Source organism: Equus quagga, chromosome 20, assembly GCF_021613505.1.
Source record: "Equus quagga isolate Etosha38 chromosome 20, UCLA_HA_Equagga_1.0, whole genome shotgun sequence".
NCBI classification, from domain to species: Eukaryota; Metazoa; Chordata; class Mammalia; order Perissodactyla; family Equidae; genus Equus; species Equus quagga.
In genome coordinates this window covers 17538756-17661165 of record NC_060286.1, presented here as the reverse complement: position 1 = coordinate 17661165, position 122410 = coordinate 17538756, and the positions used below count along the sequence as shown (strand labels likewise).

The 122410-nt window shown below is 39.1% G+C and overlaps 2 protein-coding genes across 3 annotated transcripts in view; one reads left to right on the top strand and one right to left on the bottom strand.

Annotated features, from left to right (window-relative positions):
- Positions 1-1891: 1891 nt before the first annotated feature.
- On the bottom strand, positions 1892-61812 carry RBM25 (RNA binding motif protein 25). 2 transcript variants are annotated; one of them, XM_046647240.1, is made up of 20 exons: positions 61600-61812; positions 53978-54094; positions 53745-53865; positions 50340-50389; positions 48605-48772; positions 42133-42190; positions 38795-38955; positions 26937-27122; positions 25300-25353; positions 24972-25055; positions 21259-21545; positions 18830-19052; positions 18353-18442; positions 16070-16143; positions 14634-14784; positions 12105-12429; positions 11456-11730; positions 11022-11120; positions 9629-9676; positions 1892-5729 (listed from the first exon to the last, which is right to left on the bottom strand). In XM_046647240.1, the coding sequence occupies exons 2-20, from the start codon at positions 54017-54019 to the stop codon at positions 5637-5639; spliced, it is 2589 nt and encodes an 862-aa protein (XP_046503196.1). In that variant the 5' UTR covers positions 54020-54094; positions 61600-61812; the 3' UTR covers positions 1892-5636. The 2 variants fall into 2 exon arrangements, with proteins under 2 accessions (XP_046503196.1, XP_046503197.1); XM_046647241.1 differs by lacking the exon at positions 53978-54094 and having other exon boundaries at positions 61600-61805.
- An 18393-nt stretch (positions 61813-80205) lies between these two features.
- The window catches only part of ZFYVE1 (zinc finger FYVE-type containing 1), a 46496-nt gene continuing 4291 nt past the window's right edge, over positions 80206-122410 (top strand). Inside the window, exons 1-9 of the mRNA XM_046647648.1 lie at positions 80206-80432; positions 81763-82687; positions 101131-101635; positions 105581-105795; positions 116695-116801; positions 118802-118910; positions 119463-119560; positions 119652-119769; positions 121510-121680. Coding sequence (XP_046503604.1) covers positions 82175-82687; positions 101131-101635; positions 105581-105795; positions 116695-116801; positions 118802-118910; positions 119463-119560; positions 119652-119769; positions 121510-121680 — 1836 coding nt within the window. The 5' untranslated portion in view covers positions 80206-80432; positions 81763-82174. The remainder of the gene's footprint in view (positions 80433-81762; positions 82688-101130; positions 101636-105580; positions 105796-116694; positions 116802-118801; positions 118911-119462; positions 119561-119651; positions 119770-121509; positions 121681-122410) is intronic.

Sequence of the window (122410 nt, the reverse complement as noted above, 5' to 3'; positions counted from 1 at the left end):
ACAAGGCAACCCAATTCATTAACACTTCCCACAGAAAAGCAGTCTGCCTTTATTTATACACAATGTCACTGCCGTGTTTCCTATGGAAGTAAGGTGGAACTGAAATACAAGTGATTATTGTCAGCAGGGCTGGGTCCTTGGCCGCATTCTCACTCATTAGCTCTCACATATGGATCTGATTCTTTGCAAGGATTGGCCTCCTTAGATTGGGACCTGCTTAAGATAAAAGGCTGGCTTTATCTTATTCATCTTCTACTTTTTAGCATTCAGCTCTGTATGTTTGTCAATATTTTATTAAATCTAATTTTCTTCTTAACCAAAAACTTGGGACCTCTTTTTAAAAAACTTGCCTATCAATAATATACTCAACAAAATGACAATTTAATATCCAGCTTTTCCACCTACAGTAACAAGTAGTCAAGCCTCTTCACCTGGGTATATTTGCCAATTTACAGCAACAGGAAAAAATGAACATTCATAGGTACCGTATTCTACAATGTAAAGTGTTCACTAGGTTTCTTTTGGTTATAAGAAACAGGTAAAACAGTTGTTTAGAACTATTTTTAAATTCACACAATATTTTTTGCTTCAACCAAAATTTGCTAAAAATGCCTCCTGTGGGGGCTGGCCCTGTGGTGTAATGGTTGAGTTCAGTGCGCTCTGCCATCAGCCGCCCTGGTTCACAGGTTCAGATCCCTGACACAGACCTACACCACTGGTCAGCCATGTTGTAGCAATGGCCCACACGCAAAAGAGAGGAAGAATGGCAGGCGTTAGCTCAGTGCTCATTGTCCTCAAGCCACAAAAAAAAAAGAGGAAGACTGGAAACAGGTGTTAGCTCGGGGCAATCTTCTTCAGCAAAAAAACAAGAACAAAACCTGCTTCCTGTGGGGGAATTTTAACACTTTCCTCTGCTCTTAGGTCTTTATCAGCATCTAGACAAGACCTATTCAAAGTAACTTCCTGCAATCATAATGCTCTATAATCTGCAATGTCCATCCAATATCAGTAGTCACTAGCTATATATGGCCAAAAGCTTGAAATATGAATATTGAAACAAAAAAACCTGTATTTTTGGGGCCAGCCCTGTGGCCAAGTGGTTAAGTTCACAAGCTCCGCTTTGGTGGCCCAGGATTTCGCTGGTTCAGATCCTGGGCACGGACATGGCACTGCTCATCAGGCCGTGCTGAGGCAGCATCCCACATGCCACAACCAGACGGACCTACAACCAGAATATACAAGTATGTACCGGGGGGGGGCTTTGGGGAGAAGACGAAAAAATTAAAAACCTCTTTTTAATTTAGTCACACGTGACATTGGAACACTTGAAATATGGCTAACATGATTGAAGAACTGAGTTTTAAATTTTAACTTCAACGAATTTAAAACTTTGATAGTGCAGATCTAGAGCATGAATTAGAATCCCATATACAGGCCTATAGATACTCCTCTGTTGAGAACATTGTGGCAGTGTTGCACTGGGTAGACAATGTGATCTCTAAGGTCCCCTCTACGTAGTACCACCTCTGCTGAGAATCTTCCTATTGTCCCTTTCCTGTTGACCTTGAAGTTAGTTCATCCAGTCGGACAGTTCGTATACAACTTTGTATATATGTCTGTTAATGTTCCTCTCAATATTATTTCTTCTCCACCACTAGACTGTCAGCTACGGGAAGCATCTTATTTATGTCTGACTCCACCTAGCTTATAATATGAATGGCACATACTAAATGTACTTCAATGGCTAAATCTAAGTTATATGTAAAAAACAGAAGGGTTGCCTGCTTAACAATTCAACTACTACTCTGTGCACAAGAATCTAAGTCATCGATCCAACTAACGTGATGTGGCTGAGCAGGCAGACTCGGAGTGTCATTTAATTCAAACAACATGGCTTGAAAAGAATTTTTATTTATTTTTGTTTATAGAAGTTATCTTTTCTTCTTGGGCATTTCAGATTGCCATTCTTAATTTGGCCTTCATGAGTCAACTAATAAAATGAAAGGCAAATAATCTGTCAAATAGAGATGAAAATGTAAGCATTCAAATGCAAACAAATATTTCAATAATATAACATAATAATCACATTTCAAACAATCTACCAGTTTATCAAAACTTATAAGCTCACTTTGGTGTATAGTATGAATGTAATAGTAATAGTTCCTGTGTTGGAAATCTGTATGTGAATTTCCCAGTTTTCTTCCTGACATGTGGAATGACTGTTTCTTGGCCTAACTGGGATTCCTTCTCATACCCTATATACCCAGTAGCATGCACAAATCAATTTCACCATCTTTTGCTGGGAAAAACTATTTCTCGATTTCATATTGTTAGAAGGCTGAAACACGATCTGGAAAAATCTGAAACTATTTTGACATAAAACCTTTCAGCAGTTTTTGGGTAGAAAATGGAAACACAGAACTTACTAGAAAGAGCTGGGTAAATAAGCCTCATATACACATTGCATCCCTGCTTGCATTTATTTGCATTAAAAATTTTTTTATTCATTATGAAAGGAGAAAAAAATGATAGTGTTTAGTCCAATTTGACTCTCAAGCTCACTATTTTCTCAATTTGTCCACCATATCTAGTATTCATTAGATGTGGTTAGTACCTGAAATGGGACTCTCCACAAAATAATCATTAGCCTCTCCTAATACAGAAAGTTTATCAGGAAGCACTATGATAAGATTCAGAGTAAATAACAATAGAAAGCTCTCTAAGGAGAAAATGTTCTGGGACTGGCATAGAGTTGTTCTCAGGCGTCATTTTTGGAAGATTACGTTCATGAACATACATAATACATATCTGTTTATTTGCCTCAAAATATTTTTCTCTTTAAAATCTACTTCAAAAGAAAATTACACTACTTTTATGTAGTTTGTTAGGGTAAAATACTAGTACTGAGCAGACACCTCAAACCGCTAATCAAAGTATAGTCCTTGGATCAGTTAGCATTGGCATCATCTGGGAGCTAGTCAGAAATGCAAAATCTCAGGTCCTACCCTAGCCCTACTAAATCACTTTGCACATTAACAAGATCCCCCAGGTCATTCAGGTATACATTAAAGTTTGAGAAAAACTACTTCAAATAATTTATCTTTCCTCTGTAAAGATGTACATATTTTAAATTATTTTATTTGCAGGATCAAATGAGGAAAAAACATACTAGTTTTCTAACTACTAGATCAAGAATGGTTCTCAAGACTTTCCTATAATTTTATAATTACTTGAATGGGCAACATGGATTAACTAAGGTTTCCAAACAGAAAATAATCTATGGCAAATGGTAAACCCAGGAAGCTCAAGCAATTCAGTAGAAATTTTCTTATGTATATTCTCCCAGACACTAAAATATGCCAGTTTATACATGTCCAATTCTTTATAGACAAATCTGAAAAACAAGAAACTCCAAAAAACCTTAAAGTTAAGCTTGGTGGCAAAATCTGACTTGAATTGATATTAACCTATTAACGTAGCAGTCTTTAACCCAGTGACTGTTCTCATTCCTGTTCTGCTACAGAAACGTTAATGTATGAATTTGAGGTCCTGACACAAATCTCACTGGAGGTGTTGTGAAGTGTATGGTATGTGCGCCCCAACGGTTTCAGATAAGAGTCCTTTAAGATAAATATGGTGAAAGAACAGAAGAGACCAAAGCAAGAGAAATTAAATCTACCTGAATAAACTTTCATGTTAATGCTGCCTAAATAAAACAACCTAATATGATGCCTTAGAAGTAGTAATATGATAAGAGAAGCTAGTGAGGCGTAATAAACTGCTTCAAAAGAGTGTTAGGCTGGGCATGAATCTGAGAAAAGGCTAGTAAATGAATTTGTAAATGGCAAGGAGCATGTTTCTGAAATTTTCCCTTGAGAAACCAGAATTTAAAATGTTCTAACACTAAAAGGGGGCACTGTCCATAGATGTACAGATTAAACCAAAATAAGGTAAATGGCCTCTGACTTTCAATTACTAATACTCATAAAAATCAAGTCCATCAAAAATTCAGCCGATATTTTCAAGATAAGTTTCTAGTGAGCACCAAACAATTACCATGTGATGCCATTTATTTAACAAGACTCTGAAAGAATGAGTCCCCAAAATCAAATATATACATTTTTAATAGTTGAAATATTTACATAATGGAACCATGTCATGGTCCAATGGTAAGAACAGTGTTTTCAAATGTCCTCTTAGGATGTAAAAAAAAATCTAGTAACTCAAGTTCAATTATGCATTTTTAACACCACCCCCCCATCTTTATCTTTCTTTTAAATAAATACTCAGACATGGGAATAGCTGCACCTAATTTATGTTAAGAACTGTTTAAAAAGTGTTACATTTTCAGGCAATTTTGCTCCTTGGTGAAGTTCTGATCTATAATAAAGCAAGCCCCATGTATGTCTCTAAGAACACCATCAGTATATTTTTAAACTATGATGAGCAGAGGTAAACAAGGTGTGTGCGTGCATATACACACACAAGATATAAACCTTTTACAAAACAAACAACTAGTGGTAACTGCCTTAAATGAATTACTTTATCCTTAAAAATAAGATGTAAACTTTGTAAATTACCATGCTGAATTCTGTTTTGTCCAACTTTCCTAGTCTGTAAAACTGCCTAATTTTATCTTTTTTTTTTTTAAAAAAGGGTTTTTTCAATTACACCTTTCGAATTAAGTTGCTTTTTTTTTTTAAACAAAGGCGTACATCAAAATTCAACTAAGGACCAATTAGTGCAAAAATGCATCAATAAAGCTCTCCGGAATCTAAGAATCTGCCTCATTTCTGACCAATGAGATGGGGGGAAGGAGGGGAGGGGAACAGGACGGGGACAGGACACAACACTATGATTCACACTCCCTTAAAAGAGAGGCTGACAACAGGAAAACCCCATTCCATTCAACAGACTGTAGCCTGCCACAAGAGAATACCATGCTCTGAGAGACTAATAACCTAATTATCCCAGATATTTGGGTTGGTACAATACCATGCTTCCTTTACAACTCTATTCTCCAATTAGGAAAAGTTTAAGGGAGAGCCCTCCAAAGCAAATTAGGAAAGAATAAGACTTTTATACATACATTCACACAAACACATTCACACAGGGATACAGTAGGAATGGACTGTCTGCTAATTTTCGCACTCTAATTTTAAATTCCATGCCTTCACAAGGGCTTGCCATTTCTGATCGAGGGGGAAAGGGTAATAGGTGTGACTGGAATTCTTTCAATTAAAATCGTTCATGTTGGTTCCTATACAGTACAGTTCAATATTAAGTGCAATTCTGCAAAAGAATTGGGGAGTCATTTTAATATTTACAAGGAACAAATCAGGAGAACAAGATTATATCAGATAGGCTGTGTACAGTAGCTGCGGCTTATAAAACATACCAGTAATTTGTACCTGGTGAGTATAAACAGAACCAAGGCAGGATTCAGATGTCTTTACAACCAAGGGAGTACACAGAGCATCAACAAATTAGAGGACAAAAAAATTCACATTTTCTACATTAAAAAAAAAAATTACAGATCTCACAAATGTCTTCAAAGACAAAGAAAAATTCAAAGTCCTTTGAAGGATGGGAAAGAAGAAGAAAGCTCAAATGGAACTCTAAACGCAAAAAGAGTTTTACTTCACAAGACCAATTTTCTTGGCTTCTGTTTCATATATCAATAATCTCCACATTTTGACTATAAAAACTTCTGCTTCTTCATCAAGTACCTAGAAAAGAAAAAGAGAAAACATAAAAAACAGTAACACATGTAAGATAAGCTATCATCAGCATCTCCCAACAATATTGACTGGTATAAAAAAGGCTTTTATCTACCAACAAGCATTTACTTTCAATAAAATGACTTGAAGGAAATCTGTATTTCCGTCTATGAAACGTATTGCATAGTAAATGTAAATTACCTTTAAAAAAAAAAGCATTCAGCCAAATTCCATGGCTTACTAAATACATCACAGTACTTTTCTGATCCAATATTTATTCTAACTTTTACTTTTAACTTTACAAATACTACATTTATACATGTCTTAAAAAACTATTCCTTAAGGAAAGCAAATGTTTATTATAAAGAACATAGTAATTTAAGCAGAACTAGTTGTACAATTACATAATAATATACAGAGTATCTCATTAATCTCCGAAACAACTTTACAATCTTAATACTTATCGAGTCCTTACCATCTATGTGACACTGAATGAAATATTAAATGAGAATAAATACAAAGCACTTACTACAGTGTCTGGGATACAGTAAACAGAATAAGTGAACACTACCATCATCACAAGGGACACAAGACTACTGAATAAATAGTCTTTTCCCCTTGGCAAATGAATAAATCAAACTATCTTCCTATCTACTTATGAGTTAGGTGTATCACGTCCTCACCACTACTCCTACCCTCCTCCCACACACACATTTGGCCCTCTACACCAGGGCTGCAATGAGGCAAAATGGACTATCATGCTTCCTTCTACAGGACGCAGCTATCACTGAGCTCCAGAGTACTACGCTATGATGGAATTGTGGCCTAATGTTGCCAGGACTCAGGAGAGGCAGTTTAGGTTAGAAGCTAAGCAAACCAGATCTCAAACCAGACTATTTGGGTTCGAATCTTCTAGCTCTTACTAGTTAAGTGTCCTTGGTTGGGTTACTTAACCACAAGGAGCCTCAGTTCTCTCATCTGTAAAAGGGAGGAAATAGTAGCCACATCATACTGGTTCTACTGTGGGAATTAAAAGAGTTCATATGTACAAAGTGCTTTGAAGAATGCCTAGTACCTAACTGACCAGTAAGAACCTGACAAGCCAGAAATTTTGATTTTTTTAAGAAATTTCTCAATGACGACAATTTAATCAGCCTTCTATGAGCCAGACTTGACGAGCAGTTCAAAAGAACTATGCTGCAACACTAACGTGGAAATTGTTCATTGGAAATAATATTAATATAGGCACAAAACACAACCGAAGTTCATCAATTCATGTAAAATGAGGAAAGATACAGTAGAAAAAGTCAGGTTTTTAATAAGAGCAAAATACTACCTGAGCTAAAATTTCAATTTCATTTATTCAGGAAATATTTAGAGGGTCCATGAGCTTTTATCAGAACTGGGTGACAATACTAGCTCAGTTGGTTTCCTCCCACTCTGATCAACAATGAGCCAGAAAATGATCAAAAACAATATAAGTGATTAAGCAGTAAAGAGTCTAACTAATTATACTCCAAATATCAAAATATTTCAACAGATCAAAGTGGATTAACACTGACAAATGACATCTTCACTGACAGTGATTACAACTCTGTCAAGGCCAAAAAGTAGAATAATGATTTTTTTAAAAAACTTCTTGGGCTGGCATGGTGACACAGAGGTTAAGTGTGCACGTTCCACTTCGGCAGCCTGGGGTTCGCTGGTTCGGATCCCGGGTGCGGACCCATGCACCGCTTGGCAAGCCGTGCTGTGGCAGGTGTCCCACACATAAAGTAGAGGAAGATGGGCACAGATGTTAGCTCAGGGCCAGTCTTCCTCAGCAAAAAGAGGAGGATTGGCAGCTGACGTTAGCTCAGGGCTAATCTTCCTCAAAAAAAAAAATTTCCCCACCTCAGCTTAACTATGAAACCTTCTCTCTACCCCACGGAAAACCTTTTAAAGAAGCTGGAAGGTCAGGAAGTTCAGACTCTAACCCCAAGGACTGGGATCTATTTACATTTCTCCTTTCATCTGAGGCTCAGCATTATGGGGGTCAACAAACTTTTTTTTTTCCCCAAGATTTTTTTTTATTTTTTCCTTTTTCTCCCCAAAGCCCCCCAGTACATAGTTGTATATTCTTCGTTGTGGGTCCTTCTAGTTGTGGCATGTGGGACACTGCCTCAGAGCTGGTTTGATGAACAGTGCCATGTCCGCGCCCAGGATTCGAACCAACGAAACACTGGGCCGCCTGCAGTGGAGCGCGAGAACTTAACCACTCAGCCACGGGGCCAGCCCCCATGGGGTCAACAAACTTTTCACAAATGATTTATCAGGAATTCTACACAATAGCTGCATCAGACTGGCTGAGCAGCAGAAAATGAATTAGCTGGCACATCGTCTAGAGCCTGGACAAGAAATAGCTCAGTCGAGCTCTTTTGGTTAAGCACCCCCATGTCCCTCCCTGACAACTTTGACTGCAGCTCAAAACCCAAGTTCCCCCAATCACCTGTCGTTTTATATCATGCTCAATGTTTCCTCTTCCTGACTCATCTTCCCAGTGCTGCCTTCCCACTCTGCTCACTAGACCCTTATTCCACTTCATACTAAGAACCCTCGGCTTCTTTAATGAATCTTTCCACATCTTTACCTTAACTGAAAACTAGGTATGTCCCCTGAAGACCCTGACACTCCTGAAGCCTTCTCAGGAAGTTCCTCGCTTTCCCAGCCTTAGTCTCCATGGGGGGGGAAGCTGCTGGAACTGCACTGTTAAAATCCTTGTAAACAACATCTCCATCGAGGCTCATGAGACCTCACTACACAGCCCTTTCACTCCAGTAGCATCTGTTTAACAAATACCTAGTCTTTCACCCACATTAAATGAGTGCTCTGACACCTGGTCTCCTTATTTCTCTCCAATCCCTGTCTCAACACGCAGGAATTTCAATTTCTATGTGTATGAGCCGGGCTTAAATTTTGTTGCTATTCTAAACAATGACATCAGCTCTACCCCAGAAACTCTTTCCCCTGGCCATATCTTGCACCTTGCCATAATACGGACTGATCCACCACTTGTATTCTTAAACATTCTACTCTGACTAAAACCTCTTTTCAGTTGTTTCATTCTGATACACCTCCCACAACTTCACTGGACCGTGAGTCCTTGATTCATTCAAATCACCAGCTCTATTCTGATTACTTCCTTCTCTTCCTAGCTTGGAGTTCGTAGTCTATTCAATCACACTCACTTTTACCATCAATTCTCTTCCTCCTTCCTTTTCTCACAAACTCACAATGTTAGATAAATGGAACCAGTGACTTGACTCTAATATCCAAATTAAATGCAACTGGGGATTTGATGTTTAACTACTGCAAACCCAACAGACACCTGTCCAAGTGACAAACGGTTATATATTTTCAAGTCTCAGTTTAGATGGTAATTCCTGTGATGCTTTTCCGTAACTGCCCTCCACACCACCAGATGCTCTATCTCCTCTGCTCCCATTATCTTTTTTATTTATCCCCATTATAGCAAGTATATTACAGTATCAATATTGGTACACCTGTCTCCCTACTAGTTCTTTAAGGGCAGATGTTCCAGCTTTTTATGCTTATAGCACACTGCTCTACCCAGTAAGCACTTAATCAATGTCTTCTAAATATATGAATAGATCCAGGATTTATATTTATACATACAAGCACCAAAGGTAGGGGAGGGGGAGAGACAGGTGAAAAAGAAAACTCTTAGTGTTGTTTAACGATACCCTGCTGGGGGGGCTTTTAACCTCTTTTAATGCACATTCAAATTTTAATTCAAGCCTATAAAAAGAAAGATTCTGGAACCAAGAGAGGTAGAAAAACCATCAAAATCAGAAGATAGTTTGTTCACATAGATATTAAAATAATAATAGAATGAATTTCTAACTTACCATGGCAACATCATCTAAAATGCTCTGAGGTGAACTATGAGCCATAACCTGAAAGAAAAAAATAATTATCATTTTGAAAATAAACAAAAAATTAGCAATACAGTCAGGAAATTTTAAGGTACCCTCAAACTAGTATGGGAACTTCTTGTGGCTGAAGAACCTTTCTTTAAATTTCTTAATTCCCAGAATCTCACTCTCTTCAATGTAAGTGTGACACCATAACTTGGGATCTTAATCACTATAGCATCTCTTACAATTCAAATCTAGACTGACTGACAATTTTTAATGCTACAATAATTACAAGTGGAAAGGCAACCTAAATTTCCTACTTCTAACGTTAAAAAGAGTAGTACTGGTAGAAAAAAGGCATTTCCTTAAAATGCAATTAGTTATTCCTTTACAGAAATATGGTGCTTCCACTATACAAACTGTCTCATTAAAGATAAGACTTCTTTCAGGAGTCAATGGAAGGATGTGGTATCCGTTGATGGTTAAGAGCATGAGTTTTACTGGCTTGGCTCTGCTACTCATTATGTAACCATGGTCAAGACAAAATCTCTCCCTAAGCCTCAATTTCCTCATGATAAGATGGGGACAATATTAGTTACCTCACACTTCCTAAGGTTGTTGGAGGTTTAAAGAAGATAAAGTCCTATAAAACGCTTAACACAGTAACCGCCAAGAACAAATTCCAGCAGTTAATCAACAAACACTGACTATTATTATGCTACGAAGGGAACCATTTTGCTCCTCTTCTAAAGGATGCATGACTGACAAAAGAATCAATGAGACAAGCTTTGGCTGTCTCCACAAAGCTTCCTTAACTGTCCTTCAGCAGTATTCTAACCATTAAGACAAGAAGAGGGTAGCAAGGCATTCTCAGGGGCAGGGAGAAGGCAAAATTTGGCAGGAGCCAGCAATTCTGTTTTCCATGACGCCCTGAAATGAAAGCATTGTGGCACGGGGGTTTGAAAAAGAGAGGAGGGGTACTCAAGTAGCCATGAATTTGTTACTTGAAACTAAACTATCTGGCCCCTTGGCCGAGTGGTTAAGTTCCCATGCTCCACTTCGGTGGCCCAGGGTTTCGCCTGTTAGGTTCCTGGACACAGACATGGCGCGGCTCATCAGGCCACGTTGAGGCGACGTCCCACATGCTGCAATGGGAAGGCCCTACAACTAGAATACACAACTATGTACTGGGGGGATTTGGGGAGAAAAAGCAAAAAAAAAGAAAGATTGGCACTAGTTGTTAGCTCAGGTGCCAATCTTCAAAAAAAAAAGAAAGAAACTAAACTATTATGGACTTGACTGTGAAAGATTTTTAATTTTGGAAAATGTCTAATAATTTAAAGTATAAAACCAATGTTGGAGGTGGAGGGAGTAAAAGACTAACCTTAGAACAAACAAAATCAACTAATGTAGCTTCTTCTTCACCTATGTATTCTATGATTTTCTTATTAATCCATGGTCTAATTCGTCGCTCCATCAATATCTGCAAAATAAAGCATGATTACTAAATTAAAGAGCCTTTTACTACATTTAGTAAAAAGTCTATAACCTCGTGATTTTTCTCAAGACTAAAATGTAGTATGATCATTCACAAGTTAAACTAAGACAGATACGTATGAAGATACAATCATTTGCTTTTAACTTATGAAGATTTTGAGTACCACCAAGAATTCCCCCAATAATCTACTAAATTCCTTGGCCATGCAAGATTGAAGCCACATTATCATCCCTACTTGTCATTAACAGAGTCAACTGAGTTTTGTATGCTATATTCAAAACAACTTCCAATAAAATGATGAAATACAATTTGCTACTCACAGAATCCACAATAGACCAATCCAGAGGATAGGCAAAGAGCTCAGGTTTGGCTGTAGGGATTTTCTCGATGAGACTCTTAATGTGTTTGCGCTTTTCTTCAGTGTTTACAGTGCCTTTGGGAGCATTTTTATCATCTTCACCATAATCCAGGGGAACCAGTTTCCTTTTTCGGGGTACGTCATCACTGTCTTCATCCTCAAATTTGTTAAAGACACTATCTACAGGGAGCTTCTTTCTCTTCACAGAATTAGGTTGACCAGGACTATTGGAAGCACCTATAGTAAAAACGCTGTATTAGCATGATAACTTAATTTTCAAATGTTACATTTTGCAACCCTCCATCCCTCAAAAGCAGTGCAAAATATACTTCCAGAAATCTCAGACAAAGATCCCAACTGTAAAAAAATAACTCACTACTCACAAGTGCTAGAAAACTTAACTTTTCACTTCTTCTCAGAACTCGAGGAAGCTGCAAATATAGGAGCACTAGTAGAACTATCAAAACAATCGTGAGCTAGAAAGCATTTTTAAATATTTTTCTATCTACCTACCAAGGAGCACATATTTATCTTTTCCTTAAGGCAAAATTTAAGTATTTGCAACGGGTTGGGAATAAAGGTAAAAAGGACGGAAGGAAATGCTAACATACCCAGTTTAAGACTTAGTCCTATTTTTGGCCTATGCTCTTCAGGTTGTTGTTGATCTGGTGAATTTTCATGAGGAATAATAATACCACAGGGAGACTCATCCCCAGGAGTGTTGGGGGTTGCATTGCCACTGGCAGAGGAAACAGATGGGGCAGAACTGATGGGCCTCAGAGTTGGTTTGAGGCAGGGCTTTTGCTCTGGCTCTTCCTCCTCTTCCATGGGTTCCTCTCGTTTTTCTTCCTTTTCTTGCTTTTCTTCTTCCTCTTCCTCTGATTCTGGTTCTTGCTTTATTTGTGGTTGTCTGCGCCTCTCAGCCTCTTGTTCCATCTAAAAACCAAAAGATGATCTCATTAACTCAAACAGATCAAAACCATACTCAACTCACCCAGCTTTATGTTTTACTTTATCTTTCATAAAATCTCTATTTTTCTTTTTCATTAAGAATAACAAAACACTGGGGCCAGCCCTGTGGCTGAGTGGTTAAGTTAGCGTGCTCTGCTTCAGCAGCCCAGGGTTTCACCGGTTCGGCTCCTGGGCACAGACCTAGCACCACTCATCAGGCCATCCTGAGCTGGTGTCCCACAGAGCACAACCAGAAGGACTTACAAGTAGAATATATATGCACTGGGGGGCTTTGGGGAGAAGAAGAAGAAAAAACAGAAGACTGGCAAGAGATGTTAGCTCAGGTGCCAATCTTTAAAAAAAAAAACAGTAACAAAACACTGCCTGCTTCTATAATCAGACAGCTAAGTAAATCTGTAGAGTATATTAGGTACTCTGCAAAATGTTTTAATATTTTACATATACTACCATTCTTTAGTGGCTTGTATAAACTCTATAAGTGATAACAAAGATAAATACATAATAGTTAATTCAAATTGAAAAAGCATGTTTTTATATTTTTATTAAAAAATTTAGCACCAGAAGCTTTATTTTAGAACAGTACAGACAATATATTAAGAGTCAACGCAAATCCTCAGCTTGTTCATACATCATTTCTTCTTCCTAGGTTAATGGCTGAGGGTGGAAGTCACTTTCGTATTCATTAGGGAAAGGAAGAAACGGGCGAGCGGAAAGGGGAAATTCTGGAGCCAAAGGCCTATACTAAAATGAATACTCCTCCTGAAATCATGACAGAAAATGAAAAAATAAAATAATCATCACAAGAGCATTATAAAAACTTCGAAGAATAGATCAATAATTTTTCCGAGCATGAAACAAAAACAGAAATATGTCTCCTGAACTACATAAAAACTCAAGATCTATGCATGACATAACACTTTCTAATTATCAATTCAAAGGAAGTACAATGACCATTAAACAATCCATAAGACATTCAAACCCACTGCTGGTCAGAGAATTAAAAAACAAAAATATCCCCAACCTATATGGTACAATGGTAAGGATTTAAAAGACTGACAATTTGCCACAATGGTGAAGGTATGAAAAAAGATGTGAGGGCCATAAACTAGTAAAATTCTGGGTGGAAGACTATACTCGGTTTAAAAGCACATGAGTAACAGCATGTAAATTGTAATTCCATTTATAAAACTTCTGTTCAAGGGGGGTATATGTATACCTGTGTGATGACATTAAAAAAATAGCCACACATTTATTAATGATTATAACTGGCTGATAAGAAATCAGATGGTTTTTAATTTCTTCATTATTGTGTTCTATGTTGCCTGAACTTTCTATTTACTCATGTAAATACCCACCTTTATCAAGAGAAAAAAAAATCCCACTATTTCATTTTGAAAAATAAAAGGGACATGTAAGGAGACATGGTTTCGATTAAACAGCATATAAGAGAGTTTAAAAAGTTGACGTTTATAAATTATTAGATTTACGATATATTAAGAACTAAAAATTTTCCTAAAATGACACTATTTTTAAAAGGAAGAATGGAGTATGCCATGTGCTATGACACAGTCTTTTCCTATTTTAAATGACAAGCTGTTCATGAAAACAGCTTTAATTTATTTTGGAAACAAAATATTTAGGGTGGCAGTGAGAGAAGGAACTCTAACCACAAAAGTTATTAAGTGTCAGAGTATGACAGGTTTCTAGCAAAGTTTCATTAAAAGACATTCATTTAGGGCCAGCCCCAGTGGCCTAGTGGTTAAGTTCAGTGCACTCTGCTTCAGTGGCCCAGGTTCACTTCCCAGGTGCAGACCTACACTACTCGTCAGTGGCCACGTGGCAGTGGCCCACACACAAAATAGAGGAAGACTGGTGACACATGTTAGCTCAGGGCAAATCTTCCTCAGCAAAAAAAAAAGACATTCATTTAACTTAATATTTCACAAAAACAAAGGAATAAGACACCTGGAAGATGTTTAAAATAATTAAAGTTGTAAATCAACTAATACTCATGATTTGTGTAACAAAGTCCTAATATTCTCAAAAAAACTTGCAAGATGCATGGAGCATAAAGTGCATTTCCCTTATAAACTAAATTCTACCACAGCTGGCTTAAGATGACAGGATAATCTTAAAAGAATGTTGTTCAGGATGTTGGAATATCTCACCCTCTGGAGTTCTGCATCTGGATCCGGGTGCCCTTCTGCCAGAAGGCGCTGCCTGATCTCCTCTAGCTCTTCCTTCTCTCTTTTCCTATCCCGTTCATCTGCTTCCATTTCCTTTTCTCTATCACGCAACCTCTTCTGAAGAGCACTTCCTCTGCAAAAGTAAATCATAACAGGCCTTATTTAACAGTCAGAGCATCATCATTATTACATGTCTCCAAAAGCCCTTTCTTTCAATACTAAAAGCTGCATGCTAAGAGACTGAAGACTGTCTTAATCTTGTTATCTGTGCAACACCCAAGACAGCGTGCTCTCTACATGTTAATGTCTAGTAAGCATTGTCTTGTCATTTATCACCATGCCTCATTCTTAAGTCATTCTAAATAAGTGTCTAAAACAAGTAGAAAAGTAGCTTTTGGGGGGGGGGGTGGAGCTCTCATTTTGTGCCTATTCCACAGAGAAATCTCAACACATAATTTGTGTTTCCTCGGATGCCAAAGTTGTGGAAAATTAATAAAAAGAGTAGTAATACCACTAAGAATAGTTCTGTATTTTAAATTTAAATCAATTCTTCCCCTTGTGGAAAAAAATCCGAGAAAGAAGTTGTACAGAATCAACAGAAAGCAGAGGTTCCATCTAGTAGTTTATTATATCTCAGAATGTTGAAATTATGTACAGCTATTTTATGAATCAATAATTTTATTGATTTTTAAAATTTCCTACAAAGTCAAATTCTTGGCATTCTTCCAATTTAAGTTGCTAATTCCAATGTTTTAATTACTTTGGCTACAGTGTATCAAATTTAATTATATATTAAATGCCTTAACTACATGCCTGGATCATGTCAAGCACATCAGAGATTAAAAAAATCAAAATACTGTCCATATCCTCAGGGAAATTACAGTATGGAGTGGAGGGAGAATAAAACAAACAATTTTACCATAGTGCCATAAGAGCTAGAAGGAAATGCCACACAGGAACGAAGAAAAGAGAGAAGATAGGCTTTAATTCTCACTTCACAATAATATATCAGTTGGGTGAGGGAGGGGGCTGGGGGTGGAAGGTATTCAGATTGCTATGTAACAATTGAAAACCCTTGAAGAGAAAAATTTCTAGATCACCATTATAAAGATTAGTTAAAACTTGCTCTAAAAACTGGACCTCTTTAAAACATACGAAGAAAAATTAATTTGTTATACTATTGTGGACTTTCCCCCCAAAAAGATGCACAGAATTATTGATCCTTTTCCAACAACTCTTCTCTCATCTCCCTCCCACCCTGAAAACAACACAGCAATTATGGGGGTGATTATAAGATGGAAGGTGAAGATTTCTTTCTCTCTTACTCCACTGAGTGAATTTGCACTCTCTGGTAGATAAGGGGAAATACAGCGAAGAAAGAGCTGAAAGCATGAGTTCATAAAGCAAGGCTTCTTTACCTGTAATATTTGGGATCATCTCTATCATCATCATAATCTTCTAAGAATTCTTTCAGTCGTTTAGCTTCTTTTGCCTTTTAAGAAATGAATGAGAAAGTGTGCAAAAATAACATAAAAGTCCTTTAGATTACCTCCTTCTCTTTTCTTGGGAACAGAGTTTTCTTATCATACTGCTTGAACTTTATAATATATTTTCATATACTTCATATATTAAATAATATTAGATTTTTTTATCTTTTATTGATGAAATGAAAACTACACATAGTGTATTACAATAAATTTCCTCTCTGAATATAATCTTCAAAGTACAGTAACTATTTTCTAATGAGACCTGAACCCACCAAGAAACAAAACTGAATGTGATCTCATTGAATCTGTTAACTGGACAAAAATATTTTATATTTCATTTGTAGGTAGATGAAGCCATAAGAAGTGGTTTTTATGAACTACAGAATTACAAATTTAAATCACATTCATGCATTAATCTACAGGTAATGCCTACCTAACTTTGAGTACACAAAGAATGAAAATACATGAAATCTCTTACTCCTATTTTTAGAATTTCAAATAGAACAACTATTATATTTAACAGCAGTTATATCTAATGATTGTATGCATACTATATAACTAAATACATATTTATAATGTAAATCTATATCCATTATATCAACAACTATTATATCTATATACAAAGCAGATAATGGTAGGTTTCTGACTACAGTAAAATTTTAACACATTTCATCTAGTTCAAATGCTACCTCTCTGTAAAGACTTCCCCGATCTAACCATCTACCCATGGCCAACTCCTCACCCTAGGTAGAATTAGTGGTTCTTTTCTGTACTCCCAAAATACTGTGAACACATCTTTATCATACGTTAAATACTCACACATGCGCTACAGTAACGACCTTATCTCTCTGACAATACTACGCATTTGTTTCAAAGTTAGAAGCATTAGTAGTTACTCTTCTATGCCCAGTACCTAGCAAAAGGCTGGTACACAATATATACTCAAAATCTGCCAAATGAATGAAAGCTGACTGTCAGGTAGCAATGACAACACTTACAAAATCTAAACAAAACAGAGGAAGGCCCAAAAGGTATACACTAAAATATAAATGTAAGTTACTACTCTTGAGGAGTAGAAACTTTCACTTTTTACATCACATACTTCTGTTACTTGAACATTTTCATAATGAGCAAGTAACTGCTTTTGTAATCAGATTTTTTAAAAGTTCCCAAATAAAAATATAACTAATAGGAAATTCTTCTCTAGAAAGACAGGTTTCAGATTTGCTTGTAAGAAGCAAAATCACTTCAAATTGATTCCACAATGTTGTTGATAGCAAACATTTCTTCAAATAACTATGTCTCTTACTATTTTCTAACCTACAAATGAAAGAAATTCTAGAATGGGAGCTACAATCCACGGAAATTAAAATTACTGTAAATAATTCTATGACGTTAGAGGAGCTACTATCTGGAAAACCCATACTGTCTATCTAGTTGCTGCATGCACCCTTTTGGTTACTTACAAAAATTCCCTCTATGTCTCATGTTCAAAAGCTATTTGAAGAAGATTCCTAACTTCAGTGAAGTTTTTGGAAGAATAATCTCCAAACTGGAGATAAAGAAACTTTCATGAAATTCTGGCAAAGACAGAACACATGGAACATACTACTGAAGCAAATACTATGATAAAATAATCTTCTTGTCATTTTACTTAGTAACAACCTACGCCAATTGCTTTACTTACGTTTATCAGTCAGTGTAAATGCAAACAACAAGATTCATTTTTTATGATTATCATGTAGTTCAAAGAAAGGATAATATAGTAACATAAGGGAAAACTATAACTCATAAATGTTATATACAGAAGACAATCATTTGGATTTATAAAAACAGGTCTTCTCATGACACTATTTCCTTCATCCACATGTACTACACCAATATAGAACAATATCAAAGCCTACTCAAATTCAAAAATGTTGCAGAATCTTAAAGAATGTTCTATAAATTTTCATTTTATATATTACTCTAAGACGGATGTACTTTGACAGTACGCTAAAAGATAATTTTGTTTATAGGTAGCAAAAATGTGACAAATAGGAGGAAGAAAGATTCTGGTGTACTAAAATTGTATCAAGGTTACTTGACATATATAAAAATTATATTATATAGGGAGCTTGTACATTTTAATTATAAAATTACTTCTAGTTAAAAGCTAAGATTTGATCTGATTTTCATCTGAAAAAATCACTTATTTTTGACCTAGAATATTACCATTTCTCTTCTTCTTTCTTCTTCTCTTTCAGCCTCTTTCTCATACTCCCGAGTTTTCTTCCGTTCTCTGATTTCCCAATTCTTAAGGCGCTAAAAAGAAAATTGTCAAAGCTTTCAAAATGTATACAAAGGATTCTAAAATTTTTGATTAACCTACTAAGCACCAAGCTTTAAGAATAAAAGCATTTCCGGGATTGGCCCTAGTGGCTGAGTAGTTAAGTTCTTGGGCTCTGTTTCCACGGCCCAGGGTTTCACCGGTTCAGATCCTGGGCGCAGACCTAGCACCACTCATCAGGCCATGCTGAGGCAGCGTGCCCCACGGCACAACTACAAGGACCTACAACTAGAATATACAACTATGTACTGGGGGGCTTTGGGGAGAAGAAGAAAAAGAAAAGAAAAAAAAAATTGGCAACCGATGTTAGCTCAGGCACCAATCTTTAAAAAGAAAAGAATAAAAGCATTTCCTTAATTTACCTCTTGATAAGCAGCTTCTTTCTCCCGGAGTTTTCTTTCAAGTTTTCTTCGTTCATATGCATCTTCTTCATCCTCTTCTCTGTCTCGCTTCTTGTCTTTCTCTCTCTCACGCTCCCGTTCCCTTTCTCGCTCTCTCTCTCGCTCCCGTTCTCTTTCTCGTTCCCGTTCTCTCTCTCTCTCTCTTTCTCGCTCCCGTTCCCTTTCACGATCTCTGCTCTTTTCTCTACGTAAACAAAAGATTAAAAACACCAGTCAGTCTCCTTCCTGTTTTCTTTTAAAAACCAAGGGAAAGGAAGACAACATATATTATGAAACCATATACAAACTCACAAGCCAGAATTTAGCGTTTGATTTCTGCACAATTTTAAACTCCTCTAAGTTCATATAAGAAACAGACCATAAACCTAGCCTCAAAATCTGAATTCTATTCTAAATTAAAAGTTAATCCTTATAGGTATCTCAGAAAACAAAAAAGCTTGGATATAAGAAATACAGGGGTCAGCCCAGTGGCATAGTGGTTAAGTTCTCACATTCTGCTTTGGTGGCCTGGGGTTCGCAGGTTTGGATGCTGGACATGGACCTACACACCGTTGTCAAGCCATGCTGTGACGGACTCCCACATATAAAACAGAGAAAGACTCGCACAGATGTTAGCTTAGGGACAATCTTCCTCAAGCAAAAAGAAGGTTGGTAACAGATGTCAGCTCAGGGCCAATCTCCCTCACAAAAATAAACAAAAATTTTAAAAAATTTTAAGAAGAAATATAAAGGGCTAATGAACACGTTAAAAGATAATCTACTTCATTAGTGATCAAGGAATAAACGTGTTGTTGGCACAGGTGTGGAAAAAGAGCATTTTGGCATGATGCACGAATAAATTAGAACTATATATCAGGGGCCAGCCCCACAGCCTAGTGGTTAAGTTCGGCATACTCTGTTTCAGTGGCCCAGCTTCACAGGTCCAGATGCCAGGCACGGAACTATACCACTTGTCAGCCATGCTGTGGCGGCAACCCACATATGAAATAGAGGAAGACTGGCACAGTTGTTAGCTCAGGGCTAATCTTTCTCAAGCCAAAAAAAAAGGAGGAAGATTGGCAACAGATGTTGGCTCAGGGCAAAACTTCCTCAGAAAAGAAAAAAAACCCAAAATACTAGGGGCCAGGCCCATGGCTGAGTGGTTAAGTTCACACGCTCCACTTCAGCAGCCCGGGTTCGGTTTGGATCCTGGGCACAGACATGACACCACTCATCAAGCCACGCTGAGGCGGTGTCCCACATAGCACAACCAGAGGCACTCACAACTACAATATATACAACTATGTACTGGGGGGCTTTGGGAGGAAGGAGGGAAAAAAAAAAAGAAGATTGGCAACAGTTGTTAGCTCAGGTGCCAATCTTTAAGGGAAAAAAAAACCCCTACATATCAACAATGAGACGTTCTCAAATATTTAATTCAGAGTGATAAAATGAGACTGCAGAATATATAGAGTATGATGCCATGAATCTAATTAAACACATATATGTATACACATTTGAAAGAATATATTGTTTATGGATTCGTATCTGTAATAAAAGCATAAAAACACTGGTTTTATACATGTCAAATTCTCAATAATGATTATTCAAGAGGATAATCATTATTCCAGGGGAGGAAGGAAGGGAAGAATTTTAATGCCCACTAAAGATTAAGAGCACTGAACTTCCAGTTCCAACAAATGGTGGACTGACCTAAAGCAGACCTCCCCTTCAGCTACAATCAGGTAGAAAATCTGCAATACAGAAAATGTACATTGAAAACTAGCTTGAAAAAGAAAAGGAGAGGTTTCCTCTTTTCCCTCCTTCTACTCTGTCCCTTCTCCATTTCCTTCTTTTTGTTCATTTCTGCTCCACCTCATTCCTAAGGAATTTGAGACAATTCATCAAATGAATTCAATATAATTAAGAAAAATTTTAAAATAAACAAAAACAAGGTGAATTTACTAGGAGCCATAAATAAAGAGAGTAAATTTAAAGCCTAGGAGGAGAGTTGTGGACATCCAGTGGGCCACAGGACCAAATGAAGAGACCAGGGGCTCAAAGCAGTGGTGCTAAAAGCTGCTTTCCCAGTACATGGGACCTCAATGAAACATGACTACAAAAAGTGCCCACTGAACCAGGGAGACAAAGGAATCATGTCAGCCTGGAATACTGGGTGGACAGTTGGTGTGTTCTGGGTCTGTGTAAAAACCGGCTTCACACAGAAACTAACACTAACGTTGAAAATTGTTACTTTAACCAATGTTTTTACATGTGTGTGAGAGAGCAAGCCAGGCATGCTCTGTTCTAAGGAAGTCCTCTCATCACATAGATGTAAAAGGTCCTAGAGAGTACCAACCTGCAGTTCTACTAAAGCTATCGGGAAACCAGTAAGTTCTACAAAGCCTTACCTTGATCGACTTCGGTCCTTATTCCGATCTGAGCTCCGTTCTCGATCGCGGTCCCGATCTCTCTCTCGATCGCGGTCTCGATCTCTCTCTTTCGTCCGGTCACGATCCCTATCCCGTTCTCGTTCCCGCTCCCGTTCCTTCTCCTTTTCTCGTTCACGTTCTCTTTCCCTTTCTCGTTCCCGTTCTCGCCTTTCTCGTTCCCTTTCACGCTCCCTCTCTCTTTCTCTCCGTTCTTTCTCAATTTCCTGTCTTTCTTTTTCCTTTTTGCCTTTCTCTTCTTCCAGTTTCTAGAAACCAATAAAAGTACTTTTAGAGTTAATTCTGTAGCTCTAGTATTCAAATTTTTCCCGGCGCAATGCCCAACATTGGGAACAAAAAACCAAACCACTGGTACTTTAATATTAAATACTTGTGGTTTTACTTGACAAATTAAACTGAAGAAATTACAAGACTAGACAGATTTCGTGCAAAATCATATACTCTACACAGACCAGGAATCTCCAATCTTGGATGCTGGGAGACTATGTCAAGTGTGGCTGGCCAGTAACTAAAATAATTATGAGGAATGTGGTGGTTCATAATAATTTCTAGAAATACAATCACTTTGCTAAAATGTAATTCTTCCCATTATGAATTTCTGTAAATCAGTAGGACTACTGGATACTAATTATAACCCCAGACTTCCCATTATCTAAAGGTTACTAGTTGAAGGTTTTAAAGGGGATATGGGGGAGGAGAGTCAAGTCACTGTAATGCAACTAAATAATCTTCTGCACTCTGGTTTGCCCACCCTCCAAGAGACAAGCTGAATTCAGCCAAGATCTGACCTATTATCTATGGAAACATTTACTCCCACCATTACAAGATGGACAGCCCACCAAATACAAAAAGTTTGAAAATCACTCACTTCAAGCAAAAATGTACATAACTGTAATATTTTCATTTAACTTAATTTTAAAAGCAACATATTTATGCCCATTATTCCTATAAGACAATAAAAATATATCAACAGTGATAAATCCATCCTTGGAAGGAACGATTGTGTATTAACTTACAGATGTTGTGCTAGGACATGGATCGCCAACACTGGATTAACCTTGCCTACAAGCTATGTTTCTGGGAGGAAGAGCAAGTACATGGTTCACAAATAAACCAAATAACAAAGTCAGACCAAGTTTGTACCCTGACAAGATTACCAGTGTACCACACGGTTTCTACACAAACTCAGAAAAAAAATACCCCAAACAGGAAAAACAAAACAAAAACAAAACACATTTATCCTTTTGGTTTCATGTTTAGTGTCACCGAAATGAAATTTAAACTGCAACAATAAAATGTGCATTTTTTTTCTTTTCTCAGTCATGTAAAGCATTTAAAACAACTTTAAAAAGCAATCTTACCTGTTATACTTTTTCTCTTGCTCATGGATCAGAGAACTGATAGAGGATTATGAAAGAAAAGCTAATGCATGAGAAATCAATATATTCAGCTGCTGTGCCAGTCTATATCAAAGTAGAACATAGGCAAAGCTAATACTGAATACATTGAAATTACAAAGGTAAGAGAAAAGAAATGGAAACAGGACAGAAACTGAAAGCTATTTAAAGGGGAAAATTCTAATTTCTGAAACAGATCTAATGGAATATAAAATTTATATTGTAAAATGAGGTTAGACTATATAAAACTTACCTCAGTGTCATACACTTATAAAGAAATTTGTTTATTTCTGAGATAATCAATACTTACAGATTATTTTAGCTGTTCCAATAATAATTTCTTTTGTAGAATTCCTCAATTTTTTTACTCACTTATTCACTGCACTACTTATTTCTTAGGTGTACAGTTCCACTTACATAAATAATAATTTGTTTCAGAACTCATTTCAAAAATTTTGTTTTAATTAAATGAAAAGTGAGTGAATCTGGTCCACATTAAATGCATTTCTAAAAGATTATATATGCAGTAAATAGATACACACACATATATATATTTTAAGACAAAGACTAGAGAAAGAAGAAATGAAGTGAATCTAAAAAGACATAAGAAAGTAATGAAATAACGAAGAGGAAAGGACAGAAAAAAAATCATAAATCTTACCTTATTCTCTCTTCAGACTCGTCCGTGCTGTAAATGGACGCCCCCTGCCACGCTGATACCCTGACAGTCTGTGGTTATTTAATAAACTCATACCAAAACATGCAAAGGTTCACTGAGCTCATTTTTTATTACTGGAGTTTCAAACATCCCCTTTAACCATACCACCCAATAAAAATAACTTTTTTTCTTTTTCATTTTGATTTCTTCTTAAAGCACATTTTGGAAATCCAAAACATTCACCCCGCAGTGAGGTTAAGTCTAAGGCTGTCAAATGCCTGACAGCTTCTCAAACTCTGAAGCAAATATTTTTGAAATAATTTTTTTTGAACACAATTTCCTCACACTTTACCAATGATATGACAGGAGTTAACAAATAACAACAAAAAGGGGGTAAACCACACACACAACTATATACCATTTTCAAGCTTACTCAGACCCTGAATTTGAGTATTGACCTAACCAAAAGTATTCCTCTAAAATGACTTCCCACAGACTACCTTTTTAACTCTCAAAATTAATTTGGGAGAACTACATTTGTGCTTTTAGACATTTAATTCCTGAAAAAGCACTGTGTATGTGAGCTAGGGCTGGGTGTCTGGATAAGTGTTCAGCAGCATTGATTCAATGGCATTAATTGTCAACTTGGGATTTTGAAAGATTTAAGAAAAAATAAGACTGAATAAAAGACAAAACGAACACTTAACATTTCACTGAGTTAAAGGTCACTCAGTCTTATAAGAACCAATAATATCTTATTATCTCTATCAAAATACATTTCATGCAGTGTTTGCACTTCACCGTCCGTAAGCATCACCTTCAACACCAGCAAACATTCACAGATGCACTGTCATTGAGAGAAGCTTTCAATAGGCAAAACTCGTGAGTGGGATTTACTATGCACAAATACCCATTTCCAAGCCAGTTACCCCTTTGCATATTTTTCTGAGGGGGCATCCATAAATATAATAAAAAACAGAAGCTCATACTTACATCCTATTCCTTGTTACTTTCCAAGCTGAGAGTTTCATCTTGCATTAGTCACCATATGATCTCTATCATAATGGTGGGGGTCAATGAATAGATTAGCTTTATGGGAATTTACAGTTCTTCCATGCATCTAAAATTTGGTAAGTCTGGTAACCACTGACCTACTTTTTAATATCTCCCCCTCTCAACTTAAATCTATACAAATATAAATCTTAAATTTTAATCTCGGCTCTAAAGAAAAGGTTTTCCTAAGATTAAGTTAAATAACTGTTCCCAGAAATACACTACAGTGTATGTTATCCTGCTGCCCCCTTGAATCTAGTTTAAATCTGACTTTGATGTTTATGTTGAAATCTAAAAATAATATTAACTTTTATTCATATTAAAGTGAGATGACTGTATAGTCAGTAACTGAAAAAACTAAGTACAATGTCAAGAACCACTTTAATATGGTATTGGTCTTCTGTTTGTTTCTATCTAAATTTCAATTAAACCTATAAAAAGCATTTAAAATTATATTCTACTGTAAGGTTTTTTTTTGTTTTTTTCTTTTTTGTTTTTTTGTCTGTTTTGCTCTGGATTCTGTAAAAAGTCTAGATTGGTATTAAGTGAATAAACAAGAATACTACCTTGTGTGTGTCTCTGAATTTGCTGATCTCTCGGGATATCAGGTCTCTTTTGTCTTCTTCCATTTCTATAGCATTTATATCCTCCTAAAAGACAAGGGGGACAGAGGAGAACGTATAAAGATCAATCCACATCAACACAAAAAGATAAAAACTAAAGGTTAGATATTCTGTATAGGTCTTAACAAAAGATAAGAGTAAATAAATAAGTAGAACTTTTATAGTAACAAATCTAATGACCTAAGGCGTGAAAAATCAAACGGACAAGAATCATAAAACTGGCAATTAGCAGTAAATCTAGTTATTGTCAAAGCCTACAATATAAACGAACCTTAGTGATGAGTGGATAAGGGATCAATGGGGCCACTGGAAATCTGCGGAAAATCTGCAGAAAAATCCAAAGATTTTTAAAAACAAACAAACGAAAGTTCACATTATTTGCAAAACAATGCTATGTTTATACTATAAGTAATGCTAGATTTCTGTGAGTTTCTTGATTTCAAATTACTTAATAATAAAAAAATGTTCACTACTCTCTATAACTCCTACCATTACCCACCACCTCCTCTCCCTCCAACTCCCTCGTCTAATGAAATAAGGAGAGTCTCATGCTAGCAGGGCTTTTACCTTGATCCCCTCCAAGATATACAAAACAATTATACCAACAAAATTTACCTGCAATTCCTGCCATAGAAGCAGGATCTCTTTCATCCTCTCCTCCCAACCCATACCAACCAAATAGGTCTAGGTATTTTCTTCTTTCCTATTAATGAGGAAAGAAGAACAAACTCTATAGGCCTCAATGACCCTAATATGTGACTAACTCTACCAATGAACATTCCCAGTGACTGGACCTTCACTAGACCCGTTTTTTATGACCACATGAGGAACAAGTCAAGTAATAAATATGTATTTGGCCACAAAGAAAACTGAAGATGGCCTAATAAGGGAATCAAATCCAAAATAATATAAACCATGACTATCAGTTTATATTAAATCACAATATGTATGTTTTATAGTACTTTTTCATGGCATATACAATCCAAGCATATAACATACTTCCTTTTTTTTTTGGTGAGAAAGATTGGCCCTGAGCTTACATCTGTGCCAATCTTTCTCCTTTTTAGGTGTGGGACGCCACCACAGCATGGCTTGACGAGTGGTGTGTAGGTCTGCACCAGTGATCCAAACCAACAAACCCTGGGCCACCGAAGCAGAGCACACAAACCCAACCACTATGCTACCAGGCTGGCCCCATACTCGCAATATTTTAAAAAGAATTCCCCGTAATTTCTTTAAGTTTATCCAAAAGAACTAAGTATAAGAAAACCAAATGTTTTCTTTCAACCTTGACTTCCCACTGTTCAATCAGCTTAAGCTGACAAAGAGCGGTGATAATATAATACACTGGGGAGGAGTGTTTCATCTTGTGCTGCTCTTTCATAGTCCTCCAGTTAGAAGTTCAACAGCATTACTGTCCGTGGAGGGAAATGAGATGTGGCTTAGAAGCAAGTCAGCTAAAAATTAAAGAATCCATGAAAATACTTAGTGAAGGTGACCTGGCATTGTGCCTGGAGCAGGAACAGAACAACAATTAGGGAGTAAGGCAAACAAGGCCAGCCCCTTCATGGCCAAAGAAAATCAAAACCAAAAAAATCTTACTTTACACCCTTTAATATCAGTTCCTACTTCATCACTCAAGTTTTTTTTTCTTACTTAATTTGAATCCACAGATAAACACATGCTTCCATGCCAATGCATTTCAAACAAACAAAACAGGACTGTTTTCGTAAAAAAATTAGGAAGTTAGTTGGTAAAACAGTCAAATTAGGCTTAAGAGTATATTGTTATAAATGCTAGTCATTTTGTTTTCCCCTCAAAAGCTGAAATGCAATGAAATCACTAAAATGACAGCATAAAAAGCAAAGTGTAGAAATGACCCTGCTGTCAGAACTCAGTAACACATACGTCCTCCTTCTTCTCCTTCTTCTTCTTCCTGGGGTGAGAGTCTGACTCCTGTGAAGGGGCATTGAGCTCGCTGGAGTATTCACGTATTAAAACTTCAATGGCCCCTTTGATCATCTGATCTCTTCTCTTTGTTTCTTCATCTAAGGCTTCTTCATCATCATTAGTGACAGTTTCTGGCCTGGCATTCTTAAAAAAAAAACCAAGGCAAATTCAGGGTAGGAAGGGATAAAATCAAACAAGAAAATGAAAATCATTCTAAAACAAGAGTTAATACACAAAACAAACATGTTTTCTCCAAAACATCTAGGTGATCCTATTAAATGCATACGTGGTTTTATTCTTAACTTCACAAAACTTCATTTGTTTTATAGTTTTTTCCTTAGATACTGGTACTTTATCAACATCTTTTCTTTTCTTCTGTTGATAGCTAATATTCTGACCCCTAACCAGCTACAGAAAGATTAATTCATAGGACTAGCATACTACACATCTGCAAAGCTTTCACAATTTTTCAGATTGTCTTGCTCAATACTTGCACAAAGTAATGATGTTCACTAAATAACTCATTCAACAGTTGAAAATTTAATTAGGTGAAAAAAGCAAAATACAATTTTACATACACTATAATAGCCACCATCTAAAATAAACAAAAGCACGTATAGGTTAAACATACAAAAAACACTAGACAGCACCAGATGATTGAATGATGGCTTCCTTTTTTCCCTCTGCTTTCTACAGTTTCTATAATGTGAGATACCACTTATAAAAATCTTACACTTATACACTAAGAATCAATCAACTCTAAATATCACACAAATCTTTCTCCCCATGACTTGCATATGTAACATTATAAAAAATAAATATGTAAAATTCATGTTTTAATACTTCTCACCAATAAGTAACTATTTGTAGGACTTTATTATTTTTTAAAATAAGTCTAGATTGTGAAAAAAAAAATTGCTGGCTTCTAACATGCTACTAGTTGTCTTATTTCTTAGTTTTATTTTAAGCCCCCTAGGTAAGGAATTAATCCAGTCGAACTACAAAATTTAGAGAGTGACCTCAAAACTTTGGATAATTTCAAGTTACTTTCAACTCCTCTCTTCTTAAAACTGAGAAAGAAAAGTATGACAAAGAAGCAACAAGATAAATATAAAGGTCTAAGTATACAAAAACTTTTGTAATTTAAAACTATATATATACACATACCCCAAAGTATTTATCGATTTACTTAATAAAAACATACTGTGCACATTTTCAGACACAAACAAAAACCAGCTCTTCTGCACAAATGCTGTCTCTTGGTCACAATGCATGCAACTTTATTTGGGGTGAATTTCATGCCTTGTGGCTCCTTAGTATAACCTAGCAGTGATTTCATAACTCAACCACCAGCATTGTGAAAGCTATCTCTAACGGATACTTATTCAACAAGCATTTATTTTTTAAATTAATTTGCTCAACAAATTCTTAGGAGCCTACTGGGTAGACAGGACACTACATGAGATGGCAAAAAATTCAAAATTGAAAAAAGAAATAACCTTGCCCTCAAGCATTTAACAATATAGCATAAGAGGTTATGACACAGATAACTTCATTATAAGTCATTATGTGGTATTACACAATGGACCGCTGTGAGTTTCTTACTTTCTCAGACCTCCCTCTTCATCCAATCTTCTTGTAGCCAACTTTCAACTCAGCATCTTGGACAAAGACAAGATGCTTTACCCAAGAACTGTAATTAAATTGTTAAAATTATTTACCAAAAATATTGTAAACTCTAATTGTGGTGATGTGTTCCTTTCTTAAATTAATAATATATCACAATAAAGTCATCATGCAACTTTCACTAAAACCCCTTCAGTGATACTCTGCTTCTCCATGGGTTTTAAGAATTAACCCCCCAGAATTTGTCACTAAAACTGTTGGTCCTGAAACACAGATGGCTATTTCAACTCAAACTCTCAGCAGTTGAGACCTCAATTCTTTATTATGAAAATATGCTGTATGAGCTAGCATCCAGTCTGCCTTTAGCACTTTCCCTACAAACTAAATTCCTTTCCATGAATGTTCTACATCTCCATGCTTGTCTAAGTATAAGGACAGAAGTGGAGTTAGTAAATCCAAAGCCTACTCATCTAAAAATACCCACAGCCCCTAAATTCCCTACCACCACCATCCTACATCAAAATTTAAATATTACTGTAACTGGTCTTACCTAAATTACAAATAAAGCACTTGGAGTGAACTAATTCACACTACCTTGCGAATGACTATTGTCCCTTGATCTATGGAGAAAATGTACATTTTTAGAAGGAAAGTTTATTAGCCCAAATCTCTTAACTGATTGTTAATGTAAGAAAAATAAAAACAACTAGGTTTATCATGGAAGGAAAAGTTATTTTTGGTTTCAACTTGAGCTCTACCTCTGGTTCCTCAACCATAAACAATTTCCTGAGTTCCAGTTTCTGCTTCTGTTTTAGAAACAGTGCATTCAATAATACTGAGCAGCAAAAGGTAAAGGGTTTAGCAGCACAAGAGGATCACAGAAATCAACTGAATATCTAAGGTGTTTATGTGGCCAACCTATTTGGCTCTTTTCAGAGGTATCAAAAGCTTCAATAGTAAAGCTACTGGTTGTAAAGCTGAAAGACAGCTCTTCTAGACTCACTCTTTGGCACTGACTTCTAGAGTTCAAAACAAGGCCTTCTTTGGGAACTGAAGCAAACACAGAGCTCTTTCTTCTGAGAAAACGTAGGCTCAACCAGACTAATTTCCAGGCAAAGATGTGAAGTTTTCCAGCATCTGTCCGTAATTAAAATGTAATACAAGCGGCTCTTTCCAGAGATTATCTGTACTTCCAACACTTGCCAGAATTCGTTCTTGAATGTGTAGTCAACAACTACTACTTGTGGCCATCAAACAGATAATCTACTCCTATATTGCTATTGCTGAACAGCCAGAAATCAACAGGACATAGAATAGATCAGCACAGCTACCTCAAATGAAATAGTCTTTGAAAACTATACTCAAATACTCAAAAAAGCTGCCTCTACAAATTCTGCAAAATCTAAATAAAAACATTCAAGTGAAGTGTTAGACAGGCACATAATTCCTCTTAAAATTCTGGGTCAGGAAAATTATCTCACTCTTTCTAGAAAAACTTGTGTTTCTTTTTCAGTCAGAGAACTATACAACTAATTGTGTTTTCTCTTTTGCCTGAGAGTCAGGAAAACGCCTAAATAAAGTAACAGAAGTTTCTCAATGTCTCATTCTCAAATCATCCACTGTGGATCACTATTTTCTAAATCTCTCCAACAAATCAATAACAAAGGAGAAAAAACAAGTACCCTCTCATATTTTATCTTGAAAAATCATTGTAAACCTGTAATCTACTCCACAACAGTTATATTTATTTGAAAAAAAACATTTTTTTATCTGATAGAATTGCTAGACTTTTTCTTTTTATCAATATTGTTGAATAAAATTGACATTCCAGGAAAACATGCTGTTTGTCCTGTGATTTCAAGTACCTCTGGGAACCAAGCCAAGTATACCCAGAAGTCATGTCTGTTAATTTGAATTCCATTTGAAACAACTGTTCTGTTTTTATGGGAGATGGCTTCAATTCCATTCTTGAAGACATAAACAAAATTGTGTTTCCTCTCGCTAACAGTGATTACAGATTGAATCAAAGTCACACAATTGTGCATTTCCTTATTTATACAAATACACAGTGATTTGCCTCATGTACACCATTTGCAAAGGCTACAAATTAAACCACCTCACAAGTTAATGATTAAAACACTCAAACGATGAGTCCCAGGGAATTCTACAATGAACTTTGAAGACACTGAATCCGTGCTTTATTTTTAAATAAGAATTCAGTTATCACAGCAAGGAAAATCTGAAAAGTCTCATTGCAGTTGTTCTTTTTTTTAAGGTTTTAGTGATGTCACAGACAATACTGCTGCTCTGAGATACAATTTATACTCTAGAGAAACTGCATTTTATCATTTCCTTATGTAATAGCTAGGTAAAGACAGTAAGATTATCAGGTGAGCAATATTACTGCAATTGTTATCCAATAAATGTTTATTCCATTCTTGCTATGAGCAAGAAGTTGTCCTAGGTTCTACGGAGGTACAAGATGAAGAGACACAGTCTGTGAACTTACTGTACTTTCTATCTTGCAATTAGAGAATGGAGGAGGATATGGGAATGAAATAGGGTACAAGGGGCTGTGAGAAATGGAGAGACACAAACAACATATACTACACCGCAAATTAACATAACAGTAAAAAACTGCTTTATGTGGCAAGAGAGGATTTAATCCTGCCTGAGATGAATTGAGGCCAGGAATGATGAAAGCTATATGAATCAAATAACACTTTAATTATAACTATATGAATAGAATTTCAACAGGTAGCCTGGATGGACAACAGGGACATAAGATGTTAGCAAAGCACAAAGGAAGTTTGTAGGGATATATGACTGACATGGAACAGGATCGATGTGGGAAGCTAGAAAGGTAGAATGGAGCAAACCTTGAATGCCATGCTAAGAATATGAGCCTTAAATGGTAAGAAATTCAAAATTCTACTTATGTTTTAGAAATACAGGCAGTACTGCAACAGATGAGAGGAAACTAAACACAGAGAAATCAGTTAAAACATTACTAAAAATCTGAAGAAAGCTACAAGTGAATAAAGCTTGTTTAGGGGCCGGCCCAGTGGCACAGCAGTTAAGTGCACCCATTCCACTTTGGCTGCCCAGGGTTTGTCAGTTTGGATCCCAGGTGCGGACATGGCACCACTTGGCAAGTCATACTGTGGCAGGCGTCCCACATATAAAGTGGAAGAAGATGAGCATGGATGTTAGCTAAGGAGCAGTCTTCCTCAGCAAAAAGAGGAGGACGGGCAGCAGATGTTAGCTCTGGGCTAATCTTCCTCAAAATTAAATAAACAAATAAATAAAATTTAAAAAGAAAAAAGTTTGTTTAAAAAAACAATACTCAGAATTCAATCCTTTACTAAAGAAAAACAAATTCACATATTCCAATTAAAACTATATTCATCCAGGAGAGGGGGCTGAGCAAAATGGTGGGGTGAGCTGACCCGGGATTCTCTCCCCTCCAACATACAACAAAAGATTGGAAGAACTGAATTTCAGAGAATAAACATAATGCCAGCTCGTTAGAGACCTACAATACCAAGAAGGCGGAGAACATAAACCTTGCTTTACACCTTCGGAGGCGCTGGAAGGGTAGGAGAGAACATCGCTCCCTCCCCTAGAGTCTGCGATCGCTGCAGTGTGGGTCGGGAGGGAGCGGGGGAGGGGCCGCATTACCGGGGGATCATCCAGGACTCCTGCCGCTGATTCAGTGGAGACCCGCTGACGGGGGAAAGCTTCCATCCGCGGGGAAATCAAGGGCCTTGGGAGACCAGAGAACAGAACCGATCTGAACCCAGACCGGCGCGTGTGAGTAACAGACCCTCCCCCCCAGCAAAGCCAGTGGGCGCAGCCATCTTGCCCCAAGGCCGAGAGCTCATAACACGCAGCTCTCGACCCCCATCTAGTGGCGACAGGCTGTAACTGCAACTGAATTCTACCACCATGTGAAAAAACCGCTCCTCTACCATCCAGCAATTTATAAAGGCCCCAGACCAGAAGGAAAACAATAAAAACATAGAATTAAGTCCTGAGGACTTGGAACTAGGTAAACTAAGTGATGAGTTCAGAGCAGCTATAATCAAAAAACTCAATGAGGTAGAGAGAAAGATAAAGAAACAAGCCGAGTTCTGGAGTTACTTCACAAAAGAGATTGAAATCATAAAGAAGAATCAAACAGAATTACTTGAGATGAAAAACACAATGGACCAGATAAAACAGAATACAGATTCCCTGAATGCCCGTGTAGACAACATAGAGGAGAAAATTAGCATAATCGAGGACAGACAGGCTGAATGGTGCCAGACAGAGGAAGAAAGAGAACTAAGAATTTAAAAAAATGAGGAAAATCTCCAAGAGATAATGAACTCAATGAGGAGTAAGAACATAAGGATCATAGGAATTCCCAAGAATATGGAAAAGGAAAATGGAGCAGAAAGTGTGCTTAACGAAATCATTGAAGAGAACTTCCCAAATCTAGGGATCGACAGAGAAATGAGTGTAGAGGAGGGTTTTAGATCTCCTAGATTTGTCAATGTAAAAAGAGCTACCCCACGGCACATAGTAGTAAAATTGGCAAAAAGGAAAGATAAGGAAAGAATACTCAGGGAAGTAAGAAAAAAAAAAGAGAATAACCTATAAAGGAGCCCCTATCAGACTGTCAACGGATTTCTCTACAGAAACCCTACAAGCTAGGAGAGAATGGAGTGACATATTCAAAGCTTTAAAGGATAAAAATCTTCAGCCAAGAATACTCTATCCAGCAAGAATTTCCTTCAGATATGAGGGAGAAATTAAATCTTTTCCAGACAAACAAAAGTTAAGGGAATTTGTAACTAAAAGCCCTCCACTACAAGAAATCCTCAAGTAGGCTCTCATACCTGAAAAAAGAAAAAAGGGAGAAAGGGGACACAATCCACAGACTAGGGAGACCAATGGATAGAACCAGAACAGGATAGCAAATATTCAACTATAGCATTAGGGTAAAGGTAAGGAAACTACCAAAACAAGGACGATCTTAGCACTCTAACTACAAATTAATTAGACGAGTTGGAATAAAAAATGAAAATAATTATTTAGGAGGTGAAGAGCAAAGGGTCTAAATCAGTATTGGTCAAGTAAGTAAGAGACCACCAGAGAATAGACTATATTATACACGAGATTCTAAATACAAACTTCAAGGTAGACACTAAAATAAACTACAGAACAGAGTCACAAATCATAAATAAGGAAAAATCTAAGAAACCCAGCATAAGAAATTGCAGTATTAAATGGGTAGTCTAAAGCAAACAGGAAAAGAAATGCAGGAAAACAAGATAATGAGCGACAGATTAACAGCACTAAGTCCACATGCATCAATAATCACTCTCAATGTGAACAGACTGAACTCTCCAATAAAAAGACACAGAGTGGCAAAATGGATTAAAGAACAAGATCCAACAATTTGCTGCTTCCAGGAAACACACCTCAGCCCCAAGGACAAACACAGACTCAGGGTGAAGGGGTGGAGGACAATACTTCAAGCAAATAGCAAGGGAAAAAAGGCAGGTGTTGCAGTTCTCATATCAGACCAAGTAGACTGCAAAATAAGACAGGTAAAGAGAGACACAGAGGGACAATATATAATGATGAAAGGGACACTTCATCAAGAAGGAATAACGCTTATAAGCATCTATGCACCCAACACAGGAGCACCAAGATTCATAAAGCAACTATTAACAGACCTAAAGGAAGATGTTAAAAACAACACAATAATAGTAGGGGACCTCAACACCCCACTCACATCAATGGACAGATCATCCAGACAGAAAATCAACAAGGAAATAGTGGAGCTAAATGAAAAACTAAAACAATTGGACTTAATAGACATATACAGATGACTTCACCCTGAAAGAGCTGAATACACATTCTTCTCAAGTGCACATGGAACATTCTCTAGGATAGACCATATGTTGGGAAACAAGGCAAGCCTCTACAAATTTAAAAAAATTGAAATAATAACAAGCATCTTCTCAGATCATAGTGCTATAAGGCTAGAAATTAATTACAAGAAAAAAGCTGAGAAAGGCACAAAGACGTGGAGACTAAACAACACACTATTGAACAAGCAATGGATCATTGAAGAAATTGAAGAAGAAATCAAAAAATACCTGGAAACAAAGTGATAGCATGCCATACCAACTCATATGGTATACAGCAAAAGCTGTATTAAGAGGAAAATTCATTGCAATACAGGCACATCTTAACAAACAAGAAAAATCTCAAATAAGCAACCTTAAAGCACACCTAACTGAACTAGAGAAAAAAGAACAAATGAAGCCCAAAGTCAGCAGAAGGAGAGAAATAATAAAAATCAGACCAGAAATAAATACTATTTAAACGAAAAAGGCAGTAGGAAGGATCAATGAGACAAAGAGCTGGTTTTTTGAGAAGATAAATAAAATTGACAAACCACTAGCCAGACTTACAAAGAAAAAAAGGGAGAAAGCTCAAATAAACAAAATCAGAAATGAGCGAGGAGAAATAACAACAGACTCTGCAGAAATACAACAGATTATAAGAGAATACTACAAAAAACTATATGCCAACAGAATGGATAACCTAGAGGAAATGGACAAATTCTTGGACTCCTACAATCTCCCAAAGCTCACTCAAGAAGAGGCAGACAATTTGAACAGACCAATCACAAGGAAAGAGATTGAAACAGCAATCAAAAACATCCCAAAGAATAAAACCCCAGGACCAGATGGCTTTCCTGGGGAATTCTACCAAACTTTCAGAGAGGATTTAATACCTATCCTTTTCAAGCTATTCCAAAAAATTAGGGAAGATGGAACTGTTCCTAACACATTCTATCAGGCCAACATCATGCTGATACCAAAACCTGACAAGGACACCACAAAAAAAGAGAACTAGAGGCCAATATCACTGATGTACATAGATGCAAAAATTCTAAACAAAATTTTGGCAACCAGAATTCAGCCATTCATCAAAAGAATCATACATCAGGATCAGGTGGGATTCATACCAGGGACACAGGGATGGTTCAACATCCGCAAATCAATCAACGTGATACACCACATCAACAAACTGAGGAATAAAAACCACATGATCATCTCAATAGATGCAGAGAAGGCATTGGACAAGATCCAACAGCCATTTATGATAAAAACTCTGAACAAAATGGGCATAGAAGGAAACTACCTCAACATAATAAAGGCCATATACGACCAACCCATAGCCAACATCATACTCAATGGGCAAAAACTGAACCCCATCCCCCTGAAAACAGGAACGAGACAAGGATGCCCTCTATCACCATTCTTATTTAACATAGTACTGGAGGTCCTGGCCAGAGCAATCAGGCAAGAAAAAGGAATAAAAGGAATCCAAATAGGGAGGGAAGAAGTGAAACTCTTGCTGTTTGCAGACGACATGATCTTATATATAGAAAACCCCAAAGAATCCATTGGAAAACTCTTAGAAGTAATCAACAACTACAGCAAAGTTGCAGGGTATAAAATCAATTTGCATAAATCAGTAGCATTTCTATACTCCAGTAATGAACCAACAGAAAAAGAACTCAAGAACACAATACCATTCACAATTGCAACAAAAAGAATAAAATACCTTGGGGTAAATTTAACTAAGGAAGTGAAGGACCTATATAATGAAAATTACAAGGCCTTTCTGAGAGAATTGGATGACGACATAAGGAGATGGAAAGACATTCCATGCACATGAATTGGAAGAATAAACAGTTAAAATGTCCGTTCTACCTAAAGCAATCTACAGATTCAACGCCATCCCAATCAGAATCCCAATGACGTTCTTTACAGAATTAGAACAAAGAATCCTAAAATTCATATGGGGCAACAAAAGACCCCGAATTTCTAAAGCAATCCTGAGAAAAAAGAACAAAACGGGAGGTATCACAATCCCTGACTTCAAAACGTACTACAAAGCTACAGTAATCAAAACAGCATGGTACTGGTACAAAAACAGGTGCACAGATCAATGGAACAGAATTGAAAGCCCAGAAATAAAACCACACATCTATGGACAGCTTATCTTTGACAGAGGAGCTGAGAGCATACAATGGAGAAAAGAAAGTCTTTTCAACAAATGGTGCTGGGAAAACTGGAAAGCCACATGTAAAAGAATGAAAATTGACCATTCTTTTTCACCATTCACCAAAATAAACTCAAAATGGATCAAAGACCTAAAGGTGAGACCTGAAACCATAAGGCTTCTAGAAGAAAACGTAGGCAGTACACTCTTTGACATCAGTATTAAAAGGATCTTTTTGGACACCATGCCTTCTCAGAGAAGGGAAACAATAGAAAGAATAAACAAATGGGACTTCATCAGATTAAAGAGCTTCTTCAAGGCAAATGAAAACAGGATTGAAACAAAACAACAACCCACTAACTGGGATAAAATATTTGCAAGTCATATATCTGAGAAAGGCTTAATATCCATAATATATAAAGAACTCTCACAACTCAACAACAAAACATCAAACAACCCGATCAAAAAATGGGCTGGAGACATGAACAGACATTTCTCCAAAGAAGATATACTGATGGCCAACAGGCACATGAAAAGATGCTCATCATCACTGATCATCAGGGAAATGCAAATCAAAACTACACTAAGATATCACCTTACACCTGTTAGAATGACAAAAATATCTAAAACTAATAGCAACAAATGTTGGAGAGGTTGTGGAGAAAAAGGAACCCTCATACACTGCTGGTGGGAATGCAAACTGGTGCAGCCACTATGGAAAACAGTATGGAGATTCCTCAAAAAATTAAAAATAGAACTACCATACGATCCAGCCATCCCACTACTGGGTATTTACCCGAAGAGCTTGAAGTCAGCAATCCCAAAAGTCCTATGCACCCCAATGTTTATTGCAGCACTGTTTACAATAGCCAAGACATGGAAGCAACCGAATGGATAAAGAAGATGTGGTACATATATACAATGGAATACTACTCAGCTGCAAAACAGAACAAAATCATTCCATTTGCAATAACATGGATGGACCTTGAGAGAATTATGTTAAGTGAAATAAGCCAGCGAGAGAAGGATAATCTGTGTATGACTCCACTCAAATGAGGAATTTAAAATTATGGACTAAGAACAGTTTAGTGGATACCAGGGGAAAGGTGGGGTGGGGGGTGGGCACAAAGGGTGAAGTGGTGCACCTACAACATGACTGACGAACATTAATGTACAACTGAAATTTCACAAGACTGTAACCTATCAATAACTCAATAAAAAAAAAAAGAGAAAAAAAAAAACCTATATTCATCCAGAGAAAAATGTCTTGAAGAATATGCAACAAAAATGTCTCGAGTGGTTACTAATAGAGATAAGATTACAGCTGGCACTCAATTTCTATATAGTTTGCTTTATTTTATGAGGTTTTTTACAAAGAACACACAATGTTTTTGTATAAGGGGAAAGGGACATAACCAATAAAGCTACTTCTATTTTGAATGATAATGAAAGACTGAAGAACGTCAAGGTTATTTTATTTTTGTAGAGACAGGAAGGTAATAATAAATCTATTTTGGATCCATTCATCTTGAGGTGCCAAAAGGAACTAGGAAGGGAAAACAAAGAAATACATACTCGGGTTTTACCTATTTTTCGCTTTGTTGAGAAGGAGTAATAATGCATACATTACGATACAACACACAAAAATTTCCTTTACTTTCCCTTCACTTAATATAACCACCCACCTGAGGAAAGCAGTTAAGACTTACTTTCATTGATTTCAGAATCTGCGTACTTCTAAAAGAGAGGGCAACTAATAAAAATTGTGTAGGTTGAAACATATTTTGTACTTACTTACAAAGCTGCCTTACTGAATTAGCTCTGTTTGGAATAGTCTGTACCAGTGTTTTCTCTGGCAAGTGAACCTGTCCAGCCTCCCGTACTACCTTCATCCCAACCAGGAACAAGCAAACCAACAGTCATCCACCCACTATGGGTAGATAAAAGACTTAAAATAACTACAAACTATATAAATACCCTCCTGCATTTTAGCCACAAGCACATATGATGATGATGGTGATCTTGTGAAGCCCCATCCTAGATTCATTTATAATGAGCAGTATTTGCCCTGAAAGAGCACAGCTGACCTAGAGAAGATAATACTATAGAAAACATACCCCATTAGAAGCTTTCTTCTTTGCTTTCCATTCATCCAGTTGCGCCTTTGTCTTTGCATCAACTTTAACAAGTAGCTTCTTCTCTCCAATCTGCAGGTCATGCAATAACCTGAGTGCACGGAGGGTAGACTCAGGCTCCTTATACTCACAGAATCCAAAGGCTAGCAATGGATGTAAAGAATTAGTGAAATATCAATACAAGTATGAAAGATGAAAACTATTTATGGAAAATTAAAATCACTAGAGACCAAATGTTCTAGTGTAAGGATTATTCACGTTGTTACTCCTCCCTTTCCTTCAATTATCTCTGATGAAAATTTCACTTTTAGCACCCTCAGATAACCAAAAGAAAAAAGAGAAAACAAAACAGGAGAAATGAAGAAAAATTCTAATCAGGCAAACTGCTACTTATTAGAAGTGCTGATAAAATATTTAGCAGAATCAGCAAATTTCATGATTGAGTCTTTTAATTATTTCACAAATTCATTACATCCCAATTTCTAAATAGCTACAAGTAAGTGAGAACAGGCTGCTTGAACCTAAATAAGGCACTGTTCAATGTTGAGATGTTAAACTACAAAAGTACTAATCTTTTATCCTACTTACCAGTCAAATTTTTCTATACTTATTTCTTTTTAATAACTAGTCTCACTATTATTACTATGACTTCAAATCAAATAATTAAAACAAAACTAAATTTAAAGAGTAATCTAAAAATTGAAAATAAAATCAAACAAATGAATCCAAATATGTATAGAGTTAATGACACAACCATACAGAGAGGAACAACTCTGAATGATTTTAAAACAGTAAATTTATCCATACATTTTTAGTGCGATATATCCTAAGGACAAAAAGACCTGTCAATAAAAAAGAAAATCTCAATAATCATATTGATGACAGTGTTGGTGTTATTAAACTGAAATTGTTGCATGTGAAATGTGAGCTAAAGCAAGCCAGTGATGATTTAATAGTCCATCATCCCCAGTGTCCTAGCAACTCAGGATTCTCAGTGTGAGAGAAAAGAAAATAAATATATGACAGAAAGGTTAAACAAACACCTTTCAATCTTGAATTTGAATTAATGTACACTGGAAAAACGTAAAAGCAAAGACAAAAACACTCTTACAATGAGTACATCTAACTCCCACACTGATTTTGAAAGTAATTTCCCACTAAAAGGTACCAGAGTTCCTTGGAGAAACGCTGATCCCAAGTCTGGGGCAGAAAAACTACTAGATGAGCTTGGAATATCTTGTCGTTCTACGTAACAAGGAAGTTAGATATAACAAAGGCACTAGGTTTGTGTCAAAACCAGTGGAGATCCAACAGAAGCAACTTAAGACAATTTAAGCTTCACTAGCAATAAAAAAAATTAATCCATATTAAATATAACAACAAATTGAATATGCTTCAACCCGTAAGTTCAAAATGGTTCTTTAAAAAACAAAACAAAAAACAAAAAAAGTTATGGCTAGAGGATGCCGAGGACACATGCTCATTCTTTTGAAAAGTGAAAGGAAGAACCAAAGCGTTTATCCCGTTTTTCTTATATAAATTGTACCTCTAAGTAATCAAACATTAGATGGAAGGGGAAGATTATCTTTACATAAGTATTCTATTAATAAATGAAGATTTGTTCTTTGATGGAATGATAGAATTCTTCAAAATAGACCTTTTTTGCAACCCACCAATGAATGGATCAACCTAGAGACTGACAATAAACAGCTGCTACCATTAAAAAAAAGGTAACCCAGTTTGTCTCCTGATGGAAGGACACTACCTTTAGAGAATTCTTACAAATAGAAAAATCAATAAAAATAACACACACAAACTCAAATCTGACCAAGTCTCAAGATACAACTACCAATCAGTTTACATAAAACACAGAGGACAGAGGTACGTGGTATATTATTCTACTGGAGCTTCAATCAGCAAATCCAGACTATAGAAACACTACTGTGCAAATGATGCAGTTTCTTCAATAAATAATTGCAAGAGAAAAGAGACACAGAAGAACTTAAAATATTGAGACTTAAAAATATGACAACCAATTGCAATGTGTGGACCTTCGATGGATCATGAATCAAACAATTAAAAAACTGACATTTGAGACAACTGGACACCTGAACACTGACTGGATATTGACCAAAGGTTGGCTATCTGAACACTGACTTAATGATATTAAGAAAAAGTTAATTTTTTTAGGTCCTATAATAGTATTTTGGGTATGTTTTCTTTTTTTTTTTTTTAAAGATTTTTTATTTTTTCCTTTTTCTCCCCAAAGCCCCCCGGTACATAGTTGTGCATTCTTCTTTGTGGGTTCCTCTAGTTGTGGCATGTGGGACGCTGACCTCAGCGTGGTCTGACGAGCAGTGCCATGTCCGCGCCCAGGATTCGAACCAACGAAACACTGGGCTGCCTGCAGCGGAGCGCGCGAACTTAACCGCTCGGCCACGGGGCCAGCCCCTTGGGTATGTTTTCTTAAAAGCCCTTATCTTTTAGAGACACATACTAAAATATTTATAGACAAAATGATCTGGTGCTTAGGACTGCTTAACAATTATCTAAGGAAGAAATAGGTAGGGTACAGGGTAAGCACAATTGGCCGTGAGTTGATAAAGGTTAAAGCTAGGTGATAGGTACATGGGAGTTTATCATACTACTCTAATTTTATATACACATTAATTTGTCCATAATAAAAAGTGTTTAAAGGGCCTGCCCCAGTGACATAGTGGTTAACTTCCCACACTCAGCTTTGGCAGCCCAGGGTTTGCAGGTTCAGATCCCAAGCGCAGACATAGCATTGCTAGTCAGGCCACTCTGTGGTGGCATTCCAAATAAAATAGAGGAAGACTGGCAGATGTTAGCTCAGGGCCAATCTTCCTCACACATGCTCCAAAAAAAGGTGTTTAAAGACTGTATATGGAACGGGTATTTCTACTAACAGGTACAAAAAGAAGAGTTTGCTTTCAAGACTAACAGGTCATTTCATCATCTTTTCTCCTACTTTCTTCCTAAATTCTAATTATTCCATCTTGATCATACACTCCTGCTCTCAAATAAAAAGGACTTTTTAAAGAAATCTTATTAGAAACCACTTAGCCTGAATAATTTTTCCTTTCCTACCTCCTTCCTGTTATACTTTTCCACTTTCTTAATCTCAACTCTCAGCCAACATCGTCCCAATTTTCATTAATCCTATTTCGATAAGAAGGAGGATAAAGAGTGCTAATAGAATACTCTCAGGATTAAGGACAATGAGAGTAAAACAGGCAAAAAGTGATTTATGCACATAGGTTAAAATCATCTCAATAAATAAGGAAAAAATTACCTACCTTGAAGTTTTCCAGATGCACCTTGTACTCTCTTCCAGCTCAAAACCAAGCCACATTTCTTAAAAAAGAAACAAAAAAAGATTATCAGTTAACAAAATAAACTAATTTGTAATGCAAATAAGAGCATAATTACATTCCCACTGGGAAAAAGCCAGAAGCCAAATAGAAAAAAGATCACATCAGCAACTAAGTTTCTTAAAATTCTCTCAGTTCTCACAAATCTATTATAAGAGAGAAATTTAGCAAGTAATTTTAAAGAAAAATATAAATTCTTACTGACTCTTATTTGCAGAAAATTGCCTACCTTTTAGTAAATTAGAAATTCTACAGCATTATTTATCCTATCAAAAAGTATATATAAAAGCCAAAATGCCCAAGACTATAAGAGTTAAAACAAACTACACAGTAAATTCAAGTAATATTTCAAGTCCATAAGAATTGTTTTAAAACACATGTATATATTATAAAGGATTGTTAATGACACGGAGAATTGCTTGATATGGGATGCAAAACTTACAAGAGATACGAAATAGCAGATAAACATTGATTTTACCTATGTAAAAAAAAATTTCCAAAAAATGATCAGAAATATTTCAAAATGTTAACAGGGCAGGCTGTGTGAAGGCTAGGATATTAAGACAGTTTACTTTCAAAGTTTTAAAATATCATTTCTAATTACAGTATTAAAGTAAAAACTAAAAGGCAAAAAAAAAAAGTTATTTGTGGACAATGATAACTGAAGATTGCCTAAGCTGAGAGAGAACACATGAAATTTTCACATCTCCTTTCAGAGAAGCCACTGAAACAATAACCAAAGAATATAAAAGATAAAAACCCAGAAGGTCAAATACAGCATGAGGAAACAGCAGCAGAGTTCAACAAAATTTTGAAAAGACAAAACGCAAGCAAATGGATGGTGACTCATTCAGTAGAGCAAAGAAACTTCTAACTCCAAGGGTCTACAGATGCAGATACTGATGAGAAAGAATTAGGCTAACTGATTCTATAAAGCCAAGTGGACATGGACTGGAGGTAAAAGGCACAATGGAGAATGGGGCTAAAGAATGAAGCTGAATAAAAACAGGTGCTTGCCAGAAAATATGCATTTGGAAACATCAAAACCTCAGAGTTCTTTTCAAGTAACTACCCTTTCTCTGTCCCCAGAGAAGGAACTCTGAAGAGTTCTTTTCAAATAACTATCCTATCCTCATCCCCAGAGATGACAGCTTGAAGAGCTACAGTCTGAAGAAAGTGAACAGAACAGGCTTCAAATGTAGAGCATCAGATACAAAAGAAGATCTGGATGAATCACAGAGCAGGTAACAAGGGAAGAAAATAAAGGTATAAGAAATGCTTCAACTCTGTCCTTAACCCCCAACTCCACAGAGCCAATCTAGAGAAACCAACCAGCCTCAAAAAACAGACCTACACATACTAACATTCAAAACCTTTGGCTGCCAGCTACATTACCCTATAACAACACCCAAAATTTTATAAACCCAGCTTATGCACACAAAAGCCTTTTAATCCTTAACTCTTAATTATGAATAATCAAGGATCACCATTTAAGAAAAGCCTTAAAAGCAAAAGAAAAACAACTCAGAAATCCAAAGAAAGCTTAAAAACAAAACAGTGCTGCACATACAAATCAAGAACAGGTTCTAAAAAGGGGTATTTCAGGGGCCAGACCCGTGGCCGAGTGGTTAAGCTCGTGCACACAGTTTCAGTGGCCCAAGGTTTAGCCAGTTTGGATCCTGGGTGCGGACATGGCACTGGTTATCAAGCCATGCTGAAGTGGCATCCCACATGCCATAACTAGAAGCATCCACAACTGAAAATATACACAACTATGTATCGGGAGGCTTTGGGGAGAAAATGGAAAAATTATATCTTTAAAAAAAAAAAAGGGATATTTCAAATTGAAAACATATACATATGTCCATACAAAACTTCATACATGAATATTCACAGCACCATTATTTATAATAACCAAAAAGTGGAAACAACCCAACTGTCCACCAACTGATGAATGGGCAAACAAAATGTAGTATATCCATTAAATAGAATATGGTTTGACCATAAAAAGGAATGAAATACCAATATAAGCTACAATATAGATGAACCTTGAGAACATTATAGTAAGTGAAAGAAGAGAAAACACAAAAGGCCACATATTTATGATTCTGTTAATATAAAATGACCAGAATAGGCCAATCCATAGAGACAGAAGTTACAATAGTGGTTGCCAGATACCAAGGAGAGGAGACAATGGGAAGTAACTGTTAACAGGTACGGAGTTTCTCCGTGGGATGATAAATGTTCTGGAATTAGAAAATAGTGATAGCTGTACAACTTTCATAATATATTAAAATCTACTGAATTGTACATAACAAAAGGGTAAGTTTTATGGTACACGAATTTATACCATATCAACCTGGGTATACGAACCCAGTGGTACAGTGGTTAAATTTGTGCCCTCCACTTTGGCAGCCCAGGGTTCGCTGGTTTGGATCCCGGGTGCAGACCTACACACCACTCATCAAGCTATGCTGTGGCAACATCCCATATAAAAAATAGAGGAAGACTGGCATGGTTGTTAGCTCAGGGACAATCTTCCTCAAGCAAAAAGAGGATTGGCAAGACATGTTAGATCAGGACCAATCTTCCTCATCAAAAATAATTAAATAAATAACTTCTCTAAGAAATAGTGGAGATTATGGAGGGAGTGAGTACAGCCCTGCTATTTTTCATTATAAAATCATTCAGCATTATTTCACTTAATGATGTGCATGTATCACCTGAATAAAATTTTTTAAACTAAGACAAAAAGAAAATCAATGACTTTACCAAGTCAAAAGAACTTACCACTTATGCTTAGAATAAAAACTTCAAAGGAATCAAACACCATTGACTGCTAAAATCATTATTTTAAAGGCTGCTAGAGAAAAGGACTCATATAGTCTCAAAATATTAATCAAAAGATTACTTATTAATGACAAAGGGAGAAAAGATACCCTTAAAATGGAGAGATTTGCAATCAATGTGATCCACCACATTAACCAAATGAGGAACAAAAACCACACGATCATCTCAATAAACACAGAGAAAGCGTTCAACAAGATCCAACATCCATTTATGATAAAAACTCTCAAATGGGTACACAAGGAAAGCACCTCAACATCATAAAGGCCATATATGACAAGCCCACAGCAAACATCATACTCATGGGAAAAACTGAAAGCCATCCCCCAGAGAACAGGAACAAGACAAGGGTGCCCACTTTCACCACTCTTTATCAACACAGTACAGAGGTTTTGGCCAGAACAATTAGGCAAGAAAAAGAAAGAAAAGGAATCCAAATAGGCAACGAAGAAGTGAAACTCTCACTGTTTGCAGATGACATGATTTTATGTATAGAAAACTCTAAAGAATCCATCAGAAAACTATTAGAAATAATCAACAATCATAGGAAAGTTGCAGGGTACAAAATCAACTTAGAAACAGTAATGGCATTTCTATACTCTAATAACGAACTAACAGAAAGAGAACTCAGGAATACAATCCTATTTACTATCACAACAAAAAGAATAAAATATCCAGAATAAATTTAACCAAGGAGGTGAAAGACCTATACAATGAAAACTATAAGACATTACTGAAAGAAATCGATAATAACATAAATAAATGGAAAGATATTCCATGCACATGGATTGGAAGAATAAATATAGTTAAAACGTCCACACTACCTAAAGCAATCTACAGATTCGAAGAAATCCCAATCAGGACCCCAATGACGTTCTTCACGGAAATGGAACAAAGAATCTTAAAATTCATATGGGGCAACAAAAGACCCTGAACAGTCAAAGGAATTCTGAGAAATAAGAACAAAGCTGGAGGCACCACAAGCCCTGACTTCAAAATATACTACAAAGCTGTAGTAACCAAAACAGCATGGTACTGGTACAAAAACAGTCATACAGATCAATGGAACAGAACTGAAAGCCCAGAAATAAAACCCCACATCTATAGACAGCTAATCTTCGACAAAGGAGCGAAGAACATACAATGGAGAAAGGAAAGTCTCTTCAGTAAACGGTGTTGGGAAAACTGGACAGCCACATGCAAAAGAATGAAAGTAGACCATTATCTTTCTCCATACACACAAACAGACTCAAAAGGGATCAAAGACTTGAAGGTGAGACCTGAAATCATAAAACTTCTAGAAGAAAATACAGGCAGTACCCTCTTTGACATTGGTCTTAAAACGATCTTTTTCGAATATTATGTCTACTCAGGGAAGGGAAACAATAGAAAAAATAAACAAGTGGGACTTTATCAGACTAAAGAGCTTCTGCAAGGCAAAGGAAACCCGGATAGAAATGAAAAGACAACCCACCAAATGGGAGAAAATATTTGCAAATCATATACCTGACAAGGGGTTAATCTCCATAATATCTAAAGAACTCACACAACTGAACTACAAAAAAACCCCAAACAACCCGATCAAAAAGTGGTCAGAGGATATGAACACATTTTTCCAAAGAAGATATATAGATGGCCAATAAGCACATGAAAAGATGTTCAACATCACTAATCATCAGGGAAATGCAAATCAAAACTACACTTAGATATCACCTTTTACCCATTAGAAGGGCTATAATCACCAAGACAAAAAAATAACAAATGTTGGAGAAGCTGTGGACAAAAAGGAACACTCATACACTGCTGGTGAGAATGCAAACTAGTGCAGCCACTACGGCAAACAATATGGAGATTTCTCAGAAAATTAAAAATAGAAATATGGTATGACCCAGATACCCCACTACTAGGTATTTATCCAAAGAACTTGAAATCAACAATACAAAGAGACTTATGCACCCCTATGTTCACTGCAGCATTACTCACAATAGCCAAGACGTGGAAGCAACCCAAGCACCCATCGACTGATGATTGGATAAAGAAGACGTGGTGTATATACATGTATACAATGGAATGCTACCCAGTCATAAAAAAAAGACAAAACTGTCCCATTTGCAACAACATGGATGGACATTGACTGTATTATGTTATGCAACATCAGCCAGACAGAGAAAGACGAACACCATACAATTTCACTCAGATGTGGAAAATAAATACACAAAGAGAACAGTTTAGTGGTTACTGGGGGGAAGGGTTTTGGGGGTGGGAACAAGGGGTAAAGGGGCATATTTATATGGTGACTGACAAATAATAATGTACAACTGAAATTTCACAATGTTATAAACTATTATGACCTCAATTGAAAAAAAAATGGAGGGGCCGGCCCGGTGGCACAGCAGTTAAGTGAGCACATTCCACTTCAGTGGCCTGGGGTTCGGCGGTTCGAATCCCGGGTGCAGACATGGCACTGCTTGGCAAGCCATGCTGTGGTAGGCATCCCACGTATAAAGCAGAGGAAGATGGGCATGGATGTTAGCTCAGGGCCAGTCTTTCTCAGCAAAAATAAATAAATAAATAAAATAAAATATGGAGAGATTTGCCCACTTTAATCAAGTAATTAAACTTAGCACCAAAAATAGGACCAAGAGACATCGTGTGCCTCTTGCTATGCTGCATTGACAACAAAACATCACCTGTGAACCATTCTTGCAAAAAATGCTGACTCTGAATCTATGAGCAAACAATTAGTCAAACGCAATCTGGGAGAGACATTTTGCAAAAGACTCAGACTCTTCAAAAACGTCAATGTCATGAAAGAAAGAAACAAAACGAGCACACAAAAAAAAGCTGGGAATTGTTCTATATTAAAGAAGCTATCTAGGGGCCGGCCCCGTGGACGAGTGGTTGAGTTTGCATGCTTCACTTTGGCGGCCCAGGGTTTCGCTGGTTCAGATCCTGGGTGCAGACATGGCACCAGGATCAGGGCATGCTGAGGCGGCATCCCACATGCCACAACTAGAAGGATCCACAACCAAAATATGCAACTATGTACTGCGGGTATTTGCGGGGGGGGGGAAAGAAGCTATCTAAAGAGGCGTGACAATTACGTGCAATGTATAATAGATCAGAGCTCAAAATCAAAAAACAGCTATTATGGAAATTATTGGGAAAATTAAATATGAACTATATGTATATTAGTTAACAATACTGTACCGGCCTTAAATTTCTTACGTGTGATACTGGTTTTGTGATCATGTAGGAGAATGTCCTTGGTCTTAGGAGATACAAGAAGTGTTCAGAAGTAAAATGTCAAGTCACAACTTACTCTCAAATTATTCAGGAAAAAAATGCGTGTAGCATGTGTGTGTAAAGAGAAAATAAACATGGCAAAATGTGTTACAAGGGTATCCACTGTACTACTCGTTCAACCTTTTTGCAGGACTGAAATTTTTCAAAATAAAAAGGAGAAATTAGTCTTCTTTCTGCTTTTTCATAAGTTTGAAATTTACAACAATAAAAGTTTTAAAAATGAAAAACAAACAGCTTAACTTACAGCAAGGAGCTGTCTTATAAGCATGTCTGAAGCCTTCTCAGAAATGTTGCCAACAAAAACCGTAGTAGTGGGACCACAATTTTCATCATTTTCTTTAGTCTTTAATCCTGGATGATCCTTTCTTGCTCCCAAATGCTTTCCCACCATAGACACAGTAGGTACTAAGACCTGAATTGAAGAAAGGCAATAAAATTTGATCTGGTAATTAAATTTCCTATCATGTTAATGTAACATTAGGCTAAAAACATCAATTTTAAAGCAGTAAATACATTATTATTAAAGGTTCTACATACTTAAAAGCTCTTAAGCACAAAACATTTGTTATTAATGTAAACTTATTCATGACAAGTAATGTTATTAAATTACCTTTCTTTCAAACACTTGGATAGAAATTTTTTATGTTTAACACATAATTTTTAAATGTTTAAGACATCATAAACCATTGAAAACTACCAAAATATATCCAGCAGTTTCTTCACAACTGTACTCTGTACCAATATAAAAGGAAATTTCAATTGTCCCTGCTAATCCTCTTGCACAATATTCAAGTACTTCCATAGCACCCTCCCCACATTTAAATTTATCAGTTACTCTTCTCTCCATCTTATTTTCCCTTTATAATTTTCAGCTTCCCAAAGGAACGAATAGTCTTACTCATCTTTGTACCTGGAACTGAACTGAGCAAAATATCCACAGTAGGCAATGAATAAGTAGTGGTAAACTGGAAGAGTTGCTCCAAACCCCAACTCCCACCTTCTAGGCTGAAATGCCAGAGAGTAAGTACTTGTCACGTTGAGGTTTTCCAAAATAGCCAAACAATGGGTGTCCAATGCAAGAAAAGCTGGACCTCCCTTTGGTATCCCCCATATCTTCTTAGTCAGTGGTCAGCAGATTCCTATTTTCTCACATAGTTCCCATCGCCCTTTTACTAAGAATAACAACACTCCCCTCCCTTTTCAAAACCCATAGGTAGAAAAACAGTAGAAAGTAATGAGATTTACCCTCCCTTATAGTGGAATTCCAAATGAAGCCTAATATTCTATCAGTTAACTCAAAGAAAAATTGTGGTTAAATAAAAGTTAACAGGGTTATAACTTATTCATGTGTTACAGTGTACTAGCATTCTTAGCTAAAATGGTTAGAGAGTACAGAATCTTTGATGAATGTGGAGAATTAAGATTCAAGACATAAGACTGAATAATGAAACACTTCAGGAGTGGAAAGGCTTCAGCAAAACTTTACAAAGCTTGAAGGTATCATACTAAAGGACAGGAAAAAACAGCTTGAAAAGGTAGGTAAGAGGAGAGAGTAGAAATACATGCAACACAAATTTCATTTCAAAATTTAAATTTGTTAGGATCATTCCTACATTTTTTTTTCCTCTCTTTTAAGAGATTAGACATGTCAGATCATTCTCCTATCTCCCAGAAGAAGACTGAAAGTTGGCAGAGCCAACGTCCTAAATCTGAAAAAACAAGTATATGAAGAGTCTAGAGAATAAGAGAGGAATCATAAAACTATTTACTCAGGGAGGATATTTTAGAGGCAATTGCATATATGCATAGCTGAATGAAAATAAAACTTATTCAAATAAGTAGCATGATACACATGGGGGCTCTCACTCCCTTCCTATTATTCTTTTAAACACTTAATTTATCTGAGTTTATCAAGTTTTTTAGCTTTAAAAGCAATAACACCTCCATAGCTCCTAATTCCTCCTTAAAATTATACTTACAGTTGGAGCAGGAGCCATAATGCTCATCGGTACAGGAATCATTGGGGTCCCTAAAAGAAAAAAAGTATACTGAGTCTTAAAAATATGATTATATATGACTGCATTCTGTATCAACTACATACCATACAAATGAATATCCTCACTCATAGTTCATTTAAATAGGAATGTAGGATTAAAGAAAATGAGATACTAATTAATGCCTTAGTTTCAAAAGCAATACAGCATCAGGTCAGTCTACAAAAACTGACATACAACAAAAAACTATTCTAAAAGCAAAAAGGCTAACACAATATGCTTAAGGAGTATAAAATTCTGGATAGTTATCAATTCACGTTCATTTGGTCAGTACATCCTCAAAGCCAGCCAACCTTCACAAACACAGATTTACTTATGGGTGAACAATGAATCCTTTAAAAGTAAAAACAGGGGCTGGCCCGGTGGCACAGTGGTTAAGTTCACACGTTCTGCTTCGCCAGCCCGAGGTTTGCCAGTTCGAATCCCAGGTGCAGACATGGCACCGCTTGACACGCCATGCTGTGGTAGGCATCCCACATATAAAGTAGAGGAAGATCAGCATGGATGTTAGCTTAGGGCCACTCTTCCTCAGCAAAAAGAGGATTGGCAGCTGATGTTAGCTCAGGGCTAATCTTCCTCAAAAAAAAAAAAAAAAAAAAAATGGGGGCTGGACCCCTGGCCAAGTAGTTAAGTTCGCGTGCTCCGCTGCAGGCAGCCCAGTGTTTCGTTGGTTCGAATCCTGGGCACGGACATGGCACTGCTCATCAAACCACGCTGAGGCAGCATCCCACATGCCACAACTAGAAGGACCCACAATGAAGAATATACAACTATGTACTGGGGGGCTTTGGGGAGAAGAGGAAAAAAATAAAATCTTTAAAAGTAAAAACAAATCCTTTGAAGGTTAAAAAAAAAAAAACCCTTTAAGAACAGGAACCAGATTAGGATGCCCACTTTCCCCACTCTTATTTAACATAGTATTGGAAGTCCTAGCCAGAGCAATCAAGCAAGAAAAAAAATAAAAAGGATCCAAATTGGAAAGCAAGAAGTGAAACTGTCATTATTTGTAGATGACATGATTTTATATACAGAAAACTCTAATGAATCCACCAGAAAAATTTTAGAAATAATAAACAAATATGGTAAAGTTTCAGGATACAAAATCAATATACAAAAATCAGTTGCGTTTCTATATACTAACAACGAAGTAGCAGAAAGAAATTAAGAATACAATCCCATTTACAATTACAACAAAAAGAATAAACTTAACCAAAGAGGTGAAAGATCTGTACACTAAAAACTATAAAACATCATTGAAAGAAAGTGAAGACAACACAAAGAAATAAAGATATTCTGTGATATGGGATTGGAACAATTAACACAGTTAAAATGTCCAGGGACTGGCCCCATGACCGAGTGGTTAAGTTCATGTGCTCTGCTTCGGTGGCCCAGGGTTTTGCCAGTTTGGGTCCTGGGCGTGGACCCAGAATCACTCATCAAGCCATGCTGAGGCAAGTGTCCCACATGCCACAACTAGAAGGACCCACAACTAAAAAAAAAATATACTTTGGAGCTTTGGAGAGGAGGAGGAAAAATGAAAAAAAAATCTAAAAATGAAATAAAATAAAACAAAATGTCCATATGTCCTAAAGCAGTCTGTAGATTCAATGCAATCCCTATCAAAGTTCCAACAACATTTTTCACAGAAATAGAACAAAGAATCCTAAAATTTATACAACAAAAGACCCCAAAAAGCCAAAGGAATCCTGAGAAAAAAGAACAAAGCTAGAGGTATCACACTCCCTGATTTCAAAATATATTAAAACTGACAGTAAACAAAATAGCATGGTACTGCCACAAAAACAGACAAGCAGATCAATGGAACAGAATCAAGAGTCCAGAAATAAACGCACACATCTATGGAAAGCTAATTTCCAACAAGGGAGCCAAGAAAATACAAAGGAGAAAGTCTCTTCAATAAATGGTGTTGGGAAAACTGGATAGCCACACACAAAAGAATGAAAGAAGATCATTATCTTACACCATACACAAAAATTAGCTCAAAATGGATTAAAGACTTGAATGTAAGACCTGAAACCATGAAAATTCTAGAAGAAAACATAAGACAGTACTCTTCAACATCTATCTTAGCAGCATATTTTCAAGTACCATGTCTGACAGAGCAAGGGAAACAACAGAAAAAATAAACAAATGGGACTACACCACACTAAAAAGCTTCTGCACAGCAAAGGAAACCATCAACAAAATGAAAAAACCTAAAAATTGGGAGAAGAGGTGGCCGGCCCCAGGGCCGAGTAGTAAGTTCGCGTGCTCCGCTTTGGTGGCCCAGGGTTTCCCGGGTTCAGATTCTGGGAGCAGACCTAGCACCGCTCATCAGGCCATGCTGAGGTGTTGTCCCACATAGCACAACCAGAGGCACTCACAACTAGATTATACAACTATGTACTGGGGGGGCTTTGGGGAGAAGATGACAAAAAAAGAAGTATCGGGAGAAGATATTTGCAAACCATATATCTAACAAGGGGTTAATATCCAAAATATATAAAGAACTCACACATGTCAACAACAAAAAAACAAGCCAATTAAAAGATAGACAAAAGACGTGAACAGACATTTCTCCAAAGAAGATATACAGATGGCCAGCAGGCACGTGAAAGGATGGTCAACATCATTATCAGGGAAATGCAAATCAAAACTACAATGAGATATCACCTCATTCGCATCAGAATGGCTATAATTAACAAGACAGGAAATAACAGGTGTTGGAGAGAAGGGAACTCTCATACACTGCTAGTGGGAATGCAAACTGGTTACAGCCACTATGGAAAACAGTATGGAGATTCCTCAAAAATTTAAGAATAGAACTACAATATGATCCAGGTATTCCACTGCTGGGTATTTATCCAAAGAACATGAAAACACGAATGCGTAAAGATACATGCATCCCTATGTTCACTGCAGCATTATTCACAATAGCCAAGACTTGGAAGCAACCTAGGCATCCATCAAGGGACAAATGGATAAAGAAGATGTGGTCTATACACAATGGAATACTACTCAGCCATAAGAAATGATGAAATCCAGCCATTTCTGACATCATGGATGGACCTTGAGGGCATTATGCTAAGCAAAATAAGTCAGAGGGAGAAAGTCAAATAGCATATGATCTCACTCATAAGTAGAAGATAAAAACAACAATCACTCACAGAGACAGAGATTGGACTGGTGGTCACCAGAAGGGAAGGGGGGCGGGAGGAGGACAGAAGACATCTTTAGCACTAACAGAATCACATACCTATCATGTTCCTAAAGTTAATATTGCAATGACAAAAGTACAGGTTAAAAAAACAACGGTATCCACAAACTTACCTGGAGGTACAGGTGGAGGAAAGCCAGGAAACTGCGGGGGTGGGATCCCTGGTGGGAGTGCTGGGATTCCCATGGGAGGGCGATTCAAATGAGGGGGGAAAGACATTCTTACTGCAGCGGTCTAAAGAAAGAAATCATGACAAATCATTTTATTTGAAAACTTTACAATTTGATATGCCTGGTTTGTTGGCCTTCATTTTTAGAATATCTGCAAAATTCTAAAGTTTTCTTACCCAAAGGAGTTGGCAAAGACCCTCTTTTCTCTGTCTGTCCATTGAGAATTTTTAAAACTTAGATCTTTTCTAAAATAAGTTCCCAAAATGTACAGGATCTAAGTTCAGGATAGACTCCTACAATCATATGGGAATACATATAAAGGAAGAAAAACATTTTGAGGTTCAGTTAATATCCAAAAATTAAATACCAAACATCAACGAATCTTTCTAAACCAAATTCAGAATCCAGGAGGTATCTAACAGTTTTGGGGTTTTTTAAAAAAGTGTTCTTATGCATTCATTTTTTATACACATCAGCACCCTGAAAACTAAACTTACAAAGTTTCACATTTTTGTTGATTCAATGTTGGTCAGTTCCTCAAAGACAAATGAATGTCTCAGTGAACAAACCTGAGGAGGAAAAAACCTCTTGACATCAGCTCATATTATAACCATCCAAATATAAGGAGAACGTATAATTTGTGACAATGAGAAAAAAGTCATAATTTTTCTGAAACTTAAAAGCAAACTTAACCATTCCTGAATGAAATTCAATTAAACAAATAAATGAAATTCAAGAATCAGATGGCAGCATTTGATTTTTAAAAATACAAGAACACAGCGAACTGTTTCATTTGGTTTGTGATATTACTTAAACTTATTTTTGCCTCTTAGTTAAGAGAATAGAAGTATTTAAGACTTTTCCTCCCCCCTCAAGTTTTTTTCCAACATACTCAAGTGTCTAGACTACTGGGCAAAGTAGAAAACTAATGTTAGGATGTCCTAGGAGGATTCCATGCACCAATTTAAAAAAGCAGCCATTAATAAGAGAGTTGATGTCATATCTATGATGTCACTAAAAATAATGATTTGATTAACAGGAGATATTTTTGTTGGACACTAGGATAAATTCCTCTACCTCTGCTCTGTAACTGAAGGAGCCTAGAGTTGTTAGAAGCTTTTAAAAAATGTTTGTCTCGACAGAAAAAGACAAACACCATATGATTTGATTCACATGTGGATGATAAACAAATATATGGACAAACAGAACAGATCAGTGGTTACCAGAGGGGAAGAGGGTTGGAGGGTGGGCAAAAGGGGTAAAGGGGCACATATATATGGTCACTGACAATAATGTACAACTGAAATTTCAATGTTATAAACTATTATGACCTTAATGAAATAAAAAAATAAAAAATACATATCTGTCTCTACTCTTCTTTTTCATGTTTTAATACAGTGTTTTACTCACCCTTCAGAAGAGAGAAGATAAAAGTGCATGTCGTCTTCTATTTCCTTGCCCCCTAAATCCCAACAGTTTGGTATATATCATTGTATTCTTCTAAATATCTTTCTAGACACAAACTAATATATAATCATTTCTGTTTTTCTGCAAACAATATAATCATACTATATTGTTGTGTGCATTTCTCCCTCATTATCATTAACATCTCTTCATGTCAACCCATAAAGTTCTGTTCTGTTCTTCACAATGCAGCAAACTATTATAATACAGTCATACAATAATTATTCAACCAACATTGACGGTTGGCTCCACATTTTATCTCTTACAAATAATGCTGAACACTCTTGGATATATAACTCTATGCATCTTTGCAAGTAATTTTATAACACAGATTAGTACTGCACGTAGCCACACTTTACCTCCAAATCATCCTCCAAAACTAGTGTACAAATTTATAGTCTTCCCACCAATATATGGATATTCCCTTTCCTCACAGCCTCACCATCACTGGAATAAATCAGCGCTTAAGTTATAGCAATCTGATAGGTAAAAACTACTGTCTTACTTCAATTTGCGTTTCCCTAATCACTAATGAGGTTGAGCATTTTTTTACCTGTTTACTAGACATTTCTTTAAAACAGTCTTAGAAACGTATGTCCTTCAGATTCACAGTTGTTCTTCCTCAGTGTTCTTTTGACTTAGTAAGTTAGGCTAATACAATACTCTATAAAATCTAAACTTCAATTTCAGAAAACACAGTACACTTAAAATATTTAGAAAGCTTTACAGGTAAAACAAATTACTAGGATGACTTCATATACTTAGCAAATAAGGTAATGGAAATGCTTTAAAATTTTAAGTAGGTATCAGCATAAATTAAATAGGAAAAATACAACTAATTTAAGATTATAAATGTGTTGAATTTTTTAATAATCTTTTTGTAATACTTTTTGCCCAAAAACAAAAACAAATATTCTACAAGGAAGGGGGTGGGAGCATATCTCCTTCTAAAACAGAGAGGGCTGCTGTCCTACTTACAGAGGCTCTTGTATTATCATTATAATACTCTATCTCAGCACTTTCTTAGGAGGGCAGTTGGTATTAATACCTGTTGAATAAATAAATTAATCAATGAATAAATCAGTAAACAAATAAAACTCTGAGGACCTCATTAAATAAATTTATTAAGACGCTATAGGGGAAGGGTGGGGGGAAAAAAAGCTACTACATGCCAGGTACTATGCTAGCACTGACCCAGTGCCTAGCCTCACAATTATAAAGATCAAGCCAAGAATTTAACTTTAGAATCATTTTTTCCCAAGTACTGGATGTAAAAACCATTAAAAAAAAAAAAAAAACTTCTATGTTCTTGGTGTTTAAACTATTTCATGGTTTTTAAATGTATGACTCATTCTGTGAAGAGTTAACCAGATTATGTTTAATTTTAGTTTAAGCCAATATACATTCCATTCACTTCTAATTTATCTATGAAGTATTTCCCTTTTACTTGGAACTGTTCAAAACTTGCTTATTCATAGGCTGAACTTCAAAGGTAAAGGTAATCTTAATAAGATAATAGCTCCTCCTATGGAAATTCAGAAAACAAACATTTCTGGTGATCTCTGATAAACACTAATGTTCACTTTAAACATCCTAAAACGAGAGTATCAGCCACTTATTTCAACATAAAGTTTTAGTTTTGACATACATGAAAATGATTCAGAATAAACTTTCATAACCAGAAACAAAGTTCATCAGTTTTTACTGATAGTCGATAAAGTGTAATACTGTCTTATAATAAATGATATAGATATTCAAAGTTGGTAGGTACTTTGTAGAATGAAGTAGGGAAGAGAGCTAGAGAGAGCTTTATTTTAAACGTGATGGTCAGGCCTCATCAAGGTGACATTTGAACAAAGACTTGAAAGAGGGTGAGGCAGGAAACCCTACTCACATCTGGGGGCAATAGCCTTCTGAGCAAAGGAAACAGCAAAAACAAAGAGCCTTAGGTGGGCATGGAGTTTTTGCAGGAGGAACAGCAAAGCCAACGGATGGAGCAGAATACTCAAAAGTAGAGGAAAGTCGGAGATAAATGGCGAGTGTTATTTGAGGAGAGGGTTCACAGAGTGTAGGGTTTTGTTGGCCACTATAAAAGGTTTTGTGTTTTACTCTGAGATGGAAAACATTTGAAAGGTTTTTGACTTGATTTACATTTTAAGTGTCACCGGCCACTTGAGTTAAGGTAAGACTGGGGGAGAACAAGGGTAGAAGCAAGAGACTACTGCAATTATCCAGACAAGAGAAGGTGGTCTGGAAAAGCTGGTAGCAGTGAAATGAGTAACTAAGTTTTAGATTCTGGATATACTCTGAAGGTATCCAATTGTTGAGGGATTGTGCGTGGAGTTTAAGAAAAAGAGAGACACAGTCATTATTTTATTAGTACTGAAATGACTTAAATAGCATCTTGAAAATATTTCAATAGAAGTCCTTCACTTTTAGAAGGCTCAAGGCACTTTTACTTGCTAAGTATGAAACTTTATGGCTCAAAGTAACAAAAACAAGCACCTAAGACGAAGTGTTCCCTATCTCTAGTGAGGCAGTGGTCATACAGGTTTAAGAATTTGTCAGAATTCACTGAAATTAAAATGGGTGCATTTTATTGTATGTAAATTTTATCTCAATAAATTTGGTCCTAAAAAAACCAAGCTTCTGGGGCCGGCCCCATAGCCAAGGGTTAAGTTCGTGCACTCTGCTTCAGCAGCCCAGGGTTTCACCAGTCCGGATCCTGGGCGCAGACATGGCACCGCTCCTGAGGCCATGCTGAGGCACGTCCCACATAGCACAACCAGAAGGACCTACAACTAGAACATACAACTATGTACTGGGGATCTTTGGGGAGAAGAAGGAAAAAACAAGATTGGCAACAGATGTTACCTCAGGTGCCAATGTTAAAAAAAAAAGCCAAGCTTCTAAGATTTATCTCTACCACTCAACATACACACGCATTCTGCTTTTCTCTTTTTCACTTTTTTCTCTTTACCCTCTTAAACCACTCTTTTTTCCAGCACTCTGAGAATACCATTACTGCTTATAAGCATTCCTCCACTGCAGATTTATCCCGACAGAAAGAAAATATTTCATCAGGGATAGATTTACAAGCTAACTCCATCAAGACACTGTGTGTCAAATTTCTGAAATGGTAAGAGACCAATAAACCAATAGATAGATTCTCCACAGCAAACACTCATATCCAACTTATTAATTCATTCAATAAATATCTAGCTCCAATTATGTGATACGTTCTTTTCCAAGTATTATTTTTACTAGTTCTGAAAGAGCAAATGTTGTTATTATATAAAGTTATACAGCCAGTCCAGTGGCTCTACATTGACTATAAATAATTATTAGTGTAGCATGTACTGTTTCCTACTCTGACAGCCTGCAAGGTACAATGGACTGACATAACTGCCCCAGCCTAAGCAAAGCAAGCCCTTCAAAATACCATTTCTCACACTGAATTTCCACACACCTGGAGTCTTCAGGAGCTATTCCTAGGAAAAAGTGTTCCATGTCCAAAGAAGAATGGGAAATACTCAATTAACAAAAAGTTTCTTTTACAGGAAAGCTTGTTGCAGAAAATACTCATGTTCTGAGTCTCCAAAAAGGGAGCTGATCTTTTTCTGAGACTTCCAGTTTGCTATTTTACCATTTTCAATGATTAAAAAGCAATACTCTATAAAGATTAGTGGTAGTATGGAGCTGGGGTGAGAACACAGTGACTTGTAAACAGGAAACAGGTATCCTTTTGGGGTAATGGTTGCACAACTCTGTACATTTACTAAAAATCACTGAATTGCACACTTACAACAAGTGAATTTTATGTCAATTACACCTTGGTAACGCTCCTTAAAAAAAAAAAAAGCAATACCAATTCAGGACAATTTCAGGCAAAATTCAATTAAGACCTGTAGGTTAGACAATATTGTATCAATATTAACTTCCTGACTTTGATCACTGTACCGTTGTTAAAGAAGAGAACATCCTTGTTTTTAGAAAACAGACATCTAAGTATTTGGGGTGAAGGGGCACCACATCTGCAACTTACTAGCAAAACATTTCACAAGAAAATCATGGAGGAAAGGGAAGAGAAGGATGAAGCAATTGGTAAAATGTTAACATTTGGGGAATCTGGGTGAAAAGTATTTGAGAATTCTTTGTACTATTCTTGTATCTTTTTAAGTTTGAAATTAAGTCAAAATAAAAAATTGAAAAAAGCAGTATCAATAATTCTGGTTAGTGGAAATATTAAGTTTTTATTTTCTTAAGTTTCAAAATTCAAAAAAAAGGTAAAAAAGCTATTCAGAAACTTTAAGGAGCATCCCATCAAAATCCTCTTTTATGAATGGCAGTAGTAGTAGCAGCAAAGACTAACAAGAGATTAAAAAAATAAACAATGTTTTTCTAAGACATTAAAAGATTCAATAATTACTTTTGCATTCAAAGTTATAAATCACGTGTAAACGAGAAAAGTACTGTAGTTAATCTGTCTGTGGCCAAAAAAGGAAATTGAAAATCCCAAACTTAAATCTGAAGTAGTTACCCAATATTGAAATGTACTCATTTTATTTAAAAAATATGTTTAGAGCCTTAAGACAGTGGAATAAAAAGATAGCAAGCCACAAAATTTTTAAAAACTTAGCCAAAATTATTTTTAAGGTATGGTGCCAATATCCAATAGTGGGGCAATAAAATTTTCTTTCTAAAAGTTTTGGTAACCTACCAAAAAAAAAGGAAAAAGAATCCACTTTGGGGACCAAAAAGGAAATTTGGTGACCCCAGAAGATGAATTATTTAACAAAAATATCAACTAACATTTTTATTTACTTTTGTTTACAAAAGCCTTCAACATTTATTATTCTCATTTAATCTCCCGAATTACCTGGTGTAGATCTATTATTCTCCTTTTACAGATGAAGAAGCTAACTTGTCCAAGGGAACACAGGAAGTATATAGGGACTCTAAGGTCCCCCCATCCTGAAATTTCCAATCCAAAGGCTGTTTTCACTGTATCACAATGCCTCTTTCTAGTAATAACATGAAAATGTGAAACTTCTTATTAACGATTGACTTTATTTATAAAAGTCTATCCAGAGTACACTGGAAGAAATGTTAGAGTCAGGGTTAGGCTCCTGTACGTCACTGGAAATTCTTAAGCAACAAATAATATTAGTTAATATGGACTAAACACTACATTACCTGCGTATTGCACCAAGGATTTTACACACGTTTTTGCCAACTAATCCCCAATCCCAACAACCAATAAGATGAATTCGAATAGTATAGTGTCTACTTGAATCATGAGGAACTGATGCCTTTCTAGATCTCTGAATGTTTTTTGAACCAATCTTTTAAAACGTAAAGCTCCCAAGACAATATGAAAATTGTTTATACACTACTGCCAACTACCTAATTCACAGTCCTTCACACTACAGCAGTCTGGTGCAAGAGAAGTCCAATCTCTTCCCTTCTTTTGGTCTGCTCCTCTCTGCCCAGTATCAAAACGGCTTTTCCATGGCAATATAAATCCATATTACATAACTTCAAAATAATCTTCACACTCCTAGATCTATTTCGAAAAACGTATTTAGAAAGTTGTATTGAAGACCAAAGGGTGAGAAAGTAACACATTTTAATGTGGAGCTTGGCAATCGCCTAGAATGAATGGAGATACAGTTTACTGCAACCTTCAATGGAGGAAGGGGGCAGGACCACGATACTCATCACAGTCTTAGATAAGCAACCCAGAAGAGTGCTAAAAAGGGTGGGCATTATCTACATTCGGGGTGGGGTAGGGGGTCAGCTCACTTCGGTGGCGGGCTCGAGACCAAAGAGAAGAGGAAGGGAAAGAAATTCATTGGTGGCCAGCACCTTGCTAAACAGGGTGGGCGCTGGCTGGCTTCAGGCAGAGCCTGGGGCAAGTGTGTCCTAGGCCCGGAAATCTACCGTGGGGCTCCGCAGGCTCGGGCTAGAAAAGAGCCTCAGGAAAGGGCTCCCCAGGGGCTGGCCGACTGTTCTGTGGCAACCGTGGAGCCCAGAATGGGCCGAGGCGATCCACTGTGTGGCGAGCCACGGAAGGGAAAAGGGAAAGTGGGCGACAATGCAAGGAGGGAAGCTCTGGCGGTAGGTCCGGCAGCCAAGGGCTCCTGACGGGCCCACTGGTTTCCGAGGCCTCAGAGAAGCGGAGAAACCCAAGCCTCGTGCCGTCCCCTCCCCCACCCTGCCCCCCCTCACCCCCATTCCACCTCGGCCCTTTCGCAGCCTCCCCGGCTTTCCCTCCCCCAGCCGAGGTACCCGGTCTCCCGGTTTCCACACGCGTTCAGAGGCATGAACTCACCCGCCGCTGAGGAAACGGTACTGTCTTCAAGGCCTTCCGGGCTCCAGGTTACGAGTGGGCTCCACCGGTTCGAGGCTTCTGCGCGCCGCTCACCGGTAGACCGCTCCCGAAGCGCCTACTCGCACAGGCCGCAAACACAGCCGCGCTGCGCGGGGAGCCTGTGGAGGTCTTCCTCTTGCCCGGCGTGCACTGCGGCCGGGGGAGTGGAGAGAAGAATCATAGAGAAGAATGTATAGAGATAGTCTTCACTGTTGGCTCTGACTCACCACGCCGCGGCAAAATAACCATAGAGAAGGAGCATCTAGTGGGGACTAGAGAGGCTCAAGCTGTAAATTACGACCCACCCTGCCATTTTTGATTGGAGCTGATTGAATCTTATGACTACGCGACGCCATCTTGAGGTCAAGGTTCCGGCTGGGCACGGCGTGAGGGCTGTTAGAGGATTTCTCACTTTTTGTAGTTTGTGTTTTGGGTGTTAGAACCTTGCCCTGTGATTGAGGTTCGGTGGACTGATAACTGGACATCACCCAGCAACTCAGTAGAAACCCCAAGGGCTGATCTTTCCCTAGAAAACAGCTGCGCTTGATACCAAGAGATACTTGGCAAAGGTCGTGATGGTTTTTCAAAAGGTGCACGCACACGCACAAAAAGCATATTATGCGCGCGGTTGGGGCCAAAAGAGGTGGCCAGAAGATATTTGAAATACTTAAAACGGTCTGTAATAACATTTAACACACCTTTCATTCTGTAATGTAAACGTGCTAAAAAGGATTTAACTTATTAGCATAATGGAAATAAACTAATCACGAATGATTAGATTATACAATTTAGGGACTTTATGGTCAGTATCTATGTACAAGCCTTTGTTTCTCAAATGCTTGCTTCTCAGAAGCTTATAATTTATTCAATATAAAATTGTCTCCCTGAGTCCCTGGTGCAGAGCTAAGAGCTGGGAGTAGGAAGGTAAATGGGATTGAGATGTTACTCCTGTTGAGGAGGAGCTGCAAATAACGTGGAATAGCTGACACTCTGACCACTGTATATAAAATTGAAACGTACCTATCTGCTTTTCCTATTTAATTTTACTCTATAGGACTTACCACCATCTACTGTAATATATATTTTTCTTATTTATTTTATGGTTTGTGCCTACCTACTAGAATGTAAACTCAAGGAGTGCAGTGATTGTTTTGTTCGCGGCTGTGAATGAAATGCCTAGAACAACGCCTGGTCATAGCAAGTGCTCAATAAATGTCGAATGAAATAAATGATTACATAGGAGTACCAACAGAACATAAAATGCAGTGGGAGACTAATGGGAAAGGCTGTAACATTATTACCGTCTAAAATTTACATCCATCTGTATTTCTGCTTGCTAGGTCTCCTTACCATTAAGTAGGGCTAATAATACCTACTCTCAAGAGCTATTGCAAGGATTAAATTAACTGATGGATGCGATGCAGTTTGTTCAGGAAAGTGCTAGTCAAACGCTAGTTACATTTTACAAATAGTTTGTAACCTTTTCTCACAACCAAAGGCATAAACACAGGAATCCTCTCAGGCTACTCTGTATCCCTTTGTATTGTTAAAAACATTGTACACAAATTCATGTATAATTTGTATAATAAAATAAAAACCTTAGAGAGAAGTCATCTCAAGGAACAATTTGCTAACTTTCCTGTAGTATACATTTGTTATGTTTAACCAGCATCCATTCCCTTGCCTTTGGTAATGGCACTCCAAATCCCCTAAAAAGAAACCATCCTTCCTTTACCCCAGATCTTTGTAGTTTAGGTAGGAAGTCCCAACTCTAGCCATACCTCTTAGGACACAGAGATAGACTTATAACCCAGTCAAAGCCTGGTAATATAGCCCTTACATTGTACCAAGAACTTTTTAAAGCATCTTGCAAATATCAGCAATTTTAATCCTCACAGCAACGCACTGAAGTAGGAACTATTTTGATACAGATGAAGAAACTAAGGCTTGGAGAGCTTAAATAACTTGCCCAAGTTTATGTATTTAGTAAGTAATGGAGCCAGTCTGGTTCCTGAGCCCATCCAGGAATACTACTAAAAAGAGGCGTGGGGGTGGGGATGGGGAACTCTATCTTTTTCACTTAATTTAAATTTGGGAGGATTTAAGCTCGGAACTACTGGGCATACAAATGAAATCATCAGAGAAGAAAGCAGAGCTAAGAAGTGAGAGATTTTTGACAATATCATTGGAGAACATGGATTCAGCCATTCTTGAAGCCAGTTATGCTTCTAGGCATCTCAGTATGTATGTCAATAAATTCCTTTTCCTAAATCAGTTTGAAATGAGTTTTCTATCCCTTCAACAGAAAGAGCCCTAAATGATATACTTGTATATCATTTGCAGAAAATAAGCCAGGCCATTCACCTGCAGTGACAGTCAAGCACCTCCTGAGGAGTTTTTCCTCACAAGCCCTTGCTGAGGAAAGTGGCTATAGATAATTGATTTGGATATTGGTGGCCATATTATGTGCATTCTGATCCTTTTGCTATGACACATCTGACCCAACCAGTCAGCAGAATATCATGTGACCTGTCAGGAAAACAGCCTTAGCAGGAAAAACATTCTTTAGTTGGACCAAGCAGATCCTCTCAAGAATTTAAACTGGAGGTGTAGGGGAGTCAATGAATTGATAGTAAAAGAGAAATGGAATGGTAAGTGATAGAGATGGTGAATCATATCAAAGACAGAGGGTCACTAGAATAGGCATCTCTGTGCCCTGCATTGGGAGGAGGAAATTATTCAAATACTTGTCGAGGCACCTGAGCTGTCATCAGAACTGCTGGAGCTAAGGCAGGATCCTGATGAGATTCAGTCTCCCAGAGTTCCAGCCATGTTGCTTTAGCTCCTGCTTCATCGTTTCAGGGCGTACATCACTGTATGATAATCATGTTTCTCACATAGTCTACCTATTAGACATTATGTTCCTTCAAGGAAGGGACCGTGTGTTTATTCACCTTTAAATGGCCAACTAGACACATATCATTTACAAAATTAATATCTGATTTTTTAAAAATCACAACAAAATATCTTTAAAATACAACAAAATAATTTTAAACAGCCAGATATCAGTTTTTTTCTCCAGCTCTCTGCCTAGAGCTCTAATTCAGGCTACTTTGTCATCAAGATGCAGACTTTATGTGAATTCAAACAGCTGCCACTTGGCATTATTAAAATATCTGTGTAATTATAGAAGATAGATATATTGTGTTAGACCTTCTAAAGTTATCGAAAAACAAGTAATAATATTGGGTAGAAGAGGAAATAAGTGTTTAAAAAGAGGCAATTTTCCATATAAAGTGATGAGTTAGAATATGTTTTTGGGTCGTAGCCTTGAAAAATAGAAAGTCTGTTGAAATGTTATGACAGAAATATGCAAAGTATTGGTAGCAGCACTTAGCCCAGGCTGGGAATCTGGGGAAGTCAGAGAAGGCTTCCAGGAGGAAGTTATTATCCTGAACTGTGTCTTAACCAGGACAACAGAGGGAGCACAAATGATGGATAAAATATGAAAAGTGTCCCCCTTTATTAGTAATCATAGAAATGCCAATACCATAGCAGGATATCACTTTAAAGCCATTTCATTGGTAAAAATTAAGAAGTCTGCTAATACAAGGATGTAAAATAACAGGAACACTTAGATATTGCTGGTGCAAGTTTATATTGGTACAACCACCTTGGCATAACCTAGAATAATAAAGGATGTGTTTTCCCTATGACCCAGCAGTTCCATTCCTAGGTTTATATAGAGAAACCTTTGCATATATGAACCAGGACACACGTTAAGCAATATTCATAGCACCGTTATTCATAAAGGAAAAAAATATGGGAAATTACTCAAATGTCTGACAAGAGAATGGATAACATTTTCAAAAAGTCACATAATGAGCATTATATAAAAATAGAATGAACAAATTGCAGTTACACGCATGAGCTATTGAGTGAAAAAAGCAAGTCGGAAGTCTATATATTGTACAATACCATTATTATACAGATAAAAAGTTGACACAAGTAATAACATATTGTTTAAAGAAACATATATATGTGATAAAACTATTTTTTAAAATCAAAGGAATAATTAATTGAAAATTCAGGGTAGTGGTTGCCTCTTGGAATTACTATTTCCCTCCTAGAGGGAACAAAGGTGATGAGACTGCAAAAAAAATATAGGTAGCCTCAATGGTTTTGGTAATGTTCTAGCTCATAAATTCAGGGGTGAGTTTACTGGTTTTCATTTTATTATTATGCTTCATAATTTACATAGGCATTACATATATTTTCAACATAGCAAATATACATAAATTTAAATTAAAAATAAATTATGCAGGGCCGGCCTGGTGGTGCAGTGGTTAAATTCACAGGTTCCGCTTCTTGGTGACCTGGGGTTGGCCGGTTCGGATCCTGGGTGCTGACATGGCACTGCTTGCTACACCATGCTGTGGTAGGTGTCCCACATATAAAGTAGAGGAAGATGAGCACGGATGTTAGCTCAGGGCCAGTCTTCCTCAGCAAAAAGAGGAGGATTGGCAGCAGATATTAGCTCAGGGCTAATCTCAAAAAAAAATAAAATTAAATTAATTATAAATAAATAAATTATGCAACTGTTTCTATATATGTATAGAAATACATGATTTTATTGTGCTTTTTAAAATTTTACATAAGTGGAATCATAAAGTTATTCAACTTTCACTCATTAACAGGGCTAGGGGCTTTTTAAAAAATGATAATCCATATATAGAAATCTACCTCATTTAAAAAACTGATCTACCTCATTTTTAAAATGGCCACATTGTCACAGTGTGAGGACTAGAAAGTTTTCGGAAGCAAGTAATAGACAACCCAACTCAAACTGGCTTAAACAGTAAGGAACATGTTGGTTCATCCAGCAGAAAGACCAGATAGGCTGCCCTTCAGGGTTGGATGATCCAGAGATCCAATAATCTTATCAAGAAAAAGTTCTTCCTGTCTTGCTTTTTTCCTGTCTCTCTGCTCCACCGTCTCTGTGTGGGCCTCATTCTAAGGCTGGCTCTCCTCACGGTCATAGGATGGCTACATTGAGCCCTCATGCTTTTTAATTCACCAGAGAGAGTAAATGGGTTTCAGAAACTCTCCCAGAAGATCAAGGAAGAACTTTCCAGAAACCCCAGGAACCCAAATTGAGTCTCACCTAAGCTGAGTTTCTTGCTCTTGCCGGAAACAATCATTGGCAAGATAGATGCAATTACCCTTAGACAATCAGGCCTATCTCTTGGGCTAAGGATGAAGTTACCTTTCTCTGAAATCCAACCTCTATACTGGGAAAATGTGGATATCTGAACAAAATTTGAATTCTGTTAGAAAAGAGGAAGAGGGAAATGGATACCGAGAAGGCAAGAATCGTCTACTATACAGTTTATTTACTCATTCCCTTATTTGTGGACATTTGCTTCCAATTCATGTACATTTAAAGAATCCTGCAGTTACCATCTTTATACACATTTCCTTCAAAATGTGTGTCGATAATTCTCTAAGAGTGATATGTAGGAGTGGAAAGGCAAGGTAGATGGGTATGCTAATTTCTAAATTTGAATAGACACTACCAAATAGCTCTTCAAAAGGCTATACCAATTACATTTCTACAAATGGTTTAAACTTAAATATATATATATACACCCCTCTAATGGAAGACAATGACATTTAATTTAGTTTAACTTTCATTTCCCTGACTTCTCCTAGTGAAGATATCTTTTCCTACAACTGTTATCTGAACCTAGTCTCCACCAATCCAATGAAACGACATCTACATTTTTGCTAAGTCTAGTGGACATTTCTTAGCCTTTATCTTATTTTACTCCTCTAGCATCTAACACTTCTGACCACTACACTTGGACAACTCCTCTTTCCTTGGCTTCAGCATCCCACACTTTTCTTCCTACCACTCTGCTTCCTCCTCCGTTTCCTTAGAAGGGTCCTTTTCTGTTCACATCTTGAAATGTTGGTGTTCCTCAGGGTCCTGTTGTGGGCCTCCCACTCTTCTTACCCTAAGTGATTCCGCAGCTGACTCCTCTACTCACAGGGCTTCAACAACCTTCTGTTCCCAGATCAATATCTGTAGCCTAGATCACCTGAGTTCCCTTCTCTTATTGGCCAGCTTCCTACTGAGTATTTCCACCAGAATATTCTCTGGGCACTTCATGGGCAAAACCACACTCATTATTGTCTCCCCTGTTTTTCAGTTTTTTAAAGTAAAATTCACATAAAACTCACCATTTTAAAGATTCTTAAATGTTTTACAATTCAGTCACTTTCAGAACGTTCACAATATTGTGTAGCAATCACCACTAATTCCAGAACATTTTCATCACCCCAAATAGAAACTCCATACACACTGAGCAGCTGCTCCCTATTACCTGCCCCCCGCAGCCACTGGCAACCACTAATTGGCTTTCTATTTCTATAGATTTGCCTATTCTGGGGATTTCCTATAAATGGAATCATAGAATATGTGGCCTTTTGTGTCTGGCTTCTTTAACTTAGCATGTTTTAAAGGTTCATCTATTTTGTACCATGTGACAGTACTTCATTCTTTTTTATGGCTAAATAATATGCTGGTGTATGGATATGCCACATACTATTTACCCATTCATCAGTTAACGGACATTTGGGTTGTTTCCATCATGAATAATGGTGCTATGTACACTTGTGTACAAGTTTTTGTTTGAACATATGTTTTCACTTCTCTTAGATATATCATTAGAAGTGGAATTGCAGATTATATGGTCGTCCTATGTTTAACTTTTTAAGGAAATGCCAAACTGTTTTCCACAGCAGCTGCACCATTTTATATTCCCACTAGCAAAGTTTGAGGATTCAAATTTCTCCACATCATTGCCACCACTTGTTATTCTCTGAGTTTTTTTCTAATTATATCTGTCCTAGTGGGTATGAAGTGATATCTCATTGAGGTTTTGATTTACGTTTCTCTAATGTCTATTGATGTTGTGTATCTCTTCATGTGCTTCTTGGCCATTTGTGTATCTTCTTTGGAGAAATATCTATTTAAATCCTTTGCCTATTTTTAATTGGGATATTTGACTTTTATTATTAAGTTTTAAGATTTCTTTATGTATTCTGAATATTAGACCCAGATATATGATTTGCAAATTTTTTTTTCCATCCTGTAGGTTGTCCTTATACTTTCTTTGCAGTGTCCTTTGATGCACAAAACTTTTTAATTTTTTTTTAAGATTTTATTTCTCCTTTTTCTCCCCAAAGCCCCCCAGTACACAGTTGTATATTTTTAGTTGTGGGTCCTTCTAGTTGTGGCATGTGGGACGCCACCTCAGCATGGCTTGATGAGCAGTGCCATGTCCATGCCCAGGATCCGAACTGGTGAAACCCTGGGCTGCCAAAGCAGAGTATGCGAACTTAACCACTAGGCCACGGGGCTGGCCCCAAAAGTTTTAAATTTTGATGAAGTCCAATTTATTTATTTTTTTCTTTGCTTGTGCTTTTGGTGTCATATTTAAGAAGCTGTTGCCTAATCTAGGGTGTCTTAGTCTGTTCAGGCTGCTATAACAAAGTACCACAGACTAGATAGCTTATAAACAGAAGAAATTTACTGCTCTCAGCTCTGGAAGGTAGAAGTGGAAGGTCAGAGTGCCAACATGATCAGAGGAGACCCCACTTCTGGGTTGCAGACTTACTGTATCTTCACGGGGCAGAAGTGGCTAGGGAGCTGTGGAATCTGTTTTATAAGAGCACTAATCCCATTTGTCAGGGCTCCACCCTCATGACCTAATCACTTCCCAAAGACCCCACCCACTAATATTATCACCTTTGGGGGTGGGATTTCAACATATGAATTTTGGGGAAAACAGACATTCAGACGTTAGCACAAGGTCATGAAGATTTAGATCTATATTTTTTCTAAAAGTTTTATGCTTTTAGCTCTTACCTTTAGGCCTTGGATTCATTTGAGTTAATTTTTGTGTATATTGTGATATAGGGATCCAAATTCGCTCTTCTGCATGTGGATATCCTGTTATCCCAGCACCAATTGTTAAAAAGACCGTTCTTGGGCCTGGCTGACATACAGATGCCCAGCAGGTACATCAAAAGGTGCTCAACATCATTAATGATCAGGGCAATGCAAATCAAACCACTGTGAGATATCACCTCACACCTGTTAGAATGGCTATTATCAAAAAAAAAAAACCCAAGAAATAACAAGTGTTAATGAGGATGTGGAGAAAAGGGAACTCTTGTGCACTGTTGGTAGGAATGTAAATTGGTGCAGCCACTATGGAAAACAATATGGAGGTTCCTCAGAAAGCTAAAAATAGAAATACCATACAATCCAGGTATCCCACTACTGGGTATTTATCCAAAGAATATGAAATCAACAATACAAGAGATTTATGCATCCATATGTTCATTGCAGCATTATTCACAATAGCCAAGATGTGGAAGCAACCCAAGTGCCCATCAATTGATGAACAGATAAAGAAGATGTGGTATATATATATAATGGAATACTACTCAGCCATAAAAAAAGACAAAACCATCCCATTTGCAACAACATGGATGAGCCTTGAGGGTACCATGTTAAGTGAAATGAGCTAGACAAAGACACTGTATGATTTTACTCAGATATGGAAGATAAACAAACACATGGATAGGGAGAACAGATTAGTGGTTACCAGAGGGGAAGGGGATGGGGGGTGGGCAAAAGGGGTAAAGGGGCACATATGTATGGTGATGGATAAAAACTAGACTATTAGAGGTGAGCATGCTGCAGTCTATACAGAAACTGATATATAATAATGTATACCTGAAATCACACAATCTTATAAACCAATATGACCTCAATAAAATAATTTAAAAAAACAGAACTACCATATGATCCAATAACTTCTGGGTATTTATCTGAAGAAAATGAAAGCACTCCCTTGAAAATATATATGCACCCCCATATTCATTGTAGCATTATTTACAATAGGCAAGATATGGAAGAAACCTAAATGTTCCCCGATGGATGAATGGATAAAGAAATTATCCACTAATTAACATAAGGGAATATTATTTGCCCATAAAAAAGAATGAAATTCTGCCATTTGTGACAACATGGACGGACCTTGAGGGCGTTATACTATGTGAAATAAGTCAGACAGAGAAAAACAGATACCATAAGATCTCACTTACATGTGGAATCTAAAACAAAACAAAAAAAGAAAAACAAAACAAAAAAACCCCATCAAGCTGACAGGTACAGAGAACAGATTGGTGATTGCCTGAGGTGAAGGGTGGGAGGTAGGTGAAAATGAGTGAAGGGGGTCAAAAGTTACAAACTTCTCGGTATAAAATAAATAAGTCACGTGGGTATAATGTATAACATGGTAACTATAGTTAATAATACTGTACCGTATATTTGAAAGTTGCTAAGAGGATAAATCTTTTTTTTTTTTTTTGGAGGAAGATTAGCCCTGAGCTAACATCTGCTGCCAATCCTCCTCTTTTTGCTGAGGAAGACTGGCCCTGAGCTAACATCCGTGCTCATCTTCCTCTACTTTATATGTGGGATACCTACCACAGTGTGGCTTGCCAAGTGGTGCCATGTCCGCACCTGGGATCTGAACCAGCGAACCCCAGGCCGCCCAAGCAGAACATGCGAACTTAACTGCTGCGCCACCGGGTTGGTCCCCTGAGAATAAATCTTAAAAGTTCTTATCACAGGGAAAAAAATTTGTAACTATGTACGGTGATGGATGTTAACTAGACTTATTGTGATGATTATTTTGCAGTGTATACAAATATTGAATCATTATGTTGTACAGCTGAAATGAATATAATATTATATGCCAATTATGCCTCAATAAAAAAAGTGAGTTGAGAAGTGTCCCCTCCTCTTCTATTTTCTGGTAGAATTTGTGGATAATTGGCATTGTTCCTTCCTTAGGTGTTTGGTAGAATTGACCAGCAAATCCATCTGGGCTTGCAATTGTCTTTGTGGGAAGGTTTTAAACTGAAATTCAATTTAATAGATAAAGGGTTAGTCAGGTTATGTTTCTTTTTGAATCATATTTGGCAGTTGGTATTCTGTAAGGAATTTGGCCATTTCTTGTAAGTAGTTGAATTTATTGACATAAAGTTATTAATAATAATTCCTCATTATTTTTTTTTTTACTGTGGTAGGATTTGTAGTGGTTTTCTTTCCCATTTTTATAGTGGCATTTGTGTCTTTTCTCATTTTTTTCTAAGTCTAGGCATAAATTTACCAATTTTTAAAAATACTTTCAAAGAATCAGCTTTTGGATTCTTTTCTCTGTTGTTTTCTATGTCATTGATTTCTGCTCTTAATTATTTTATTCTCTCTGATTATTTTGGATTTAACTTGCTCTTGTTTCGTTTCATAAGATGATACCCTAAATAACTGATTCAAGATCTTTATTCTTTTCTGAGACAAATATTGTAGTCTACAAATTTTTCTCTAAGAATTTCCTTTACTTGTTGTGTTTCCATTTTCATTCAGCCCAGAATACTAATTTTCCTTGTGGCTTCTTTGACCAAAGCACTGTTTAGAAATGTGTTAATTTCCAAATATTTGGGGATTTTCCAGATATATCTGTTACAGATTTCCAGTTAAATCCACTGTAGTCAGAGAAAATACTTTATATTATTTCAACACTTCTAACTTTTATTTATTTATTTTTTGAGGAGGATTAGCCCTGAGCTAACATCTGCTGCCAATCCTCCTCTTTTTGCTGAGGAAGACTGGCCCTGAGCTAACATCCGTGCTCATCTTCCTCTACTTTATATGTGGGATATCTACCACAGAGTGGCTTGCCAAGCGGTGCCATGTCCGCACCGGGATCTGAACCAGCGAGTGAAACCTGGGCTGCCAAAGCAGAACATGCGAACTTAACCACTGTGCCACTGGGCCGGCCCCTCAATACTTTTAACTTTATTGAGATTTGTTTTATTGTCTAATATGAGCTATCTTTTTGGGGGGAGGGAGTGAGGAAGATTGGCTCAGGCCCAATCCTCTTTTTTTTTTTTAGAAGATTGGCACCTGAGCTAACAACTGTTGCCAATCTTCTTTTTTTTTTTTTCTGCTTTTTCTCCCCAAATCCCCCCTAGTACATAGTTGCATATTTTAGTTGTGGGTCCTTCTAGTTGTAGGACATGGGACGACACCTCAACATGGCCTGATGAGTGGTGCCATGTATTTGCCCAGGATCCCAACCAGAGAAACCCTGGGCCACCGTAGTGGAGCGCGAGAACTTAACCACTCAGCCACGGGGCAGGCCCACCAATCCTCTTTTTGCTTGAGAAAGATTGCTGCCGAGCTAACATCTGTGCCAGTCGTCCTCTATTTTGTATGTGGGATGCCGACACACCATGGTTTGATGAGTGGAGAGTAGGTCTGTGCCTGGGATCCGATTCTGCTGAAGCTGGACCTCGTGAACTTAAACACGCCACTGAGCCAGCCCCCTAATATGTTCTATCTTGATCAATGTCCTATGTGCACTTTAAAAGAATATATATTCTGCTATTGTTGGGCAGATAAATGTCACTGGGTTGTGTTGGTTAATAATGTTGTTCAGGGGCCAGCAGTTAAGCGCACACGTTCCGCTTCCGCAGCCTGGCGTTCCCCGGTTCGGATCCCGGGTGCGGACATGGCACCGCTTGGCAAGCCATGCTGTGGTAGGCATCCCACATATAAAGTAGAGGAAGATGGGGACAGATGTTAGCTCAGGGCCAGGCTTCCTCAGCAAAAAGAGGAGGATTGGCAGCAGTTAGCTCAGGGCTAATCTTCCTCAAAAAAAAAAAAAAAAAAGAATTTTCAAAGTATAACTTTTTCTGTCCTTTTACTTTTACTCTCTCTATTTCTTTATACTTAAAGTGGTTTTCTTGTAGACAGCATATAGTTGGGCCTTGCTTTTTTTTATGCAATCTGACAATTTTTTCCTTTTCTCTGTAGCGTTTAGATCATTTACATTTAATATGATTTTCATCATGGCTGGGGTTATATATACCATCTTGCTATTTGTTTTCTACTTGTTCTCTATGTCCTTTACTCCTTTTCCCATCATTTCCTGCCTTATTTTGGATTGAGTACTCTTTATTATTCAATTTTATTATGAATATTGTCTTATTTGCTATACATCTTTGTTTAGTTTTTTAGTTGATCTGCAGTTCACAATATATAGTTAACTAATCATAATCTAACTTCAAAAAACATACTACTACTCACAGGGAATTCACCACTGCATACTTCCATTCCCTCTCCCATCCCTTGCGCTATTATTTCCCTCCATTTACTCTACATTATAAACTACACAATGCATTGTTATTAATTTTTGTTTTAAATCATTACCTTTTAAAACTTTTTTTTTTGAGGAAGATTGGCCCTGAGCTAGCATGTGCTGCCAATCCTCCTCTTTTTGCTGAGGAAGACTGGCCCTGAGCTAACATCCGTGCCCATCTTCCTTCACTTTATATGTGGGATGCCTCCCATAGCATGGCTTGCCAAGTAGTGCCATCTCTGCACCAGTGATCTGAACTGGTGAACCCTGGGCTGCCAAAGCAGAACGTGCGAGCTTAACTGCTGCACCATGGGGCTGGCCCCTAAAGATGTTTTAACAGTAAGAAAAAATATATTTACGGGCCAGCCCCGTGGCCCAGTGGTTAAGTTCACGCAATCCACTATGGCGGCCCAGGGTTTCGCTGGTTGGGATCCTGGGCACATACATGGCACCACTCATCAGGCCACGTTGAGGTGGTGTCCCACGTACCACAACTAAAAGGACCCACAACTAAAATATACGACTATGTACTGGGGGGATTTGGGGAGAAAAAGCAGAAAGAAAGAAAAAAAGAAGATTGGCAACAGTTGTTAGCTCAGGTGCCAATCTTTAAAAAAAAAAAGAAAAAATATATTTATATTTATCCACATATTTGACATTTCTGTCATTCTTCATTCCTTTGTATTAATCTAAATTTCCCCCTGGTATCATTTTCCTTCTGCTTGAATAATGTTCTTCATCATTTCTTATAGTGCAGGTCTGTTTACAATGAATTCTCTGTGATTTTCTTTGTTTGAAAAAATCTTTGCCTTCCTTTATGATGACATCTTTACCAGTAAAGAACTCTAAATTGACAGTTTTTTTCATTCATTACTTTTTTTGTTTTAAAGATTGACACCTGAGCTAACAACTGTTGCCAATCTTCTTTTTTTATTCTGCTTTTTCTCCCCACAGCCCCCTGGTACATAGTTGTATATTTTAATTGTGGGTCCTTCTAGTTGTGGCATGTGGGATGCTGCCCCAACGTGGCCTGATGAGCAGTGCCATGTCCGCGTCCAGGATCTGAACCAGCGAAACCCTGGGCCGCCAAAGCTGAGCGCATGAACTTAACCACTTGGCCATGGGGCCGGCCCCTCATTCATTACTTTTAAGATATTGCTCTATTGTTTCCTGACTTACATGCTTTCTGTGAGAAGTCTGCTATCATTCTTGCTTTTGTTCCTCTCTGTCATGTGCCTTTTTCCCCTTGGCTATTTCATCACTCATTTTCAGCAATTTGATTGTAAGTTTCTTGCAGTGGTTTTCTTCATGTCTTTTCTGCTTGGCGTTCATTGAGCTTCTTGGATCTGTGAGTTTATAAGTTGCATCAAATTTGGAAAACTTTTGGCCATTTATTTCTTGAAATATTTTTTCTGTCCTTCTTCTTTCTCTCCTTTCTTTTGTGACTTTAGTTACACACACAATAGACTGCTTGATATCATGTCACAGATCACTGATGCTCTGTTCATTTTATGTTGGGCACATGCTCAGTAGCAAATGTTCACTCTTTTCACTGTTTTGGGGTGTCAATTCCAAATTCCCTGGGCAGAGAATCTGATTGGCATGCCTGGGGGTTAGGCTGATATAATACAAACGTGTTTGGTCCAGACCCACCTCTGTGGGTTGATGTGGCAGTTTCCACAGAAAGAAAAAGTAATTATTCACTGAGAAAATACTTCATAAATTATCTATGTTGCCTCCTCTAACAACTATAGAGCTTCAAAAAAGTTAATCAGTTTGCAGGTCCAAATGACATATGGTCACACCTCTTTATCCACGGAGGGGATTGGTTCCAGGACCCCCTATGGATACCAAAATCTGCAGATGCTCATGTCCCTTAGCTGGCCCTCTGTATCTGCAGGTTCCACATCTGTGATTTCAACCAACTGTGGATTGTTTATGTGGATATGGAGGCCCTATTGTTTTAGCCTTAGTAGTAAAAATCAAGGGGCAATATTTGAATATCGCCTGAATTCCTATGTTGAATACAACTTTTGTTTTCCTATGTTGAATACATATTTTTAGTTTATTTTCTCAACTCATGGTATAGTTCACAGGAGCCTTTTCACAAAGAAAAAAATTTTAATTTGATGAGATCTACTTTTATCAATTATCTCCTTTATGAATTGTGCTTTTGGCATTATGTCTAAGAATTCTTTACCCAGCCTAGGTCCTGAAGATTTTCTATGTTTTCTTTTAAAAATTTTATAGTTTTTTGCATTTTATGATTAAATCTATGATCAGTTTTGAATTATTTTTGTGTAATTATGTATGAGGTTCAGGTTGAGGTTATTTGCCTATTTTTTGTCCAGCACCATCCTTCCTTTAGGATAGAGGAAAGACACCCTTCCTGTAGTGAACTGAATTGCTTTTGTACCTTTGTCAAAAATTGGTTGGGTGCATTTCTCAAAGCCGAGAAATGGAGAAGGAAACAAGGTCTTGAGCATGTTATCTGATTCCCAGATTGAGTTTTGGCTGAAACAGTAATAGCTCAGATTGTTCAGTTATGTGAGCCAATACATTTTTTTAATTGATTAAGGCAATTTGATTTGCAATTTCTGTCTTAACTAATGGAGAAATATAGAGCTCATGGGTCAGCAGGACTTAAATATAATCTGATGAAATTTCAAGAAAAACTATCAACCAGAAGTGGAGTAAGTCTGCCATTTAAGAGTTGATAAAGCAAGGTCCTCTTGGCAAAATAAAGATTGCCTCTAACGGACATTTATTGTTATTTTGTGGTCTGACATCGACCTCTCTTCCTTTTGGGGGTAATTTCCCATTATGTCACGCTTCACATTCTAGAAATCAAGAGAAAAAAGATCCTCCCTCACTCTACTTCCCTCACATCCAGGCCATAGGTATATGATCCATATGAGATGACTAGATTCTCGTGTCCCCAGGATTTTGAATCTTGAGAGAGAGATGTAAACATGCAGACACAGTTTAGAAATTATTCACAGCAGCACTGCTGTATTAGTTTTACGTTACTGCTATCACAAATTATCACAAATTTAATGGCTTAAAATAATATAGGTTTATTATATTATAGTTTTACGGGTCAGAAGATGGACACAAGTCTCACCGGGCTGAAACCAAGGTGTTGGAAAGACTGTGTTCCTTTCCGAGACCATAGAGGATAATTTACTTCCTTGTCTTTTCCAGCTTCTAGAGGCCCTCAGCATTCCTTGGCTCATGGCCCCCTTTCTCCATCTTCAAAGTCAGAAACTCTGACTCTTTCTGTCATTACTTCTGTCTTTGACCACAGCCAGGAAAAGACGCTGCTCTGTGATTACATTGGGCCCAGCTGGATAACCCAGGATAATCTTCCCATCTCAGGGTCTTTAACCTTAGTCATATGTGCAAGTTCCTTTTGCCATGTAACATGACATATCTACAGGTACTGGGGATTAGGATGTGGCCATCTTTGGGGGACCATTATTCTGCTTACCATAGTTGCCATCATAGGGAGTGCAGTGCAAAGGTGCTCAGTGGAGACAGTGCTAATGATGGTGGCGTATCCTGACTTCCTATGGTGAGAACTTGGTTGTGATTCCCGCTAACTGCCTCCCTTGTTTCTGAGCAGTTTTTGAGCTAGGTTTTCCAATTTTTTCAACAATTCTAAGATACCTAATAGCCTTCCAACAAATTAGCTTTCTTTTAAAATTATATTGAGTGAATTTCTGAGCTCTGTCTTGCCGGGTAGCCATGTAATGTCAAGGATAAAGGTAACTTTAAAAGAATTCAATTATTCTGGTTCCATGAGCAAAGACCATCTCCAACAGAAGGTCTACACATGTTAGCCTTTGACCATAATATTTAATTGATCTGACTACTTTCCTCTTGTTCTGATTCTACACTCACCAAGCACCCTTTCAGTAGGCTTTTCCTATAGGACCAATATCATGAGAATAAATGTGCTAACTGTGTCGTTTGAGCATTTCAGTCTGGGTAACAGTAATATCTCATTGTAAACTGTGGGATTGGCATCTTCAGTCTGGTAAGCTTGTATTAGTGTGTGTCCACCACTAAGAGATGGATCCACTCTAGATAAAATCAAATTTCCGTGCCTGCAAGGCTGAAGGTAGGATTCTAGCATATTTTACCAAGGAAATGAATGCCATCTCTTAGCAACATTTGGGGAACAGACTTGGCTTAATACGCAGTGGATACCTGGATGTAGCCACATGAATTTAGGAGTGCGTATTTTAATAGCTGAAGACCAATTGTGTGTGTGTGTGTGTGTGTGTCTGTCTATCTGTCTGTTTATACTCAGGACTCCCTTTAACGGGGAAGTTAAAGGGGAGAAGCCTGGAAACTTGTCTTCTACTTGTTTTGTAATTCCAATTATCTGTTAAGAGGTTTTTTTCCCATGATTATTGACATATTGCACTTACACAGTAAAAAAAATTCCACGAGCACAAATGTGTTTAAATTAAATCTTTCTTCTTCCTCACCTTAGATATGCTCCTTGGAGGTAATCATTTTCCAGTTTTAGGGGTTCTTATAACTCTAAAATGTGTATTGTTGGCTTAAAAAGGATTAAATACCATTTTGTTCCCAGGATATAGCAATTCTCTCATTTTATAATTAGTGGTATAAAGCAAACTATTAAGGCTACCAAAAATTATAGTGGTAGTCTTAAGAAGAAAACTCTCTAAGAGAATTTTTTTTTTTTTGGCACCCGAGCTAACATCTGTTGCCAATCTTTTTTTCTTCTTCTTCTCCCCAAAGTCCCCCAGTACATAGTTGTATATTCTAGTTGTGAGTGTCTCTGGTTGTGCTATTTGGGACGCTGCCCCAGAATGGCCTGATGAGTGGTGCCATGTCCATGCCCACGATCTGAACCAGCCAAACCCCGGGCCGCGCAAGCTGAGCGAGTGAACTTAACCACTTGGCCACGGGGCAGCCCCCTCTATGGAAATTTTATGGCAGGTTAGCCAGTCTCAAGAGCCTAGCTCAAGACCCGTTAAATTGCTAAAATTTCTCCTTTCCTCTTCCCTCAAAGAGCTATAGATACCTTAGTTCTTAATATCCTGGTTTGTGATGTGGCATCGGAAAAAAATTCTCAGTCATGTTGTGCAGTTAGTCCAACTGTTGGCTATCTGCCCAGTCCTGAAAACATAATTTCCAGCTACGCAACTCTCATACATGGCTCACTCATTATTATGTAGATTTGGTTTTACTGTTATAATTAGACTATGGTCTAATTATGTCCTTTGAAACATAAGGTAAAAGAGTATGTAACTAAGTCAGGAGATGGGTTCTTGTCCCAGCTTTGTCAATAATTTGCTCTGTGACCTTGGCAAGTCACTTAACTTTAGTTTTCTCTCTTGGGTTAACAATTATCAAGATAGAATCATAGAACGTTAGAATTGGCAGAGGCATCAGAGTTTACATAGTACAATTCCTTCATTTCGTGGAGAGGTTGAGTGACTTACCAAAGAGCTTTCTAGAACAAGCACCCAGAATTTGCCATCTCAGACCACTGCTCTTTCCCTTATATTAGGATTTCTTCCTGTATTGTTCCAAGAACAAGCGAAAAATACAAAAAGTGAAAGCACTAAACAAATAATTGGCCTTCTACAAAAAGACAGATAATACTGTTAACCATTAGCCTGCAGGCTTATCTGAAAACGTACCCTGTCTAACTTAAAGATGACTTAAAATTCAGAAGCTCTGAAACTATACAAGGAAAGGTCAGGAAAATAAAACGTAGGAAAAAAAATTAACGGTTGCCTTGGAGAATACCCGTAAAGGGAAAACAAAACTCCCACAAGAGTACTTATATTCTCTTATCGATTCTTTCTGGTCTTTTCCTAGTTTGCCTAAGGTCAAATTAGAAAAGAGGAGACTGCTTGTTTTTCCACATTTTCTGAAGGAATGGTGTGCAATAAGGATTACTTAAAATCGAATTATTTGCCTAGCCTATACTACACAATACACCAGTTCTCTAATTTAGCGCCACTTCTCCAGCCACTACCCAAAACCGCGCGCTAAAACCTGCGGAAACCACAAGCAGGGCAAAAACTCCAAGTCCCGAAATGCTCGATGGCCTGTCTCCTCCGCCTCCTCGCAAGGGCAACCTCTTCTGTACTGGGAGTTGTAGTCATTCAGAGCCTTCACTTCCGGGATATGAGGGAGGTCGCAACTCTGGAGAACTACATTTCCCAGGAAGCTGTGCGCGCCCTTCTCCGCCCTGGCCGGCGTCGGGCTCCACCCACTCCCGCTCCTCTCTCCCTGGGCTACACTGCTCACGCCTTCCTGTTAGTCCGAGCAGGGAGAAGTTCGCTCGGATCAGCTGATCCCAACTGACAACAGGAGAGGAGGAAGCCCAGGAGGCAGCGAAGGAGGAGGGGGGCGGAGATGGAGATGAGGATGGAGCCACCGGTGCCCTGAGGAACAGCCCCTGCCCGCACCGGCGCCCCGCGGTCTCGCAACGCCGCCTTGCCGCGGCAGAGCTGCTCCGTGGTGGGGTCCCTGGGCCGCCGCGGTCAGGGAGGGAAGGGCACGGCCCTGCGCCGGCGAGCGATAGTCCTGGAGCTCCGGCTGGCCCTGGGAGGAAGGGGGGGCGGGTGCGGCTGGGATGGGGGTGGGGTGGTATAAACAATGGATTCGGCTCTGGCCTCTGCCAGTGTGGGGTGGATTTGGGGGGACCTTCTTTGTTCTTAGACTCTGCTCCTGCCCCTCGGGTTGTGGTGGTGTTGCCTCCGAAGAAGGAAGGGTGAGGAATCCCAGGCTGGAGAGAGGTGTCGAGGTGGGGGCCCGAACGGGCAGATTGTTTCTGCCTGGCAGGCTGTGAGATGTTCTTAGGAAGGTTGATTTTGTATTTTTCTTAATGATGACAAATTTTTATTTGTTTCCGTTGTGGGAGCTGGTTGGGCACGTCTGAGGTTAGGGTGTAAATAAGATCTCCTAGTCACTCCCTTTGCCTTCCTTGTTTATCTAAAAATAAGGTTGATAGATTGATTACTGTAGTGGAGGAGGGAATATCTGAAAGGAGGGCTTTACATTTTGTTGGGGCGGTAGAGTGGGGGTTAATGCTAAGGGGAGTTAGGAATATAATTGTAGAAGTGACAAAAGCCCCTTTCCTGCCCCAGTTATCTTTCTGATTTTTTTTTGAAGTTATTTTTTGAGTGACAGAAAAATTACTCGTTTTAACTCGCTACAGGACTGGTTTTGCAGTGGGCCATGGTGGAGGATTTCTGTCTCCTGTTGCTCCCTTTTTTTTGCAGTTGGAGAAGGGACAAAAGGAAGTACAATAATGGTTTTTAAACATGAAATGTGACTCTTGTTTTCAGGTGTAGAGTCCTTAGTAGGTATCTGTCTAGAGTTGAAACAATCCAGTTACCCTTGGATCTGTCCAGTTCTTTGATAGAACTAAAGTTTATGATTATTATCATTTCTTTAGTTTTTTATAGGCCTCTTTCTTCCCCTCTCCCTGTTGTGGGGTCCAGGTGGGAGTGCAGAGGCTTGTCCCTCCAAGGAGTGTTTGCTTAGTGCTTTTGATTCTGAATTTAATAACTGAATGTACAGAGAATTTCAGTCTGGGAAATAAAGCAAAAAAAGTGTCTTAAAATGCTTTGGGTCTAGAGGTGGTGGCTATTTCCAAAAGGAGGAGCCTTGGCCATGATTTTGAGAAGAAATTTCTGGTATCAGAATGAGCCAGTGTAAGTTTTACAAGCAAGAATAAGATTTCTCTCAGGAATTTTGGCCTCATATTTAATCACAATCTTTTTTTTTTTTTAAGGTGTACTTCTGTTTTTAGATGAGTGAAATCCTTTTCCTTCCTCTATTTTAGGTATCCCCTGAAATATTGACTTGAGGTTGGATTATATTGAAAAACTCCTGACCACTCTCTTTCATTACCAAAACCTGTAGCTGAGGCTCAAACCATGAGCCCACCTCAATGAACCCATCAACCCCTCTCAGATAAAAGACCTTTTCGAGTTAATTTTGACCACATATTTGCCTGCACTTTATGGAGAATAAAAACATCAAACCAAATCGACGTTGCTGCTGATACAGGAGTCTTGGAGGCAGAAAATTAAAAATTTGAACATTTGTGAGTGTGTGAAGAATTCTGATAGGACCTCGAAGGTTTTTTGTTTTTTTTTTTTTTTTAAGGTGTTCAGAACCCTGTGGAAGTTTTGTGCAGTCTTCAGACTCAAAGCTCTTGTCTTCACTCCTGGGGAGAGCTCAGTGACCGTTATATGGTGGATGGTTTCCTTATCAGTCTGAGTATGAGTGCCCAGACTTCCCCATCAGAGAAGGGTCTGAATCCGGGGCTGGTGTGCCAGGAGAGTTATGCCTGCAGTGGGACGGACGAGGCTGTGTTTGAGTGTGACGAGTGCTGCAGTCTGCAGTGTGTCCGCTGCGAGGAGGAGCTCCATCGGCAGGAGCGCCTGAGAAACCATGAGCGGATAAGACTCAAACCTGGCCACGTCCCTTACTGTGACCCCTGCAAGGGCCCCAATGGGCATTTGCCAGGTGTCAGGCAGAGGGCAGCCGTGAGGTGCCAGACCTGTAAAATCAACTTGTGCCTGGAATGTCAGAAGAGGACTCATTCCGGGGGTAACAAAAGGCGACACCCCGTTACTGTGTACCATGTCACTAAGGTCCAGGAGTTATTGGAGGAAGAAGAGATGGATGAGGAGACCAAGAGGAAGAAGATGACTGAGAAGGTTGTGAGCTTCCTCCTAGTAGATGAAAATGAAGAAATTCAGGTAAGCACTTAGTTAGAGTGGAGCAGATCTGTCGTTGGAAGGTAGCTCTCAGGGAAAGTTCAGGAGGAGCTCACATTTTAATCTCTAAAAGGCAAGACCCCCAAAAGCGTAAATTGCGTGGAGTCAGATTTAGTTACTTGACCTTGGGCTGAATTACTTTACCTCTCTGAGCCTTAGTTTTCTCATCTGTAATTTGGGGACAGTGCCTATTCCATTGGGTTGTTGTGAGGATGAAATGACAGTGTTTGTAAAGCCTGTAGCATAAAAAGTGCTCGATATGTGGTAGCTGTTATTATTATTGGGTTATTATTAGCACCGATTTAGAACATTTTTCTAAATGAGAGCACTTTGGCAAGTTGTGATAAATGTGAGGGAGGAGGGACTGTGTGTATGCAGGGAAAGAAAAACTCACAGTGGGTCCCTGGGCAATAAGTCATAAACCTGTTATCTCCATTTAAGAGGCACGTCCTTTTAAAAAAGGCTTTTGATAAGGATAACATTCTCTCCAGATGGCCTCTTCTTATTTTCATGTATAGACTTCTGATCAGTAAAAGCCAGTAAGGGCATCTAGGATTACAGAAGAGCTAGAGAATGTTTGATTTGATTGCGAGTTGGGGAGAGGGTAGTGTGTGATAGGAGCAAGTTGGGGAGATGATAGCATCTGACAGTTCAGGGCAATTGGGGCAGGAATAGTATAATATTTATACTTTCCAGTGAAGGTAGTGTAAGGTCTGTGCTTCTGAGTGAAGACTGCTTGAATTCACATCCTGGCTTCACCACTCACTGGCTATATAACCAGGGTAAATTATTTAAGCTCCGTGCCTCAGTTTCACTTCTTTAGAGTAGTAGTTGAGAGGATTCGAAGAGATTAGGAATGGAAAGGCTGTATCACAGGGCCTGGCACATCGCGTCCACTACCCGTCTGTCGTTTTTGTCAGTAGCATGGAGTATTTGTGGTTCATTGACTCAGTGCGTGTAGCAGTGGCGACTCCTCAAGTCTCCAGATTGGAGCGGTACCTGTGTAACTTGCCATTGGAAAAACTCCACTTACCCACTAAATATTTTTTATCTCTGTCTCTTTCTTCCTTGGTTAAGCTTATGGAAATAAATTATGTCATGATTCCTATGTACTTCCATTGTCAGCTGAATCCTTTGCTCACGTAGACTTTCTTTATTGGCTGAGAGGAACTAGTAGAGTTATAGAAGAGTGACCTAGATCCCATTCTGCCTCCCTTGTTAGCAATAATGTCTTCATTATGGATTCTGCTCTAATTGGGCGACAGTGTGGACCAAGTATTTCATAAATGGAACTCGTGGATTTGGATAATTCTTGTGGTTCTGCCACCAGGTCGCTTTAATGTCAGCCTTTGGAAGGTCATACTTTGGATTGCTGTCACTTTTGTAAAGTGAGAGGCAGATTTGGGATGAACCAGTAACCCTAGTGGATCTTGTGTTGGCACATTCTTTTTTTTTTTTCCGAGGAAGATTAGCCTGAGCTAACTGCTGCCAATCCTCCCCTTTTTGCTGAGGAATACTGGCCCTGAGCTAACGTCCGTGCCCATCTTCCTCTATTTTGTATGTGGGACGCCTGCCACGGCATGGCTTGATAAGCAGTTAGTAGGTCCGCACCCAGGATCCAAACCAGTGAACCCCAGGCCACTGAAGCAGAGCGTGTGAACTCAGCCGCTACACCACTGGGCCGTTGGCACAGTACTTTTGAGGGGAGGAGAATGTGGTTTTTTTTCTTTTTGTAGCATCAATATGTGTTCCAGGGTAGAGAATTAGGAAAATGTAAGCAAGTGTAATGAAGAAAACAAATCCAACTACCCAGAGATGATTTTTCTCCGTCTTTTTTTTCTTGTAGTGTGTAATATGTATATAATTGAGTTATTGTAAAGATTCCTTTTGCTTTTCCTCCCTTCGTAAACATTGACCACTTCCCAGGAAATAACTGTTTATTAATTGCAGGCAGCATTGGTTGGGACTAATGGACTGGATATAGAATTCATTCTTTTTAGGTGATGATTCGTTCTCATGGAGTCATAAGTGGAAAAATACTTTGAGAAAATGCCTGATTCAGTTTTTTTTTTTAAAGATTTTATTTTTTCCTTTTTCTCCCCAAAGCCCCTTGGTACACAGTTGTGTATTTTTAGTTATAAATGCAGCTAGAATATAAAATCCTGGAGAGCAGGACCCTGTCTTATGTCCTGTGTTATGTACAATAGAAGGCACGTTGTCAGCGCAAAAATGCTTGTTGATAGATTGGCAGTGTCACTTCTCAACTTCAGTTTTTTAAAAATGGATGTCACACATATCTAGTAAAAAACTAAAATGATCTAAAAGGGCATACAATGACAAGAGTGTCCCTCTTACACCTTACCCTTAGTCTCCTTTCTTAGATCACCATTGACAGTTAACTGCATGCCTTCTAGACTTTTTCAATGTATGCTTCAACAAAAATGGAACCTAATATACTTGCTGTTCTGTCCTTGGCTTTTTTTCACTAGAGGATACATCTTTGCCCTTATCAGCATGTTGAAGTCTACCTCCTTATTTAAAGGCTGCCTAGTGTTTTGTTGAATGGTTTTTCTGTAATATTAACCAGTTAATGGATATTTGAGTTATTACAAACAGGATGTGTTGAATATCCTGTGAATCTATTTAGAAGTGGAATCTCTTTGTCAAATGATATATGCATTTTCAATTTAGATAGATATAACCAAATTTCTGAATCTCATTTTCTTAGCCTCTGAATTTCTTCTGTGAGTCTCCCCTTGCTTCTGATCTTGGCTCATAATAGCTAAAATGAAAGAGCTCTTACTATGGTGTTAGGAACTATTCTTAGCACTTTACATGTGTGAGCTCATTTAATCCTGGTAACTCTTATTATTGCTGTAACAAATTACCACAAACTTAGTGGCTTAAAACAACACAAATTTATTCTCTTACAGTTTGGAGGTCATAAGCCTTAAAATGGGTCTATAGGGCTGTGTTCCTTGTGAGACCCTAGGGGAGTATTTGTTTCCTTGTCTTTTCTAGCTTCAAGAGGCCTTCTGTATTCTTTGGCCGTGTGTGGCCCCATCATCCAGCTTCAAAGGCAGCAGTGTAACATCTTCCAGTCCGTACCCCACCCCCTGCTTCTGTTGTCACCTTGCCGTCTGTGTCTCTCTTCCTTCTCTCCTACAAGGACTCCTCTGATTACACTGGACTCACCCAGATAATCCAGTATAATCTCCCCCATCTCAAGGTTCTTAATTCAGCCACATCTGCAAAGTCCCATTTGCCACATAAAGTGTCACTGGTTCCATGGATTCAGACGTGGACATCTTGGCAGGGGGGTGAGTTCAGCCTACCACACCCTATGAAGTAAGTTGTGTGTCTTAGTCAGTTTGGCTTGCTAAAGCAGAATACCATAGATTGGATGGCTTATAAACAACAGAAGTTTATTTCTCAAAGTTCTGTAGGCTGGGAAGTCAAAGATCAAGGTGCAGATTCCGTGTCTGGTGATAACCCACTTCCTGATTTGTGGACAGCCGTCTTCTCCCTGTTTCCTCATATGGCAGAAGGGAGCTCTAGGATCTCTTAAAAGGGCACTAATCTTATTCATGAGGGCTAACCCTCGTGACCTAATCACCTCCCACAGGCCCCACCTCCTAATACCATCGTATTGATTTCAACATAGGAATTTTAGGGAGGCGCAAACATTCCACCTATACCATTGCATTTTATAGATGAGGACACTGATGCACAGAGAGATGAAGTAACTTGCCAAACTCGAGTTATAGTAAGTGGCAGAGGATTTGAACATAGGTATCTGGCTCCAAAATCCTTGCTCTAACTGGGACACTCTTACTGTCTCTGACCAAGTCATTTAAACTTTCTGATTAAGCTTCATATGGTCGATAACATCAGTTCACTGATTCCTCATGTCTTCTCTGAGCATCAAATGAAACATAGCTCTATATAAATGTAAGACAGTGTTATCACTGAAGAACTCCTTACTCAGAGCCGTAAAGATTCTATGAGTTAGGCCCCAACTTTATTTTTGTTTTCTCATTTCTAGGCATTTGTAGGTTTTGATAATTTTGAGTTTAGTACATAGGAATTATTTTAACAGCTTGTAGGCTGTAACTTATGTGTGGTTTCCTCAAATTCTATGGCCTAGTGTCCCCTAAGATTTGTTGATTTGTTGCTTGCAATTTGAGTATTACTCAGTTTCTTTTGGAAAACCTAAAAGACAAAAACTTCCTTTTAGAAGTGAAAATTTTATAATTTCCTTGTCATTTGAGTGTGTACCCTAGTGATAAATTTGAGGAGAGACTAACTTTTGGTCTCAGAAGCAAGAACTCCTTTGTGGCCCTAAAATGGATACATTTGGCCTGCTAGCCAAAGACATTCATTCATTCATTCATTCCAGTTATTGAGCATAGATTCTGTTCCAGGCACTTTCTAGGTTTCAGGGACCCGTGGTTAATAAGACTTGGTCCCTGCTGTCATGGAGCTTACCAGTCAAGCGGGGAAAACAGAGTTCACACATGTAAAACACATAAAAAGATGGTTCAGATGTGGGAAGTGTTATTGAGGAGTGACTTGGAAGCCACTTTTGCAGGATGGTGATGGAAGATTGTATTGTAGAAGTGACTTGTGAGCAAAGACCTGATGATTAGTTAATACCACCTGGGGAAATAGGCCTCTAGACAGGGGGGAATGGGAACAGAAAGAAGGTGGGATGGTATGCTTGAGATATGGAAAGAATGCCAGTGTCGCTGGAGTGAGCTGGCGGAGAATGGTGAGGAAAGAGGTGCAGAGGAAAACAGGTGGCAGGTCGTGCGGGGCCTTGCAGGCCATAGAAATCAGTGTGGATTTTAAGTGTAATGGGAAGCGCTAGACTCCTTTATATAGAAAGTCACATGACCTGATAGAAGTTTTTAAGAGATGGCCTTTGAATTTAGTGTGAAGACTAGATTGTAGTGATTGTAGAGGGGCCAGAGGGAGAGCAGGGCGACCACTTAGGAGACTCGTGTAGAACTGGAGGTGACAAGTGGCTTAGATTTGGTGTTATCATTCACGTGGAGAGATGGAAAGACATTGATGAATTTGGGACAGTTTGGATGTAAAACAGGAACGCTCTTACAGGGTAGAGGGTGAGGAAGGAGAGAACTCATTGGTGACTCCTTGGCATGTGGTTTGTGCAAATCACACTTGCTTAATACCCCAGATTTTATTGACTTAAATTGGTAAAACTAAGTCTTTTGGAACTCAAGTCCTACAATAACGAGAGCTAAATTAGTGTCATTTGGTATTACCTTATACAGTGGCTCTCAACCAGGAGGGATTTTGCTCCTCCAGGGGGCGTTTGGCAATGTTTGGAGACAGCTTTGGTTGTCACAGTTGAGTTATAAGGGAGTTGTGCTGCTGGCTAGTTGGGAGAGGCCAGGGTGCTGCTAAATATCTTATAATGCATAGGGCGGCCCCCCTGCAAAAAGAGTTGTCTGGTATAAAATGTCAGTAGGGCTGAGACAGAGAGACTGATCTAACAGATGAAGGTTTGGTCTGATGGGAGATTTTGATTCCAGTGAAGTGGAAAATATATCAGGAATAAGACCTTTAATCAGTTTTTCCTCTCTCTTTTGGTTCTGTTAGCTCCTCAGAAGTAATCTAAAGGAAATCAGTATTTTTGGGGGGCATATTTTGTAACCTCTGTAGTGAAATGGTTAGACTTTCTGCATTGTAGTCATTGATTTTTCTAGGCCTCAGTGGAACTGTACTAGGAAAACCAAAAGACTTAGGATCCATTATTTAGAGCCCATGATAAGTAAATGATCCACACTGACAAATCATCCATAATCTTTTGAAGTTTGAGACAACACTCTTAGCAAATAACTCAAAGGTTAGAAGAATAAAGTTCTAACAGAGTTCTTAATGGAGGAAGATGATAGTATTTTCTTATCTGTTGGGTCTTGTGAGAGATTCAGACATCTTATCAGTGTTTACTCGTCAGTGAGAAAAAAAGGTGAAAAATTAAAAGTCACTTTTTTCTTCATTCTTATATATATATATAAAATCCCATACAAGTTTTTCTTTTTTCCACAACCACCCCATTCTCCACTTTATCTCTTCTACAAAACTACAAAATTCCTATAACTGTCCTCTTTCCAAGAGAATAGAGCAGCAAACTGACAAGAAATTTCACCTTCATGCTGACTGACCCTTGACTGGGCCATTAGGAGAGCCAGGGAGCAAATGCCAAAAGACTCCTGAAGTTGGGTCCCCTCATGCTGAACATGAAGGTGATAAGGCAGCCTGGTGACCCAGGAGTGGTCAAGGAGAGGCTCAGAAAGTGTACATTGGGGCAGGCTCTCCTCGATTCAGCAGTAGACAGCCTTGGGCCCTCTCTGAAGTGAGAGGCCAAGGTGAGTCTTCTCTGTCCTTCCTTCAGTGAAATCAGCAGTGGACTTCACCTCACTGAGACCGTTCCTTTAAGAAGACCCATCACGTTGCTTGGCTGCTTCACTTGTTTACAATCCCAGAATAGTGTGGCTCAAAATACTGGGGCTTGACTTTGGTTTTTTTTTTAATTGGCTAAAAGAGACATTATTCTAGTGGGATTCAGGAATGGAAAATAGTAGAGGATGTTTTTATACTGTATGGGAATCCTTGACCACAAACTGGCTGTGCGGCTCTGCGCCAATTATTCCTGTGCTCCTTCTGTCTTAGACTCATCTGCTGATGACCCCTCGGCCCTCTCCTCTGCTTCCTGGTCTAGGGTACCTTGCTGGGGCTTGCTCTTTCTAGGCCCTCTGTTTCAGAAAAGCTGGCAGAAACCCCTCAGGACTGAACTCTGGTCAATAGGTCATGAGCCAGGGGGAATTGTAATTTTCTGAATTATGGAACTTCCCCATTTTTCTCCTCAAATGGCCAAACTCTTATAATGTAAGACCTAATTTTGGTGCTGTGGCTGGTTAGCCCTTTGGCTAGTTTGAGTCAGAACATGAATTATTTACTGTTGCTTCTTAGGTGCCATATAAAAAAATGTAACCAAAAAACATAGATCTGTTTAGAAGCTGTCTGTCAAAATAATAAGCAATAATTGGATGAGTAACAGAGATTGCCTCCCCCATTGCTGCCTTTTACTCATAGAAACCCAAGTAAAAGCCCCTTTTGTTTAGTAATAGTAGTAGGGAGAGGGCATTGTACATGATTACTGGGAAATGCAGGGTTGAGGATGACTCAGACAAGCAGAAAGATGAAAGAGGTCCTATTGTGGGCCTTTGGTTTCTGCTCAGCATCCTCTGAGCTTTCTCAGCCTTGGGCTCATTCAGTTATAACAGGCTCCTGGCATTTAACCTGGGAGGCTATTTTGTTTGGTACAGGGCTGTTTAAAATTTGACCCATATAAGCCACCGTGAGTCAGCTTTTCAGGGAACCTATCTTTATTTCAAGTTACCTCCAGTTTGTGTGATTCTATTTTTTCTGGTCTGTCACCTCCTTGAAGTGATTGATTTTCTGGAATTGGGCAAACATTTGGCTTTTTGAGCAGGGGGAAATAGAACAGGCAGATTTCTTACTAAGTTGACCTTATGTGTATATGTACACTTATACCTTATATGTATGTTTTCCCTGGCTGTACCACCCTTGAGTTTATCGTGGAGATTGGGGAAGCACTTCTGACAGGTGGCTGAACTTTTCTGGGGAGGCTGAACTTTTCTGGGGAGTCTTGTTTTGGGAGGAGCTCCCATGAGCTCGTTTCTCTCTGAGGTTAGGACTGCTAAATGTATCGATCACATTTGATTGGTGTTGGGAAATCAGAGGAGAGCTAATGGTTGAGACCCTGAAGCAGGGAAAGAAAACAGAGATATCTCCAGGCAAGAAGAATTGGAAGGATGGATGGGAAGGGACTTGGAGGGACTTTTGGAGGCAGGAAGGGTTGGATGCTTCCTTGGAGGATGTTTTGTTCATTCTTTCCAGTGGCTTTTGGCCAGCAGTTGAGGCTCTGTTTGACTGGTTTGTGTGGTCGCCTTGGTGGTGGCTGGAGTTCTTGGGCAGAGAAGTATGTCTACTGGCCTTACATAAGCACCTGACCTCTGGCTTGACTTCTCTGGAGGACCTTCCTGATTTCCTTCTACTTGAGACTGGATTATTGCTGTCTTTCCCAGGGAATTTGACTCTAGATGTTGGAGTGCTTGAAAAGAACTCACAGAGCCTGATTCTGGCATGTGGTCACAGACACCAGGTTTGTTAAGAGACAATGTAATCCCGAACAATTCAGCTGTCATAGAGTATTCTAGAAATTCCTCTACTTTCCAGCCCAATCTCTTCTATTTTGTGACTGTATCATCTACATGGCCAAACTGTTTTCTCCATAATCTCTCATAACCTTGTGTTTCAGAGAGCTCAGTTCACTTCATATGTATCATTCAACAACAGTTATAAACGTTTGTTGAGTGTCAATTATATGCCTTATTAGTTTGAGTAATCTCTCTGAAAAAATGTTTTAAAATGAAAATTCAGAGGCTAAGTGAGTCTGGGGAGGAATGACAGGGGCCTTCATTCCCCGGAAAGCCCAGCTTGCTTTTGTACTTGTCTCCGAGTAGAGGCTGTTTAAAGATGTCTTAATTATTTTTGCACACCCTTTTTGGTCCTGGTGACTATGGGTTTAGTTTGTCATCAGTGGGTCACAGGGTGCGCTATTATTTTTTCCCTGGGTCTCAGTCAGATCTGGATTGTCTGGCAGACAGACAGACAGCCTGCTTGCCTTTCTTTTTCTTCTCCTCTCTTCTCTCTTTTCTTTCCTTCCTTCCTTGTCTCTCTCTCCCCTTCCCTTCCTTCCTCCCTTCTTTTCCCTTCCCTCCTCCTTCTCTCCCCTCCTTCTTTCTTCCCTCTCTCCCTCCCTCTTTCCTTCTCTCCTTTTCCCTTCCTCTGTCCCTCTCTCTCCCTCTCCTCATTCCTTTCATGAATTAAGAAGTTAAATCTGCCACTGCCAGGGGAAAAAAGTTTTTTCTAGAACTAAATATAAATGATTTTAGGCTTATGTACTGTTTTGGATTGTTCATGACATTTCTCTTCCTTTCCTTACCACAGAAAATTGAGTTTGCTACATTTTTTTTAAAAGGATAGACCTAAAAAGGTTTGGCTTTAAAGTGCAGCCTTCCTTGAGCCCCATATTTGAAAGAGCAACCCCTGCCCCCACTTTGTAGTCCTAGTCCCATCTCCTGATTTTGCTTCACACCACTTAGCACCATTTGACATAACATGTACTTTTGGAAATCAACTCTATTGTGGTATAATTTACACATAATATAACATACACATTTTAAGTGTACGGTTCTATGAGTTTTGACATAATGTATTTACATAGTGTAACCACAATCAAGATAGGGAACATTTGCATCCCCCTAAAAAATTCCCTTGTGCCTCTGGGAAGTCAGTCTCCAGCAGTCCCTGATCTGTTCTCTATAACTATAGATTTGACTTTGCTAGAGTTTTATATAAATAGAATCATGCTGTACTGTTTTGTATTTGGCTTCTTTCACTCACCATAATGTTTTTGAGTGTCAGCCATGTTGTTGCATATCTCAGTTCATTTCTTTTTGTTGCTAAATAGTATTCCACTGTGTGGATGTAACACAATTTGTTCATTCACTTGTTGATGGACATTTTGTATACCGTATATTTTAATTGTTTGAATATTGTCTTTCTTCTCCCCATTAGCCCCATGAGGGCGGCAATGTTTTATTGAGGTGTAATTCACATAACATAAAACTAACCATTTTATAGTGAACAGTTCAGTGGTATTTAGTACGTTTACAATGTGCAACCACCACCTCTATCTACTAATAAAACGTTTTCGTCACCCCCAAACAAAACCCTGTACCTGTTAAGCAGTCCTTTCCAGAGGGCAGTGATTTTTTTTTTTTTTTTGTCTCTTTTGGACAACTTTTATTATTTTCCAATTATAAAATAACATAGACTCAGCATTTTAAAATACAGAACTATAGAAAAGTATAAAATTTCATCTTAATTTTACAATAAAAGAAAGCCACTAATATCTTAATCCTTTTTAATGTTGCATTTACTTTTTAATTTTTAAAGTTTTATTTATTTATTTTTCTCCCCAAAGCCCCAGGGCATGGTTATATATCCCAGTTGTAACTCCTTCTAGTTCTTCTGCGTGAGCTGCCGCCTCAGCATGGCAACTGACACACTGGTGATGTGGTTCTGCGACCAGGAAATGAACCTGGGCTGCCAAAGCAGTGAGAGCGCTGAACTTTCAACCACTAGACCATCAGGGCTGGCTCTACTTTTTCTTTTTTTTTTTTATTGTGGTAACATTGGTTCATAACATTATATAAATTTCAGGTATACATCATTACATTTCGATTTCTGTGTAGATTATATCCTGTTCACCACCCAAAGACTAATTACAATCTATCACCATACACATGTGCCTAGTTACCCCTTTTGCCCTCCTCCCTCCCCCAGGCTCTACTTTTTTAAAAACAGCTATATTGAGGTATAATTCATGTACCATACAATTCACCCTTTTAAAGTGTACAATTCAATGGCTTTTAGTATATTCACAGATATGTACAACCATCACCAGTCAATTTTAGAGCATTTCATTGGGTAGAGATTTTTGCCTCTTATTTCATCAGCATCTAGAAAAGTGTTTGGCACCTAGTAGGTACTCAAATAATATTTGTTGAATGAATGAAATGTGCTAATGAGAATAAATCAGTTGAATCATTAATTCATCATTTAATGAGTGCCTACTATGTGCTGACAACTGAAGAAGATAGAAAGAGGCACTAAGACTCTGAGCTTGTGCTTGGGGAGAGGATAGTCTAGTGGTAACAGAAGACAAATACATAGAAAAAAGGTGGATGGTGTGAGAGCAGTATAGAGAGGATTATGGAAATTCAGAAGAGGGTGATATTGCTGGAAGGGTTACTATTGTTATTGACTTTAAATAGTTATATGTTATATTGTTACTTCACCCGGCTCCACTCTCACATTCCTTATAGAAAAGAAACCAGGCCCCTTTCATTCTCTACCTCATACGCCAAAGATCTCCTTCTAAGGCTGTATCATTTATTAAGATTGTAAGTATGAACTGTGAGAAGAGCATTTTAGTGAGTCTCTGGTGTAGTAATAATTCTTGGAATCATGTCACATCGTTCTTTTGAAGAATGAGTGCTTTCTTATGCATAATATATGTATTAGGCAATCTTCTAACAGCTTTTTTTTTTAATTGAAAAGATACATTCTTTTAAGGAGGGAGTGGTAAGTATTGAGTAAGTATCTTCTTTGTCTCATTTTCCCTAATTCTTTAATGAGGCATTTACTGGAAACCTTTCCTCAGGAGGGTTTTTACTTGGGAAAATGGAATGAAATTCTGTGGTGGTGGTGATAGCCGTGGCCTAGAGGCAAACCAGGGCCACTAGAGCAGTAATGTCAGTCAGCACTTCTCTGGCATTTACCGGATGCCTCTATTGCGCTGAGGGCCTGATGTGCGTGATCTCATGTGATCCTCACAGCAACCCTATGAAGTATTTTACGTTGTTGTCCTCATTTTACAGGTGGGAAGACTGAGGTCCAGAGAAGTTAAGTAACTTCTTTAAGATTGTTCTACAGTCAGTGAGTGGTAGAAGCAAGTTGGTTGAACCCTTAATGATACTGCTACACTGTTCCGTTCCTCAGAGAGAATGTAGCACCTAGGCACTCTGTGCTGTGTTCATTCATTTACCTACAGTATGTGTTGATTTCCTGTTATGTGTCAGGCCCTGTGCTAGGGCTGCTGTGATGAACACCACACCAGACCCGTTGCCAGCGTGGAGTACATTCTGGTTGGGAAGCTCGGAACCAGGAAGAATGGGAAAATGTTACCAGAGATGGTGGGGTGAGAATGGAGACTTTGCGCCAGGGAAGTGTTGAGTAAATTGTCCCTGGTGTGATCCAGGTAGAGGTGGACTTAAACCTGGCTCTCTTGTCCTCTGTTGGTGCTTTTACTGCTAAGTCCTAGAGCTTTTACCAGACCTTGTGTCTGTTTTTATAGCTGGCCAAATATAGGTGTGCCATGCCATTTAAAAGAGGGGCTGCATCTCCCCTCTGGAAGCTCCTTGGAAGAGTCCTTTAAGGATGACGTGGGTCTTGAGGATGACTTGTTATTTCAGTCTGTCTTCCGAATTCAACTTTGCTTTGGAAAGCTTTCTATTCAGATATAAATGGAGAACTGAACTGAGTGAGTTGGGTATGGTCAAAAAACCTGAGAATGGAGCTAAAAATGACTCTTTTTAAAGGATTCGTTCTGTGGCCCTTCTCTACATAGAAACATTCTCTTGCCTGCTGGAGTGGGAGGGGAGCTGCCGGCAGTGTCTGTGAGGCCTTGTGTCAGAAGCACCATGCGTAGTGTAAGACATGGGAGGAGGATTCCTGACCTCTCGAGTCATGGAACACTCTGGGGACACTGGAGTGGAAGAAAGTGATCTTTGCCCTTACAAATGCGCTCAGTGTGTTTGTGAAGCCAATCTTGTGACTTCAGTGGTCTTAAGAAAACATTTGATTGAGAAATGATTGTGTTTTTACATGAAACTCTGTCAACATATACGTGGATAAACGCATAGATATACACTCCTTTTAAGGTAGAATGAAAGGAAATTTTCTCAGCTTGCCGGGTTGGGGAAACAGGTTTAATAGAACTTTCTAGCAGTAGGGGTATCCTATTGGAATGGAACCTGTTTATCATTTGGGCTTTAAAAATAGACTGACGACTGAACTGTTTGACGTAGTTTAAGTAAAATCCTGTCTGAAAATTAGGCCATGGACTTAAATCGTAGCCTGGAGTTCTTTTCACTGTGATAAAAGTGGCTCTGATCTTTCAAGGAAGAGTTTTCTCACCTTCCACATCTCCTTTCCTTCCCCTAGAAGAAGGAAAATGTTACTTACGTTCTGTACCTGTGCTGGTCGAACATCATCAGGTCAGTGCTAGACACCAGATGAAGCTCGATACTGTCGGGATTACATGAAGTAGTCAAGTTCTAGTTTCCTTTTGGGATAGTGGTCCCAGTTCTGATAAAGAGTGAGAATCTTGTTTGGTTTCTTTGGGTTCTTTCTCTTTCTCTGAACTCAGCCAAAAATGGGATGAAAGCAAAATAAAACAGACCAACAAATAAAAGTAATTAACAGGAACTTAACTTTGGGAATAACGATTGACTTAGGCTGGCTTGAGAATCTCAATGGAGAGGTATGAAATAATCTTGGTTGGCTCAGGGGTGGGATGTATTATAAGCACTAGGTCGTGACTGGGAGCAAGCAAGCTTCCCTTAGCTCTTTCTGTTACTTCGGGGAAGGAGCTGAGTTTTGCCCTCAGTCGCAGGGAGAGAACAGCTTTATAACACTTAGAGGACCGTATTACTGTAGTTGGTATAAGTTGGATCCTTTTCATCCAGAGAGGCCAGAACTGAAAGGACCTTGATGCTAGCTACTTTCCTTGGGAGTGTTTGCTGGTGCCTTTGGGGTTTAACTTCTAGAGTCTCAGACTGTCGTCTGTTAAACTTCCCTCCTTCCAAGGCTCTGCACTTCAGTTCCATCCCATCTCTTGCTTTTCCCTTCCCAGGCCTCCTCAGGACAATTCCCACGTGGTCATTCTTCCTGGAATGAGTCTCTGAGGGCTAAGAAGGAATTTCTTGAGGGAGATGGTCATCATTGTCATTGCCTGCTTGGGTCAGGGGTTGACTGCTGGACATTTCTCACTGCCATAAACTACTCTGAATTCTAGATTAGAACAATGGAGATCACTGAGTCCTGTTAAATTTCATTTTAGAAACTCTACTTGCAACTCTATGCAAAGTGAAAAGCTTTGTGGGTGAGAAAGAGAGAGGTGTACTGTTTGATTTCTTAAAGACTGATCTGATATTAGACGATCAGATTAGAGTCAGCTATAAAGCCAGCATTAATAATAACATGTTGGAGTTTTGGGGGGTTTTTTTGGTGAGGAAGATTGTCCCTGAGCTAACATGTGTGCCAGTCTTCCTCTATTTTGCATATGGGACACTGCCACAATATGGCTTGATGAGAGTGCGTATGTCTGTACCTGGGATCTGAACCCATGAATCCCGGGCCACCAAAGCAGAGCTCGTGAACTCAACCACTGTGCCACCAGGCCGGCCCCATGTTGTTTTGGTTAGAGGGAGAGGGAAGGAGTTATCAGAAGCTAGCAGTGAGAGCTTTCATTTTTAGGTAGAATCAGATTAGATCTCACCAGATTGCTGATCCAGTCCCTGAATTTTGAGCAACAAGCAGGTGCAAGTTTATCTACTCCTGCTGTGCACCTGGATGTTTTCCCAGTGGGGAAACTGTGTGCCAGGCATTGTGCTATGGCCCTTTCCATGCTTTATCTCATTTAGTCCTCTCAGTATCCCTGGGGGTTGTAGAATCTGTTATTATCTTGTTTCCCTGAGGCTTTAATAGTTAAGTAACTTTTCCAAGGCCACATAGTGGCAAAGCCATGAGTGGAATTTCGGTGTTTCTGACTTGTCTGAGGTCCAAGAGATGTTCTAGCAAGCCTTGGGGATGGAAGGTGGAAGTTAGGGAGGGCTGGCTTTGGTGTCGCTCCTGCTTTTCTGTTGCCTCAGGGCCAAGGACCATTTCATAAATGTTCTGGAGTTGGGTGGGGTGGCCACTTGGCAGGGCTCAGAGTCAGGTAGCTTGTTTCATTCCAGGAACGGAGCAAAGTGGCATCGTTGATTGCAAACAGGCAGAACAAGTAGAGCAGGAGCCTTGTTCCCTTCTGGTCCCTTCCTTCCGTCGTCAAAAGGAATCTTATCTTTTCTTTACCTTTTCCTCCCCTGACTGAAAACCAGTCTTGCTACTGCATAAGCCTAGGCTGTTCTCTCCTTTCTGGCTCAGGGGAAAATGCCCAGAGGTTAAGGATGACTTGAGTAGTCTAACAGGAAGCAAAATAGTGTGAAAGACAGAAGAAGGAAAAATGAAGCATGGTTCACTTTGCCAGGCATTTTCTTATTTATCTGTTTATTTAATTAGCGACCACTGCCTAGTCAGGGGAGGCCAGGATGGTTATATCGTCATTTTACACGTGAAAAAACATAGTCAGTACATGTTTTATGATTGTCCAGGGCTCGTCAGTAGAAAAACCAACCTAGGGCTTTGAGCTCCTCCTCCCAGAATTCTTTGCAGTGGCCTCAGATGCGTATGCCCAACACATGAACGTGTGTGTTTAACATACCCCAGGTCACCAGGTGCCAAAACGATATCCCCACATGCTAACAGGGAGCGTTTTATTTTCATCTCAAACAAGTTGTTTATATATATTATGTACATCATTTGGTGGGCACTTAATCAATATGAGTCCTGAGACATTTAATTGTGCTTGCTGTTACATATCCTGGATAGCAGTTGTTTTGTGGGCTAACGGATTCATGACAGAGTAGATTTCCAGGGGAGAAAATCTCCAGGCCTCATCTTCCTCCTGAGGACTGTTTGAGAAGGTGGATGGCTCTTGCAGCCGGCTACTCTTGACCTTATCTGACTCCTTGCTGGTAGAGGTTTATGGAGCTTTTGTTTTGTTCCTCTTGTTGGCCACCTGAGCAGCTTGGAACCAGGCTGAGTGACACTGGTCCAAAATGGGCTGTTCTCTGTAACTCCTTGTTCCCTCTTGGTTATCTGGGAGATCAGTGAGCCCATCACCGTTTATTGAATGCTGCTGTGTGTTAAGCACTGTGGAAAATACAGGGTGGAGAAAAGTGATTAAAGTACCCAGCAAAGTGCTTGGCATTCATTCCTTCATTTATTCATTAACTAGATATTGAGTGCCTCCTCTGTGCCAGGTTGTGTCCCAACTGCTAGGGATGTAAAGATAAGATAGACAGTCCTGCCCTCATGGATCTGGTGGAGGGCACTGTCATGGTACTGGGCATTCAGAAAATTGTTAGTGTTATCATCAACATTAGGGCTCTTAATAATGTAACAGTAATGATGTCATTAACAGAATAACGAGTGGTTTACCATCTTGATGAGGTTGTGGGAAATGAGGGCCTATCATATTATCGCAGCCAGTGGTCTGTGTACATTTCTCTAACTGCTTTTTATCAACCAGCACTCTTGAGAAGGAGGAAGGTGTTTTTTCTCTCGTGGCTGGAGGATACTTGGTGTGAAGGCTCATCAGTTGTTTAGCTGCAGCAGCGCATTGCCTGTTTGGATTGGGAGCTCTGACCCTGGGGTTCTGTATTCTGAGAGTAGGGGCCCTGAGCATCTTTCTGGAGCTCCAGTCTGGGATCTCACTGGCACCAGGTCTCTTCCTTCCTGGCCTGACTTTCTATAGGGACTGCAGTGTTCTTTAAATTATAAACAGAGGAATTAGTTTGACCAAGAAGTTTCTCTTTTTAAATAGCCTAATTGAGATGTAATTCACATCCCATGTATGTCAGTCCATTAAAGTATACAATTCATTGTTTTTAGTATAGTCATAAAGTTGTACAACCCTTACACTATCTAATTCCAGAACATTTCATCACCCCAAATAGAAACCCTATACCCATTAGCAGTCACTCCCTATTCTCTTCTTCCCTCAACCTCTGGCAACCACTAATATACTTTCTGTCTCTATGCATTTGCCTGTTGCGGACATTTCATATAAATGGAATCATGCAATGTGTAGCATTTTGTGTCTGGTTTCTTTAACTTAGCAGAATGTTTTCAAGGTTCAAACATGTAGCATTTATCAGTACTTCATTCCTTTTTATGGTTGAATAATATTCCATTGTTTGGCTATACCACATTTTGTTTATCCATTCATCAGTTGGTGGACATGTAGGTTGTTTCCACTTTTTGGCTACTATGAGTAATGTTGCTGTATACATTCATGTTTAGGTTTTGTGTGGACATATGTTTTCAGTTCTCTATATCTAGGAGTGGAATTGCTGAGACATATGGTAACTCTATAACTTTTTTTGTTTATTTTTTTTTGTTTTTTGCAGGGGAAGATTTGCTCTATGCTAACATCTGTTGCCAATCTTCCTCCTTTTTCCTTCTTTTTCCCCCTCAAAGCCTTGGTACATCATTGTGTATGGTTGTAAGCTCTTCTGGTTCTTTTATTTGAGCCACCACCAAATCATGGCTACTGAGAGACGAGTAATGTGGTTCCACACCTGAGAACGGAACCTGGGATGCTGAAGCGGAGTGCCCTAAACTTTATCCACTAGGTCATCAGGGCTGGCTCTATGTTTAACTTTTTGAGAAACTGCCACACTGTATCCAAGGTGGCTGTGTCATTTTATAATCCCACCAGCAATGTGTGAGTATTGCAATTTCTCCACATCCTCACCAACAGTTGTTATCTTTTTGATCATAGCCCTCCTGGCAGGTGTGAGGTTGTATCTCATTGTGTTTTTTTCTTTCTTTTTTTTCCTTTTTTTTCTTTTTGGTGAGAAAGATTGGCCCTGAGCTAACATCTGTTGCTAATCTTCCTCTTTTTTTCTCTCTCCCCAAAGCCCCAGTACATAGTCGTATATTCTAGTTGTAAGTCCTTCTAGTTCTGCTATGTGGGACGCTGCCTCAGCATGGCTTGATGAGTGGTGCCAGGTCTATGCCCAGGATCCAAACCAGTGAACCCTGGGCTCCCGAAGCAGAGCGCATGAACTTAACCACTCAGCCATTGGGGCTGGCCCCTCATTGTGGTTTTGGTTTGCATTTCCCTAATAACTAATGATGTTGAGTATCTTTTTTTTTTTTTGAGGAAGATTAGCCCTGATCTAACTGCTGTCAATCCTCCTCTTTTTGCTGAGGAAGACTGGCCCTGACCTAACATCCATGCCCATCTTCCTCTACTTTATATGTGGGACGCCTACCACAGTGTGGCATGCCAAGCAGCGCCATGTCCGCACCTGGGATCCGAACCGGCAAACCCCGGGCCACCAAAGTGGAACGTGCGCAGTTGACCGCTGTGCCACCAGGCCAACCCCCGATGTTGAGTATCTTTTATCAGATGATTTACAAATATTTTCTCCCATTCCTTGGGTTGTCTTTTCACTGTCTTGATGGTGTCCTTTGCAGAATAAAAGTTTTTAATTTTGATGGTCTGTTTTATCTCTTATTCCTTTTGTTGATTGCTTTTGGTGTCCTATCTAAGAAACCATTGCCTAATCCCAAGTGACAAAGATTTCCCCTATGTCTTTTTCTAAGAGTTTTATAGTTTTAGCTCTTTCATGATCACTAAGTTCTTATACTGGCTGAGGCTTTGAAAGTTCCTAGTAACTGTTTTATAAGGGTAAGAGCTGGGTGGGAGGCTGTTATCCTGGGGCTTCTTTTCCTTGCTGTCTTCACAAGTCATTAGAGGACCTTGATCCTGGGAGCACTTGTTTTTCTTGCAGGTAAACCTAGCTATTTTGCAGTCTCTATATTTCATTATCTTTTTTTTTTTTTGAAAGGTAACGAATGAAGAGGACTTCATTAGGAAATTGGACTGCAAACCTGATCAGCATCTGAAGGTGGTTTCCATTTTCGGAAATACTGGTGATGGCAAGTCTCATACCCTCAACCACACTTTCTTTTATGGGCGTGAAGTCTTCAAGACCTCCCCTGCCCAGGAGTCCTGCACTGTGGGCGTGTGGGCAGCGTATGACCCAGTCCACAAAGTGGCAGTGATAGACACGGAAGGGCTTTTGGGGGCTACAGTGAATCTAAGCCAGAGAACACGGCTGCTGCTTAAGGTCCTGGCCATCTCAGATCTCGTCATTTATCGAACTCACGCAGACAGGCTGCATAATGACCTCTTCAAGTTCCTTGGGGACGCCTCAGAAGCTTATCTGAAGCATTTCACCAAGGAGCTCAAGGCTACCACTGCCCGCTGTGGCCTGGATGTCCCCTTGTCCACCCTGGGCCCCGCCGTTATCATTTTCCATGAGACTGTGCACACTCAGCTGTTAGGCTCTGGTGAGTAGACAGGGTCCTGTGTCACAGATTGACCTTTCTGGGTACAAAGAGGCAGCCATTGGGCTGCAGTAACTTGATGGTGGTGGATTGCCCAGAAGGATCTCTGCCTGGGCAAGACATAAGAAACTGTTTGAAGAAAGATGGAGTGATCAACCATGGAAAATCGGCTTATGGTCATGATGAGGATTGAGAATTGCCAGTTAGCTTTGGCAGTATAGAGGTCCTTGGCGTCTTGGATAAGACCTGTTTCCTAGGCATGGTGGGCATGAAAGCCTGATCAGAGTGGGATCAAGAGAGAATAGGAGGACAAGAATTAAGGTAGTGAATATATTCAACTCTTTCAAAGAATTCTATCAAGGCAAGCAGACAAATGAAATGATAGCTGGAGGCTGATGTGGGATTTCAAGTTTTCCCTTATTTAAATTTAAGATGTGAATTATTGCAGATATATGTGGACTGATGGGAATGATTCACTAGAAAGGGAACAATGCAGATGTAAGAGAGGGAGCAGGAACAGTTGGAGTGATGCACAAGTGGACAGGTTGGCCTTAGTTAGGGGCATGGACAGTTCCCCCGTAACAACAGGAGAGCAGGTAGAGTATATGGGCATGGTTGCAGGTAAGTAGGTAGATGTGGTGTGTGTGTAAGTTGTTTTATTGTTTCTGTCATCTTAGAGAAATAGGAAGCAAGATCATCAGCTGAGTGGGAGGATGAGGGAGCTGGTGCAATGCCAGTAATTGGATGCAGGTGGGGACAGTAGTGTTGGCCCCTAAAATAGTTACATCATTTACCTGTTCAGTCAGTCAACAAAGTTTGTTAAGTGCACAATGTTGAGTGCTGAGCACTGGGTCACCAAGCTGACGAAATCCATTCCCACCCTTGAATTGCTCACAGTCTAGTTGGGGAGACCATGTGTGTTCTGTTCTGTAGTGGTTGTAGGTACTGGAGCTGTGGGAGTGCAGAAGAGGGACACTTTACACCTCCTAACGGGATCTAGGAAAGAGGAGGTAACATTTGAACTCCAGAGACTTGGCTCTATAGGGGAGGGGAGGAAGGATGCTCTAGGAAGAGCAGATGCTGGTGGTTCAAAGGCGCAAGTTCTGTCCAGGGAACTGCAAGTCGTTCTGCAGTAGCTTCCTAAATCCCATTCCAGCCCCCTCCAGTGCATTCTCCACGCAGTGTCCAGAGTAATCTTTTAAAAGCTTAATTTGTAATTTAGATCATGTCATACTCTTGCTTACAACCTATCAGTGGCTTTCTACTACATCAAAATCAAATCCAAACTCCTACTTATGGTGTCCTCACCCTAACTCTTGCCTGTGTCTCCGAACTCCTCTAGTTATCCCTTTCATCCCCTCTCCCTTCCCTGTGTGTGTGTGTGCACACGCCCTCCACTAGCCATCCCAGCCTGGTCTCTGTTCCCACCTTTGCATCTCTGTTCCCATCTTTGCATGGAATGCTCTTCCCCCAGTGGTTAGCCATGCATTTTTAACATTCAACTCAACTCTCACCCCCTTTGTAAAGCGGTCCTTTCTGCACCATAGTGCCTACCTCCTCATGACATCATCTGTTCATTTGCATCAGGGCACCTATCACTATCTGAAACCATCCTGTACGTTTGCTTACTTGTTTTTGGTCTTTTTCCATTAGAATGGAAACTACTTGAAGGCAGGAACCTTGCTATATCTAAAGAGCCTGGATGAGCACTGACACACAGTAGGCTCTCATAAGATGTTTGCTGAATTAATAAAGATGACACACAGTAGGCTCTCATCAGATGTTTGCTGAATTAATAAACAAAGAGCCTCAGTGTGTCTGAAGCATAGGTTGTGCAGGAGGGAATGGTGGAGACACTCAGGGTTGAGATCATGTATGGCCTTGACTTAGTTCTCAGGTATGACAGGAGCCTGAAGGATTTTAAGCAAGGAGTTATATGATCTGGTCTATATTTTCAAAAGATCCCCCAGCAGCCTGTTGCAGGATAAACTAGAGAGGTGTGCCTGGAAGCAGGGAGACCAGCCAGGAGGTTAGCTCGGTACTAGATGAGAAATGATGGGGGCCGAGCCAGAGCAGTGGCAGTAGGAGGGAAGTGGACAGACTGGGGTCATATTAAGGAGTTAGAATCTGAAGGCCCTGGGTCTAATGGGAAGATGAGAAATATAAACGTTCCAGAATGGAAGAAGAGTTTCTTTAGCAGGTGAATCTCCGGTAAGGAGAGAAGGTTGGAAATGCCGGCGTTAGGATGCCTCCCATGATGAGCAGTTTTATGCCACTTTGGATCTTTACAACTTGGGTAAGGGAAAGTTTAATTTCCAGTTCAGGATTTTGAAATAACCAGCCCTTCAAAAGTAACTTTTTTGCTTTGTGCCATGCACTATGCTAGATTTTTAAAAAAATAAATGCTAATTTACTGTATCTTTGTTATTCAGCCCAGTCAGTAGCAGCCCCAATGTACAGATGAAGGAACTGAACTCAGAGAGCTTAAGTTATGTAACCAAAGAGGTTCCAGCTAGTAAGTTGCAAAATTGGGATTCAAAGCAAGGTCCTCTGACTCCTAAATCCAGAGCAGTTTCTGGAATACCATTGCTGCTTCTTGAAACCTTAAGATGGAACCAAGGCAGCCAGAGTTTATGTAGAGTAGAAGAAGAGGTGCCAGAACTGGGGGCAAATTGATAATTAGATTTTTCTCTGTCTCATAGACTTTCTGATTTTGTTTGATCCTGTTCCTTTTCTGGATAGAGGATTTCTAGGTGGAATTAGTAGGGAAATGAATTACCTCTGTTTGACAGGTGAGCAGAATCAAGCTTCCATGATAATTTGGGAGCCAGTGATTCAGGGACAAGCCTGTCCAGGGACAAGCTGTGAGATGATGTGGGGAGGAAGCGAAGGTAGTCAGGCTGTGCTCCTGGGTGGCTTTGGGAGAAATCAGCCACTGATGGGCTGCCCTGGGATACTGCCTGTTTCTTCTTTCAAAAGCTACTGACACAGGGAAAGTTCAGGAGGAGATGGGGTTAGGGATTAACTGCAGAATGTTGACTATTTCTCTTGATGACTCTAGCTTTAAATTTGCACTAACGCCATATCTCCAGTATTAATTGGAGTGATTTTGTTGTTGTTAAAATATTAAAGGAATTTAAATTAAAAAGTCCTTCCAACTTTTACCTCCAAAGTATTTATTGAATCCATTTGTATTACCATTCCCCAAATTTCTGGATAAAAGTTGCTGAAACTATGGGGGAATACTGTCATACATTGGCAGTTTGTCTGCAGCTTCACCAGCACAAGACCAGCATTTTCAAGGTAGCTATTTATTCTAAATGGTCATTAGTAGGTGTATGATTAAATATGTCCATAGGATGGAAGACTATGTAGCTATTAAAAAGAATAAGGAACTTCTGAGAACGTATCATGACAAGGACAGACACGTACAGTATGTTATTAAGTGATAAAAGCAAGTTGCATGTATGTGTTGGTAAGTGTGTAGGGGAAAAAAATCCTGAAAGGGCAAATATTGAACTGTAGTTACCTTTGGGGACTAGGAGGGAGCAGAGGACATACATTTCTTTCCTTTTATGTTTTGACATAAATTGGATTTTTTACAATGAGCGGATTAAAAAAAAAAGACTTCCTTGAAATATAATGTACATGCAGAAAAGTGCACATCATATCAAAAGTGGATAACATGATGAATTTTCACAACCTGAATGTACCTATGCAGCCAGTCCCAGATCGTGACACACCAGCACCCACTTCACAGAAGCCGTGCTCGTGCTCCCTTCTAGGGAAGGGTAACCTGAGTTCTAACGGCATAGATTAGTTCTGCCTGTTTATGTACTTTATATATGTGGAGTCAGACTCTGTATTACTTTTATGATGAAAGACAGGAAACTTTTTTTTTTTAAAAAAGGTCACTCCCTGTTCACGTACCTGTTTCTGCTTGTCCAGATCACCCCTCAGAGGTGCCAGAGAAGCTTATCCAGGACCGGTTCCGGAAGCTGGGCCGCTTCCCTGAAGCCTTCAGTTCCATTCACTACAAGGGCACGAGGACTTACAACCCTCCCACGGACTTCTCTGGGCTGCGGCGTGCTCTGGAGCAGCAACTCGAGAACAACACTACCCGATCTCCCCGGCACCCCGGGGTCATCTTCAAAGCCCTGAAGGTCAGTTGGCTCCTGCCCCGAGTGCCTCTCTTTGGGGGACCAGTAGGTGGTGAGAACACGCAGTTCTCCAGCTTTTCTTGGTGCTGGTGATTGGAAACCGGGTCTGGAAAGAGAGGTTATAAGAAAGAGAAGTGCGTGAGTGGAGTTTGCACCTGTCGAATGATCTTGTCTTGCTAGGAACACAAGTACAGAGGAATCTTGGGTGATGGTTAAACAGTGACAGGTCCTTGTCGCAGAGAAAAGGTAGGCTTTTAGGCGATATGACAAAGCGTTCATTTCCGGGTGGTGTGGCCGCCCAGGTGAGTTGCCCTCATGTGGAGGCTCAGTTATCTGGACAGCCTTTGCTTGCCTTTTTATAGACTCACCACCCCGCCCTCCCTTTTTCTTTTTAACCTAAATTAATTTATTCCAGAAGGAAACTTTTTTTTGTTATCACTAAAAATGGAAAACTAGTATCACAAGTAGAAATTTACCAAGACAAAAAACAAAAACAGACACATGATAACAGTAATTACTGTTACGTACCGAAGTTCAAAGGACTATATATAGATTAGTTCATTTAATCCTACACCAACTCCATGAGTTAAGTACTATTACCATCCTCATTTTGCAGAGGAAACTGCGGCACAGAGAGATGAAGTAATTGGTTACACGCAGATACTAAGTGGCAGCAGGCATAAACTGTGGCTCTTTTACTGCAGAGCTTCTCATAAGCATGAAGACTCTCCTGCCTCTCAACAGATAAAATACATTATATACTTGTTAGAGACTGTTGCTTATGGAAGGTTCTGAGACTTTAGAAGATTGCTTAACAAGTGTTCAGGAGATGATAAAGATATACTGTTACCTAAGTGAGACTTTCTCTTTAACAGAATCTGACATTTTGAAAAAGAATTGAAACGAGAGTAATTTCTCTTGTAGAATTTGGTGATATTCAGTGTATCACCTACAGTCATGTCCTGTGCCCCCTAAAATTCATCTTGTATATACCAGTGATGCCCATCTTTTGGGAAACTTTTCTCTAAGCATTGTATCTTTGTCCCTTAAAATCAGGTGAATTGTTTTTCTTGCGTATCTCAGCAGTAGTATCAATGTATTGTTTTGATAATACAGTAAAAACCTGTTATAAAGCAACTTGCCATTCCACAGATTCCACTTCTCCTGTCCTGATGGATGCTCCTTACTTCTTTGTGACAAAGAGAGCCTGCCACATGGGTAGGCTGCTATCCCTTCAGCCATGACAGGTGCTGTGTAACCCATGTGAGGCCCTTGAGGATCAGTCTGTTGCCCCTTCTTTATCAAATAGCATCTGAGGCCTCCTGGGTACCGGGGTAGGTGGAGATCACTGTGTTAGGCCTTATCACCTCACTCCTACATTATTATAGTCATGAACAGGCAAGAAATCACTGGAACAGTGGCACTATGGGCAAGAACAGAATGAGATAGTTGAGACTATGATTTGAGGTATTACTGATTGTTGAAAATTGCCATTTTAGAATTGGTTAGGTAGTGTCAATGGAATTTTGATGTCTTATCACACATGCATTGCTCAAAGCATTCCCTGGGCCCAGTAAAGCTGGGAAAAGTTTTCCCAAAGGAAATTTAAAAGTTGTTGATACCGTTATCGAAATAAGAATTCTAATTTTTGGACAGTTTGTTCATTGATCATTTATATTGCATTTGTCTAATTTCATATTGTCTGGCTTATATTATGAATACACACTTAAGTGTAGACAATGTGGATACGACAGTAGAGTATAACAGTGAAATCAAAGACCACATGTCATCCCTCCACATAGGCACAGCCGTTGTCAACCATTTAATGTGTGCCCCTGCGGTGTGTGTGACATGCATTAAAAAAATACAGCTTGTCATCATATTATAGATGTAAATTTGTAATCCTTTCCCATGTAACATCATAGATATTTTACTATATTTATTATATGGTCTTTATAAATAGTTTTGATAACTGCACATTAGTTCATTGTCTAACTGTATCAAAATGACGATTGTTGGACTTTATTATTAATAACACCACAACTGAATATCATAAAAGCTCTTTCTATATTTGCAATTATTTTCCTAGGTTATATTCTCTTGAAGTAGAAGATTATATCAAAGAGGTGTGTGTATGTGCGTGTGTATATATATACACACACACATATACATATAAGCAGTGAACATCTCTTGCAGTTCTGTCATTTCACATAGTTGGATATAGAATCCTATTTAAATATTTTTGCATATTTGGCATCTTCTTTTCTATTTTGCCTGTCTTTAGTATTTCAAAGATTTTATTTCAACACAATCTCTTTAATATGCACTTCTTTAATTTACCATTTTTATAGTGAATTTATCAAATGGATCCCTGCAAATACTGCTTCCTTTTCGTGGTTTGCTTTGCACACACCTCTGTGTTTCTGTGCCGGCAGGCCTAGGGCAGAAGAGCAGGAAGGGGGCAGGGCCTTTGGGGCAATGCTGGGCGTGTGGGATCTGGAGAGAGGACAGGCAAATGTTGACAAGAAGATTGGAGCTGGGATATGAGGATGCCCAGAGTGTCAGGGGATAGAGACCAGGACTGGGAGGGATGGGGGGGAAGGGATATGAGAAGGGGGTTTGGCTTAAAGCCAGGCAGGCCCAGGTTTACAACTTTGGGCATCTGCTGATTTGCTTAATCTATTGAGTTTAAAAGGTTTGCAGTGGGGCACAATGTAAGCAGTTAGTGAATCTGGGTAAATTGTATATGGGAGTTCCTTGTACCATTCTTGCAGCTTTTCTACAAGTTTGAAATTATATCATAATGAAAAGTTACCCCCTCCAAAAGAGGTTTGTGGTTGCTCTAGGCTGATATGTTTGTGTTCTCCCGAAAATGTGTATGTTGAAATCCTAATGCCCAATGTGATGGTCTTAGGAGGGCCCTGGGGAAGGTGATTGGGTCATGAGGGTGGAGCCCTCATGAATGAGATTAATGCCTTTATGAAAGGAGCCCCAGAGAGCTCCCTGGCTTCTGCCACCAAGTGAGGACACAGTGAGAAGGCACCAGCTATGAACCAGAAAGCAGGTCCTCACCAGAGCCTGACCATGCTGGCACCCTGATCTTGGACCTCCAGCATCCAGAACTGTGAGAAATAAATTTCTGTTGTTTACAAGCTACCCGCTCTGTGGTATTTTGTTACAGCAGCCTGAACGGACTAAGACAGTGGTTAAAACCTTGGGCTCTGGAGTCAGACTTATATTGGAATGCCAGTTCTGCTACTTACCAGCTGCTTGGTTTGGGAAATTAGTTTATTTGTTCATTCATTCATTCAACAAATAAATGAGTGCATCTATGTGCCAGGTCGAGTTTGGAGTGCTGAAAATGTAGTGAAGAACAAGATAGACAAAAATCTTTGCCCTATTCTACTTCTTCAAACCTTTTTCCTTATCTGTAAGATAGGGGTAATAATAGAATGTTCCTAATAAAGTTGAGGTAGGGATTAAATGAGAACAACATACTTTAAGAAACAAAGTACTTGGTATATAGTAACTGTTCAGTAAGTAACTGTTATGAATAATATTAAGGAAAAAGAAAACTATGAGAAATGGTTATATTTGAATAATTCATCAAATACATACTTCTAATTAGAATTTGAGGTTGAAGTATGCTTAGACGTACTGGCTAATGTCCTTGTAATGGCTCAAAGGTAGTCAAAGGGGAAGATTACACCCAAATATTGCAAACATTTTCGAAAGAGGCTGAATGCATACAGTGTTATACAAAGAGCTGTAAATCTGATCAATATGAATTTTGACAACTAGGCCAATGGCTGGGTTATCGAGTTCCTTAGGTCTTCTCAAAGCTAACCCAGCTTAATGCTGAAACCAGACCGTCAGGGACACCCCGTGCTGTGAGCAGTAATTAGTGCTCAGAGATTTTACCCTCAGGAGTCTTGGATGTCCTGCTCCAGGGTGGTTTGTTAGGCACTTTTGAGAAAAATAGTTACACTGTATTCTTCTGAGGTGATATGATTCATGAAGCTCTCTGTGATTAAAATGAGCCTGGTCAGCTGGAGTTCTGATGAGCCGTGGTAACTGGTGTCCTCACCTGGACCCTGTATTTTCCATCCTCTGAGCCAGGGGCTGTGCTGTACTGAGACATGGGACCCACTGCTGCTGTCCATGGCAGGGAGTCATCTGTTGAAGCATGAGTTTTGGGCTCTCCCTGGAGAATGGTGGGGTTCTTACAACTTAAATCCTTGAAAAAATTGTTTTTGTCTTTTTTTGGTTGTTTTGTTTTTAACACTCTTCTTTATATTGTAAGTTACTAATTCTCTTATTATCACTCTACTAAAAAGCTACCTTTAAGGTCTGCATTAGGCAAATTGACCCGGTAGAGTTTTATTGCTGTTAAGATACACTCTAACTGAAGTCTTCATACGTCATGGCAGTGTATGACTGTCTATTCTTTTCTCCACTTATTTTTTATTTTGTTTTATGTTGTATTTATTTTTACAAATAGTTTTGAATCCTTTGTGGAACAAAAGAGTGGGGATGGGCATAAACAGATAAATTATCGATGCCAAAATAACTTGTTGGGCTTCCTGTTCCTCCTGGTTTTTTCTTTCTCCCCTTGGTATTCTTTACCTCGTCCAGTTCCTCACTAACTCACTGAACAGACACTTTGAGAAGGCTAGGAATATGTTCTAATATGATTTATATGAGTTTTAAATATGATTTTCTCTTTATTTTAGATAAAATATATAGGAATATTTTCAGGAAAAAATAAACCTTTTGGGAAAATGGAGAGACAAATCACATAAGAGGCAATCAAAAACTGTCATGCACAAATAAAGAAATTTCAACTCTAGTAATCAACGAAATGAAGAATTAGAACCCCAATCATACAAGGGCAGACACTGAAAAGTCTGGCAATAAAATGTCAAAAAAGATGTGAAGCAGTGTAAACTCTTATAAACTGCCAGTTGAAACTAAAATTAGTACAACCACTTTGAAATGCTATTTAGAAATAGATAGTATAGATGAAGACATGCACACTGTATATTCTAGCCATATCATTTCTAGGAACTTTCCTTAAAGGAGCGCTTCCACAGGAACACAAGGAGACCTATATGAGGGTATTAATAGCACCATTCTTTATAATAGCAAAAAAATGCAAACTAAGTGCATAAAAAATAAATTGTGGTATTATATGATTCTTTGCTACTTTAAAAAGAGAATTTGGGTCATGATGTATGTATGTGCAATTATATACCTTGCTTTTTTTCATGGAACATTGAAGCCTAGCATTTTTCCATGCCATTAAATATTTCATGAAAACATGCTTTTAAAATAGCTGCATGCTTTTCATTTATGTGGATGGATCATTTTTTACATTTAGTACAGTCGGCCTTCCATATCCTTGGGTTCCGCATCTGTGGGTTCAACCAACTAAATGTGGACAGACTTTTTTTCTTGTCATTATTCCCTAAACAATACAGTATAACAATTATTTACATAACATTTACATTGTATCAGGTATTATAGGTAATCTGGAGATGATTTGAAGTATACAGAGGGTGTGTGTAGGTTATATGCAAATATTATGCCATCTTAGATAAGGGACTTGAGCATCATGGATTTTGGTATCACTGGGCTCATGGAACTAATCCTCGGATATGAAGGGACAATTGTAATTCTGCCCTTACTTTAACAGTGGTTTCCATTTTTCCTTACTATATTTTCCACGTATTTAAAGGATTTGTCCACATTCTGCCTATTTCCTTAGGATAAATTACAACTCTCACCACTGCTACTACTGGCTAGCCTTTATAGTGCTTACTGCATGCCACATGCGATGCTCTGCACTGCACGTGTATTAATTCATTTAATCCTCATACCAACTCTATGAGGTAAAGAAGTGCAGGCACAGAGAAGTTAATTAATTTGCCCGAGATGACTCATCTAGTAAGTGGTGGGGAATTTGAACCAGGTAGTCTGGCTCTCAAGGCTCTGCTTTTAACCCTGTGCTATATTCCTTCTCAATAGTTATTCCACTTCTAAGAAGGTCAGAGATTGTGGCCATCTTTAAAGGTTCCTGATACATATTGCCAGCTGTCTTTAGAAAGGGCATTCCTATAAGTTGTGTTTGAGTATTGGGTTATTTAAAGGCATTTTTTAAATTACAAAAGCAACATGTGTTTGGGGCCAGCCCCGTGGCCGAGTGGTTAAGTTCTCACACTCTGCTGCGGTGGCCCAGGGTTTCGCTGGTTTGAATCCTGGGCGCAGACATGGTACCACTCGTCAGGCCATGCTGAGGCAGCATCCCACATGCCACAACTAGAAGGACCCACAACTAAAAATATACAACTATGTACTGGGGGGAAATGGGGAAAAAAAGCAGGAAAAAAACAAAAGATTGGCAACAGTTGTTAGCTCAGGTGCCAATCTTAAAAAAAAAAGCAATGTGTGTTCGTGATAAACAGTTCACATAGTACAAAAACGTTTAAGGTACAAGTCCCCTTTTCTCCTCTCCCTCCCTCTGTCTGTGATAACCATTGTTAATACTTTGTTGTGTATGCTTCTAGAAATTTTCAGTGCTATATAAGTGCCTATATGTATGGATATACACAAACACGAACATATATCTTTTTTCCTTTCATAAATGGGATCATACCATTCATATATTGTGCAACTTGCTTTTTTTACTTAATTATGCATCTTGGATATCTTTCTATGTTAGTACATAATACCTTATTCTTTTTAATGCCATTAGTATACTTTAAAAAGTTATTAGCTATATCTTCCTTATGAGGTTCCACCTGATTGATGTAGCACTGTTGGATTCAAAGGGAGCCTAAGTGCTATTTTTCATGTTCTTTATTGAACAGGAAATGTAATTAATGAGGAAAATTGAAAAGTTTGTGGAATGAGCGAGTGAGAGAGAGATCTGTAGTCTCTTTCTGCTCTAGTGTCTTGCCCGTGTGTTTCCTGATTCCTGCTGATCTGATCACTCTTCCTGCATTCAGCCATGTTGTGGTCCAGGCCCCAGTCCCTTTCTTCCAGCTGAGTTATTTCCCACTTCTTGACCTCTCACTCCTTTGCTCAGATTCCACTGTAGCAACAGCCCAGATACCTACCAGCAGAGCATGACCTCACTGAGCAGATAATCTGTTTAAAGAAAAGAGATGCTCACATCCCTATTGAATAAGGGAATTGAATATTGGATTAACTCTTGTCTGTACTTACAGTTCTGAATAATTGAGAGGACCGTTTTAAAGCTGAATTCGTATAGGTTTTCTATAATACCTTCTTTAGTCTCTGATCTCTAAATGTAGAAATGACTTTCCAATTCTGTCACGTCAGGAAGCATCTATTAAGTATTTATTGTTATATTTTGTTGCAAGTTGGCACCATTAATTACATAAGAATCTCCATTTTGAATCAGAAAATTCACTGCTAGCCTTTGATGACTGGGACTAACCTCACAAGTTCAATAGAAAGAGCCATACTGTTGCCAAGGCAACTAAAGTTCAAGATCATCTGGTCTCCAGGCAACCTTTTCCAGACTTGCCACCTCAAATGGGAGAGGTCCTTCCTTGCCTTTCTATTACACCTTTGGGACCTCAGGAGGAGGAGAGCCCCAGAAACCTTGGAATGATGTGAGGTTTGGAGTTTTTGAAAGACAAAGTATATGGATTAGGTGGTAGTGTCTACACTGGAAAGGAACAGTCAGGTTTCAGAGGAAGGAGAACAGTTTCTCCTTACCCTTGTATCTGAAACACACTAACGTCAGTTTTTTTTTTAACAGTTACTGTTCTATTCCATACTCTTGGTTCATGTAAGTCCTCCTGAAGCTTGTCAAGGTCTGATTCATTACTGACTGCCAGCTCTTCTGTGGCTTGTGAGGGAAGTGAGATGCTTATTGTGTCACCCAGCATTCGAGAAGATGGGTGACCAGCATCTGGAGTGATGAGGCTGGTTAGTCTAGGAATTCTTCTCTTTCTGATGTCATAAGAGTTTACTGTTGCCTTGGCCAACATAAGCCAGCAGTTAATTTGTCTAGGGCAGGCAGTGCTGGAGGTGCTAGGGGCATATGTACCACGGGAATCAGCCTGCAGATTGTTTCACGCCAAGCCTTGAGATCCTTAGAAATGCCCCCATTTTTCTGAAGAACTTTCAGAGAAGTGAACCAGGCCACGTGGGTTTGGGACAGAAAGAACCTTGTGCTGTCACTATTATTAGGCTGCAGTTTTATATTTACTGGGGAGTGCATCCCCCCTGAATTCAACCCAGCTGTTGAACTCATGCTACATTTGATATTATTTTCCCCAAAGAAAACTAGTACTTAGCTTATCCTTTCATTTACCTGTTTAAAATAAAAAACTCTGGAGCTAAAAAGGCTCTTCTTTGGTTTTCCTTTTACCTCTTCAGTACCTTCTACATTCCTTAGTTATCTCTCTTTTTTTTCCTTGCCTTCTGTATCACCTCCTTAGATACATAAGCATTCTTGCAGCTGAATATTCACCCACAGATGCAGCTGTGAAGACCAGTGAGCTATCATGGAAAGGAGAGTTCTTATATTTCCTGCGTTACCTGAATTAGGTAGTGAGGGTATCTAGGGAAGAAAATAAGAAAATTCTCAGCATAAAAAATAATAAAAATGGTATTAATAATGGTAGCTAATGTTTTCTGAGCTCTCATTCTATGCCGAGTGCTCCACGTGGGGACCATCACAGTGTAATCCAGGAAGACCCCTACTGAGGGGTACTACCAGCATCCCCATTTCACAGAAATGGAGGCACACAGAGTGCAAAGCTGCCAACTGCAAGCTGAAATGACTTTGGGGGACTCGTGTTTTATTTATGCAAAATTTCCATTTAGTTTCCAACTGTATCCATGTTTGTTATATAAAAATAACTTCCTCCCCAAATCTTTCAGTAAATTATGCTATAGGAAGATAATGCTGTTTTCCCACAAGTTAACCCAGAGAGTTATGCACACACCTGTTAGAGAAATCAGTAATTTGGCCAATTAGGGAGTAGTTAGCCCTGAGAGTTGTTAGTAATTTGGCCAATCAGAGAGTAGTTAGCCTTAAATTTGAGGGCCTGTGGGCCTGGGATGAAGCCTGGCACAGAGGCAAGGCCAAGGGGAGGAGGGGAGGGCAGGGGTTGGTGTGTGCGTATGGTGGTTGATGCTGGGGCCCTTCATTCCAGAGGTCCTAGTTGCATGCCTCTTAGGACCTTTATTAGGAGTTAGAGAAGGATACAAAGGTAGAAACTTCTTGTCTGGGAGGTAAATACATACAACTGGCCCATCGCTTTGCATCATCGCCAATTACTCAATACCTAGTTGAGGCGTTGAGGACAACAGGTGTGCGTAGAAGGCCGAGCATGGTGTGTCTAGAGTGGTTGGAGAGGCTTCGTGGAAGAGGTGAGACCAGAAAAACCCGCAAAGGATGGGCTGCATTTCAAAGTAGGAGAGGGGAGGACGGTGTAGCCTAGTGAGTGATTCTGCTTGCCCTGCTTCTCATTTGTTCTCATTAATATGCATATGTATATTCATTTATATTGTCTCAAAAATCTCAGTGCTTTCCTTAAGTTACTCTTTACAAAGTTAGCCCCAAGAGGACAGAACGTTTTTCTTTTGGTCCAAGTCAAGGATTGCACTTGGTCGGCCATGGCTGCTGATGGTGTTCTGTGGGCCTGAGCGTTTTCCCACAGAAGCTGAATTTGGCAGCTCTTAGGTGGGTCACGCACCCTCAGTTTGACACATTCCTTGCCGCTGCTCTTGTCTTACACCTGACCTGACTCAACACGGATGTCACGTGCCTTTGTAAACACTTGCGTTTGTGACTCATGGTGTTAAGACTTCATTGAAAAAAGGAAAAGGAACTTTAACAAGTTCTCATTAAGTGAAACTCTCTTCAGAGCTTGAGAACCTTATTTTAAAACCTAATCTGCCCTTTTCCCAAATCTCATCTTAAAATTCCTTTTGCCTTTTTACTGAAGGAAGTAACATCTTGTCCTTTTGTTTTAGGCTGCTTTTCCTTCTCTTCCCCCCGAATAGTGCCTGGCTCCCTCAGAATGGGAGATCGAAAGTTAGAAGCTTGGAACTGTGTGCATTTAATGATATTTAAAGCCTGAAAAGCCCATCTCTGTGTAACTTATATAACTTTTCTACTGCGTATGACTAAGGGCCTGGCAGGAAAAAATCAGCCTGAAGAATACTTTCAATATAAAGTAATGAGTGACCACAGAGGGTTAGAAATGGAAGCTCCCTTTCAACATAACATTTTCAGTTTGCTTCTGCAAATACGCTGTCTTTCTTCTTGGCGTTTATTTTGACCATTTGCTGCCTTTTAGGTTACTGTAGTTGATAAAAGGCTGCCAGACACTATAATAATTCTTCTTTGTTTTTTTGGCTGACATTTTTCTACCTTGAGATAGTAAACTCCACTGAGTGCCTGTGGTTAGAAAGGGACAGAAAGCCAGGCAACTCCCAGCTCATTTCTCACTCTGCCTCTCCCTGACTTCAAGACGAGCCACCTTCTTGAGCCTCGGTTTCTTGGTACCAGCTTCACAAGGATGACACGGGCATCAGTCAGTATCCGTGGTGGTTTTGTATGACTGAGTTTGTGAGAAGTTTGTAACCTCCAAGGTAATTAGGAAAGGACAGTAACTTTGCTTACTTCTGACCTCTTGGGCAATGGGCTGGTTCTTTCTGAGGTTCCCTGTGGTGAGGATTGGTGCAAGTTGGGCCAAGAAGGTTGACGGTAAGGAGCAGAAGTCATTGGGCTCCCTCTTCTGGCTGTGGAGCCTGTAAGAAATCCGCCCGCAGTGAGGGGATCTTAGAAAGTAGTGGAAGGGCCCAAGCGCAGGGCGCTCTGCAGAGTGCCTTCATGTGTCCTTCCCTCCTTGGCAGGCACTGAGCGACCGCTTCAGCGGTGAGATCCCCGATGACCAGATGGCACACAGCTCCTTTTTTCCAGATGAGTACTTCACCTGCTCCTCCTTGTGCCTCAGCTGTGGGTAAGTGAGGCCAGCCATCCATCTCCACACCTTGGGAAAAGAGGACTAGCATGGTGCTTCTCAGACTTCAGTATGCATGCAAATCACCTGGGTCTGGTTAACTCACAGATGCTGATTTAAGGATGGGGTGGGGCCTGAGATGGTGTAGTTCCAGCAAGTTCCCAGGTGATCCTAGTGGTTGTGGAAATCACACTTTGAGGTTGCAGGGGATTCCAGAACACATGGTTATGGAGAATCCCCTGAAGATTCCAACCTGGTTTAGATGTGAAATTGACTGGTTGGGGCAGTTTTTACCACAGAAAACTTGAGGTTGTCTGTTTTTCTATATTTCTCCTACCAGGGCTTTAAATCCTAGTCATTCCATTTATTCAGCTAATATTTGGCAGCCCAGTGTGTAGTGTGCTGCGGTGGGTATCTATCCCAGCTGATCCCTTTCACTATGAAGGCAAACGCTTAGAGCACATTAGAATGATCCAGGGAGCTTTCAAAATTATCGAGGCCTGGGACCCACCTCCAAGGAGTCTCATTTAATGGAGCTGGGGTGGGTCCTCAGCACTGGTGTATTTAAAAGGCTCCACAGGGAATGCTAATGTGTGGCCTTAGTTGAGAACATTGAGTTAGGGCAGTACTTCTCCAGCTTTAATCTGTGTGTGCATCACCTTGGGATTTTGTTAAAATGTGGACCGAATCAGCAAGTCTGGGTGAGGTTCTGCATTTCTAACAAGCTCCTGGGTGATGCCTGTGCTGCTGGCCCATGGATCACAGTTTGTTACAGGGGGATCAGAGCAGTGATTATCCAGTTTTAGCATGCATCAGAAAAACCGGAAGGACATGTTCAAACAGATTGTTGGGCCTTGCCCCCATGGGTTCTGATTCAGTAGGTCTGACGTAGGGCCTGAAAATTTGCATTTCTGGTGAATTCCTAGGGGATGCTGATGCTGCTAGTCGGGGACTACACTTTGAGGATCACTGGATTAATTTGAGCTGTTGATGGCTATTAAGGCACAGTCTGGTGACTTGTCTGATGGAGCCCAGGGGATTTAAATGCTGTGTGTCAGGGTTAGATTGCAGTTTCCGTGTCCCGTAGACACTCCCCCACCCCTGAATTGTCTTTGCTCACATCAGGACCACTGCTCGTGTCCTCCACATTGGCCCATCTAGAGGAGACCTGAGCCTTTTCTGCTATGAATGGCCTTTTTGCATTGAACCCTGGAGGCCACCTGCTGGGCACTGAACCACCTTGGCTTTGAATTTGTAAAAAGGACTTGGCTCTTGGATTATATGATCTGGGCTAGGGAGAACTAAGGATTGTCTTGGAGAGGGAAGAGGGATGCTAGTTGCCGGTGAGACTTGCCTGCCTTTTTGCTTGCCCCCCGAGCCCAGCCAGAGGGGCCTAGGCTCTGCTGGATCATCGCTTTTCTGTCCTAACTGAGCCTCATCAGGGTTTCACTTTTGCTTCTGTCATAGTGAAATTCTGAAGTCCTGATCTCTGTTTTTGCATTCAGATGGCAGAGCTCACTGTTCATTTGGAAGGTTTTCTTGTCCAGCTTAAGCCTCCTCTTAACGCATTGCCAAATTTGGGGGGTTAGGTTTTGTTTTGCATCTTGGCAGCCTGTTCTGGTTAAACTTCCCATATCATGCTGTGTGGAGATTTGAGTTTCCTGAGAGCCATTCAGGTTTCATCTCTTGTCAAGGTGGTGTCTTCTGACTCCCCCGTTCCACTGAGGGGCCACGTGGTTTTTCCAAGAAAAGATTCCTCCTTTTCCCCCTTGCTTCTCACGAAAGGGTAATAGTTGCTCTACATTTGTCATGCTGTTGATTACAGGTGTGAGAGGCATGTGGGTTTCTGTGACAAACTGCCCTCTCTGTGCTCAGCATTTAGGCCCGGTTAATAACCAAGGTCTGGCTTCAGCCCTGTGTCTGGTTCAGGGTCAGACTCTTTTGCATAAGTGCATTGGCTCCTTTCGCCACCTCATTGTCAGCTTTTGGGCTTCACTCAGGGCTGGATGTAACAACAGCATGAATCACGGGAAGGAAGGAGTACCCCATGAAGCCAAGAGCCGCTGCAGATACTCCCACCAGTATGACAACCGAGTTTACACCTGCAAGGTGAGTCCTCCACGCTTCTGTCTGCTCCAGCAGCTGGCTGGCTGGTCACCGTCTCCTTTTGGAAAGACTGGCTTGGGGCCACTCTTTGCTGCATCCAAAGTATTTGATATTAATATTGAATATCTGGAACTTCTCCTCAGTTGTAACCAAAAGAACTCACATGTCTTTCTTGCTGGGGCTCCTTGGTTTGTTTTTTGAGGCTTGTTTTCCCCTTATTCTGTTGAGCTTGTAGGCAAGGGTCATATACATTGACTATTCATTCCTCTTAAGAGAAGTGTTCTTCAGGAGCCCAATTTTGATTGATTTCTCCTGTCTGTGACAGGGGTATAATTTACGGCTCAGTTTTGGGGCCTGGGATGGGTGCACATTCAGTTCATGATCATTCAGGGCATTGGCTTCTTTAAAGAAATGAACTTTCTTCTGATTTGCTAAACTCAGGGTCTGTAAACCCTCAGCTGGTATGGTTTGCGGGGAGCGGGGCTGGACAGGGCTGTGAAGAGGCCATGGGTCTGGCGTACAGAGAAGAAGCTGGCAGAGTGCCCCATGTTTCAGGCCTGCTATGAGAGAGGCAAGGAAGTCAGCGTAGTACCCAAGACATCTGCTTCCACCGACTCCCCCTGGATGGGCCTCGCAAAATACGCATGGTCCGGGTGAGTTAAACGACGTGGCTAAGGGTCGTTTGGTGTGTTTGTCTCCCCAGGCACCTGGCTGGGTAACAATCTCTATTTGCCTTCTTCCTAGGTATGTGATCGAGTGTCCTAACTGTGGCGTGGTCTACCGGAGCCGTCAGTACTGGTTTGGGAACCAAGATCCTGTGGATACAGTGGTGCGGACGGAGATTGTGCACGTGTGGCCTGGAGTAAGAGCTCTTTGTTTATTTTTCTTCTTTCTTTTGTATCATTCAGTTATTCATGTGTGCGGAAAAGTGGAACTTGTTTAGAATTAAGGTTAACCATGAGTTTCACTATATTGGTTTAGGAGGGCTTGATCTGGAGAGCCTTTCTTGTTCTAGACCTGTAATTATTTTGATTCCTTCTTGCAGAAATATTAGAAGCACAACTTAAACTAGAAATCTTTAGTTATACTGCCTTAGCAAATGAAAATTTTTTCATTTTCCAAATGCGCATGTTTGTATAGATGTATTTATAATTTACATGCCATTTATCTGCTTTTTTTCTCATACCACAATTTTATTTGCACATTGCTTCCACTTTTCATGATTCTCATTTGCAGTCATTGTGTAATACTCTATCTAGTGTTACAGTTTGATTCTCCGTTCCCTTCTTTGTGGACATCTATTACTGTGTATGATTTATTATCAAAGAAAATGCTATAGTGACCATCTTCATGTAAGAAATCCTTTGTTTTGGGAAATTTTCTTGAAGTATATTCTAAGAAGTAGGGTTACTATAGATCCTTACTACTTTTTAATTTGACTTTTGAATTTAAGATGTTGGAAACACCTGTTTATGAGGCAGTGCTATGGTGCTTTCATTGTGCATTAAACCACAATTCACATTTGGAGTTATGCATACATCACAACACATCCAAACCTTTTCCCTTCATGGATTTTCTCTAAGGGACTTATTTTACTTGGTGTTCCCCTTGCTGGGTGATCCCTGAGCCTACAGTCAGCCTAATAGGCCTACCTGCAGATCCACCTTTGAGCTTTCCTGGATCCTATGGGTACCATTTACCTATAGGTAAAATTGATGATTTCCTTATTGTTTTGTTCCAGTTCCCAGCCCCACTGAAATTTGCAACTGTGGTGTGGTCTCATTTCTGGAGCCCTTTGCATGATGGTCCAGGCCATCCTGTCTCAAGGATTTAATGTGGCCTTGAATAGTATAATTTTCTCACTAGGCTGTTATAGTAATGTCTTTTGTTTTTTGATCTGTGTTACTTCTTTCTTGTAAAAGCCATCGTCTCTATGGTAAGATAGTTTTTATTCCAAGAAAACAGTAATAAACATAGTTTTATTTTAGGCTACATTCCTCATAGTCCTTGGGGTTAGGGTGTACAGTCTTCTCCCCTTCTGTTTGTTCACTCGTTTATTTATTGTTTCAACATACATTTTTGAGTGTTATGTGCCCAGAATTGAACTAGATACTTAGAAAAATCCAAAAACGAAAAAGGTTATTGTTCTCAGAGAGTTCACAGTCTAATAGGGAGTCAAATACATAAACAGGTATTTCACTTCTACATGGAAGTAGGATTCCTAGAGGTGTGTGTACAAGTACTAGAGGAACTGAGTAGAAGTGCTCCTAACCCAGCCTGGGGTGGGGCCTTCCTGGAGGAGGTGTTATCTGTACACGAGTATCTCCTGGATTGGATATCTTGCTTGTGGGCAAAGTAAGGCCTGAATTGAACAGTCGTGCCCCAAGTCTTATGGTCAACTTGAAGAGAATAGATCAGTGATGACTGGTTGGGTGTGATATGCCTAGAAGCCACAGAGATTCCTGGTCTGTCTCCGTTCTTCTCTGGCAGGGCCCCTGTGGTTCTGAACTGGCCATGGTGAGCTGTGACCCACCCGAGACCCCTCTCTTCTTCCTTTACGGCCTTCATACCAAGCCTGACAGGAGCCTGCTTTTCCTTTCAGACCGATGGATTTCTGAAGGACAACAACAACGCTGCCCAGCGCCTCTTGGACGGGATGAACTTCATGGCTCAGTCGGTGTCTGAGCTCAGTCTTGGGCCCACCAAGGCCGTGACCTCCTGGCTGACAGACCAGATCGCGCCTGCCTACTGGAGGCCCAACTCTCAGATCCTGGTACGGTATGCAGGACACCCCCGCCTCCTGGCACGGGCCATTCTGCTTGTGCCACTCTGCCCTGTCCTGAGCTTGTTCTGGGAGTGGGGCGCAGAATTTCTCTCCGTCAGCTCTGCTCCCAGAGTATTGGAAAGGGTGGGGTACCCTGAGGCAGCCAGGGTCCTCTTCACCTACTGATTTCCCTTTGGGTTATTCTGCATGTATTTTGTTTGTGGTGGATTTTAATTTCCTTACCTGCAAGGGCCAATTATTGGTTAGATGTCTGAGGTATAGATACAGGCATACCTCGCTTTATTGCACTTTGCAGATAATTGCGTTTTTTATGAGACCCTCCACCAGCAAAAAGGCTCAGATGATGGTTAGCATTTTTTAACAGTAAAGTATTTTTTAATTAAGGTATGTACATTGTTTTTTTAGACAATGCTGTGTTACACTTAATAGACTACAGTGTAATGTAAACGTAACTCTTTATGTACACTTTGAAACCAAAAAATTCACGTGACTCACTTTATTGCAACATTTGCTTCATTGCAGTGGTCTGGAATTAGAACCTGCAATATCTCGGAGGTATGCGTGTACAGAATCTGGAGGAAAAGTGGCCTTTAGAGGTCATTTAGGGTCATCCTCCACTTGATACATAAACCTCTCAGCACCCACAGCAAGGGAGGACCCAGCTTTGGCCCAAACACTTTGGGACAGGAAACTCACTCCTCACCAACTTCCCAGAACT

Coding starts and splice junctions, on each gene's coding strand:
- RBM25 (XM_046647240.1), bottom strand. CDS start 54,019: ATGGACAGACAGAGAAAAGAGGGTCTTTGCCAACTCCTTTGG. Junction 42,191..48,604: donor TTATAAGACAGCTCCTTGCT/GTAAGTTAAGCT, acceptor TTCTTTTTTAAG/AAATGTGGCTTGGTTTTGAG. Junction 18,443..18,829: donor AAGAAGCTGCTTATCAAGAG/GTAAATTAAGGA, acceptor TTTTCTTTTTAG/CGCCTTAAGAATTGGGAAAT.